The 144,179-nt window shown below is 37.8% G+C and overlaps 6 protein-coding genes and 1 non-coding gene across 10 annotated transcripts; 3 read left to right on the forward strand and 4 right to left on the reverse strand.

Moving 5' to 3' along the window:
- Positions 1-15,432: 15,432 nt before the first annotated feature.
- On the reverse strand, positions 15,433-18,857 carry LOC111879658 (histone-lysine N-methyltransferase ASHR1). 2 transcript variants are annotated; one of them, XM_023876115.2, is made up of 14 exons: positions 18,543-18,857; positions 18,347-18,438; positions 17,867-18,001; positions 17,691-17,745; positions 17,474-17,592; positions 17,280-17,368; positions 17,118-17,199; positions 16,924-17,028; positions 16,693-16,783; positions 16,486-16,605; positions 16,278-16,384; positions 16,111-16,180; positions 15,947-16,010; positions 15,433-15,864 (listed from the first exon to the last, which is right to left on the reverse strand). In XM_023876115.2, exons 1-14 carry the CDS (start codon positions 18,769-18,771, stop codon positions 15,702-15,704), a joined length of 1,521 nt encoding a protein of 506 aa, XP_023731883.1. In that variant the 5' UTR covers positions 18,772-18,857; the 3' UTR covers positions 15,433-15,701. The 2 variants fall into 2 exon arrangements, with proteins under 2 accessions (XP_023731883.1, XP_023731884.1); XM_023876116.3 differs by having other exon boundaries at positions 18,347-18,492; positions 18,669-18,856.
- Positions 18,858-35,124: 16,267 nt separating this feature from the next.
- Positions 35,125-38,065, reverse strand: LOC111879615 (auxilin-like protein 1). The gene is made up of 8 exons (XM_023876075.3): positions 37,114-38,065; positions 36,700-36,907; positions 36,397-36,541; positions 36,210-36,307; positions 35,981-36,046; positions 35,786-35,875; positions 35,511-35,687; positions 35,125-35,358 (listed from the first exon to the last, which is right to left on the reverse strand). The coding sequence occupies exons 1-8, from the start codon at positions 37,785-37,787 to the stop codon at positions 35,314-35,316; spliced, it is 1,503 nt and encodes a 500-aa protein (XP_023731843.1). The 5' UTR covers positions 37,788-38,065; the 3' UTR covers positions 35,125-35,313.
- A 3,313-nt stretch (positions 38,066-41,378) lies between these two features.
- LOC111879624 (probable receptor-like protein kinase At1g11050) lies at positions 41,379-43,513 on the forward strand. The gene has a single exon (XM_023876086.3). The coding sequence runs from the start codon at positions 41,437-41,439 to the stop codon at positions 43,342-43,344; it is 1,908 nt and encodes a 635-aa protein (XP_023731854.1). The 5' UTR covers positions 41,379-41,436; the 3' UTR covers positions 43,345-43,513.
- A 7,303-nt stretch (positions 43,514-50,816) lies between these two features.
- On the forward strand, positions 50,817-53,046 carry LOC111879668 (pentatricopeptide repeat-containing protein At1g77360, mitochondrial). Its single transcript, XM_023876131.3, has 2 exons — positions 50,817-50,998; positions 51,327-53,046. The coding sequence occupies exons 1-2, from the start codon at positions 50,996-50,998 to the stop codon at positions 52,791-52,793; spliced, it is 1,470 nt and encodes a 489-aa protein (XP_023731899.1). The 5' UTR covers positions 50,817-50,995; the 3' UTR covers positions 52,794-53,046.
- A 20,497-nt stretch (positions 53,047-73,543) lies between these two features.
- On the forward strand, positions 73,544-76,344 carry LOC111879636 (beta-ketoacyl-[acyl-carrier-protein] synthase III A, chloroplastic). Its single transcript, XM_023876096.3, has 8 exons — positions 73,544-73,993; positions 74,484-74,632; positions 74,715-74,851; positions 74,952-75,057; positions 75,140-75,258; positions 75,351-75,415; positions 75,522-75,744; positions 75,968-76,344. The coding sequence occupies exons 1-8, from the start codon at positions 73,809-73,811 to the stop codon at positions 76,187-76,189; spliced, it is 1,206 nt and encodes a 401-aa protein (XP_023731864.1). The 5' UTR covers positions 73,544-73,808; the 3' UTR covers positions 76,190-76,344.
- Positions 76,345-76,753: 409 nt separating this feature from the next.
- On the reverse strand, positions 76,754-79,338 carry LOC111879660 (uncharacterized). 3 transcript variants are annotated; one of them, XM_023876124.3, is made up of 6 exons: positions 79,193-79,267; positions 78,978-79,020; positions 78,482-78,640; positions 77,466-77,517; positions 77,164-77,230; positions 76,754-77,035 (listed from the first exon to the last, which is right to left on the reverse strand). In XM_023876124.3, exons 3-6 carry the CDS (start codon positions 78,635-78,637, stop codon positions 76,945-76,947), a joined length of 366 nt encoding a protein of 121 aa, XP_023731892.1. In that variant the 5' UTR covers positions 78,638-78,640; positions 78,978-79,020; positions 79,193-79,267; the 3' UTR covers positions 76,754-76,944. The 3 variants fall into 3 exon arrangements, with proteins under 3 accessions (XP_023731892.1, XP_023731890.1, XP_023731888.1); XM_023876122.3 differs by lacking the exon at positions 78,978-79,020 and having other exon boundaries at positions 79,193-79,338; XM_023876120.3 differs by lacking the exons at positions 78,978-79,020; positions 79,193-79,267 and adding an exon at positions 78,759-78,941.
- A 19,057-nt stretch (positions 79,339-98,395) lies between these two features.
- LOC111879674 (small nucleolar RNA R71) lies at positions 98,396-98,502 on the reverse strand. Its single transcript, XR_002846191.1, has one exon. It is a non-coding gene; the product is annotated as a small nucleolar RNA R71 (small nucleolar RNA).
- Between the last annotated feature and the right edge of the window lie 45,677 nt (positions 98,503-144,179).

Raw genomic sequence — 144,179 nt, forward strand, 5'->3', positions numbered from 1 at the left:
GTTGTAGAAGCTTCGGCCTCCGTTGAAAGGTAAAGGCTGACCCTGTTCATCGCTCCATCGGTTCAAGGTTATTGCCCACATGGGAGTGGGACCTTGAAATGCTGGACGGGGGTTAGGGTTTGGAGCTACTGGGGGCAGGTTGTTGACTTTTGGCTCGAATTCTGAGTTATCCGAAAAGCCTTCTGCATGGTGATCATCCAAAGGGATCGGGTGATCATCTTCCGACTCTTCATCGGGCCATCCTCCATTGCCCTGATTTGGATAGTATAAATCGCCGGGATGGTGGACGCCAGCCATGTTATCTACACGAGAATGGGTTAAGAAAGGTTAATAGACGTACTAATCTAGGATACTTATAAGATGATCGTTACTAGTTGACCCAATACTTGCATAGTGCATACCAATTACATGTAACCAAAGCAGGATAGACCTTCGAATAAGTGACCCTAACTCTAAGTCCACAATCAAACAAGAACAGGAACTGAAGCAAAGGTCACAGATTCTAAGCCTATAGCGCCCTAGCACATGTAACCGTAGTGTATCCACTTAGCAATTATCGCCCCACTAGTAACGACCCTTTTTAGTTATCACATATGTAGCTAACAGAATGCAGAATATTCCTATAGTATTCTTGTTCTGACGCTCTTGTGGTAGTGTTGGTGGTAAGTTTTTAGACTTGTTGCAACATCACAATCACTCTTACGCACATGCTAGTCACTCCTAAGGAAATGTAGTTGATCAGGCTACATCCACCCAGATGTAACTATATGTCTCTAATCCCAATTGTGTTGTTCAACAATCTTAATACTTTTGTTCTGTTCTAGTATGATACTGATCCTTCGTATTAATGGATGTGCATATATATATATACTTACTTAAATATTTTAGTATTTAAAAGTATATATTCTTGGTCAGAGTGTTTTAGACCCGAAGTTTTTACAGTTTGTATATCTTTTATGGGTTGATATACTTGATTCACTATAAACAATGCTCTGATACCAATCTGTCACACCCCAAAACCGAGAACGGCGGAATACGTTCTGGGGTGGAGGACGTCATGTACAGTATCATAACAATGCATAATAGTAAAAACAAGCAACAACATCCATTGCATAAATATAGTAATTGTAATACAAGCGTGTTCTGTACAGCTTGTTAGACACCAAAATATATTCAAAAATAAAGACGAGTCTTATATGCGCTCCGTCTTCTCAAAAACTGCACCTGTACCTGTCTATTGCCGACCTGAGAATACAAGTTATTTTGAAAACGAGTATCAGCATAAAGCTGGTGAGTTCATAAGAATTTAGTGTCATTGCTTGTATAAATATGTTTACAATCATATAACATGAAAGTTGTTATTAAGTTTGGAATTAGTGTGAATCTCTAGAAAATCCCATATTTTCTAATAAAAGTAGTCTTTTAGCCAAGACTTGGTTATTTGTAAGTTTGGTCCTCTGAGTGTGTAAAAGTTTTCCCGATTGGGCTCATAATTATAAACATATAATTTGAACTCCATTTAACCAAAGTAAATGGGAAAATAATGTATTATTTTAGCAGTATTACTGCCGACTGGATGGTAACTAACCACAGACTCTAAATAGCAATATGTATTTAATACACCTCGGGGAGTCTACTTTACTTTTAATTTGTAATTTGATAGATTAGGGTTCAGAATGCAAATATGTATGTAACCATGCGGATAGGCGATTGAATGTAATCATGACCCTCCAAGTCATATGTAGTGTGGTAGCATGCTATCATCCCTGGGCCTAATCGGCTCGGACTGTAGCTAGTAGTCGGGATGTCTGAGTATCCGCCCGGTATAGATCTATACACGTAGAGCCCGCTCTCCCTCCAGGAGACTAAGGTTACACGATGAAGGCACAGTCAAGTGCCGTATAAAGAGATAGAGCCTCACATTCTGTTTTAGTATGTTCTCTGGTATTAGTGTATAGTGTGTTTCTCGGTATAATGTACTTAGTATTCTTCTATTATATCATATAGTATTATTCATGTACGGTACTTAATATGTAGCGACTCGTAATATCACTAAACGTGGTAAGTATCATAGTAATGGTAGCGAGGAGTGGAATACCTTAACTATACCTATTATAGTTAACTCGCATGTTGTAGTCGTTCTTGGATACTTCTTAAACATTGAAATAAATAGAGGTATTAATATCCAACACAAATACATATAATATATAACTACGAATTCAACGACAGTCGGACAGATAACAATATACCCCAAGACCCCAATCAAACAAGAACAGGTAATGAGGCAAGCTATCAGTCCTAAGTCCTTCAATTCTTACTTATATAATTATATTGGTGTGGATATATTTTTAGAAACATAAGAAGTTTAAAAGAGTTTGAAAATAATTTTTGTAGCAATCTACATAAAAATGAGTTTGATAAATAATGAAAACAGTTCTTGAAGGCAAAACAATTAAAACTATAGAAATCCCCTTTTGATTGTAAGTTACAAATCACATGTGATTGATACTATAAATTGATGGATTCAACTTGTATTCACCCCCCCCCCCTAAAAGCATTTAAAAACATTTGAAAGGTTAATTAAGGGTATGAACTCACCTGCAGTGAGTTGAGCGGATGAAAATGTCGGGTAGGATGCTAGGTGTCAAATGAGAATTTGAACACTCACACGGATCCTATGAACAGGTAATAACACATAATGGTGTCTAATTAGTTATTCATTCATTAAATAAGTAAGTAATTACACCCTAATGCATGAAAACACTTTGTTTTAAGTGCTAGGAGTGCCAAGGATTGCATTTAAGGAGCATATGACCTCACTATGGAGTTTACTCCTCAAATACTCACCTTAGGTGAGTTTACGGTTGAGGGACCCTTTCCCCCATGAGTTTACGGCCATAAACTCATGGAAGAGTTGTATTTGTGTGCTTTTTAGCTTCATGCTTCACTAAGGAAGGTTCTAGGGTTGATTTCAAAGGCTTAGGAAGTGGTTAGGGCATAAATTGCCCACTTTATTGGAGTTTACGGTCCTTGGACCCTTTTTGGGGAGTTTACTACCATAAACCCATGATTTTACGGAAGTAAACTCATGGTTTGTCCATCCACTTCGAATTTTGGGGTTCCTAGATCATCCAAGCAAGTTCCTAGTCCATAAATCATGCTAGATAGGGAGTTGGGTCATCAAAACACCCTTTTTGGGGTGTTTAAGGTTCTTGAATGGTTCTTGGGAGTTTACTACCGTAAACACATGAGTTTACGGCAGTAAGCTCATGGCTACTCCATCCATTTAGGGATTTGGGGTCCTTAGTTCATTTATGCAAGTTTCTAAGTGAAGGTCCAAGGCTAATTAAGGGGTTTAGGCTCATTTTGCATCATTTGAGGGAGTTTACGGCCTAAGAATGTTCTTGGGCCGTAAACCCTCTTCCAAGCCTCCAAACATAATTTTCAATGTCTAAAACACTTCAAGGGTAAGATCCAAGTTAGCCTCTAATCCTAAGGAAGGGATTTGGGGCATTTTTGGCACACTTTTAGGGGTTTACGGCCTAAGAGGGTTCTTGGGCCGTAAACTCCTTGTTCTTGGCCTCCATGGATGATTTTCAAGCTATATTGACATGTAATGAGCTTTAGAACAATCTAGGGTAAGAGAACTTACGGTTTGGAAGCGGAAACTTGTGGATTTTTGGAAAAACCGGGCCTTGAAGAGAGAGAGAGAGAGAGAGAGAGAGAGTAGAGAGAGAGAGTGACTAGAGTGGTAAAAAGTCTAAGTTGGTGACCACTTAACCCTTATATAGGGCTTGATTTGGTGACCAGGTGGGGATCCACCCCATACCGACGTTAAATGAAATTTAAATTTTTACCCGATTAAATGGTCGTAACCCGACTTAGTTGTAAACTAAAATTTTTTCCCAAATAAATTTGAGTGTATTACACGTGTTTTTATTTATTTCATTATGACACTAAAATAAAATAAATTATTAGTTGATTTGACTAACCCAAATGTTAACGAAAATCTTAATAATAATATTAAAATAAGGTGTTCTGTTAACGGAAATGGGATGTCGTAGCGGAATAAATTTCGAGTTGTCACATCTGGCGTCTAGCCAGGCGGGTACACGTATGCTGTCCTTTAAGGAATTCTGTGGGAGTGGTGCATCAGATTTTCATGGGGTGAAGGACCCCATTGCTCTTAAGAGATGGACCGCAGACATCGAGTCTGCGCAGCTGACGATCTTCTGCCCGGAAGGGTCGAAGGTCGGTTTCGCTGCAGGTTGTTTGAGGGATAGAGCCAGAGATTGGTGGGAGTTGATTGGCGATACGTTGGGAGCCCCAGCCATTGAGGCTATGTCATGGTCAGATTTCGTGACCCGATTCAGGGCTGAGTTTGCACCAACTGTGGAGCTTTAGCAGCTGGCCAGAGAGTTCTTGGATATGAGACAGACTACAGAGACTATGGCGGAGATCACCGTCAAGTTCCGGGAGAGGGCCTTGTTGGTACCCCAGTATGCGGGGGATGAGGATATGATGAGGAACCGATACCATGACATGCTACGGGCTGATATTCGGGAGCATGTTAGTTTCTCTGCTTGCCCTACCCTGGAGTCCATGATTGCCAGGGCTAGGGAGAGAGAGATTGATTTGGAGCACATACGGAAGAGGAAGGCCGCTGAGGGGAAGGCGATGGGAGCTTCGAGAAAGACGCCCAAGGGATCCGATGGTATGCCGAAAGGCCAGTCAGAACGGGACCATTGTGGGAAATGCGGTCGATCACATGAGGGAGTTTTTCGCACTTGGTCGGGTTGAGGCTGCTATAAGTGCAGCAAGGTAGGGCATTTTGGCAGAGATTGTACTGCCCCTGCTTCTGCGATTCAGACATCAGACTTGATTTGCTTCCATTGCAATCAGAGGGGCTATAAAAAGGCCAATTGTCCCAGGTTAACAGCAACAGCAGCGCCGACAGTGGCGCCAGCGTCAGCGACAACACGGGTTACGGATGGCCGGAAGGTCAAGTCGGAGGCTCCAGTGGTTCGGAGCCGAGCATTTCAGCTGACAGCCGAGGAGGCACGTGTTGCACCCGATGTGGTGACGGGTATGATTCTTTTACTCTGATTTATTTGTATGATGTTATGATATTGATACGTGCTTTGTGTATATGCGTTTAGGATCATTCCATGTGAACGGTATCCCAGTTCAGGTGTTGTTTGATTCGGGTGCTACCCGATCATTTGTCTCTCTTGCGCTTAGCAAGAAGTTTCCTGAGTCTTCGGGCATGTTGGACTGCTATCTAGAGGTCGAGATTGCAGACGAACGATCAGTGCGAGCATCGGAGGTCTATCGAGATTGCGTTTTGAGGTTGTTCGAGGAACGTTACCTGGTAGACTCGGTTCCCATACCGTTGCGGGGGAACAAGGTTATTATAGGCATGGATTGGTTGAGCCCCAATAGGGCAGTGATAGATTGTGCACATCAGCTGGTACGGATCAGGACCCCAAGTGGGGGAGAGTTGGTAGTTCAGGGCGAGAGGCCACAGCGAGGACCAACTGTATGTTCAGCAGCGAGAGCTAGGCGCTACCTTCAGCAGGGTTGCGTAGGGTATATCACGTATGTTATGGACACCCGGGAGGCGGGTAAGGTGACAATGGGCGATGTACCCGTGGTGTGGGAGTTTATGGATGTATTCCCCGGGGAGTTGCCTGGGATACCTCCGGAGAGGCGAGTGGAGTTTAGGATTAACCTAGTCCCTGGTGCGGCTCCGATAGCCAAGGCACCGTATCGGTTGGCTCCTCCTGAGATGCAGGAGTTCTCTACACAGCTGCAGGAGTTGTTAGACAAGGGATTCATTAGACCGAGCAGTTCACCCTGGGGAGCCCCGATTCTGTTTGAGAAGAAGAAGGACGGGTCGCATCGGATGCGTATAGACTAATGGGAGCTGAATAAGGTAACGGTGAAGAACCGTTACCCACTCCCAAGGATCGATGACCTCTTCAACCAGCTTCAGGGAGCATCTTGGTTCTCCAAGATTGATTTGCGATCAAGGTATCATCAGATGAGGGTCAGAGAGGAGGATGTGCAGAAGACTACTTTTCGGACACGCTATGGTCATTACGAGTTTGTGGTGATCCCTTTCGGGCTCATCAATGCTCCTGTCGCGTTCATGGATCTCATGAATCGCATGTGCCGGCCGATGTTGGATCGGTCCGTGATTGTTTTCATTGACGATATCTTGGTTTATTCCAAGACGCGAGAGAAACATGAGGAACACTTGCGTGAGATTCTAAGTACTTTGAGGAGGGAGAGCTTATATAATAAGTTCTCCAAGTGTGAGTTCTGGTTGCGCGAAGTGCCGTTTCTGGGGCACCTTGTCAACAAGGATGGGATATCAGTGCATCCAGCCAAGGTAGAGGCCGTGATGAGATGGGAGGTCCCGAGGTGTCCATCCGAGATTCGGAGCTTCCTAGGATCGGCAGGCTACTATCAGAGATTCATTCAGGACTTCTCCAAGATAGTCGTATCCCTCACCAGGCTGACGAGGAAAGCCGTGGTTTTTTGTTGGGGGCCCGAGCAGCAGGCCACATTCAAGACGTTGAGATAGAGATTGTGTGAGGCGTCAATCTTAGCCCTGCCATAGGGTATGGAGGATTTTGTTGTGTACTACGATGCGTCCATCTCGGGTTTGGGCATAGTGTTGATGCAGAGAGGGCACGTTATTGCTTACGCTTCGAGGCAGCTGAAGCCTCACGAGGCGAACTACTCGACGCATGATTTGGAGTTGGGGCTGTTGTGTTCGCCCTTAAGATTTTGCGTCATTACCTCTATGGGGTTCGTTGTACCATCTACACGGACCACAAGAGCCTGAGGTATCTCATGGACCAGCCGAATCTGAACATGATGCAGCGTCGGTGGCTTGACGTGGTAAAGGATTATGATTGTGAGATCCTTTACCATCTAGGGAAAGCTAATGTGGTGGCTGACGCGCTTAGCCATAAGGAAGTGCCGATCCGAGAGATCTGCCTAAGGATGACAGTGGTGACTCCGCTGCTAGAATGGATCCGGGAGGCTCAGCAGGAGGCTATGAATGAGGAACATCGGAAGAGTGAGCGGATTGTAGGGCAGGGTTCCTCCTTCGACTATGATAGCCGAGGGTTATTGACTCTTCACTGTAAGGTGTGGGTCCCTTATCATGGAGGCGTGCGCCAGGTTCTGATGGAGGAGGCGCACAAATCCCGGTTCTCCATTCATCCCGGGGCGACGAAGATGTATAGGGATCTTCGTCTGGACTATTGGTGGCCCTGAGTGAAGCGGGATGTGGCATGGTACGTGGAGCGGTGCTTGACCTGCAGGAAGGTCAAGGTCGATCATCAGAGACCGCACGGCAAGATGCAGTCGTTGGATATTCCGCTATGGAAATGGGAAGACATCACGATGGATTTTATCACCAAGCTTCCCAGGACCGCGCGGGGAGTCGATTCGATCTGGGTCATCGTCGATCGATTGACCAAGAGCGACCACTTTATCCTAATTCAGGAGAGCATCTCGGCCGAGAAATTGGCTGATATCTATATCAGGGAGGTGGTGGCGCGGCACGGAGTGCCAGTTTCAGTGATTTCGGATAGGGATGTGCGATTCACATCCAGGTTTTGGAAGAAATTCCACGACGAGTTGGGTACTCGTCTGCACTTCAGCACCGCCTTTCACCCACAGACGGATGGCCAGAGCGAGCGGACCATCCAGACTCTGGAGGACATGCTGCGGGCATGTGATTTAGACTTCGGAGGTAGTTGGGATACCTACCTTCCAATGGCGGAGTTCTCGTATAATAATAGCTATCATGCGAGTATCGATCGTCCTCCCTTCGAGATGTTGTATGGGAGGAGGTGCAGGACCCCGATATGCTGGGGCGAGGTTGGCCAGAGGGTCATAGGGAGCACCGAAGTAGTGCTCAAGACGACAGAGAAGATTCAGTAGGTTCGGAGCAGGCTTCAGACTGCTCAGAGTCGGCAGAAAAGTTATGCCGATAAGCGTCGATCAGACCTGGAGTTCCAGGTCGGGGATATGGTTCTCCTGAAAGTGTCGCCTTGGAAGGGCGTCATCCGATTCAGGAAGCGGGGAAAGTTGGGTCCCAGGTTTATTGGACCGTTTAGGGTTGTAGACCGGGTGGGCAAGGTGGCATACCGGCTGGATCTTCCAACCGAACTCAGATAGATCCACAGCACTTTCCACGTCTCCCAGCTGCGGAAGTGCCTGGTGGACGACTCAGCGGTGATACCCTTGGAGGACATTCAGGTTGATGATAGCCTGAATTATATCGAGCGGCCTGTAGCGATCCTTGACCGGAAGTCAAAGGATCTGAGGAACAAAAGAGTGGAACTCATGAAGGTGCAATGGCAGCACCGGAAGGATTCGGAGTGGACTTGGGAGCCGGTGGACGAGATGATGGAGCATTACCCCGAGTTGTTTCAGGAACGAGCAGCAGACTTCGAGGACGAAGTCTAAAATAAGTGGGGGAGATTTGTAGCACCTGGTTCTTGGTACGTATTCTTGTATTTAATTCTTTTAATGATTTGAAATTTTGGCCTTGGACTCGGCGAGTCGAAGGACTAACTCGCCAAGTAGAAGCGGGATGAGACGCGGAGTTTAAGCTGTGGACTCGGCGAGTCGGGTCCCGGACTCAGCAAGTAGCCGCTGTCTGAACAAAAACCCTAATCCAGGGGTTTCCACCCTATTTAAACGACCTTATGCAGCCTCCATCACTCCTTTATGCTCCCAAACACCCCTCACTGAAACCCTAGCCGTTTTTGAAGCAATCTAAGCCTTGTTGGTGGATTTTGGTGCTTGTGATCTTAAGAAGGAAGGAGAGAAGCTTGAGGAAGCATGTAGAGATCAAGGGAACCTGAGTTTGTGCACCTTTTTCAGCTCATTGAAGGTAAAAAGTTGTGACCTTGCTCATTCATTTGTTAGATCCCACTTTGGGGAGGTTTAGGGCTTTTATGAGCCATTTTTGGTGGCCAACCATGGTTGCAAACATGGTTGGCGGTTTAAGCTTCTGAATCACATCAAGAAAGGAGTCACTAGGCAGATTTGGGTTGCTTTTGCACCCATGAAAGGTCCCATGTGCCATATGAGCTTTTTTTATGTCCTTTTGAGCTCAAAGTCCCATGCAAGCACGTAAAGTTTGTAACTTTACGTGCTAGATCGATTGTAGAAGCTTGGATGTATCTTTTGATCAAATGATGTATATCAGAAGCAAAGATTTAGGGTATGGACGTGACCAACTCGGCGAGTCTAAGGGGGGGTTCTGTCCCATTCTGTTGAGGGTCGAAAGGACCCAGTTGAGTGTGAAAAGGTTTTAAGGGGGTCTCCGGGGAGTGACCCAACGTTCTGGGCTAAGCCATTGATCTGAAATTTCATGGGACTCGGCGAGTGCATGAACGTGCTTGGCGAGTCCAGGGCAATCTTCATAGAACTCGACGAGTTGTTCATCAACTCGGCGAGTCGAGGACAGAACGTGTTCATCGGATGAAGATTAACTCGACGAGTTGTTCATACAACTCGGAGAGTCGGATGAAGGACCATTGAGTATCAGTTAGGAAGTGAACTCATCGAGTCAATGCCTAACTCAACGAGTAGATACGGGAGTAAGGACAATCGACTGGATATGGACTCGACGAGTTGGCAAGCCAACTCGGCGAGCCGGGTCAACTGGAAGTTGACTCTGAATTTGACTTGACTTTGGTTTGGAATCGGTCAAGGGTAAAATAGTCATTTTACCCTGGGAATAGTATCAATGTCTGATTAAGTGTTTTATGGAAATATAGTCGGGGGAGCACCGGAGCAGCTGTCAGACATTTGCGGATCAGTTTTTCAGCAGCCAGCCTTTTGAGGTGAGTTACCTTCCAGTAGGGGTGGATCTAAGGCCACAATCCCGACCCACCAAGTAGGAGTATTTTAGAAGATAATTGTCTTTGTGATAATTATCTTGGTATGGATATGTGTTTGGTTATGAGATATATCTATATGATATGTTACGTGTATGATAGGGATAGTTTTCCCCTGACAGTGGTCCTTAGGACCAAAGGGTAGTTCAGTACTCGGATATGCCTGATTGTATGCTTATACCTTGTTGTTGTATGCTAGTAGTAGGAGGTGGAATAGACCCCAGTTACCGGTTGAAAGATACCGATGATGATTATTGGTTGAAAGATACCGATGATGATTACCGGTTGTAAGATACTGATGATGACTACCGGTTGAAAGATATCGATGATGATTACTAGTTGAAAGATACCGATGGTATTGTATGGTATGTGTTATGATGGGGGAACTCACTAAGCTTTGTGCTTACGGTTTCAGTTTTTGGTTTCAGGTACCTCTTCGTCTAAGGGGAAGGATCCGGCGGCGTAGCATGACATCACACACACATATGAATTTCCGCACGAAGTTTTCTGGGATTGTACTCTGATATGATATTTGTTTATGACGTGGGTTTCGAACATGATACATTGTTTTATGAAATGACGTGTTGGCACAGTATTTTCTAATGAATGATTTTATGAAATAAATAACTAAAATGAAATTTTTGGGCTTGAATTTTGGGATGTTACACGCGCATAGACGATTTGTGCGACCAACTCCAAAGAGCAAGCTACTTCTCAAAGATCGATTTAAGATCTGGGTACCATCAGTTGCGAGTCCTGGAAGGAGATGTCCCCAAGACGTCCTTCCGAACTCGATATGGTCACTTTTGTAGTGATGCCCTTTGGGTTAACAAATGCACCGGCGGTGTTCATGGACTTAATGAACTAAGTATGTCGTTCTTTCCTAGACAAATTTGTGATTGTGTTCATAGATGCTATACTCATCTATTCGAAGAGCAAAGAAGAACATAGTCAACACCTCCCACAGGTCTTGGAAATATTAAGGGCAGAGAAGTTATACGCAAAATTCTCAAAGGGAGAATTTTGGATTCGGAAAGTAGATTTCATTGGTCATGTGGTCGGGTATCGGGTATTATTTTCTTAAGGAAATACCCGCTCTACCCGAAACCCGAAAATTTTACCCGCTTGACACCCCTAACTTGAACCTCTTCTCATATGTGCTCAACATGTTACTAGGTGCGTGAACGATATACTCAAAATTGGTGGCTCGGATGTGTTCTTAGATGGCAACAAAATTAAATTTAACATAACAAAATTTTGTTATGATTCAATATTAATTTGTTATGATTCAATATTACATTACAAATTTAACATACTTTGTTATGATTCAATTTTATTATTTACTGTAGAAAGGAAAAAACTATCAATTTTAGTATATTTAATTTTTTTTAATTGAAAACAATGTTGAAAAATAACAAAGCGATTAACCACTTGTTCTCGGTATGCGTTGTATGGCCCAATACATTTTCAAACTTGTAAGGCTTTCTATTCATGTAATGACATTATTTAACTCACAATTCATGATTGTAAGGATGACTATATGACAATATTTTTTAATATTTTTTAAGGTATTTTATGTGGAAAAAAAATTGTTATTTAAGAAAGTTGTTGAGTTTTGCTCAAGCTCATCATGGTTACACTAGGGACTCATCACAAGGAAAAAAGTCTCCTCTTTACGATATTGTCAAACATACCCTAACCATACTTAAGAAAAGGGTACCGCCTGTAGTTCTAGGAATCATGGTATGTTTACTTGGAATCTTGATTAATTCTACCATTTTTTTAAGAAATCTAAATTTTTGGAAACCATTTTGGTTGTGTAGACAAAGGGATAATCAATCTGAAATGGAATCTATAATGAACCGACACACAAACTAGTCGGTTAGAGATTTGAAACCTTGAAAATTGACCAAATTTAAAAAAAAAATAAAAAATAAAAAATAAAAAAAAAAAGTGATCCATTTTTAGAGTAAACATAGTATAAGTCAAAAAACACAAATACTATTTTGTATTTTAATTTGTTTTATGTAAATTACAAAAATTGTCCCTGTGGTTTTATATTTTTTTATGTTTTGTTCAATATTTGAAAACTTTTTCAATTTTGGTCCTATCATCAAGGTTTGTTAAATATTTTTAGTTTTAAAGCAAAACTATTATCTATAAATGCAAGACAATATGGTGTTTCTTAAATACGTTGCCACGTTCGCGGTAAGCTCTCTAGTCTCTCCCTTCATATTAATATAAACTAGTTGTGAAACTCGTATATGTCACACCCCAAAACCATTGAACGGCGGAAACGTTCTAGGACGGAGGACGTCATGTACAGTATCACAACAATGAAAAGTAGTAAACAAGCAATAACATCATCCATTGCATTAATAATAAAATTTTAATACAAGTGTATTCTGATATGTATAATAGACACTAATGAATAAATCAAAATGAAAGATGAGTCTTGAACGAGCTCCATCTTCCTTAATCCTTGCATTGGTACCTGTCTATGATGACCTGAGGATACAAGTAATTTTGAAAGAGAGTATCAGCTTTAAAGCTGGTGAGATCATAAGTATTTTAGTGTCTTAATTTGTTTGTAAATACTTGTATGTATTTGAAATGTAAGTATTTGTATGTATACAAATTTTAAGTATTGAAAATGTAATTGAACTGTATGTATGAAAATGGTTGTAAAATAACTGTAAACGTTTGAAAAGTCCTAGAAATCCCTATGATTCCTATTAGTAACAAAAGGAGTCTTCTACCAAGACTTAACTGTTCTCAATGTAGTCTTCTACCAAGACCTAACTGCTCTGCATGTACAAGACTACCAAGACCTAACTGTTCTGAATGTAGTCTTCTACCAAGACCAAGCTGTATTAGTATTACCCTTTGGAACAAGGGAAACTAACAATGTTAACTGAAGACATCCGTAGATGTACATTTACCTCTGTTGCTAACAGTTGGGTATAGGAATAGTCAATCCCCAAAAGTATACCTGTAATGGTATCAACCGTTGACATCCGTGGATGTGCTTTTACCTCTGTAGCTAATAGAGATTTTAGGAATGGTCAGTCCCGTAATGTATCCTTGGGTACTAGGATATTAAATCCAATCTATCTCGTCGATTATGTGATTGAATCACAAGGTAAAGATAAGAATGAGGATTATATAACAGAATCTATACATATAAAATGTACTAGTAATTCTTGTAAGTGTACTCATGTAAATATGATCATGTGTCCATATTTATGTAGTAGTACGATAATGTATTGTAATGTTCTAGCTAGTATTGTACGTGCTCTCTACCTAGCAAGTATAGTAATGTACTCGTTCTAGTATCGTCGTATATGTTCTCTTTCTAGTATAATTGTATATGTTCTCTCTCTAGTATAGTTGTATATGTTCTTCTCTAGTATAGTTGTATATGTTCTCATAGTAGTAAGTGTTGACTCACGAATGAACTGACTCATAGTATGATATTGTGTTCTAGTAATAGTTCTAGTATCTTCCTAAACTACCCATATGGTAGTTTACTAGTAATCTAACTGGTACGTATGAACATGGATGTATACCCTTGCTACCCAAGGGCATGGGATGAACTGGAAAGGTCTTTATGACTATATATGTACATATGTTATATAACTAATATTTAAACGACCTTCGGACGAGTACCCTATATCCCACCAGACCACATCTCAAGCGCGAAAAGGAAATAGGGTGGATAGCCTTCCTAAGTCTTTTAAACATTTCTTATATAACTATACATATAGAGGCACGCAACTTATAATTTAAAAGCATAAAATAAGATTTGTAAAACCTTTGAACATAAATATTTTCTAAGAAAAGGCCGACTTGATGTCGATCTATAAAATGGTTTTGAAGGCATGGGTTTGATAAAGCAGTTTAGTATAAAGAACATTTGTTTGAAACACAATTGTAAATAAGTTTGAAATGTAATATACAGAGTAAAATGTACAGTGTAATAAGGAGTTTTTAAACACATAAAGTGTTTATGAAAACTTTTGAAGGAAATTGTTTGGTAAAACGGCTAATGAGTAGCCAATCATTTGAATGTTGCTTATTAATCACATGTGATTGATATAATAATTAACAAAATTCTACTTGTATCCCCCCCCCCATAAAACATTTAAAAACAGTTTAAAACATTGATTAAAGGGTATGAACTCACCTGTAGTGTGTGGTTCTGATGAAAATGTTGGATCGGTTGCTAAGTATCAAGTGGTGGCTTGAGTACACACGCGAATCCTATTTAGCATATATTGGCACACATATGAATATAATTAGTGTTATAAACAACTAATAAGTGAATTGGGACCACCTTAGGGACTAGTAAACACTTATATTGAAGTGTTACAACCATATATGATTGTATGAAGGGGAATAAGGCTTTACAAAGGAGTGTATGGCCAAAATACACACTATATGTGTGTGTGCGGCCAGGTGTGCTGCCAGCACATGTGTGCGGCCCTGTGTGCGGCCATGTGTGTTGCCAGATGGTGTGTGCTACCATGTGTGCGGCCAGATGGTGTTCTTGGTGTTCTTGGTACCTTTTATGAAGATCTTCAAGGAGAATGGATGATACTTGAGAGGATTTCGTGTTCTATGCTTGAAGAAGTGAAGGAAGTGTTCAAAAATGACTAAGTGTGATATATATATATATATATATATATATATATATATATATATATATATATATATATAGGTGGAGTGTGCGGTTGGGAAGGGTGTGAGGCCGCAAACACATGTGTGTGGCCGCACACTCCATGTGTTGGAGTGTTTGGCCTCTTTTTGATTCCTACACTTTGAGTTAACCCATTTCCACACTCCAACCTTGATTATAACACGTTTAGAACGCTCCAATAGACCCTAAATGGTACTACAAGATAGCAAAACGAGTCTATTATAGATAAGAAATGAAGAATGCAAGTTAGAAATTTTCGGGTTGTCACAGTATATTATATGAGTTAATTAAAACATAATGTTAAACAGGAGCGATTAAATGAAGAGTTTATTTGAATTTGAAATATAAAATAAGTGAAAATTATGAACCCTGGTTTCCTATTAGGATTATAACCTAATAGCCCTTTATACATATTAACACTGGTTTCCACGGGTTATAACCTAGGTACATATATAATAATAGAGATGTTAATTAGTGGAATTGATTAATTTTTTTTAACAAAAAATGAAAATACCACATAATGACATGTAGAATTTAAATAATTCAAAAATCTCACATAATGACATGATAAAAATCTTGAGGAAATGAGAAGTGGCAAAAACATTTTCATTTATTAGGATAGATTAGAATAGGGAGATTAAGTACCCGAAAAAAAAAATCAGTTAAAGCATTTGACAATCTATCACGACCCTCATGAAATTTTTGTTCTCAATGGACCTTTGACTATATATATACACACACAAATATATCTTTTGTCAGTGGTTTACATACACAACACACACTCAATATTAGTGATGTTCATAAAAAAAATGTCTTAATCCCTTTAGCACTAAGAATGTTGCTCAAATATGTACACATTGTATTTAATAGTCATGAATCCCCAAAATTTTCTACCTGTTTAACAATTGTATAAAACAGAACATCTACCAAAAATTACATAAACTAAGTTAGGACTTGATATAAAAGCCCTCATTTCCTTGACTTTCTCTATTAAGTCAAAAAGAAACACCGACATATAACTTATCAGATTAATTGAAGTCCTCATTAAGATTAAGTACAAATTGATATCACTAATCATCCATTGATGAAAGCTTGTAAGAAGCTTCTGCTTGTGCTTCTTCCAATTTTGCAATAAGATCCTTCATGAAAGAAGTATTAGTTCCATGAGTAATGCGTAATACATCAACTGCTTGTGTAAGCGACTTAATAGCTTCATCAGTGTATCCAAGTAACCTGAAAATTTTATAAACTTTTTATTTAAAAAAATGTTAAGGAAGTTGGATATATACAAAAAAAATAATGTACTATTACAAACCATTCAAGCTTCCCACACGTGTAATATTGCAACCCTCTTAAAGGATGGAATTTAGGGTACACTCCTGTAATTAAATAGAATAATCAATGGTAAATGGATATTTTATTATTTTTAACTTTTGATTATAATGATTATGGAAGATATTTTTGTAATAGATAATGTACTTTCATAAACTGGGATAGTGAGTCTACAATATGTAAGTGCTTTCTTCCAATCTTGCAACTCCATTAATATCTGTAAAAAAAAAAAAAAAAAAAAAAAAGTGTGACATTTATCAACTATTTAACTTCTTTAAAAAATATATATGTATAAAAAGGATTAAATGCATTACTTTTAATAGAGTTTCCCTTGTACGCATTAGATTGATTGAAAAGGGATGACAAAGCTTCATTTGGAGTTTCTCAACCATTAAATACATGTCAAGGGCTTCCTTGTTATCTGAAATCTAATTAAGGAAGATTTTCAAGAAATGAAAAAAAAAAGTAAAAGATATCGACAAATACATATATATTAATTACATAGAAAAAATTAAAGGATACGACAAGAGGAAAGTGCTACAGATGCCTTGTTTGAAATTGTTTTTTCTTCACTAGCAATCTTTACAATTTCTTCTTTCTCCCTTACAATCCCACATTGTTGGCATTTAAATCCTTTACTTTCTGCAAACAAAATTATAAATAAATAAATAAATAAATAAAACAATATCAACACTACAAGAAATCAAGTCTCATGGATTAATATCATACCAAGATCACGAAGCAAGAAGCCATTGCATGTGTGATTCTTGCATCTGTATCCTTCAAGAATTGCACTTTCTTCAATGTCATCATGCTCACCCTTTCAATCAAAAGCAATGCAGTTTTTATTCATAATAACAAAATGTAACTTATAATTTGTAACCAATAATAATACCAAATATCTTCTAACAAATAATGATTTTTTGGTGAAGTGAGTAATAAAAGTAGAATGTAAATTACCAGTTTTATGCATCGGGGACAACTGCAGATGAAGAAGTATTGGTCTTTCAGAGCCTTTTGTCTAGTCATGGTGCTTCCTGCTGTCTCTATGTAACTTATCAATACCTTTATATTATATTATATTATATTATTATTAGAATAAAATCATAAATAATCTGATTCTTAAAAATAAAAGGATTGTAATTAAAACATACCTCACTGCCTTTTGGTATTGTTTGCATAGCACGTACAGTTGCAATTCTGCCCTCAAATACAAGAACTGAATTTGGAGAGCAACTGTAAAATCAAAGTCATTTGTTAGTTGATGTGAGTGAAGTTTCAAAGAAGAAAAATACCATTTTTACCCCTGAAGTCACCTGTGATTTATAATGGAAATGACGGGATATAATCCGGTTCCTAATGGTATCAGCTCACTGTCACAAATTGTATGTGCATTGCATGCGAGCTGTATGTGAAATGTGATTAAAATAGTTGGTTTTAATTATTGGGAAAAATAGCTGCAAGATTTACTAATCTAAAAAGTAAATTGGATGTTTAAAGAACATTGTACCTTGGAGAAATTCTGTGCAATCTCTTTAATATTGAGAGTAGACCACTGGAGTATTATATTTACAAGACTTGCCATTTGTGCATACAACACCAACTGCATCTCTTCAACTTCAGAGATATCTTTATGAAAATGTGTCAAATTTAACAACAAAAACCATTGAAACTTAGCATCACAATACATATATATACTGGGCAATACTCCATATACACAAGGATACGAGATACTAAATCTTTCACCAGATTGTAGTTGTCTGTCACACTAGTAGGAATAACCTGGCATTAATGCTAGTGTTAAATATTATATATATATATATATATATATATATATATATATATATATATATATATATATATATATATATAGAGAGAGAGAGAGAGAGAGAGAGAGTTTCACCTTTTCATTCTGCAATTTCCTGCGTAGGTAAAGTTTAACCATCAAACGTATAGAAGGTGTAAGAGATTTTATTCTATTTTTCTCCAGCTTGGCGAGAAGTTGGCATTCAAGTCGATGGACCTTCCAATCAGATGTCTAAAATGATCACCAATGAAAACATCAGATTAAGAACTAAGAAGGAGATGATGATTTCAATAATGATGAACTAATGGAAGCAAATAGCAGCATATTTTCGTTTAGTTGTTTGTTATGGCATCCTAGACTATTGTAGTTCGAAAAACCTATCCAACTATAATTGGGTAGAATTTTTCAAAGTACAATATGTTCAAATGAAAGAAAAAAGAAAGTACAATACCTTGGATGAGAGAAAATTAAAAGTAGAAAGATGTAATAGAAAGAAATGAAAGTAGGATGTGATAATAAACAAATTAATGGAAGATGAATGCTATAGATAAGATAACAACATGAAGCAAAATATACCTGGCACTTACTTCCACAATACCACACAACTTGACAAGATGAACATCTCTTCACATTACTTGATGTAAAACACCAATCGCATCTGGATTTCACTGGAGTTTTGTTTGGTACAGAAACATAAGGTTCTTCAGATAATATAATTTCTCCTGTAATTTAAGAATATAAATAGAATGATCAACATCCAATCCACACAAACCTGTTTCATAGTATCGTTTAATTGTATCGGTTTTGAGAGGAACACATTTTGACCGGTTATCCAAACCACGATTGACCCATTTGCTAGCTACAACTGAGGGATGAAGGTTTAGAAATCGAGAGATACCTGGGGAATATTCTCGAGTAGTGAAGAGGCAGCGACCTTTCTCCGGAAGTGTCGAAACTGATAGACCATGGTCATGTAGCAGGAGCTTCTGCAAATCTTCCATAACGAGCAAGAGTAGGCACCCAATTCGCACTGAAGACGGCAAACAGAGAGAAACCAACGAAACCCTTTCAGTCCTGTGATATACTCGACTTATAATTAATACAATATTTAAAAAAATAACAACTCAAATTTATTTACATATATTAAACCTAACAAACCTAACCAATATTATATAATCTAAAATTAATAATTAATTATTTTAAATAAATTATTAATTAAGAGATTTTTTAGTTATATAAATTTTAATAATTGATTTAAATAAATATGTGAAATTATATCATTTTATAATTTGTATTAAGTTTATTTTAATTTTTATTCTAGTGTTATTAATTTAATGTAATTAGAGTGGTAAATTTAAAATTTGAAATGGAAAATTAATAGGTTTACAAATGACATGTATTAATTAGGAGATATAATATGGTGACATATGACAAAAGGAAAATAAAATATACATTAATTAGGAGGCCTAATAAGATGACACATGTCAGAAAGAAAATAAAATTATTATTTTATTAGATAAGAAGATTACTTATTAGTTATTTTTTAAACATACATCATTAAATATTGAGAAAATTACAAATTTAGCCTAATACACCAATTTCGTTATGAAAATAACCAAAAAAACTCAATTTTGCAATTTTAGCCATTAAAATCGAATATGGTTTATATCCATCTGCGATTTCATGAAACCATCTTCGTGCTTTAGCCACTTGTACATTCAAAGGTGGTTTTTTTTTAAAAAAAAAAAATATGTGTGTATGTGTATATATATATATATATATATCATTTCTCCAGCTAAAATCGCTCCATCTGCGATTTCCTCTCAATTTGATTTGTGATTTTGTGATTTTTTTCATTTTATTTTTTTATTTTTGACTACGAAATTGATGGGTTTGACTACGAAATAACCTTATTATATATAAACTTTTGCAAAAAAATTATCAGTTTAGTTGTTATTTTTTTGGAAAATTTGCTTAAAACCTCTCTAAAAAATATTGAATATTTAGTTTGCCTTATAAGTGGTGGGAGATAGCAAGTTACTGAAACAAATTTGGAATACGTATGTCCACATGGAGGTATTTCTAAATTCACTTTGATATTTTCTGATTATATTAGTTATGGTGAATTTCTATCTTTGGTGAAAAGCAAAATCGGTTTGTTAGAAAAATATAAAATTAGTTTTCGTTTCCATCATCCTGAATAGAATCGTTATATAGTCATGGTTGAAGACATGGATGTTAGAATGTTGATAAATGTAATAAAATGTAGTGGAGAAAGGGTTGTGAAAGTGTTTGTGGTGGCTGATGAATGTGATGCAGATAAGGAGGGTGGCCAGAGTAGAAATGAGTTGGTTGCTAATTTATGCAGCGATAAAGGGAGCAACAATCCAATAGGGACTTTCAATACTCCTAGTGTACCTCAATTTCATAGTGTTGCTGAAAATGTTAATGTTAGGTATTCACCTATTCACTATGTAGATCCTGAGAATTACAAGTATGTTGGTGATGATGATGTTGATACATATCTTAATGACATGGTTGGTCGTTGTGTTGATGTTCCCGAACAAGAAGTTAAAGTTATGAATAGGCGTGTAGTAGATAAAAGTAAAAAGAAAAAAGTTGTTATTCAAAAAGATGAAAATGTGCATGTTTACAGGGATTATGTTGATGTTGCTGATGTAGCTTTAGATATAACCGACTTAGAAAGCAATTCTGATGGAGATGAGTTAGGTGATGAAGTTAAAGCTAAATTTCTCGATAACCTTTTTTTACGGTGTAACGACCCAAATTTCACGTCCAAAAATTTTCTTTTTAAATCAATATTTTAGAAAACGGTTGTAATTAAAACATTGTCTGGTCAAACAATTTCATAACATACATCGTGTCTGAAAACCAAAACATGAAAAACAATCAACTATCAGAGTACAAAATCCCAGAATGACTCATGGTGCGAAAAACAAGGTGCGTGTATGATGTGCCGCTACCGCGCCAGCTCCTTCCCTCTTGAAGAAGAGGTACCTGAAAACAAAACTGTAAACCGTAAGCACGAAGCTTAGTGAGTTTCACCATAATACCTCATACCATACAAACATACAATGAACAGCTAGGAGATACGGGCCTCGCCCACACTCCCCTATCTGAGAGATACGAGTCTCACCCACACTCCACTATCAGAGAGATATGGGCCTCGCCCACACTCAGCTGCTACCATAACATACAAGTATCACACAGACAACGAGTATAAACAATTCTATCATACTGGCATATATCATAATCAACCTCAACTATGAGATACGGGCCCTGCCCACACTCCGACACTAACATATCGTCTATACGGGTCGGCCTTGGTGCCTTAGACCCGTTACTATTGGAAGGAAACTCACCTCGTAACGTAGCTACCGAAAGTCTGACTGCCAGACGTCTGGCGGCTGTACCGGTAATCCTCCGGCTACAAATCCATAAACATATATTAGCCACTCATAAATACCCTTAGGTCAATTGACTGACCCACCCCTGGTCCAAGGTCAACTCCTTGGTCAAAGTCAACTTCCAGTTGACTGGATTCGCCGAGTCGTGGCACAGACTCGTCGAGTCCTTCTCCTACTAACCCGATCCTACTCGCCAAGTCCCTCTTCCCACTCACTGAGTCACCCTTAACTCACTACTCGGGACTATAGAGCTGACTCATGATCCGACTCGCCGAGTCCCCACGAGCAGATCTCCTACTCGCTTCCAAGTCCTCACCAGAGCATCCCTTAAGAGGATTTGGGGTTCTGGGACTATTGCTACACGTTAAATTGCTAATTCTACGTGCAGATACAAAGGGTTGGACCTTCAACACTTAAACCCCTCTTACTCGGTGACAGTTCATATGACTCGCTGAGTTTGAAGAACAACTCGTCGAGTTCCAGGCAATCTTCATAGGACTCGCCGAGTCTAAAGTCATCTTCATAGAACTCGCCGAGTTCCACTTTGGGACTCGCCGAGTCCCTTCAACCCACTTCTCATACAGACCAAATCTGAGACATTCAATGCTTCTAAACCATAGATCTATGCTCCTAGGGCATGCTTATCACGTAAAGTTGCAAACTTTACGTGCATGCATGGCCTTACAAGCTCAAAAAGGCAAATCCAAGCTCTTTAAGAGGTCATACACTCAATAGGGACCTCAATAACTCCAACCACAAAGACTTTACACTTCTAAGATGTCTATAAGGTCCCAATCTGAAGTCCTTTCAGAACATAGAGCATGAATACATGGAGTTTGAGGTTTTAGGGCTTGAAAACCACTAATTTGGGACAAAAAGGGGATCTAATGAACTAGTGATCAAGGCAAGAACTTTTCTACCTGAATGGAAGCTTTTCACAGTATAGATTCCGGATCTACCTCCCCTCCTTGCACACTTCGACCTCTTCCCTCTTCTTCTAACCTCCCAAACCTTCCTCACAAGGCCAAAATCACCCTCAAGAACAATATGGGGGCTAGGTTTTCTTTCTACAGCTCTCTGGAAGTGTTAGGGACAAAGGAGGCCAAGTTAGAGCGTTTAAATAGGGTGCAAACACCCGTATTAGGGTTTTTGCCCAAACAGGGTCTACTCGCCGAGTCCGGGGGCCGACTCGCCGAGTCCAAAGTTCAGACCCCGCGTCTTATCCCGCTCCTACTCGGCGAGTTGGTCCTTCAACTCACCGAGTCCAAGGCAATAATGAACTAATTTAAAATATAAATCATAAGGAGTACATACCATGAACTAGGTGCTACATACGGTATGCCCCCCTGTACCAGCATGTCTAGTTGATATTAATGAAGATATCCCAGCACAGATGTAACATCCGGGATTTGAAGATATTATTATTATTGATCATCTTAATTGAAGTGTGGAATGGTTTGATTTGGGCTTGCAAGTGGGTTGAGGAAGCTTCGTACGTGGGGAGTACATTGCCATGTACGCCCAACGTACTCGTGAGAATGAACTGTGGAGGCCATGTATGTACGCCCAACGTACCAGGAGTACGCCCAGCGTACGTGTGCAACTCTTTAAACCCTAAAATTTAGGGTTTACTCCCTATATAAAGAACATAACCCCTGTTGGTTCAACCTCCCTTCACCCTTAGCCAACCTCCACGAAAACCCTAACCCCCCCTTTTGTGTGTCTTTGTGCTTTGGAAGCCATTTGAGAGTACTTTGGTGTGGTTGTGTGCTTTGGAAGAGAAAGGAGTTTGAAGGAGCAAGAATCCACCAAGAGCTCGTAGATCTAGAAGATTGGCATCATTTCTGACTCTTTTGAGGTATCAAGTTCCAAACTTGGCCATTATATGTTTAGATTTGTTCATTTGGGTATTTTATGTCACCTTTTGACACCTTTGCTGAGAATGCTTGAGTATTGTAACGACCCAAAAATCACGACTACAAATTTCTTTTAAAACATTACTAAAACTAGATTTATAAACAACGTATCATAAGTCAAACATAACTTTCGAGTATTAAATTCAAAACATAATATCATTATCAGAGTCAAACATTCCCAGGCTAACTGACTATGGTGTGTGCTCTGCAATCTTCCCGAGCTCCTCTTTTGAAAACCGAGTACCTGAAACCAAAATTGAAAACCGTAAGCACGAAGCTTAGTGAGCTCCCCCAAACTACCACATACCATACCATAACATATAAAGCACATACTGGGCCTTGCCCACTGCATCGGACCGAAGTCCGGGCTAACTGGGGCCTTGCCCCCTGCCTCGGACCGAAGTCCGGACCAACTGGGACCTTGTCCTGTGCATCGGACCGAAGTCCGGGCTAACTGGGGCCTTGCCCCCTGCATTGGACCGAAGTCCGGACTAAATGGGGTCTTGCCCCCTGCATCGGACCGGAGTCCGGACTAACTGGGACCTTGTCCCCTGCATCGGACCGAAGTCCGGGCTAACTGGGGCCTTGCCCCCTGCATCAGACCGAAGTCCGGACTAACTGGGGCCTTGCCCCCTGTATCGGACCGAAGTCCGGGCTAACTGAACAGAACATAGCATAAACATATCAACTAGCATGAACACACATATACTGCATACTACATCGGGCCGTGGCCCGGAACACATAACACATAATTCTTGTCTGAGCCACGAAGGCATCAAACATACTAAATACTGCATCAGATCAAAATCCGGAAACTGCTACCAGCTAAACGGGTCGGCATTGTGGCCTTAGACCCGTTCCTACTAGAAGGAAACTCACCTGAACTGCTGAGCTCTGTTGATAAACCTCTGGCTGCTACTCGACAATCCCCTGAACCGCTGCTCCTCTAGCTCTCCGAGCTATCAATATACATATAACACTTAGTCTGACAGTCAACTAAGTCAACTCTGGTCAAAGTCAAAATCCTGGTCAAAGTCAACCTTCCAGGTCAACCCTACTCGCCGAGTCCTCCTAATGACTCGCCGAGTTCTCGACTCGTCGAGTCATTCTATGACTCGCCGAGTCCAACTAGTTCCAAGTCCTGTCCTGTCCAACTCGCTGAGTCACCACCCGACTCACTGATTCGAGTCTCAACTCGAAGGGTTTGAGGTTTCGCGACCTGACTCGCCGAGTCCAAGGCAATCTTCAACCAACTCGTCGAGTTGTTCTTCCAACTCGCCGAGTTCATGCTTAACTTCATCCGACTCGACGAGCTGTTCATCTCACTCGTCGAGTTCCTCCTCATCTTCAAGCTACTCGCCGAGTCCACTCGAAGGACTCGCCGAGTCTATTCAGATCTTCATACATGCAGAGGACTTTTGAGTCATGCATGGACTCCATACTGCAGATCTACCCTTCCCAAGCCTATTCTCCACGTAAAGTTGCAAACTTTACGTGTAGAGAAGGAGATCTAGGCACCATACACCATAAACTTAGGGTTTGAGACAAAGGGGCTCAACAATCAACCCATAGACTGATGCTTTATGATTCTCTAGGCCAAGATACACATAGATCTGAAGTAGCAACTTCAGATCTGGGCTTCTAACTCGAAATGGCTCAAGAACTTGCCCTAAAAGCCCCAAATCCTATGATAAAGGTTGATCTAAATGCAAAAGAGGGAAGGTCACGACTCATTACCTTCAAATGCTCTGGAAGACCTCACAAACTCTGGATCTACTGCCAATTCTTGAATCCCCAATGTGAGCCTTCTTCCTTCTTCCTTCAAACCACCCAAAATGGCAAGAAAACTTGAATGAGCAACAATGGAGGCTTAGGGTTTCTGGTTCTGGACTATAGGGCCGCAACTGAGCCCTAGGAAAGAGAATAAGATGCTTAAATAGGGTACCAAGTCCCGAAATTAGGGTTTCCAAACCCAGACCTGACTCGCCGAGTCCACTTGCCGACTCGCCGAGTCGGTCAATTGCTTTACATCCGGATCCCGCTCCGACTCGCCGAGTTTCTCCCTGGACTCAACGAGTCAACCCTCTTCAACTTAGGGTTTTTCCTTTCCTTTCTTGACCTTTCTGATTTCGGGTGTTACAAGTATTGAGGGTTTCAGAGCATAAGAGTTGTCCTTTTGGAGTCTTAGAAGTATCTATGGTCATAAAAATCGGATCTTGATGGCTAAGCCACAACCATGCATGTGTTAGTGGGTCTTAAAGCTTGTTAAAAGGACCAAAATCATGTTTTGACCCCGACCATGCATGCAAGCACATAAAGTTTGTGACTTTATGGTTTAGGAAGTCTTAAAGGACCTGGATCTACAGTTTGGACGTAAAGACTTAATGGATTAAGTCACAAATGATGTCCCAAGGAAGTTGGCTAGTACGCTGGGCGTACTCCCTGGTACGTCGCGCGTACTGGGTCAGCTCCCCGTTTTGGTCAAGGACAGCGTACGTTGGGTGTACATGCCAAGTACGCCGTGCGTACGCATGCAGAGAGGATGTTTTGGGCCTTCAGGCCTTAAGATAATGGGCATGGACTTTGGGCCCCGTGGCCTACTGTGAAGTATGATTTTAGACTTGGGAATCTGGAATTAGAGTATTGGGCCTATTGGGCCATGATTGGACCCTTTGGAATTATTAGATTTGGACTTGGAACTTTTGGGCCCATTTGGAAGGGGATAAGGCCCAATTCAGAAATTGGGCAATTAATGGACCCTTAAGGAGTCTTTGATGGGTCATAGGAGGGTTAGGCTTAATAAGATAGAATTGGGACTTATGAATGTTCCAATTGGACCAAGGGGTAAAATGGTCATTTTACCCTAGGTAGTGTTATAGACTCTGATTGAATGTTAATGTGATTATGATAGTTGGGAGTCATCGGAGCAGCTGTTAGAGACTACCTTCTGCGAGATTCGACACGCAGTTTACAAGGTGAGTTACCTTCCAGTAGAAGTGGGTCTAAGGCCACAATACCAACCTACTAGTAAGAGTTTGTAGTTAGAAGATTGTTTGTGTGATAATTGTCTGGTATGCTACTGGTTGTTATGATCTATGTGACAGTATGTTATGATTCTATGTGGTAGTGGTAGGGGTGAAATAGTCCCCGATATCCGGTTGAAATAGACCGAAAGGGGAGGCCAGCACCCAGATATGCTAGGCACTTATCCGGTTGAAATATACCGAAGGGGAGGCTGACACCCAGATATGTCTGGCTTAATATGTTATTGCGTGGTATGTGGTATGATGGGGGAACTCACTAAGCTTTGTGCTTACGGTTTTCAGTTTTGGTTTCAGGTACCTCTTCATCGAAGGGGAAGGAGTTGGCACGGTAGCAACGCATCAAACACACATCTGATTCCGCATTTTGAGATCCACAGGATTGTACTCTGATATTAGTATTATTATTTTATCATTATTCCACGACATGTTTTATGATATTTGACTCATGAGGTTACGGGCTGTTATGATATGTTGATGTTTCCAGTAAACAATTTTATAAACCACTTAATTTAAAATGAATTTTTTTGTCATGATTTTCAAGGGTGTTACAACAGATGGTAAACATCAATCTTCAAAAGATTTAATGTCTTATTATATTTAAGAACAAAGATCTTCTAAAATGGGCTATTGGGAAAAATGTCTGCGAGAAGGTTTTCAGACGAGGACAAGTAGATCCACCAAATCAAGGTATGAGGTTGTGTGTGTTTCGAAAAATTGTTCTTGGTTACTAAGAGCAAAAGGAATTAAAAATTTTGGCGGGCTTTTCCAAGTGAATAAATTTGTTGATGTACATACATGTTCTTCAATAATTTTGCAACCTAATCATTGACAAACAAACAAATATGTTTTGGGTGAATATCTTGCTGGTGTTTTGGCTGAAGATTATAGTAGAGTATATCGGGGAAAGGATATTATTAATGATATGAATGCTCAATTGAGTATCAATATCTCATACCAGTAGGCTTGGCGTGCGAAGCAATATGTATTGTTGTTGTTAAGGGATATGAAAGAGGATTCTTTTACCAAACTTTCAGCTTATTTCCACAATTTGGTCAAACATAATCCGGGTACGGTGACACATATTCAAACTGATGGTGATGATCGGTTTGAGTTTTTGTACGTTGGACTTGGTTGCTCAGTTAGTATTATATTTTATTTTTATTTTTATTTTTATTTTGGTGTATTTGAATAGATATACAATGTATCGTAGGTACACGCTTTTGTCAATTTTTGTAAACCGACCCTTGTAGTAGATGGAGCTCACCTAAAGGGCGAGTTCAAAGGTACCATGTTACTTGCAGTTACTAAGGATGGACAAAACAATATATTACCGGTTGCATATGGTATATGAAAAAATGAGTGTACAGATTCTTGGACATGGTTTTTTCAAAAACTATGTGATTGCATAGGCAATATGGAGGAGCTTACAATTATATCTGATAGGTCTCCATCTATAGCGACATTTGTTGCCAAAAAATTTCCTCATGCCCATCACGGAATATGTGGTGTCCATTTGTATTTCAACGTAGTAGCTAGATACGGGAAGAGTAAGACAGTTAAAGGATTTTTTTAGGAGGCTTGTAAGGCATATACAGTTGAAGATTTTGATGCTGCCATGGAACTTATGAAAAAGACAAAAGAACCGGTATGGGAATACTTCAAAAGTATAAATCCTGAAACTTGGTCTAGGGCACATTTTAGAGGGAACCGATACAATCTTATGTTGTCCAACCGTGCGGAGTCAATAAATGCATTATCTAGACACGCACGTAAGGTGTCGATACTTATGTTGATCGATTTTTTTTCGTGAAACAATGAAACAGTGGTGGTTTCAAAGACGTAACTTTGCAGGTATTAAGTTTTAATATTAATATTTTTGTTATATTTTATTGATCGTAACTATCTAATTTTGTTTATTTTTTAAGCAGAAGCAACAACAACACTCACCCCTTGGACCGATGATATTGTAAAAGAAAACAAAAAACATTTTAGTAAATGGAATGTTCGCATGATCTCAAGTACTAAATGTGAGTTCAAAAAGGGGGCACAAAACGTGATTGTTGATTTCCAACAAATGACATGTACATGTAGGCATTGACAACTTGATGGCATACCTTGTGGTCATGTCATAAGAGCGTTAACAGTCAACAATTACCAAGACTGCTCGAAGTTTGCATTAAATGCTTACTATACTGAAACACTGAGGAAAACGTATGAGGAATCAGTAAACCCTTTGCCAGAGCCATCCGAATGGGAGATCCCCGATAATTTGATGATTGTTAAGCCACCTATAATGAATAAACTTCAGCCAGACAGGCCAAGAAACACAAACCGCATTTCATCCCAAGGCGAGGGTCCAATTAGAAAAGAGTGTTCTACCTGTGGTCAAGCAGGACACACGAGAAACAATTGTTCTGGAAGGGCGTCCGGTAATGGAGCACATCGCACGGGAATTTCTACTACAGAAACAACATTTAATATTGGTGGTTCTTTGACTTGGTCACAAAGCTATGACTCCGATTTTGATATAAAACAACCTTAAATTGAAGAGTTTTTCAGTTATTATGTATTGTAATGTTTTTATTAAATCTTATAAGATGTTGTTATGCTTTCATATTTTGATATAAAACAACCTTAAATTTGAAGATGTTTTTATTAAAACAACAAATGAAGCTTAACGGTAAACAAACATGTTAATCTAAAAAAAAACACCAAACCCAATAATGTTACAAGATTTTTTTAACTAATTATTAAACTCAGGGAACTGCAACGGGTGCTTTTCTTTCTCGATTGTTATATAATCATCCCTAATTCTCATTTTATCTTCCAAACGATCCTTTTGCACCCGAAGTTGTATCATCTCCGTGTTCTTGTCAGCAATCCATTTTTCAGTCATTTTTATTATCTTCTTAGTCTTTTTTATCCATTATTCATGCTCTTTGATTTTCTTTTTCTTGAGGTCTATCCATTCTTGAGCTTGTTTGCATTCCGATGCAATAACATTACGATGTTCACTGAGAACTCGGGATAACTCTTTATCCTGTTTTTGTTGTTCTTCAGCCTTTTTCAATTCTTCAAAATTTTCATCCTACATATATGGCCTGCTGAAGAGGGTGTAAAAAAATGGTCAATTGGATCACAGTAGTAACAATCTACATCGTTGCATGAGCAAATTTCGAACTTTTCGGAGGAACACATAATAAAGTCGAGATTTTATTTAGTATTTGTAATAAGAAATCGTGGTATAAGTTGTATTTATACATACTAGTAATCTCCAAATCATAGTCCAAAATGTAACTATTTCGTATTCAGAGTTGTAATTCATAGCCAAACTTTGAAATGACTGCACATTAATGACAAGTTACTGTAGTAACCTGCAAATCGTAGTCAAACTTCGAAATGGAAACACATAAATGACATGATAAGTCACTGCAATAACCTGCAAATCATAGTCCAAATGTTACTATTTCATAGTCAGATTTGTTAACTCCTCTTTTTATTATTATAAATACATGTTTAAGCTAGGGATGTCAACAGGACCAAACAGGAGTGGAAATAGCTGCCCCTGCCCCAGCTCTCGAAATCAGTTGTTACCCCCTCCCCTGGTCCCGTCCCCGGATCCCCCGTTTACATAGCCCCTATGCCCGCCCCCGTTCCCCTGGATCCCCCGGTTTATAGGCTTAAAATTCGATTTTTTTTGCTAAAAAACTGTTTTGTTTTAGGCTAAAAAAACTATTTTTAATAACTTTAAAAGCTTAAAACCTAATCTTTTAGAAACTAAAAAAAATTAAAAATCCAACATTACAAAACGACAATCTCAATAATCTTACAAATATAAAATACGACAAATCCAACATTACAAATATAAAATACTTACATGTCCAAAAATATATGATCAATTCGCTACATCTTCAACATCCATTAATTGGAAACGGAAAAGTGAAACCTACACTAAACCTAAAATTAAAAAAACTATTTTATATATGTATTTTATATTAAATATATATTTTTTACATAATGTACAATCGGGGCCCCCGCGGGAGTACAGGACGGAAATACCGACTCCGACCCCGGTCTCGAAAATAAACGGGGTTTAATTTTGCCCCTGTCCCCGCTCCCGCTCCCGGGTTTTTTAAAAATTTAGTCTCGTACGACATTGGGGTCCCGCGGGAGCGGAGTTCCACGAGGTTTTTTGACATCCCTAGTTTAAGCTCTACGAAACAAATACCCATATCATCTAAACGAAACCAACTCCTATATTCAGAAATGTCGTCGAATGCAGCATCTTCTTCAAATGAACTACCTGTTTCCAATTCTGAACGAGCATGGACGTCAAACAACGTGTTGGTTCTAACACGATGTTGGCTTAGTGTTAAGGATGGTGTAACGTTACTGACTCCCCCGCATTGCCTAGTAGGTGATGAATGGACCCACATAACAACTTTGTTCAACAATGAGATGGGAGAATGACAACACCGAAAACAATCAGATATTGTCAGTAAATGGATGGATGTAAAGGAAGAAGTCACATGGTTCAATTGAGCATTTAATTATGCGAAAAATTCCAATTTTCGTTATGTAGAGGACGAACAGTTCATGGAAGATGTTAAAGATTTTTACATTTTGGAGCGTGAAGGCAGAGACTTTGAATATGAGGACGTTTGGAAGGTTGTTAAAAATAATCAGTATTCCAAGTAGACGGCTCTATTTCCGTTAAAAATAACCCATGGAATTGTTTTAAGTTTAATGCTTTGTTTGGTAGTAATGTTTTAAGTGTAATGTTTGGTAGTAATGTTTTAAGTGTAATCTTTGATGGAATTGTTGTTAGTTTAATGGTTCATGGAATTGTTGTTAGTAATGCATTGTAATGTATCGTTGAAATTTATGCAACGAGTTTTTCTAATTAACATTAAACCAGGGAAAGTAACTATGGACTAAGATTATTGAGTATGAATCATTTCCTTAATTTCTTATTAGGATTTTACTCTATATATGATTAGTGTGAAGAGTTCTAGTATCAGCAGCTCGAGTGTGAGATTTGTCTGTCTTTAGATTGAGGTGAGTCCTCTTACTATACTGTGTAGGATGTTAGCTCTCTTTGTGACTCTTGCATGTGTATGTTGGGCTGGGCATATTTAATTGTATGTTGGGTTGGACCCATTTACGTGCATGTTGGGTTGGGCCCAATTACATGTATGTTGGGTTGGGCCCATTTGTATGTTGGGTGGGTCCATTTGTACGTATGTTGGGTTGGGCCCACTTGTATGATATGTGGTATTTTGGGAAACTCACTAAGTTTTGTGTTTACGGTTTTGTGATTTAACATTTTCAGGTACTTCCAGTTCTAAAGGGAATGACCTGACTTGACTGCACAACGTTTCCCCTATGATTTTCCGCATTGATGATTTTTGTTATACTCTGATACTTGAGATACATTTAAATCATTATTGATTTTGGGAACCAATGATGTATGGATTTTATGGCTTAAAAATCAAAAAAATTTATCGGTATTTTGGGATGTTACGGTAAATCAATGATTGTTTCCGCTACCTAGATATAGTGTATTGATGCATAGAAAACCCAACACTTACTTGCACAAAAGAAAAATGATATTCACACATACAAGGAATGAGAGTTGCATAGTAGCTAAAATTTGTCTAGACACATGATGTCTTAAGAATGAGATCATGAAGACTCTATTTGGATGGTACCTCCTTCATGAAGTGATGTTTATTTATTATTATGGTCAACTTGAAGAGTGCCACTATTTGTAACCATATCCTTTTATAAGGACCAATAATTCGATACATAACCAATAGCTCAAAAGACATATAAAACAAGGATGCAAGATAGCCGATTAGCTATTACATTGGAATGTGATCATTCATTTTATACATTACATCATGTATTAATTATGATATGAGTAACAATTTTTATCAAATGCTTGCAATAGTTTATTGTGTCTAAAATTCATATAATTCACCAAACATTACTGTCTTACGTATTTTGTTATATTTTGTTATGAATGCCATGTATCCCAGAGATATAATGTTTAACATTGGATAGAAGAGTTTATGAATATAGAAGTGATACAAGATTTCATAGATAGAAATAATGACCTAAAAGATAGATTCTCTCCCTTGGTGGCCTAGTTATGTTATGATACTGAGGGAGAATATGATTTGAGATTAGTAACACCCATATAGTTGTATTATAATAGTTTGGCAGCCGAGTTTTTATTTTGGGCTAATTTTTTTTATGACGATGTCAATATGAATTTATCTGGTTTGTATTGATCATGTATTCATGTTCCTTTATTATTATTACTAGGCGAATGCCCGCGCGTTGCGCAAAAACATCTATATAGTTGAAGTCTTTACAAATATATGATTTTTTAAATATAACAATAACGTTGTTGTTAAATTTGATATAATAATTTGTCTATACTAAATTGATATAATATATTGATATTTTAAATTATATGATAATATATACATTTATTATAACTTCATAATCTCAATCGTTTGAATGACTTCTACTTACACATGAATAAAATTAAATATAATATATGATTTGATGTTATTTGAAGTTGTTTTTATTGTTAATTAATTTTTTAAAATTTATTTGCTTAATGTTTTAATTTATATCATTATAATATTATTTAAAACATCAAACATTGTTTTTTTATTTTAAAGCTAACAATATAATCATTTATATAGAGTTGTTTTTAACTATTGTTATTGTAAGTTATTTTTAGTTATTTATTTGGAAACTTTTAACGATTATAAAAATATATTTAAGAAATATTTTATTTAAATTGAAATTATAATTTAGTTTTTGTTTTTATCACTACAATTTATCACTTTTAACTATTTACAAAATATTCTTTAGTTTTTTAAATGGAACTGAAATTTATATTTGAGTTGACATTGTAATGCGCAAAAACACCTATATAGTTGAAGTCTTTATGAATATATATTTTTTAAAATATAACACTAACGTTGTTGTTAAATTTGATATAATAATTCGTATATTAATTTGATATAATATATTGATTATTTTGAATTATATGATAATATATAAAAATCAATTATAACGTCATAATCGCAATCGTTTGAATAATTTCTATTCGCGAGTTACAAATCAATAAAATTAAATATTATATATGGTTTAATATTATTTATAGTTGTTATTTTTAACTAATTTTTTAAAATTTATTTGCTTAATGTTTTAATTTCTATCATTATAATTATTTAAAACATCAAACATTATTTTTTGATTTTAAAGGTAACAATATAATCATTTATATAGAGTTATTTTTAACTAATTTTATTATAAGTTATTTTAAGCTACTTATTTCAAAATTTTTAACAATTATATAAATATATTTAGGAAATATTTTAGGTAAACTGATATTACAATTTAGTTTTTGCATTTATCACTATAATTTATCACTTTTACCTATTTACAAAATATTATTTGGTTTTTTTAGTGGAACTGGAATTTATATTTAAGTTGACACTGTAATGTTATATTTAAATTAACAATTTAAGTATTTTGTCCAAACTGTTCAAAAATTGTAGCTCTAAACTGATAATGGTTTACATGCAATAACATTTTAAATCTAATAAATTAATTATAATATGTTAAAATTTAAAAACATAACTTTATAAATAGAAGTAAATATATTATTTTAAAATTGAAATTTAGTCTATGATTATACTTTAGGTTTGATATTTATTTAACCTTATTAACCAACTTATAATCATTATTAGAAAGACACTACAATTTATCACTTTTAACTATTTATAAAATAATCTTTGGGTTGTTTAAGTTAAATAAAATTTATATTTAAGTTGAGCCTATAATGTTATATTTTAATTAATAATTTAAGTATTTTATACAAATTGTTCAAAAATTATACCTTTAAAATGATAATGATTTACATCCAACAATATATTAAAACTAATAAATTAAGTATAATATGTTAAAAGTTAAAAAACATAATTTTATAAGTAGAATTAAATATATTATTTTAATATTGAAATTTAGTTTATATATGAATATACTTTAGATTTGATATTTATTTAACTTAATTACCAAATTATAATTATTATTATAAAAAAATTGAAAAGTCATGGGAGTTTCAAATGAATGTGGTGAAAGGAAAAAAGAATGGAGGTTTCAAATACATAAGATTTAAGAAAAAATGCTAGCTTTTATAAATATGTATGATTATGTAATATAAATTAATGGATATAGTCTTTAAATTATCCTAGGAGAGTTTTCTCGATCATTAATAAAATCTTATTGTTTTTCATTACCGTCCTCTTCTTTGTTTCTTGTGAGATCCATTAGCTTATTTAAAAAAGCTCCCATTGTGAGTTTGTGGTTGCACAAGCTAATATAGACAGGGTGTTTGGGATAATTTTTAGAGGGACTTTTAACTTTTATTTTTTTCTAAAAATCAAAAAGATGTTTGGTAATCCTGACTTTTCCAACTTTTTCAATAGAGTAAATGTCACCTTTTTTAAAAATCAGGGAATCCTGACTTTTCCATCTTTTTGTACAAAATGACTTTTTGGCTTTCAAAAGCTAAGCCCGACACCCTCAAAATAGCTTATTAACCTAAAAACTTCTTGAAAAATCTCATGTTAGATGTTTTTATTTCATGTAGTGTTTTTATTTTAGAAAAAAAAACAATTCCTTAACTATTGCAGAAGTGCAGAACATAATTGTAGAATTCCAAAGGTATGTTATTTATGTCAAAAAGTGAGCTCGTTTATAGCTAAAACATAATCTAAAATCAAGAAATGTTAAGAGTGTGTTGCACCAAATAATAAAAAGTCTTACCTTTTTTTTCAGTCATTTTTGAGTTACAATCTTCAACTTAACTTGCAAACAATCATCCATGCAACATTTAAATCCATGGATGACTTTTGCAAATCAAATATCAATAACAGATATTATATATGTATTTCTTTTTTTTTATACAAATAAATAAACCAACACAAGTTTTTAATACACCAAGTAGCTTTCCCACATATACAGACCTGACTCGTATTACTTGGATTAAATAAATTTTCATACTACAATTCTCCAAAAACAAACAACTCACCTCCCACTTTTTATACATCCGAAAAAGAAAAAACATCTCATTGTTTCTTGAATTCTTCAGCATTGAATTTGTTCCAAGCTTCCTATCAAGATAACCGGTTGTTATATTTGTTGTTCATTGCAATATTTCAGTAACCAAAATTTACTTTTTTGGCCATTGTCAAGAAAGTAAACATCATTCATCCAGATTCCCAACAATTACATAATATAATATATATGATTAAAGAGATCTTACTTTGAGAAGATCAAAAACTTTCTCTGCAATATATTTTTGTTCAACAGTTGCACCTTTCTGCTGAACTTTGTCTGGATGAACACATAAAGTTGCTTTGTAATAAGCTTTTTTAACTGCTGTTGATGTGATCAAATCAGTCAGTGAAATTGCTTGCCACCCACTTCCACCCCAAAGCACCTAATACCAATATTGTCAATTTTCATAGACTTATTAAAATAAATATCCTAATAAAAAAACATAATAATAAACAAAACAAATCCAAGATGAAAACGTACATTTTGCAATGAAGATAAAAGTGCACGCAAATTGCCTTCTTTTCCAACAGCCCAACGCTTTATATCACCTTCTAGGGTTGCAGCTACCCTCTGAAAAAATTAATATGTTAAAAAAAAAATTAAAATTTATCCAAAAGTATTCTATTCAAACAGTATAAGAAGAATAAATAAAAGTTGATATGTAGAAGTACTTACGTGCTTCTCATCTTGCTCTTGTTGTGCCTCATAGTCACGCTTGTTCTTCTCATTCAGTGCTTTAGTCTGACAAGTCGATTAAAGTAATCATCAAAACGATTATTCAAAAAATTGGTTCCTTCTTATTTGTGTTGAATGTTAGGGTTTCAAATTAGGGTTTTGAGGATTTGATGGATGGATTCTTCATATTTGATACAACAACAAATCACGAATGAAATCAAAAGAATACCATGCGTTCCCGAGTCGACATGTGGTGGTTTAATCTGGCTCTTCGTCTTTCTTCACTTTCCCCTTTGATTTCCTGAAATTCTCCTGATGGAGTTGCATCTTTAAAATGGAAAAAGAAAAAAATCAATTCCAGAAAGAAAATGTATTAATATACATAGAGTTTACAAGGAGTCTTGAAATATAATCACCTCCCATTCCAAAAAGATAAGAGAAGTCATCTGTGCTATTTGCATTTGTTGGTGCTTTCTTTACACTATACGAGGCATCAGAGGAAACCTTCTTTCCAACTTTAGTGCCACCATTGTTGTTGAAAAGAGCATCATAAACAGAATCCTGAAACACAAACATAAGCCCATGTCTACAGTTGCCTACACCCCCATTTGCTACATAGGACATAGGACAACATTGTACTGCATCAGTCATTGTTGTCATGTTCTGTTATGTAGCAAATGGGGCCTACATATTGCATAAATTCTGACACTTTGTTTCACCTCACTTGAAGAGCTTTGACTGGTTCTGGTGTTTGACTGATTGCCTGAGCTGAAAAGGGAATCCAGATAATTGTCAACTCCAAAAGCACCATTATTTGCTCTAGCACTCTCATGTGTTCTCTCAAACATTACAAATGGATCTTCTGTTGAAGCTGAATATGATCTGGCTGAACTTGATTGACGAGTGGGATTTGTTTCTGATTTTAATCTGTATATATGAACAAGAATCGTTTACTTCCCCTTAAATATAAACTAAGTTGTATTGAAAATGAATAAATGATGTATTAACTTCATATTCATTTTTGATCATTTCAGCAATCATGTGTAAATTGTAATCCACCTAAAAGTTTCATATGTTTGTGTAAACAAACAAATAAGCAAAAGGAAGCAAGTAAATGATAAAGGCTTACATACCTATTGATTGAAGAACTTTTTACACCAAAACCTGATAGCAAATCTGCGGAATCAAAAGCAGTTTCTTGCTTGTTTACTGAAACCTTTTTTGGACCATTCAGCTTAACTCCATTACCATTCAGATTTCCAAGTAAATCGTTTGATTTTGAAGCATTTGCTTGTTTTCCCCCGGAGTTATTTCTGGGAGCATTCGATTTCACACCCATTCCACCAAAATTTCCAAGCAAATCATCAATTGAATGGGTCTTCTTAAACGCATGATGATCAACAGAGCTCGCTCCTGAGCTCGATTTCTTCAACCCAAACACATCGTCATCATCGTCGTAATTATTCGAATTCGAAACCTTGAAAACTGAGTCGAGATCAATACCATTAGCCCCAGAATGAACTCCCCCAAACACATCATCAAAACCGGAATTCGGGGGTTTCATATCGTTACTACTATTGGATCTAAATATCCCATCAAGATCATCAACATTAAGTGAAGGATTCGAATTGTAACCCGATTTAGATCGATTAAACGACGAAAAATCCTGGTTGAGACCAATATCTCCAGGGAACCCATTGGAATTGTTATTGGGTTTGTTGGTGCCCTTCAAATCGGCCAATGGGGCTGATGATTTTCCATGTGCTTTGAAGCCGATACTTTCTACTAGAACACCAAACTGATCCATTTCAAGTGAGGAGGTGGTGGGATTTGTTCGATGTAAAAACAAAGAGAAAAGATACAAAAAAAGGGGAAAACTTATAGAAATTTGAGCCGAAAAGCAGGAGCTATCGGAGATGGTTTTCGAAAGGAAGGAATATGATAGTCGGATGGGATGAAGAAGATTCAGTGCAAACGCGATAACCCACCGACAAAATGATTGAATAATTGTCTCAATTCCTTTCTCGATCGCCTCTTTCCTTCTTCCCACCTCAGCCTTGATGGAATGGAGGTGTCAACGGTGCGTCGTTAGGTGGTGGTGTTTATGTGGGGTACGACGTGTTCGATGATGAGCTGTAACACTTATAGTTACAAAACTTCTCCCTGGTTTTTCCATTAAAGCCATCTTACCCCCTCTGGATTCTACACTGTATTAAAAACCCAATTAATAAAAAGTCATAGATGTTTGATGTTTCCCTTATGTATGTCCAAAAAATTATAGTAGGTTTAAACACTAAAATCTTAATTTTGTTACACTGTTGAAGTGACTTAACTTATTGCTAATAATGTTGACATGTGATGTGAATGTCTCAAACAATCAAATTGAAAAAATGATGTTTGGATGATGAGATGCAAAAGGAATATGTAGTTGTTAATAATTGTGATCCAAGTGAGGGTTTAGATTTGACATGGAACACATGGGACGCCTCCAATGAACAATTTAGAGTCTAGAATAAAAATTCGTATGGTTCCTTAACCATGTTTAGCTGTCAATTCAAACAAAAAACAATCACTTTAATATGTATAAAGCTTGGTGGCCGGTGAAAGAACAAAACCCAAATCAATGATTCTTTCAAAAAAAATTATTACTAAAACCAACTTATATATGAAGTGAGTCGATATGAATTAGGACTCAACAAACTTATGATGTAGAAATATAAAAATGAAACATCTACTTATAATGAAAAACCTCATAATCATTTTCTTATCGGAGTAGATGTGACTTTTGAGACGTATTCATGCCACCAAATATGATATATCTTCTATAAATTATATTTGTACTTTTTTTTATCAAATACATTCAGATGTCTTTTAGAATATTCAAGATAGGTCACACTTTTTTATATATAATTTATTGTATAATATAAATTTTAGGTGGATCCTATAATCCACATTGGCTCTAAAAACACCTGTCTTTGTCTCTGCCAACGAACAAACACAATACGTGGCAAACTAACTCGATCATAAATGGTCGATGAAAACACCCCTTATAATATGTTAAGTAACTCATCATATGAGTAACTTGAATAACAATAAACTATAATGACTTACTTAACAACAAAATGTGGTTTGATTAGTGACATGTTTAGCAAGAATAATAATGTGTTATCTAAATTGCCAACAAAAGTGTTAATACTTACTTTATTCTTATAATGGCTAACCCCTACTGAAATTACTTCTTTGTTAATACTTAATTCTACTTTCCATTTTAAAACTCATTAAATAGTTTACACATTTTGTATTATTTATCGCCTCTTTTCATAACATTAAATTCGTTTTAATTATAATATTCTATTAGTTCCACTTTATATTTTGAAATTCATAAAATAATTTACACGATTTTCTTGATTACTTCTTGTCTTTTTTTTTTCATCGCATCTAACGTTCATTTTCATCAAATTTTCTTAATCAAACCATATATTTTTAAATTTCATATATAAAATGATTTACATGATTTTATTGATTAATACATATTTCTTACTTTTTGTCATTCTTTATCTAATATTCAAATAAAATATTCATACATTCTTTATTTTTCTCACTCTAACTTCTGCATTTACCCTCCCATTTATATTGTAACTAGCAAGTAATTTCATGTTTGCTTACCTTGATAGCATTCTTATTTCTTCTTTCTTTCGTATCCTCGTATTGTATTCCATACGCATAACTATGATTCCTATGATCCTATCTTAATCTATATGCCTATATGGTATTATTCTTTAACATTTCTTTTTAAAATTATATAGAAGTTCTGCTTAACACCTTCCATAACTTAAAGCCTTGGCACATCCAGTTCATAATCCATAGCCCAGAGCCCAAGATCCAGTTCCTAGCCCACACACCCACTTAAGCCCATTTTCTCATCCATCCCAACTACAATCCAGTCGGGAATTATATCATACACATGCACTTGTTCTCATTTATTCTAGGCCAATGATGTCCTTTTTGTAGGTAATTAGTCTAGAAGCAACGTTAAAAACATCGGGCGTATTCTTAGATGTTTCCACATTTCTTCTGGTAAATTTTCATAAATCTTCGAGTATTATGTATTAGGGTCCCTCAAAACGAAATTTACAACGGGCCTCAATCATTGGATGTGAACGAACCGGTGACTTTACCCTTCATTTACTTGGGTGGAATAACTAATGGATAATTGTTATAAGCATAATTAATTAATTCCTACAAATAAATTTCTGATTATTTATTAAGTTTTTGATCAATGGTATAATAATTATATCAATTTCTACTTATTTATCAACACTCCATAAATAACAAATTAGTTTACTTTTTATTTATTTTTTCCGAGCTTTCATGGCTCTAAAAAAACATTGGAACCCTATCCTCTCTAATAAATGAATATTTTTTTTCCACTTGTCACATTCTAATTCAATTTGCTAAATGTAATTTTGTGGGTATTTTGAATTAATTTTTTTCCATATATCATTTTATGAGGTTTTTTATTTTATTAAATTTTACATAATATTTTAATGTAATAATTATAATAAATATAGTAATAAATGAATATCAATTTTATTGATTAATTTACCTTTTACCGAAATAATATTTCATTTTGGATGGATGATTGGCTAAACTGTGGTGAACTACTACTCCATTTCTCGAACCTTTACTCCATCCAAAAGAAGAAGCATTGTTTGGTAGTTAATTGTATTTTCTCTTACCTTTACTCCATCCAAAAGAAGAAGCATTGTTTGGTTAGTACCTCGGCTTCAAAAAGCATTGTTTGGTCGCTAATCGTATTTTTAATTTATATATAATTTTTCCGTTGGTTCCAAAAAATAAATAAGTAAAGATATAGAAAAAGATATATTATTTCAATATTATACCTTTCTAAGTTGAAAATGTTCCATGGAAACATTGCAATTTCATAAAAGTATCCGAGCAATGGAAGGGAAAAAGTTTGTTTTTTTCTTTGGTGTTTCCGATTCAACATGGTTGAAACTTGAATGAGGTAGAAAGTGACATTATATTACCTTAATTTTCTTTTTTTGGATATATCGTTGTACTAAGTTTGACTTTGACTATTACCGTGTGAAATATAAAAAAAATACTCCCCCTTTAATGTAATCAACATGTGTCAACCTTCACAAATTACTTTATTCTATCAAAGTTTAATATAATCCTAAAAATAATGATGTATTTTGTAAAGATTAACATGTGACAGCCTTCACAAATTACTTTATTCTATCAGAGTTTATTATATCCAAAAAAAATAATGATGCATGTTGTAAAGATTAAATAAAGACAAATCCTTCCTAACATTAACTACCAATATTTGAGTAGTTACGATAAAGATAATATTATGAGTTGTAACTTGTACTTAAAAAGTTGTACATTCTCTCCAAGTTGCACCATCAACAAGCTACATAACATATCCAATGAGCTCAAAGCAACCATTTGCTTGGGTGAAAGTAAGGTCACCATTAATGGGGAAATGCCGGTTCTTGTGTGTCATTTGTCTCTTCTTCATCCTCCCCTCTTTACATCGAGCAGCAATTTCTTCTTCATGCCCAACAGATTTCAACTATGTCACCACCTTCCCATGGGATTCTTCCGCCTGCCGGACCACGACCACCAACGACACCGCCACCCCAAACTGCTGCCAAACTCTCCGGAGTCTCTTCGGCATCGGCCTCGCTCACCACCTCAACCAAACCTCAACTTTCTTGTTCCCAAACCTCCAATCCTCCATTTCTTGCCTTTCCGATTTCCAATCCCATCTCTCTTCAATCTCCATCACACAGATCTTCTCCACCTGCCTCACCTCCACCACTGAGTTCGTCGCAACCCCGTCAAAATGCGCTGAGATTGTGACGTTATCAGATTGGGTCAACAAATCAGGTCCGACCACCGCGCTTGACTCTTCCTGCAACGTTGATTTCGCAGGATTTCTCAGCTGCAGCTCCTGCCTTGATGCAGGAATGGCGGTTAACACCCGGTTAGTAGCTTTAAGCCGTAACTCAAGTAAATGCTTCACTTTCACCGCTCTATACGCCGCCGCAATCGTCAACAGTTTTGGCCCGGAAGACACTCGAACTGCCGATTGCATCCTCGGCGTACCTTTAGCTAAATCCAGATCCAATTCAAGATCCAAGAAAAACACCATTTTCGCGATTTTAGGAGCTTTGATCGGAACTCTCCTTTTTCTGGGTGCAGTTTTCGCGTACAGGAGATTCAAAAACAAAAGGAAAGAAAATCAATTTCACACAGATTATGTAAGAACAGTAAAAGCTCGTGTTTTGCCCAACACCGGTGCAAAATGGTTCCGTATAGCGGAGCTCGACGTCGCCACCGACGGATTCTCTGAACAAAACTTCATCGGTCAAGGTGGATTCGGGATTGTTTACAAAGGAACCCTATCCGATGGAACGGAGGTCGCCGTCAAAAAGATGACCAGCTTCGATACTGAAGCAGACGACGATTTTGTAAACGAAGCCGATATCATAAGCAAGATAAGACATCGGAATCTTCTCCCCCTTCGAGGATTTTGTGCAACTAGTGACGCCATTAAAGGAAACGAAAGGTACCTGGTTTATGATTTTATGCCAAATGGTAATTTACATGATCATATCTTCAATAAACGGACACCGGAAAAAAACTTAACTTGGCCTCAACGGAAATCGATCATTCTCGATGTTGCGAAAGGGCTATCTTATTTACACAACGGGATTAAACCCCCGATATTTCATCGCGATATAAAGGCGACAAACGTTCTTCTAGATTCAAACATGAAAGCCCTAGTTGCGGATTTCGGATTAGCTAAGCAAAGTAGAGACGGGCAGTCTCAGATGACCACCAGAGTCGCCGGAACTTATGGCTACGTAGCACCGGAATACGCTCTTTACGGGCAATTGACCGAAAAGAGCGACGTGTATAGCTTTGGGATCATCGTTCTTGAGATCATGAGTGGGAGGAAGGTGCTTGAAGAGGTGAAAGGGGCGGCGTATTCAGGGATGGTTCTGATCGCCGATTGGGCATGGGAGAAGGTGAAATCGGATCGAATTGATGAGGTTTTTGATGAGTCGATGAGAGAAGAAGGGACGTCGCCGATGGGTGTGATGGGTAGATTTGTAAGAGTTGGATTACTTTGTGCTCATGCCATGGTGGTGCTTCGACCTACCATTTCAGAAGCTCTGAAGATGTTGGAAGGTGATATTGACATTCCTCGGTTGCCGGACCGGCCACCGCCGCTTGGTCAAGAGTCTTTTGGACTGAGCTTCCGGCATGGTACCAGTTTGTGGTCGAGTAGCGATGGGTCGATAACGAGTCCAATTCTCAACACTTGAAAATTTTAAATGGTAATGTCTTTTGTACCATTTATGTAATTATAGGATTCTTAATCGTTCATTTTTCTCTATTTTTCTCTTTTACAAAGTTTGTTGAAAAATGATGCTTGTAAAATTTGAAGAACTTAATTTGTTATACATCGAACTAGATTTAGAAACTAAACACAAACCTATAAATGGTAAAACAGAATGTTTTTTTATCGTGTGAGCACAGTAAATTAATGAGATCTGTAAAGTAACTTCACACACACAAAAATTATAAAAGACTTAAAAAATATATGTTTACCATATTAACCACAATAACAATAAAATGTGGAAGGACATAGACATTTGTGGAGGGGATGAATTTCCCAATAAAGCTAGAGAGCCCAATATACAACTACCTTTTGGATCCATAAATGATAAGTGCAAACAAAAAAGAAATCTACCTTTTGATGAGTTGGCTGTTTGTCTCGACTTCAAAAAAGAAAAGAAAAAAAAGAAAAGAACTTACTTGAAATAGTTTTCTAAAAGAATACCTCTTAGAGAAAGTGATGCGGATCTTTTTGACTTTATGTAACATGCAATGCAAGATATTTCCAGTTCAAAAATTATAGCTAAAAACTTAATTGTTTATATTGTTACCATCGGAGATCTTTTTTTTAAAATTTTATACGTTTTGTAACAGACATGATCGTCACATTTGGATCAAAAAAATCCAATCAAAATAAATTTATATTCAGATTTGTTCGCAAGATACTATGTCTGTATGTCTGAAAATATAAGATTATAATATAGACTAATTCGAAATGATTTGATAAAATGATGATCATAGGGTAGGGTCTAGTTCTTAAGATTCAGATAATAAAAAAGTTCCAAACCTTTATGCATGCACCTCCGTACAAGTGTTGCGTACAAGTTCCGGCCAAGATGATCGGGAAATATCAAACCAATTTGAACCGTTCACATCACACTCAGGGACGAGTTTATGTATACCCAAGGTGGGTCACATGAACTATTTAATTTTTTAAATAATACCAAAAATTATATACAAAAACATTTAGGAACTACCTTAAAATTTTGGAATGACCTACCTTAGAGAAAAAGAATGAAAAACGAGATGGAGAAATTTGGGGTGGTGAAACAACAAGAAAGAAGTGAATCGGTGAAAATGCAGATCTTGAAGCTTTGGAACGGCGACTACCAAAAGAAAGAAATACAGTTAGGTTAGATTCAAAAATAGGCTCTTGGACTTTAGTTCCTGAATCTCTTTAGGAGAATTTAAGAGAATGGGCCCAAAAGATAACATGTCTTTTATTAGTTATTTTAGTTTTACATCTATTTTGTTATTTCTGTTATAATAAAAAATGAATATATATCGGCTTTGTTTATTTTCTTTGTTTTTATTCTTGTTTTGTTTTGTCCTTGCCTAGTTACTTGCTAGGCTTGTGGTTTTTTTTAAAAAAAATGTATGATAGTTTACAATCACTTTTTGATTAAAATAAGTTTTATATATATATATATATATATATATATATATATATATATATATATATATATATATATATATATATGTGTGTGTGACAACCCGATATTTCAACTCTTTGTAATGACCAAAATGGGTCAAGTATTGTAACCACTTTTGAGTAATAAAATTTACTTTCATAATAAAATGTACAAATAGTTCTATTTAATTTCCTTCTATGTTTAAATGTCTTTGAACCATGATCGTACGTGAAAAGAACGCCCAAATCCGACTTCATATGGCGAAGTTATGATTTTTTCAAGTTCGGCTTAGCAACAGACAGCTAAAAACTCGAACCGGAGATCGAGCGACTTTTGGCCGGAATGACCTAAACGAGAATCGAAGGTCTCGACAATGGTATTCCAGCGGTAAAAAGTCTGGCAAAAACCGACATCAGATAAAGAAGTTATGAATTTTTAATGAAATTCCTTAAGCACGATGAGTTTATAATATATAATAAAAAAAATAATTTCGGAATTTGCCGACGGAGTCTAAACGAAAGTTGTAGAGCGTAGTCTCACCTACGCGTGGATATAAAGACCATCGAAAACGGAGCTCGTATGAAGAAGATATGAATTTTTGAAGTTTATTAAATAAATTAATTATTTATTTAAATCAAAATTCGGACCTTATCCGAAGAGGAGTCAGCGTCCTCGTCCGGGTACGCGCTGCGTACCCCTGTACGCCCAGCGTACCCGAGAGACTTGGCCTCTGATCGTCCACGTCGCCATATCCGAGGAAGCCGACCCGTCCGACCCGTCCGACCCGCCGTCCCATCCGACCCGCGTACCCAGCAACCTGTCCCATCCGAAGCCGAGGCAGTCGAGGCTTCGGTCATGCATGACGTACGCATACGCGCTGCGTACGAGCGTACGCCCAGCGTACCGAGGCAGACCAGCCTTACTATAAATAGGATGCGAGGGCTTCCAAGGAAAGGGCTCATTTCTCTCCTCTCTCTCACAATCTTGCCTCGTTTTCCGTGTCCGTTCAAACCCGAAGCTCTGGTCTTTTTGGCTCAAGTCCCGAGGGTCGATTTTACTCCCGAGAATCCCGAGGAAAATCCGTTTCCCGAGACGAAACTCTGCCCGGTTTTCCATCTCGCTATCTTCAAACTTTCAAGTGAGTTTCATACCCCTTAATCAACCTTTTTAAATATTCTAAATGCTTTTATATGCTTTCAAGGGGGGATTACGAGTAAAACACACGAGTATTATCGTGTGTTACATAAAGAAACTCTTTTATATACTGTTATATATTCAAATCACATGCGATTTATAAACCTTTACGGAACTTTTATATATATAACATATGTTAAAATAGCATTCTATCTTGGGAAATATAAATTTGTTGTAATGCATATATAAACTAAACTTTTCTTAGATTATTCTTGTCTATCTTAGACTCTACACCAAAAATCTATGCTTTCATAAACAAGTGATTCCTTTTCTAGGTATTTCTAAACAAACAAGGCACACTTTTAGAAAACTATAATAGGTATAGTTTTACGAACAAATTCCTAACTCTTATGTACTAGAAACATGAATTTCAAGAAGTTTACTTTCGTATACAAGAGCAAACGTAACATTTTAACAAGTAGATCTGTTTTTATACCACGGTTTTGTGAGACACTAACTTCATGTACGTTCGAGTACACATTTCAAGTCCTGTATTATATACCAGAATCCCTTGGAGGGGGAGCATGGTGTTTGTGTATAGATCTATACGGGCTTGACAACCCGCGCCCTGACTGTTAGCTGCAGTCCACCGTTTGGGGTGACAAACGTCATAACATTCCAACGCCTGAAGAACGTTGTGTATAGGCATTACGAGTCAATAGTATGGTTATAAAACTCACAAGGGGTATTAAAAATGCATTGATTTACAGGGTTTTCAAACTCATTGGTTATTTTACATTTACATACATTTTGGAAACAAACATTGGTCTTGAGTGAAGGCTACTTTTATACTAGTAGAAAATATAGGATTTTCTAAACACAAACAAACAAAGATAAATCATTTCATTCAAACATTGGTCTTGAGTGAAGGCTACTTTTATACTAGTAGAAAATATAGGATTTTCTAAACACAAACAAACAAAGATAAATCATTTCATTCAAACATTGTTACTTAAATACTTATGAAATTCACCAGCTTAATGCTGATCTACTCTTTCAAAACTACTTGTATGTCCCAGGAAATCAGTAATTTCAGGTATTCATTACGCTTTTGATGAAGGGATGCTGCGGCGACAGTTTAATCTCGTATTTTTGACATCATATTGTAATTGAGTTTTGAACATGTAACTTTTGACAAATGTAAACTTTCAATTATATATATGATGGTTGCATTGCTTTCGTTACTATGTATTCATTTGTTACGTTACCACATGAAGTCATCCGCCCCCGAACGTTTCCGCCGTTCAGGTTTGGGGGTGTGACAATATATATATATATATATATATATATATATATATATATATATATATATATATATTACACATTTATAAAAAAGCATTATGTATTGTTAAAACATAACAAGTTATTTGTACATGTTTATTTTTTTAAATATATGTAGGTAATTATCTACACATATGACTAATTTAACATATTGGCTTTGTTTTAAATTTAAGTTGATTTTAGTCAAAAAGATAAAATAAAATAAGGAATGTTTGATTTGGACTGGGTCCTCTCACCATCAGTTTTTATACATCTTGAATTGGTTATTTTTATGGTTGAACCCAACTATTTCTTAAACCAATCATAGTTAGTGAACCACGTATGTTTCGATTCTAGACTCGCCACTGATCACAGTAGTAGTAGTGTAAAGGCCGTAAGTCGGGGGGCGGCCATAACATAAAGCTATTACTTTCACACCTCTCTCTCTTTATATATATATATATATATATATATATATATATATATATATACACACACATATATATATATATATATATATATATATCTAAAAAGAGAGAGATCTGCTGCGTGAGCAAGGAGCCCAACAGTTTGGAAGATATCTTGAGAAAAAGGTTTAGCATCGGTCTATCATATATGTACTCCAGTTTATTCGAAGTCTCCCAATGGTGTAAGGTCGTCGACTTATTGGGAAAAAGGAGGAAGATCACTTTGATCTCTTGTTTCGGAGAAATCAGTGGCTCACGAGGAATTAAAAGGAACATCTTATATTTGATCTCGAAGTCCTCGTATAGCACTTCTTTCAATCCTAGATGGGGGATCACTTGTAAGAATGACATAATGAGGTAGAACCAATGGGCCCTTAGTCTGCCCCTTATGTAGTACATAGAGGTGTCGCGAAGGAGTGAAGAATGCCCCTTTCCTCCCGGAAGAACCGGACGACCAAATACAAGCACTGACTTCAAAAAAGAGATAGCCTTCCTCTCTCTCCTTTCTTGCAGCTTACGAACCCCCCGAAAACAAGATTGACGCAGAAAGGTAGCGAACTCTTTTTGCTCAATAGCTAAATAAAGAGAAATTACAAGGATGAATGCAAATAGCAAGGCGTTGTGCTGTGTGAAATGAGACTGGCTGCCCTAAGTTAAGTGCTTCCTTATTAATATTAATTAATGATCTTGCTCAGTAGGAGGGCTTTCCCCCTTCTGTGTAGCCTGATTCTCTCTCTGGAAATGAGGGTGCCCTCGATTGACATTTATCATCGAATAAGGAATCCTTCAATGGATGAGAAGGTTGAGTTACAGTACAGACTCCGTTGGCTTTCGCAAGGAAGCATCTCGAAAGTTCCGCAATCTATGGTTGATGCCTCACTCGAACTCTATCCCATACCCTAATGTTGAAGCTACTCTGCCTCTCGGAACCCAAAAAGAAAGTCGGGCGCTTAGGAAGCTATGCAAAACCTGAAAAAAGGAATTTGCATGCTTTCCATCTTTTAGCTCAAAGGTTATGATCATCTCCTCATTAGGCTATTTTGAAAAAAGTATAGCTGACTCATCAGCTGAGTGGTTCGCCTCTTGTCCACCGGTGTTGTTTACTTCATTTTCCGACCTGGAAAACCAATGACTCTTCAGGTTAGGTTCTCTTTCAACATAGACATCCCATTGACCATGGATCAACTTCGTTCCACGAAACAGAAAGGAGGTAGGGGTGCAGAGACAGCCATGAGGTTTGCCTAGAAGCAGCCGCACCAAAGGGAGAATTGGGGATTTTTCTGATAGGAGATAAGGGTGTTTTTCCTTGGCGCTATAAAATTCGCCCACCGGGGTTTATTAATTGGGCTAATTCATAGATCTTTGGGCTTTGATTACCAAGGAATAGAGACTTTACAAATCAAACCAGGGGATTGGCATTCCATTGTTGTTTTTCTATGTTCTAGAGACTTGTATGTAACTATTGAGAGTGAAAAAAGGTAGGTTTTGTCAGTGATTAAATGGAAAGGTTAGCTAGAGCGGAAACTATTCACAGGTAGACTGTTAATAGGAAAACTATTAAGCAATTCATCCTTATTTACATGAGAATTCGGATTATTTCCGGGGGAAGTATAAGTCAAAGGCTGGTCTCTATTCCTAATGGTTGTGGTATAGAAAATATTGTGTAAAATACGAATTATTTTTCACTTATAGAATCTTAAAATTGTAGAATCTTAAATCAAGATTGGAATTTTAACAATAATACAAATGTTTTTAATGATCCGACAAGTGACATGTTGTGATGTCAGTAATGTCAAGCCTTAAGTTTTAGGAGCAAGGGTTAATGTCATAAAAACCCTCAAGTTTTAAGGTTTTTGTCGGTTTTGCCCAAAGTTGGATTTTATGTCCGTTTTTACCCTAACATTTTCCAAAAAATGTTCGGTTTTACCCTTTTACCGGTGATAACAGGTTACCATTATATTAACTTCGCAAAAAAACCCTTAAATTTAAAGTTTTTTTTACGTTGTTACCCTTAAGTTTATAATTTTTTAACACTTTTATCCTATATATTTTGTTTTTCAAATTATACGTATTCAAGCAGAAAAATCATATTTATAAACGAAAAAAAAAATTAATTAAATATTGTATTTACATTTTTTAATGTTAATTCTTATATATATATATATATATATATATATATATATATATATATATATATACACATATGTGTGTGTGTATGTGTGTATGTATGGGTTTTTTTTCTTTGATAAACCATTTAAGATGTAAAAAAAACAAATTAATATGTTTTTAGAACTATAAATATATATTTTTATGTATTTAAAAATATACATATTAATAAAAAAACTTGTTCATTCATAAACATGTTTATATAAGTATATACATATATTTTTAGAAGTGTAAATATATATTTTGATATATGTTTTTTTTAAGTATAAATATATTTTTAGAAGTATAAATACATATTAATATATAAAAATGTAAAAATATGTATTTATACTTCTAAAAATTATATCTATCATACACATATTTATAATTCTAAAAATATTGTTTATCTTTTTAAATGGTATAACCATGCAGAAACACAAATACACACAAACAAACAAATATATATATATATATATATATATATATATATATATATATATATATATATATATATATATATAACATTAAAAAAATATAAATATAATATTTAATTGATTATTTTTTCGTATATAAATACGATTTTTCTGCATGAATATGTATATTATGAAAAAAAAAATGTAGTTAGGGTAAAAGTATAAAAAAATTATAAACTTAAGGGTAAAAACATAATTAAATGATAAACTTAAGGGTTTTTTTGCGAATTTAATATAATGGTAACCTGGAAAACCTGTTATCACCGGTAAAAGGATAAAACCGAACATTTTTTCGAAAATGTTTGGGTAAAAACGAACATAAATTTCAAATTTGAACAATACCGACAAAACCCTGAAAACTTGACGGTTTTTATGAGATTAACCCTAGGAAGCAACAACCAAAGTCACAATGTTTTTTTAAAAATGATCAATATAATTTAATGAAAAACTCCAAATAAATACAGTAGTTAAAATTAAAACCTGCTTCTTCGAAATTCATCTCCGTCGGCTCGTTCCCGCCGGCCTCCACGATCGCGTCTCCGCTTCTCCATCTTCGCATCTCGAATCGAACTCGCTCCCACACTTGCTCGCCTGTATATCCCGTTGTCTCAATCTCCGAAATCCTGAATGGCAAGTCCGAACTCTCAATTTAATCTTCATTCTTTTACTTTCCCTTTCATCAGTTTTGGTACACCAAGCAAACCGTTTGATATTTAAGCTTTACTGCTCCTATTTCTGTAGACTAAACTCAAAATTTGTAATGTCAACTGCCCAACTGGCAAGTCTGTTGGCTTGGAGATGATAAGATGTTAATGCACGAAAGCTGTTTGATGAAATGCCCATGACAATTATTATTATTATTATCCCTTGGGGACTTCTTTTCATACTCGTTACTCTTTAAGCTCTTAGTTATAATCTAAATGCAAGAAAGTTGTTTGATAGTCTCCAACTCTTGTAGGTGATCCACGACAATATGATCAGAGTATTCACCAGTCCTATGAAATCAAGTTTCAGAAATCTTTTTCATCCCAGAAGAAGAACATACTGCTCGATTGAAACAAAGAAAGACATATTATTCGACCCCACAAAACAAATATGCAAAATCATGATGTCATGTCCAAAGCTAGGAGTTGCAACTGCACTTGATCAAAGTGGTATAAGGCCATCACCAGAAGTAGTAGAACAAGTCCTTAAAAGATTCACAAATGCAGGCATGTTGGTGTATCAATTCTTTGATTGGGCAGGTAAGCAACGTAACTATGAACATTCTATAAAAGCTTATCATGCCATGATTGAATCTTTAGCCAAAATCAGACAATATGAAATCATGTGGGATCTTATAAACACCATGAGAACCAAAAACCTACTCAATATCGAGACTTTTTGCATAATTATGAGAAAGTATGCAAGAGCACAAAAAGTCGAAGAGGCAATCTACACCTTCAATATCATGGAAAAATACAACACCCCTCCAAATTTATCAGCTTTTAATGGTTTGTTAAGCGCATTATGTAAATCAAGAAACGTAAGAAAAGCCCAAGAGATTTTTGACACAATGAAAGAAAGATTTAAACCTGATCAGAAAACTTACAGTATATTAATCGAAGGGTGGGGAAAGGATCCCAATTTGCCTAAAGCAAGAGAGATTTATAAAGAAATGGAAAATGACGGATGTACCCCTGATATTGTCACATACGGGATCATGGTTGATATTTTGTGTAAAACAGGTAGGGTAGATGAAGCTATTGATATAATAAAAGACATGGAATATAACGGTTGTGGGCCCACATCCTTCATATACAGTATTTTAATTCACACATACGGGATTGAAAACCGAATCGAAGATGCTGTTGATACGTTTCTTGAAATGGAAAGAAACGGTGTCCATGCTGACGTGGCAGTTTACAACGCGTTGATTAGTGCATTTTGTAAAGTAAACAAGGTTAAAAACGCGTATAGGGTTTTAAACGAAATGGAATGCAAAAAGGTGAATCCAAATTCAAGAACTTGTAACATTCTTTTGAATCATTTGATAGATAGAAAAGAAAGTAAAGAGGCGTTTAAGGTTTTCAAAAGGATGATCAAGATTTGTGAACCTGATGCGGATACGTATACGATGATGATTAAGATGTTTTGTGAAACGGGTGATATTGAAATGGGACAAAAAGTTTGGAAGTATATGAAAGGGAAGCAATTTGTTCCTAGTTTGCATACTTTTTCTGTTATGATTAACGGGTTGTGTGAAAATGAAGATGCTTCTGAAGCTTGTGTGTTAATGGAGGAAATGATTGAGAAAGGAATTCGACCACCGAGGTTGACTTTTGGGAGGTTGAGAAAATTGCTTTTGGATCAAAAGCGTGATGATGTGTTCGAGTTTTTACAACAAAAGTTGGACTTATTAGTAAAAGAGCCATTATGCGATTGATTAGATGAATGCTTCGATTTTGTTATTCGTGTTTGGTGGGCCCCTCTCTTAGGACAACAATCAGGTGGGCCGTTGTATATCTGATTTATATCTGAGATGATGTTTTTTGGGCAGTGCAGTGTGTGTCAACTCAGGAGTTGTTGAATGTCACAGTTTGTCTTTTAAGTTCTAGGTTTATTTAACCCTATAGTTTAAATTTTAAATGTAATAATTATTATGTGCAATATTATGTTATATATTAAATTGATATTAATTAGTTATATATATTAAATTTAATCAAATTTATTTAAAATTTTAAAAACTTTATTTGGTTTTAATACAACAATCAGTTTAAAATGATTGTATTATGAATAAATCATTTGGTTGTAATTATGAAATAATATAATTGATAAAGTTATAAAAATGTGTGTGATAAAATTTCAAAAAATTAATTAGTACTAGGGTTGCTTTTAAAAAACTAATAAATGTAAGGGGTAAGGGCCAACTAGGGTATAATATGGGAATTCACATTTGGATGAAAAGAATACTCGAACCCAACAAGAAAAATCGAACCTGAAGGGTAGCAAAAACAAAACAAGAACAAGTGAACATCATATTCATATGCAATTATGTGATTATCTTATCATAACATGTACTTTATGTATGAGCAGATTCATATGTATATTGAATGTATTATTGTGTGAATTTTATGTATGATTATAGAGAAATCACATAATCATATATAAAGCTCACATGTGGATTCAATATATTAGTTTGTGAATTATATATATATAATGATAGTGAAATCAAGTAATTATACATCTCATCTCATGTATACCGACATGAAAAGTGTTAGAATATTATAAAGCAAATGTTAAGACTGTATATACACACAAGCACATTAAATTATTAAAATTTTATATATCGATGGCGATGGGTACTTATTTACCAAAATTTTCTAGTTGCTATTATTATGAAAATTTGGAGTGGTACATGTAAATAGAGCAAAGATGTTTGGGTGGAATTAGGATTTTAATTTTCAACTATAAAAAATATACTTTTGTCCACCAATTGAGTCATTAGTTTTTGTATAATCTTTCAAATAAAAAAAAATGTTTATCAATTTTGAAAAGAAACAAACACTCACTCAGAGGTGCACAAACACCCGTTTTAAACCGGTTCTGGCAAAAAAAAAAGCTTCGGTTTTATTGAAAATGAAATTTTGTAGAAAGTTTTTTTTTTTTTAATTTAATTTAATTTAGCAACCGGTTTAGTTTGGATTTTTATAGAAAACCTGAAAAACCGGTTTCAATTAAAAAAAAAACTATATCAAACGGATGGTTTAGTTTAATTGAACCAATTAGAGAAAAAAAAACGTTTCATTTCATTAGACCGGTTAGAATTGTGAAACTCTATACCCACTCCTTTAAAATGTCCAACCAAATTAGACATTGGCACCATTTAGAGATGTGACATGTAAAAGAAAAAGCCCAAAAGGCTTGAAATCATCATTTTATTTTTGACCTCTATTGAAATGATCAGAGTTTCTTTATATTAAATGGTCTATCCATTTGATTTTCACAAGTTAAAAATAGGTAGAATAGTAGAATGCCAATAAATTGTTAGAGTTTCATATTTGTTTCACATGGTAACTCAAATTTTATTTCAAACTATGTAACCTATCTAGAGCCGGTAAAAATCGATTCAACTCACCAATTTAACCCAAACCCAACCCAAAATTAACAGGTTGGGTTGAAATTTTCAACTCATTTAGATTAAATGGGTCAATCCGTCTAACCCATTTAATTGAATATGTTGGGTTGGTTAAAGTTATCAACCCACCAACTCATTTAACTTTAATATATATATATATATATATATATATATATATATATATATATATATATATATATATATATATATATATTTAATTTAACAATTATTTAAATATTACCATGTATTAATCTAAGTATTAATTTATAAATCACAATGTTGTATTGTTATTCTTTAAAAAAAAAAGCAATCTTAATTCTTATTTTTTTTCTTTGCGTCAACAACACTATAGTCACTCTTCAAAAGTATTTTGAAATTACATATCTTTAATGTTATTTGAACAATTTTTTTTTATTTGTGAATTGAGATTGTGCTTTTATTATACTTTCAAAGTTTATTTAAGTTTGAAACTATTTTAAGTGGTAAAAGTTTTAGTTGATTTATTTACTTTTTTATTTTAAAATGAGTTAACCTAGGTTTAACCCATTTATTTAATAGGTTGTGTTGAAAATTATATAAACGGGTCAACCCGATGACAACCTATTTATCTGAAAGATTGAATTGGGTTTAAAATATCCACTATTTAAATAAAAATGTTAGATTGGGTTGAAATCTTCAACCTCATTAATATACGGGTTGCACTTAAACCCAACTCAGGCCGGCCCATTACCAACTTTAAACCTATCAATTTGTAGATTTGTTACATTGTTTTTGAACTTTTATATTTTTTTCCATGCTGGATATGTGATGTGAAACGTGATTAAAAGTTTTAAATAGTTTAAGATACTATTTAATGAAATGGTTTTTAATAAGTCGGTTGCATATACTTATTAACAAGTCATTGTCATGTTCAATTTAACCGGCTACATGTTTGAAGATCCATATTTCATACTAATAATGGAACAAAAATGAAAGTTAAATAATTAAAGCTCTTGGAAAATGTTTAAAATACTCGAGGCTACTTAGTAGCCTTTTAATTCTTTAATTAAGAGGTAAATTTTTAACTTTTTAGATTCAAAATGTTTGATAACCTTTTATAACTTTTGTCTCTTAATTGATCAACAAACTTTTAATTTTTAAGAGGAGTTGTATCTGAATAAAAAAATGTGTGTTTCGGAAATACCCTATTTTTTCAACATATCTTTTATGGTTTTCCCTCTTCATTATTCTTCCCCAACCTCTTAAAAATTTGGATCTTAAAAGTTTAAATCTTACCAAACAAACCTTTGAATAAAACAAACATATAACTTATTTACTATTTAATGACATTGTCGTTATAATATAAAGTTTGTTTTTAATCCAAGTCAAACCATATACGGAACAACATAAATGATTCATGTATATTGGTCCGTTAATATGTTTCAAGTAAATACGTAATTTCATTTTCCCTTCACACATATTTTAATGATATATGACTAGTTACGTTCATATATCTAACTATTCCTAAAGTAGCACTCAAATTAAATGTTTTTTTTAGATAAAATATAATATAAGGTAATAATAATACACCTTACCGGAATAATTAATTAATTATGTTTACTACAAGCAACATAGATAATAGAAAACAACCCTATTTATGAAAACATTTGATAGATTGTATGAATTTTTAATTCCTACTTTCTATAACCTACCCACCTAACCCGCACCCATAATGACAAATTTTGCCATTTAAGTTGAAGGAATTTATAGTTTCACCCCTCCAATTTTAGCTTCATTATAACGAAGTCACCCTCAGAATATAAATTTTAGAAATATATCAACATGATATGTTGGAATATACTAGTACTCCAGTAGCATAAAATATATGGAAAAAACTATAGCAAAGACATACTCAAAACAATAAACATGTTTTATTTTCAAGAATAAAAAAAATATAACACATAGTTATTTATCACTTTTATGATAGTAAGTCGGTGTGAGTAGTAATACAAATGTAAAACATAAAACAAACAAATGATTCTTGAGGCATGTGCCATGCAAATAAGACAGACAAAGGGAGTAAGTCAGCATGGAGTCTAGAATGTATATCAACATGGTTTATTATTTAAATAAAATCGATAACAATTGAAAAAAAAAATTCAAAAAATACTAGTTGCGGATTTTGATCGGGTCGTATAAACAATTTTTTTTGAAGTTATTACAATTGTATCCAACAAAGAGGCTGAGGAGGAAAGAGTGGGGAGTGGGCGACTACTAGACGCTGTAGCGAAGGGGTGGCTGTCAACGGTGGCAGGTGGCAAATGGCAACCGATACATCTTATCGACTAATCGTCAATTGTGATGTAGTGCACCGGATAGTGATCGACGATTGTATAGCGGGAATTGAGGCTTGAAGAAGGAAACGACATTGAGACTGAATACTGATTAATGATTATTGTTCCTTTTTTACTTTTTTTTTTTTTTTTTTAATTTAACTTGTAGTGAGTTATTCATATTGGATTACACCTTAAAAATTTTGACCTATTAAAATATAAAATATGAGTTGCATTTGTTTTTTTCTTTGCCAAAGATATTATGATAGTTCACTAGATTTATCTAAGATAGGTCATAAATATAATAATACATAACTTGTTATATATATATGAAAAAAATAGGTGGGTCAAATGACCCACCTTGGTTATATGTACATTCGCCATTGTAAGTCAGCATGGACATTAGAACAAAAGGAATAACTTATAATACAAGTTTATGCACTGAAATATCAACAATAAATATTAAAAAAACTAAGTAAGCACCATACTTATATTACCAAGTCCTACATGTCTAACCTATGACTATCCCCCCATTTCCTTTGAAGACAACCATCTCCTCCTCTTACCATGAACCATCAACGACCCAACCCTTCTTATTGTTGTTGATTCTAGTATTCTTTGTATGTGTTAATACTATTGGAAGTGTCGTTTCCTCAATTTCATATTGATCATTGTCACTCCCAATGAGTTTTCTAATAGCCTCGTTCAAGATATCGTCTAGCAAAGTTCCATTGCATGTCTTCCTCATCATCCTTATTTTTGTTACTTCCATCTTTTTCATTAATACTCAGACAATATTTAGATCATACATGGCATGTTTAATGCTACCCTATAAAATTTATCCTTCAATTTTAATGGTCTATCAGGCAAGACACCTGAGGTCATCCTCAATTTTAACCGACCGCCTTACTATGATGAGTGGCATCTACCTCGACACCCCATTCTTTGTGGATCATAAACTTAAATACTTAAAACTCTCATTTGGATGAAGAGCTTTCTCACATATAGTTACATCCACTCCTTCATCCTTTCTATCCCCACTAAAATGGTAATAAAGGAACTCAATTTTAAGAATGTCAGATTTGTAGCCTTTTATCTTCTAACTCTGACATCCATTTGGCTAGTAAGATACCTCGTCCAAGATCACTAAAAACTATATGGAGAGAGGGGTAAACCCTGATGGAGCCCAATTTTTACTAGGAACAACTGTGTGCTCTGATAAGGGCCCAGACAAAGTCGTAAACCAGTAATACATATCATGTACAAGTATACTATAACACCCTGTTTCAAGTCGTTTCCTAATTCGGACCATGACCCGAAGATCAATTATCATAAGGCTTCGGGCTTTGAGGAAAGAGAGGGTTAGACCCATTTAGATGTGGGTGATGTAGATTATGTGATCCAAGAGTTCGGTTTGTGATTTGGAGCCCAAGGGTATAATGGTAAAAGTGATGGTTCAGACCTTTCATAAATTAACGATTTAAGTTCAGAAGGTTTTAAGACAATAGAGAGTTGATAGAAGTGTAGGACTTCTCATTACCTTTCCGAGCATATAAAGAACGCCGAAATCAGAGTCGAGACGAAGAAGTTATGGCTTTCAGAAGAGAGGAAGAATATGGGTCTAGTCCGATACGCTGGGCGTACTGGGCTCATGTGATCGCGGATGACCAGCCTGGTACGTTGGGTGTGATGGGTTTTGAGCAAAAGAACATCCTATGTGCACATGCAAAACCCTAAAGTTTTGGATCTAGGTTTCTCTATTGTACATGAAAATTTATCCAAAGCTTGAAACCCTAATCTAGCATACTATTAAAAACGAGATCTACAATAAAATTAGTTTAGATGATACCTTTAATAGTTGCAAGAATCTTTGATCTTCAAGAAGCTTAGTGTCACAAGTGTAACACCTCTAATGGCTCACAAACACTACAAGCAAGAAGATGATCTAGAAGAGAAAAAGAGAATCACAATTTTGGCTATAGTAACTCTAGGGTTTCTTGGTGTAGCTGAAACTGAAGCCATGGGGTTCCTTATATAGTTGAGTTGCTAGGGTTTCATTCAAAACTCTAATTGGATGACTTAGGCCCTAAGAAGTTTAAGAACCTTCTGGAATAAGGCCTCCTTGGACAAAAGTATTTCGTCCCCCTTATGTCCATGAGGGTTCACAGCCCAAAATCAACTATCTTATAATTGACAGTTCCAGTCCCCCTTGTTTAATTAATCTCTTTTAGCCACATAATTAATTCTTAACTAATTCTTAACCAATATTTATTAAACTATATGATTTCTCTTTTAATATATTATTCATATAATATATTAATAAATCATAATAACCTCTCTCTCTCTCTCTTTCTCTCTCCATAAATCATATTGTCAAGTTGCTTTGGTGAAGACAACCTAAAAAGACCATGCACAACCGGGTCAAGTACATACCGAATATAGTTACGCGCTTAGACACTAATCCTACAGGGCGTACCAAGAGTATGTTAGGCGTACAACCGCCATACTTAAACCCTAATTTTTAGGTTTTGGACCCTGTTTAAGCATCATTAACCTTTGGAACCCTCCCCATATTCAGCCTCCATCCCCCTCAACCTACAATATCGAACCCTAGCCCCATTTATGAATATCTTGAGCCTCTTGAGCATTTTTATGAGATATTGGTGCATCTTGAAGAAGAAGAATCTTGGAGAAGGAACATTAGTTAGATTAAAGCTTATGTGTAACATCCCAAAAATACAGACCAAAAATTTCATTTTTAAATACGTCATTATAAAACCAACAGTGTAATAAAACATCTATAATATCATGTCATGTCAAAACCAAAGTAGAAATAATCAAACGTGTTATCATAAAACAATATCAGAGTGTAATCCCAAAGATCTCGTGTGCGGAAAACCATAATGTGATGCGCTGCGATCAAGCCGGCTCCTTTCCTTTAAACACGAAGTACCTGAGACCAAAACTGAAAACCGTAAGCACGAAGCTTAGTGAGTTCCCCCATCATACCACATACCACACAATCATATAACATACATATATTGTTAGGCATATCTGGGTGCCCGACCTACCCCTTCGGTCCTCTCGACCGGATACTGTCTAGTATATATGGGAGCTGGCCTCCCCTTCGGTCCTCTCGACCGGATACTGACCAGTATATCTGGGAGCTTGCCTCCCCTTCGGTCCCCTCGACCGGATACTGACTAGCATATTTGGGTGCTGGTCTCCCCTTCGGTCCTCTCGATCGGGTACTGGGGACTATTTCACCCCCTACTACTACCACATAATACATATATCACGTAATCTATCTAGCATGGCTGGGCATGACCACCCCTTCGGCCCTATCGACCGGTAATCTGGGGGACTATCTCCCCCCTACTGTCACTAGCACATAGCATCATATCATACTAGTACAATAACATATCACAGGTAGTAGCAACCCTAGATGAATATCACAGAGACAATCATCTATCATACAACTCCTACTGGTGGGCCGACATTGTGGCCGTAGACCCACCGCTACTGGAAGGTAACTCACCTCACACTGCTGAAGTCCTGTAGACACAATCCCACACTGCTGAAGTTCGGCAGACTCAACCCCAACTGCTGGATGACATATTCCCGAACTGTCAACACCAAAATAACACCCAATTAATAATTGGGTCCCAATACACAACCATAAGTACATTCTTTGGGTAATTACTATATTACCCCTAGCTTGGCTTATTCAAGCCCAAGGCCCAAACCATAGGCCCAAAGTCAATTAGGGATCAAAGCCCAACACATGGCCCAATTTTCCAAATTGGGCCTAGGCCTACACATGGTCTCATTCTGAGGCCCAACATCATACAATCATTAAGGACCAAACTATGGCCCATCTATGGAAAATTGGGCCCAAGCCCCTTACATGGGTCTTACCCTAGGCCTATTAACTTATTCTAGTCTAATTGCTTGACTTTGGATGGCCCATTGATAACCCGATCATCAAGGCCCAATAGAAAGCCCCAACAATAAACCCAAGTGAAAATTAGGGTTTCATATAAAATGATGATTGGGGTTAAGTTTCCTACTTAACCCATTAAGGACTTAATCCATTAAGTCCAATATTGCTTAGATTAATCTTTGCCAATGATTATTATTTAATATCTCAAGTTATTAAATAATTCTCGTGTGTGTGTGACCCGATTAATTCTTAAAGTTAGGTTTTTATTGGCATTAGGGTGTTCCAATCCAAATATTAGCCCATTTATCAATTTGTTGGCCTTTTATGACAATTAGGGCTTTATTGGGCCTAATAAACTCATTAAAATCTTATTAAGCCCATATGAGTTTTATTGGGTCCATTAGAGTCCATTAAGCTTCATTGGGCCCATTAGAGCTCCTTTGAGCCCATTAGGGTTTCTAGCACCCCAAACGAATCTATCACAAGAGGCAAAGCACACCGCCACCCAACACGGCGGCCGGTGGCGGCAGCCACCACCCTAAGGTGGTGGTTTTCCATTTTCTTTTCATTACTCTTCCTTTTGTTACATTTTACAACTCTAATCCCAAAATTAACACACTAAACAAACTAATCACACACACACACACTAAAATACACACACCTAGCGGTACATGGTGGCAGCCACCACCTCACGGTGGTGGAAGTGGTTATCCTTGATTATTCTGGCTAGACATAACAAACATGCACACTTCAGATTGCATAGCACATGCTAGCCAGCCACCTGGTAGCGAAAAGTCGAACACTATACCCTCTTCACGGCGGCATGCGATGGTCCCGGCAGTAGGAAGCAGCTGCACAAGATGGCGGTGGCAGTGACAGCCGGCGGTCGATCCTTGCGGTTCACGTCCTCGCCGGCGACTTGAGGCAACACATCAGCAGAACGAAGGGAAGGAGAAAAAGGGATGGTGGCAGCAAACGACACCCAACCTTGCGCCTACAGCCGGTGGCAACGGTTTCGTCTTCACTATGTGACACATCAACAGAAGATGAAAAGGAGGTGTGGTCGCGAATGGCAACAACGTCGACAACGGGGCGGACTCTTGCTGGTGGTCTTCATCGCCCCCACGATGGAATGGTGACAGCGTTGTGACGGATTAGTCGTCGGCAACGAGAGAAATGGTGGCGCCCGGCGGTCTTGCTCGATCGGAAACACAAAGGTGGGGGGTGATTGGTTCTTGATGCAGGCGGCTGAGGAGGCTCCCAACATGGTGGCGGTTGTAGAGAACTCTAGATTGGGTTAGGGTTTTGTTCATCCAAACATGGGAGGGAAAGAACGCACGGGTTTAAAGTCCCGTATCCCATCCAAACTTTCTACAAATTTGTCACCTCTAGTCCCTCCTTACCATATCCTTTTCAATTTAAATCCGAAAGTTACCCTTTAGCCCTCCCTTCCATAATTCCTTACAAAATAAAGCCCCTAATTTACAATACAACCCCTAAGCCTCTAAAATCCCTTCAAATGAAGTCCAGAAGTTACAATTTAGTCCTTGACTTCATTAATACTTACAAATTAAATCCATATTTTACACTTTTAACCTCCATCTTCTAAACTTGTGACAATTAGCTCCTCGAGACCATCCTTTGATATGTAATTATTTATTTTAGGGCTACCATTTGTTCATTAATTAATTTATTTATTTAATAAATAAACAGGGTATTACATTATGAATCCATAATCTATTCATCTTCACCATCTTCCAGAAGGTATAAAGTTCCTAGCTTGGTGATTCTTTTCTTAAATCTAGGAATAGTTGGGTTTTTGGGAATATTTGGTCCCATAAGTTGATTCTTGTGAGTAATTGTTACTTTAGAGGTTTTGGGTTGTTCATTTTGATGTTTTTGAGGTCCCTTATTCATAAAGTTTGCATCTTGATGTTTGTGGACCAAATATGCATGAGTTGTTGACCTCTTGGTGAAGCTAGTAGACTAGATTTGGGTTTTGGGTCTCTTGGAGCCATGCAAATGCCTCAAGTTGATGACTTTATTGATTAAGACACCCATAAGAATTAGATCTTAGTTTTGGAAGTAATGTCTTAAGGGATTAAGCACTTTTAAGCGAGTTCCTCGTCATTTTGATATGTTAGAAACTTAAGTTGGGTGTTGGGCTCTATTAAGCCATGCAAGGTCATAAAGTTAGGAACTTTATGACTCTAGACGTCCATTAGGCTTAAAATTGAGGATTTAGACATTTGGTCTTAAGGGAATAAGACCTAAAAATGAATTCTGTTGACCGATCCGTACGTTAGGCATACTCGACCATGGCCTCGTTTTCTTATTTGCTTAGTACGCATGGTGTAAGGAGTGGTGTACGCATATCGTACTTATGGTTGGGGAATTTGGTCACTTTTGGGTCATTTTAGGGTTTGGACCATATATGGTTGAGTCTAGGCTTGGAGGGGTAAAATGGTGTTTTTCCCAAAGAGTTGTAATTATGTAAAAGGACCCTGATTATGGATTATAATCTATTTAGTGATTGGAATTTATTTATTTGTGATTAGTGTGGGGATTTCCCATTTCGATAGTTCAAGCAAGAAATTGGTTTGTCATTGGAGGTGAGTCTCTTCACTGTACTCGTGGGTCGAAGGCACCAATGCGGAATCACCGAATTATGTTTGTAGGAGGATAGTTGTCTTTGTGACACCTTCTGTTATGTCTGTATATGTTTGTTGTCTTCGTGACTATTGCTGATATGATTATATGCTTAGTTGTAAGGGGTGAAATAGACCCGATATTAGTTGAAAGACACCAAATGGGGGGGGGGGGTTGAAATAGACCTAGTAGTAGTTGAAAGAGACCAAATGGGTGAAATAGACTCACTACCGGTTGAAAGAGACTGAAGGGGGGTGAAATAGACCCAAATATGTTTGAACTGCTATGTATGTATGGTATGAGGTACTTTGGGGAACTAACTAAGCTTTGTGCTTACAGTTTATCTTTTTGGTTTCAGATACCTCCATTTTCAAAAGGAAGGACCTGACTTGATCGCACTGTATCCCCTAGAGTTTGAATTTCGCACTAAATGTTTACAAACTACTATGATGTTTTGAGAATACTTTGTGTAACACTTGGTTTCAGATTTGCCTTGTTGCTTGGGGATGCAGCCCAAGTATCAGTTGTCATGGAGTTTAGGGCTTTGGGAAAGGAAGTATTTGGCTCAGTCCAGAGGTGGGTGTTATAGTATAAGTGATCTGAGCGTACGATTGTGTCTTTCGAGGCCATGGGTATGACTATAAATTGATATCTCAGTCTTTTATGGGTTTTGGGTTTTGTTTGGAAGGTTTTAAGGGTTGGGGGTATTTTTGGGAGGGTAGGGCTTCTTTCCACCTTTTCGTGGATGTAAGGTTCGTCGGAAACGGACCTAGAATGAGTAAGTTATGGCATTTTGAAATTATTGACAGAATTGGCCCTTGGATGGAAATGCTTGCAAATCAGACCCACACATGCAAGGATGTATGCGCGTGTTTAGCTGGGTACGACCAACATAAGTTGTGGTATGCCCAATGTAGAAATGGGAAAAATGGACGCGAGTTTGGGATACGTACGCCCAACGTACGCTTAGGATCCCCAAAACCCTAATTTTTAGGGTTACACTATATATAAATGTCTGCCCCGACATTCATCCTTTCAGCCTCCATTGTCCTTAGAGAGCAGAAATCGAAACCTAAGCCTCTTGTATGCCTTGTGAGCTATTTTGGTGCACATTTGGGGTGGTTTTGGTGGTATAGAAGAAGGAGCAAGAACGTGAAAAGAGCTTGTAGATCCAGAAGTTTGGCATCTTTTCTGAATCACTGGAGGTATCAAGCTTTAACCTTGACCATTGTGATGGGTTTTATACAAACAATCCTAAGTGTGCATGCAACCCTAGTTTGGATCTATGTTTTCACTATTAGATACACAACATTATGAACACAAGAATAAAACCCTAATGTACATTGCTATTTTCGAAATTAACATACAAGGTTGGATTACATACCTCTTGTTGTTATATTGCAATAACAACTTAAATCTTCAAATCCTAAGTCTTGAAAGCAAGCACCACAAGTGTAGTGCCTCTAATGGCTCACAAACACCACAAGCAATTGGAGAGGCTTAAGATGGAGGAGGGAGGAGATGGAATTCATCCTTGGGACCTCTTAGGAGCATGTGCACGAATTCTAAAGGCCTAGGGGTCTTTATATAGGGTTTAGATTAGGGTTTCAGTCCTTATCCTTATCCAGTTGCTTGCCCACCAAGCAACCACAAGATAAGCCTTGAAAAACCCTTATCTACTTATCCTTGGACGATTTTAAGGATATCCTTATCCTTGAATTCGTCCATCCTTTAACAAGGATAAATATTGCCCTATCTTGCAACTATCTTATAATTACAATTCAGCCCCTCTAGTTTAATTAACTACACTTGATCACAAAATTAATTCCTAATTAATTATTGACCAATATTAATTAAACAAATATGATTTTTTCCTTTAATATATTATTCTTATAACATATTAATAAATCACAATAACCTCTCTCTCTATTTAATTTCTCCAGTCAAGTTGCTTTGGTGAAGGCAACCCAAAAGGACCATGCACAACCGGGTCAAGTACTTACCAAATATGGTTACGGGCTTAGACACTAAGCCAACACATTGCTTGTTTATATATAGTTTTGGAGTGTTATTTGTGGCATTTTGGCCCCATAGTTGATACTTCTTGTGTTTTGGTAGTTCCAGTCCATAAGAGTTGTTCTTTTGAGCTATTGGAAGCATTTAGTACCATAAAAATCGGGCCTTAATGGTTAAGCCACAACCATGCAAGTGTTAGATGGTCACAAAGTGTGTTTAAGGACTTAAATCATGTCTTAACCCCCATCTATGCGTGCAAAGACATAAAATTTGTAACTTTATGGCTTAAGACGTCTTAAAGGGTCTGGATCTATCTTTTGGACGTTAGGACTTAATGGATTAAGTCACAAAGGAGTTTTTTTAGGAGGCTGATCAATAGTCGGGCATACCCCTAGTACGTTGCACGTAATGAGTTAACCTCCTTGAAGTTGGTCAAGGCCAGCGTACGTTGCGCGCAAGTGTCATGTACGCCGCACGTACGCATGTAGAGTGGTTAACATGGGTTTTTGGGCCTGGATTTGTTGGGCCTCATAACCCACTATGGAGTAAGGCCTCTGGGCCTAGGACTAGGATTTATGGTATTGGGACTTCTTAGGTTAGGTTCATGATGGATTGGGCCTTATTGGGCCTTGTGGGCCATTTTGGGTTTGGGCTATTATTTGGGTTTGTGGATTGTTGAACCAGCTAAGGAGGTATGTTGGATTGGGAATGAGTTATTGGGCTTTAGGGTAAGACCCATGCAAGGGTTTGGGCCCAATTTGAAAAATTGGGCCATTAGTGGGCTTATATGGATTTTGGAGTTTTGGACTTATTAATTTGGTTTTGGGCTTGTGCCTTAGTTATGAATCTTGTTAGGCCAGGGGTAAAATGGTCATTTTACCCAGAGTATGGATTATGAATCATGGTTTGGGACCCAATTGCTAATTGGGTGATATTTTGGTATTGATAGTTCGAGGAGTTGCTAGGGCAGCAACTAAAGATTTCTTGCAGTGAACTCAAGCAATGTGAGGTGAGTTACCTTCCTGTATGAGTGGGTCGAAGGCACCAATATCGGCCTACTAGTAGTTGTTTGTACTAGAGATGATTGTATTTGTGATAGTTGTTTGGTATGCCACTATTTCTTATGTTATACGTGCTTATTTGCTACGATATTATATGGTAGTGGTATGGGTGAAATAGACCCGATATCCGGTTGCAATATACTGAAGGGGAGGCCAACACCCAGATATGCTTGACACTATCCGGTTGAAATATATTGAAGGGGAGGCCAACACCCAGATATGCTCAGCAGTATCCGGTTGAAATAAACCGAATGGGAGGTCGACACCCATATATGCTTAGCAATGTATTTATTGTATGGTATGTGGTATGATGGGCGAACTCGCTAAACTTCGTGCTTATGGTTTTCAGTTATGGTTTCAGGTACTTCTTCTTAAAAAGGAAAAGATCCAGCATTATCGCAGCGCATCACACTATGATTTTCCGTGTAACGACCCAATTTTCACGTCCAAAAATCTCATTTTGATTAAGTGATTTGCAAAACATTTGTAACAAAATATCATCCGATCATATCATTTAATAAAAACATGTCTCGTATCTGAAAACCGAATCATAAAAACATAATAATTTCAGAGTACAATTCCCAGAATATCTCATAGTGCGGAAAACAAAGAGCGTGTGTATGATGTGCCACTACTGCGCCAGCTCCTTCCCCTTCGCTAAGAGGTACCTGAAACCAAAACTGTAAACTGTAAGCACGAAGCTTAGTGAGTTCCCCCATCGTACCACATATCACACAATCACATAGCATACATACTGCCATACAATTCTGGGGTGCCCGACCTACCCGGTACAACCATTCTGGGGTGCCGACCTACCCGTACGACCATTTTGGGGTGCCGAACTACCCATGCGGCCATTCTGGGGTGTCGTCCTACCCATGTGGCCATTCTGGGGTGCCGTCCTACCCGTGTCAAGCCATTCTAGGGTGCTGACCTGCCCTGTCGGTCCTAACAACCGACCCTTAGGGACTATTCCACCCCATACTGCTATTATCACATATATCATAACATAAACATATTATCAGACATATCTGGGGTGTCCGAACTACCCTTCGGTCCTAACAACCGAACTTGGGGAATATTCCCCCTCCTACTACCACTATCACATATAACATATCATGCCAGCATATAAACATATCATCACGTACTGTCATACATATCTGGGGTGTCTGACCTACCCTTCGGTCCTAACAACCGAACTCTACTACTGTCGCATATAACATATCATGCCAGCATATAACATATCAGGTAGTAGAAAACCTAGATGAATATCACACAGACAATCATCTAACATACGACTCCTACTGGTGGGTCGATATTGTGGTCGTAGACCCACCGCTACTAGAAGGTAACTCACCTCATAGTAGCTGCTGATTTGCGCGGGAATCCTCTGACTACTGCCGCTGCTGCTTCGGAAATCTTCCGGCTATAATTCCCACAAAACACTTAGTCATACACTGCTAACTGTTCTTAGGGTAAAATGACCATTTTACCCCTCCCCCCACAATTTAAGTCCAAGCTAAAGTCAACTTCAAATTGACCCGACTCGCCGAGTTGGGCCGTCAACTCGCCGAGTCCCTCACTCTTTACTCGTCCTTATCCATGACCCCACTCGTCGAGTTGGGCCGTCAACTCGACAAGTTCTTCCCTCATATGAACATCACATGAAAACTCATCCGACTCGCCGAGTTGATGAACAACTCGTTGAGTTCACCTTTATTTGAAGAACAAGTTCTGTCCTCGATTCGCCGAGTTGACGAACAACTCGTCGAGTTCATCTTCATCCTTAGAAGATTGCCTTGGACTCGCCGAGTCCGTTCATGCACTCACCGAGTCCCATGAACTTCCAGAACAATGGCTTAGTCCAGAACGTTGGGTCACTCCCCGGGACCCCCTAAAACCTTTCCACACTCAACTGGGTCCTTTTGACCCTTAACTGATATAGGACAGAAACCTTGGACTCACCGAGTCCAAGAATGGACTCGTCGAGTTAGTCACATCCACTCACTAAATCTTCGATTTCTGATGTACAACCTTCGATCAAAAGATAGATCTATGCTTCTACAATCGACCTAGCACGTAAAGTTACAACCTTTACGTGCTTGCATGGGACTTTGAGCTCAAAAAGGTCCTAAAACAAGCTCTTACATTGCATGGGGCCTTCTTTGAGTGCAAGAGCCACTCCTTTCTGCCTTGTAACCCCTCTAAGGACCTAGATCCAAAACATCAACCCCCAACCATGCTTGCAATCATGGTTGGTGACCAAAATGGCTTAGAAAAGCCCTAAAACTCCACAAGATGGGATCTATCAAAAGAGCAAGCAAGGTATAGACTTTATACCTTCCGTAGACTGCAAATGATGCTCAAAATCGGATCCTTCTAGCCTCCTCTTGATCCTTCAAGCTTTTCCTTCCTTCCTTGGGTCACAAAAACACCAAAATCACTCCAAAAGCCTTAGATTGCTTCTATAACGGCTAGGGTTTGCTATGGGGGTCTTCTGGGAGCAAATGGGACGAAGGAGGCCGAGTTAAGGTGTTTAAATAGGATGAAAACCCTCAGATTAGGGTTTTTGTCCAGACAGGGCCTACTCGCCGAGTTCGGGACCCGACTCGTCGAGTCCACTGCTTAAACCCCGTGTCTCATCCTGATTCTACTCGGTCAGTTGGTCCTTCAACTCGCCGAGTCCAAGGCCAAAAATGCAAAATATTTTAAATAATTAATAAAAGAACACGCACCAAGAACCAGGTGCTACATTCCACATATGAGATATGTGAGAGTTTTACTCTGATAATATTTTCTATGACATGTTATGGTTAATTGACATATTGGTTTTTGTCACACCCCAAAACCATGAACGGCGGAAACGTTCTGGGGCGGAGGACGTCATGTACAGTATCACAACAATGAAAAGTAGTAAACAAGCAACAACATCATCCATTGTATTAATAATATAATTTTAATACAAGTGTGATCTGTCAAATTATGATAAACACTAAAGTATAAATCAAAATGAAAGATGAGTCTTGAACGAGCACTATCTTCTCTAAACCTTGCATCTGTACCTGTCTATTGTTGACCTGAGGATACAAGTTATTTTGAAAGAGAGTATCAGCTTTAAAGCTGGTGAGATCATAAGTATTTTAGTATCTTAATTTGTATGTAAGTATTTGTATGTATATGAACTGTAAGTATTTGTATGAATATGAACTGTAAGTATTTGAAAACGTTTTGAACATCCTAGAAAACCATATGTTTCCTACTAAAAGTATCCTTCTACCAAGGCATCTAGTATCTGTGTGTGTCTCTTGTAAGAGTGTGTATTTTCCCAAAATCTGACTATCATTAACCAAAAATATAGTTTCTACATTACCGTGCATCGTGTGAATGTTCATGAAGTGAATGTAATAGGAAAATGAAATAGTACTATGGTGTAGTATCAAATAACTACAACCGTACTAACTACCTTAAGTCTATTGTAATCTTGTAAGTACTGTAGTATTTGAAATAAGTGACTACTTCTGTACTAATATTGCCTTATTTGAGGGATAAGGCATAATGTGATGGCTAGATCCCAGGCTAGACGTTCCCCTGTCAAAGGGATTTTGGGACCCATACACGACCCCTGCATATTTGCAAGCTGTGAACATCCACATTACTATGATCATGTATACCCAATATAACTATCACAATGCGTTGTGATTCATTGGTATAATTAGATCCTGAAATCGTTCCATGCTATAGCACCTAGTGATGTCTGTCCTATTATCGTATATGTAAAAGCACTCATGTAAACATATCTATGTAAACGTACTCATGTAAGCGTAATCATGTAAACATATCTATGTAATAGTATAGTAATGTACTGTAATGTTCTGTGTGTGCTAGCTGTAACGTGTGTTCTCTCTATATCTAGCATGTATAGTATTGTACTGTGTGTACTAGTTGTAATGTGTGTTCTCTCTTTATCTAGCATGTATAGTAATGTACTGTGAGTACTACTCGAACTGACTCATGAATGAACTGACTCATGGTATGTTTCATTGTTCTAGTAATAGTATTAGTATCCTCCTGTGCTACCCCTATGGTAACTTACTAGTGAAGTAATTGGTACATATGAACATGGAAGTATACCCTTGCTACCCAAGGGTATTGAATGGACTGGAAGAACCTTTATTACTATATATGTACACATGATACATAACTAATATTTAAACGACCTTCGGACGGATGCCCGGTACCCCACCAGACCACATCTCAACGACGAAAAGGAAATAAGGCGGATCGCCTTCCTAAGTCTTTTAAACATTTCTTATATAACTATACATATATAGGCATGCAATTGACAATATAAAAGCATAAAATAAGTTTTGTGAAAACCCTTGAACATGATTACTTTCTAAGAAAATATCGACATGATGTCAGCCTATAAAACGGGTTGGAAGTATTTGTTTGATAAAACAGTTTAAGTACAAAGAAACATTTGTTTGAAACACAATTGTAAATGAGTTTGAAATGAAAAATACAATGTATAATGAACAGTCTAATAAGGAGTTTTAAACATATAAAACGTTTATGAAAATCATGTAAAGAAAAATGTTTGGTAAAATAGTTAATGAGTAGTAAATCATTTGAATGCTGCTTATTAAGCACATGTGATTGATATAATAACTAGCATGATTCTACTTGTATCCCCCCATAAAAACATTTAAAACATTGATTAAGGGGTATGAACTCACCTGTAGTGAGTGGTACGGATGAACTGAAGATGTAGGATTGCTTGGTGCCAAGTGAAGTCTTGAACACACTCTATGATCCTAGTTAACATATATTATCACATATATGTATCGAATTAGTCTATAAACAACTAATAAACAAATTCAATACACCCTAATACATGTTAAACACTTTTAACAAGTGTTATAAGCCTTAAGGATTGCATCTAGGTGTCGTAGGGACAAGCTAGTGTGTGTAGGGTTCAAGGAAAACTCCCTAATGGAGTTCACGACCCTAATGTCACCAACAAATGAGTTTACGGCTGTAAGCTCATACTCATATGACCATTTGATGTTTGAGGCTCTATAAGACCCTAAAAAGCATTTCTACTTAATGGCAAGGTATTTGGAAGAGTTTAGGGCATCCTATAACTCATTTGAGGAGTTCACAGCCCTGGGACCAAACCCCTTGGAGATTACGGCCGTAATCTCCCATGGAAGGGTGTTTTTGGTGTTTTCAAGCCCCTAAATGAACTAGGAATGAATCTAGGCTAGTGTCCACGGCGTAAGGAGAGTTTAAAGCACACTTTGGCCCTTTTGTTTGGAGTTCACGGTCCAAGAACTCCTTGGGCTGTGAACACCTTACTCTTGGTGTTCTAGGGGTGTTTTCTAGTCCTAAACATATTAGAGTACAAATCTAAACTAGTTTTATTGCACAAGGAAGGGACTAGGGCACTTTTTTCCCCTTAAAGAAGGGTTTACGGTCCAAGAACTTCTTGGGCCGTAAACTCTTTAATCTACATGTTTCCTTGTGATTTCTTGATGCTAAGACACCTAACAAGCCCTGTAACACTCTTAGATAGAAGGACTTACAATTTGGAATGAAAAGCTGAAGATCCTTGAGAGAGAAATTGGCTTTTCTCTAGTTGGAAATGTAACAAATGAATAAATATGGCTTAGAACCATATATATATATATATATATATATATATATATATATATATATATATATATATATATATATATATATATATACCCTTAGGGTTTTTGGCAGAAAATATTTTATTCAGGCATTGAATTCTAATATCAACGAGTTTTGGAATAACAAAGTTGCATAATACCTTAGTGCATCCTCTCTCCTGATATCTCTTCAAGTGTAAAACCTGAAATACTCAAACTTATACCAAAAGTCTGAAAATTTACTGCAACTGTTCTAACTTCTATTGACTTGATATGTTATACAGAATGGAAATTTCGGGTTGTCACAATTTTGATATGAGATGACATTATAGATGTTTTCAGACTATTGGTTTTATAATTACTTAATTAAAAATGAATTTTTTTAGTCTTGAATTTTGAGATGTTACACTCTGACTTTGATCGTCTTCTGGAACAATGAATGAATGGTTTTAACTTATTTAAAACGGAAATTTTATCCAGTAGTTTTGGAACGTTACATGTACAACCATGACATATCTCTTAGGGAACCCTCTAGCTTCCAAGGTCCTCCAAATTACCTCATGAGATACATGATTGTACATCTTTTCTAGGTTGATGAACATTATATGGAGGTCTCTGTTTCTCTACAAGTCATCTAAGGAGATGGATCGTTTCAATCTTAAACTAAACTGCATTCTTAGTATTTCACTAAATGAACATTTAATTAATATTGAAAACCAAGCATGTGAATACATCGTAACTAATATATTTTATCTACACATCTATAAGTTTTTTTCACAAACTTTGAAAGGAGAATGAAATCCAAGATATCATTCTTGTTACAAGTATTAGACGGACAATAACAAAGATGGTTTATGTATTTATTTGAATTTATAAAGTTTTCCATGCTTTCCACATGAAACTCAAGAGATATGTGTTAAGATGATACTTGATTGTTTTTATACAAAACTTCCAAAATCAATGTTAGATATAATACATTAAAAACGATGGTCATATTTTTGTATGCGAAATTATAATATCAAATATGCATCTTTTCCCATATAAAATACAATTTAAATGCTAAAAAATACAAGACATCTTAACATTTCACCAATGAATGCAACTTATTTTGCTAAACTTTTCATTTATGTAAAATTTACTAAAATTTGATAGAAACCTATATAAGTTTATTATGTTAAATAATTAAAAACAATATGCTACATAAGTTACAACATCATTCAAACATCTTGATTTCTTTTATATTGCTACGATTGCCATGCTTATGATCTTGAGAAAAGAAAATATTTATCAAAGAAAAGACCTAAAAATGACAAGAAAGAGACTTGGTTGCTCAAAATAATAACACTTGAAAAGTATAATGCTCAACTCATAAATCGCCATCTGCCTTAAAAGATCAACAAGTCAAAAAAGGAGAAAACATTTATTTGGGTGTGCTTCGACTACTCCGAAAAATTGTTCAAGAAGAAAACCCAGCATACACACACACCAACACCATCAGCTCAACCAGAAATTCCAAAAACACCACCTTCGTGCATGCTCATCTATGGCCTCTATATTACCATCTAACATCCTCATTGTTTCATCAACAACAGTAATTAGCTCAAAAAACTAAACGATTTCCAGTTTTCTTCTCATAAATCTATCGCAGATTCTATTTATTTGCTGGGTTAATGGCAAATGCATCCTGGGGTTTCACTCCTACAGTTCCTCATGTTGATCGAACGAGGATATTTCCATCTATAGCCATTTTTCGATCTGGGTTTTATTCCCCTGATCGAATTTCCAAGAGGGTATCCTGCGCAAGTACTGCTAATGGTGCTGATAAGCTATCCCCTTCCGAATCTCGCTCCCCTAGGTACTTCTTCTCTTCTGATTGAATTATTTTTAGGTTATTCTATATCTATCAAATACCAATGCCTCTCTAAAACCTGTACTTGTTAGTTTGTGGGTATTTGTGTATTTGCTGTGTTGTTTGTTGTGAGTCTGTGTGTATGCAGGCTCCTCTTTTCCATAGATTTTGAATGTTGAATCACTGAAAAATAGCGTAAGTATGTTTCTTCACCATTCTATACACGAATCAGGGTCGCTGAAAGAATAGACTTTTTTCCCCACCAAAAAGAACAACATAACTGTGGTGCTTGCTTTCGCATCATGATTAGTGTATAAAAGGGTGATCTTGGTGCATGAAAGGGCTTTAAAAATGATTAAGGAGGAAAGTCAGAGAGCTTATTATCAGATCATTGCATTAAAGTCTGCATTTTAGCATTTGATTGTGTAATTCATGGGAAGAAATCAAATGTCTAAGTTTCTTATTTCTTTTTCATATTCTGTTAATTCTTTTTCAGGGTAGTTGGAAAGGGTTGCAAGTTAGTTGGATGTGGTTCTTCTGTACCTAATCTTCAAGTTTCTAATGATGATCTTTCTAAAATTGTTGACACAAATGATGAATGGATATCTGTTCGAACTGGAATCCGTAATCGCCGAGTTCTTACAGGTTGGTTTATTTACAAATTTGTCCTCATTTATTTTTCAAGTTTCCCATGAAGTTGATGGTAATCTCAATTGTTTATAAACAGGAAAAGATAGAATGACAGGATTAGCTATTGAGGCAGCTAAGAAAGCCCTAAAGATGGCAGATGTTGATCCTGATGATGTGGATTTAGTCCTGTTATGCACATCAACCCCTGATGATCTTTTTGGTAGTGCACCTCAGGTCTTACTTCATCAAACTTTAATCTCAAAAAAGTAGAAAAAATGAATCTTAGGTGTTTTTGTGTAGAAAATTTCAAGATTCATTGTTTTTCATGTGTCAGATACAAGCAGGACTTGGGTGTAAGGGAAATCCATTGGCTTTTGATATCACAGCTGCTTGTAGTGGATTTATATTGGGTCTAGTTTCAGCTTCTTGTTATATCCGAGGTTATTTTATTTATTTATTTTTTTTTAAATTAAATTAAATATGCTCGATGTTTTCATAATTTTTATTAAAATTTAAATGTAGGTGGTGGATTTAGAAATGTTCTTGTGATTGGAGCAGATGCTTTGTCTCGTTATGTTGATTGGACAGATAGAGGGACTTGTATTTTATTTGGTGATGCTGCTGGTGCTGTATTACTTCAGGTTATATTGTTATGTGAGAGTAAATTTACTATTTTTTTTTTTTTTATTTTAAATATTGTTATGTGAGATTTAATTGTTGCAACTTTTTGTAGGCATGTGAAAGTGAGGAAGATGGGATGTTTGGTTTTGATTTACACAGTGATGGTGAAGGCAACAGGTTCTTCCTCCATGAAATTTCATATATTTATTGTAACAAAATTACCTATTTGCCCATTGTCAATTGTTGGCGAACACATAAAAGATATCGTTTTTTTCTTTTTCAGACATTTAAATGCAAGCATAAAAGAGAATGAAACAGAGGATTTATTTGGTACAAATGGCTCAATCCCGGGTTTTCCTCCAAAGAGTTCGTCTTATTCATATGTCCAAATGAATGGTAAAGAGGTGTTTAAGTTTGCATGTCGGGTGGTCCCACAATCAATCGAGTTGGCTCTACAAAATGCCGGGTTGACTCGGTCTAGCATTGATTGGTTATTGCTCCATCAGGTATACCGAATAAACTGTCTGAATTAGACTCAATGACCATTTTACCCTTACATTCCCAAAAAAAAATTCACAATATTCATCACTTTTAACATGAGAGGGGGGAAATAGTGTATGTAATTTTGGGTCCCACGGACCATTAAAGGTTGACGAGTGAGTGAGGGAAATGATTCTCTCTCAAATTTAATTTGTTGTGTATGTAAAAGACGTAAATGCCCTTATGCAGGCGAACCAGAGAATCCTTGATGGGGTTGCAACGCGTTTAGAAATCCCGACGGAACGAGTGATATCGAACTTGGCAAACTACGGAAACACGAGCGCGGCGTCGATTCCGTTGGCGTTAGATGAAGCGGTGCGGAGCGGGAAAATCAAATCCGGGGAAACAATTGCTACTGCGGGATTTGGGGCTGGTCTTACATGGGGTTCTGCTATTATTAGATGGAACTAAAAAAAACTAAATATTCAACTTATAACAAACATTGCATGCTTCACTTGTCTGTGTCTATTATAATGTCTTTATTTTATTTCTTTTTTGGGTTTGAGTTTTGTTCTGTTGTAGTTATGATGTTTAAAGGCGAAGAAGAGTTGAGGTTCCATTCCTAAGGATATGTTTTTTTTTGCTGATTGTTTTAATTTGAAGTGGGTTTTAACCAATGTTGGTCAATTTAGAAACGAAAAAACTGTCATAAAAACTTTTCATTGACCATATCCATCAAAATGAACAAATCATAAGGCGAAAAACTATAACTTTACCCTGTATATCATAAATATATATACATCAAAAGTCAAAACAAGTAAACATATTTTATTATATATTTATAAATAAACCATACAAATGAATCAAATTAACCTATTCCACTTCCCAACATCCAAACTCTTGACAATTTTGTCTAATTTCTTTAACTTAATTCCATTCATTCCAAAAACATTCTCCAAAGCAAAGCAAAAGCTCCGCCCCTTATGGTCTAAAATATTTGTATCAATCATAATAATAATAAATCAAAAGTAAAAATAGTTGAAAATAATATGCCTGAAATTGAAGTTTTGTAAAAATGAGCATACTCTTAAGTCTTTTACCATGATCCATATAAAAAAAAAATAGAACATACAGTCTAGTATAAATTGGTCTAAAATATTATATCTATCATATCATCATCTTTTACTTCAAAGGATACAATCAAAACAAAAACATGTTTTCAGATTTTAATGCCTTCGACCTTTGGATTCGCTTTTTGAAGCCATAACCCCTGAAATCTGGTTTACCTCATACAATATCGCAGCCGAGAACAAAAAGCTGTGTAAAAATAAAAAAAAAATTCATATCAATTTCAACAAATAATTTGTAGTTGATTATCAATTACTAGATTTAGTAATCCATATAAAAAATATATATATAATAAAAAAAAAAGTAAGATAAGGTACCAAGTTGTTATACAAACTCGATGCACAGTGCCAGCAGCAACAAGAGCAACAGCTTCAGCTAGAATAACTGCAAATAAAAAAAAAATCATGAAGTTTTACTTACCCATAATAGCAATGTGCTTTATTTTTTTTTATCCATAATAAGTTGATTAATAACAATGTACTTATAAATAACATAATGCTGTAAAAATGCATGTACATTGCTCTTATAAGTAAAAAACAAAGTACATTGCCTATATCGGTAAAAAGAGGAAAATAAATTGCTTAATGCATATTCAGCATGAAGGCTAATATCAAGTCACCTGCACCCCATCCAGTTTTAACCCCGGAAGTTTCCTGGAAATTTCCAATGAACTGTAAAAAGGGGAAAGACAAAGTTAAGCACTTTATCATCATCAATTATATAGCAAGAATTAATATTCACATTTGTGAGTATGTTTTGGAAGTAAAATAAGTAATGTAATATCAAAGTTGGACACTCGTAACACGAAAGAGTAAAGGGACCAAAATTGCCAAGTGGATAGAATGTAGATATACTTTTGGAATTGGTGGGTAAAATCCTGGAAATGTTTGAAGGGATTTGTGAAAGAATATGACTAAAGATATGTTATGCATCAACTTCGGCCACATATGTTAGATAAGGGCAATATGGGAAAATCATTAAATAAAGATAATCTTATTAGTGCAGGGGCATTTTAGGCATTTTATATTAGTTAATTTGTTATGACAGATAGTATAAGAAGAGGGTAGTGGGCAGGGAGTGAGGTATCTATCTTTTGTGTGAAATTTGGAATTTATTCTTTGGGAGATTGGCTATCTCGAATCAGCTAAACTATCATTGTTCTTGTAATCTTTTGGGTATATTTGAGGTTATCAATCAATATTTGAAGCTGTTGTTACTTTTTGTGTTATTGAATCTGTTGTTATAACTCAGTTCATAACAAGATAATGCTAAAAGAGTCGAAAATTTGAAATATTGGATAAATGAATCTATAGTGTGTGACTATTGGCTCTTATCAAGATAGGTAAAAACACCATTCAATCAAGATTACCAAACAAATTATTATTTCATTATCAAAAAGAGATCACAAAACCAGCTAAATGAGCAATAGAGCATGAAGACTATAGTTGCACAAATCCAATGAAAGGTAATGGTTATGTCACCATATTCATTTTGGTGTTTGAAATCAAACAAAAACAAAAATTAAATCCACAATTTCACCCTTATCAAAGAGCCCCAACACATGAATTAGTGCATGGATGCATCATTGCAGATTTTCAAATGCATAAAAGTGTTGATAGATAAGACTGAACTCACAGTTAGTAAGAAAAGAAACACAAGTGAACTGGTGAATCCTCCAAGTATGGTGAACAGTTCTGATGATGCTAACTTCCCTCTATACATTTCTTGCAGTGAGAGAGTAACAACAAAGAGAAGAAGAGAATATAGCATTGAATTCCCAGCTTCGGCCATTGGCTTCAAAGCATTAAAACAACAAAAACAAATATCATTAGAATCTGTTTCTCCCAAATCACAATTGCTATAATTTATAAAACAATAATTATTACAAAATCGGGAGATACTTAAAACATACAGCATCAAGGAGCAGTTTCAAGAGCTCAATTTCACTTTTCAAGGACAATACTTGTATCGTCATTTAGATCAAGAAGACTATTAATCAAACATACGGCATTTAAGGTTTTACAACTGAAAACGCACAAAAATTTGTTGGAGATGAATCATAATATTCAGCATGACAGATCAGTGTGTTCGCGAACTTAGCTAAACTACCCATAAATAAATTTCCACCTACTTTTCAAAACGTAACAAGTGTAGCTTGCAATCGCATATGTTTTCTGCAGGAACGAAGACCAAACAACCAAAGTCTTCGGTATATCAACAATCACAACACAATAATCCAAACTAAAACTGTAATGCTTGAAGATAGCTTCTCGAATTATAAGATCAACAAGATATTAAGTTTTTAGTGAATCGAACAAGAGACAAAAGGAAGGATCCGGAACAAACCTTTTGAAAATGATGAATCCGACGCTGATTTATGTCCCGGTGACCACCGTCGCTTGGTGAACGACAACAATGGAGAAGGTTTAAAGGGGCACCTAAATGGGCTACAGATCAGTTGGCTATTAGCTTGTTAAGGGCCACACAAGGGTATCCAAAATAAATGGGCCGTTGATCCGTCAATAATTTTTGTATTTTCTAAATATTTCCATCAGTTCATATACTGATTTTTTTTTTCATTGATTAAACTTATTCAAAGTTTTTAGAGGAATATTTTAAGTTTGGGATATTTCAATCTGTTTGGCTCGCGGATTTTTACAAGGATCATCCATTCACATTTAGAGCTATCCAAAAGCACCACCCATTAAACATGACGTTAATTACTTTGAAATTTTTTCTAGAATTAGTATTTTACCCGTTGCTGCACGATATTAATGAATTTAAGTAGAGGTGAACATGATACTGTACCAATTCTACCGGTATTGTACCACGTATACTTAACACTAATATATTTGACTACCTACAGGTTTGATTGGTACAAATTGATAATAATATAAATCAGATAATTTTAACGATTAGTGAAGAAACTAGTTATGTAGTTCTTTAATTTGTTAAAAATATCTAATGAAGTACCATTAAAGTAACGTTTTAATTTTGTAATTTAACGTGGTAGTAAATATCAACTAATGCAACTAAGGGGTCGTTTGATACTTGCCGACTGGGTTAGAAGCTGATTGAGTTAGAAATTCTGACTGAATCTACATCTGACTGAATCCATGTTGTTTGGTTATGCATCTGACTGAATTTGCTGAATAATCAAAATGACCATTTTACCATTATGTTATGTTTGCAACACAACATGAATCTATTTAGTTATAGCAATATCATTTAATACAAAAGCAATTCTCACAATTACACTCGTGTAAACTTTTGTCAAAACAATTCTCTTAATTATAAATATTCATCAAATCATATAAAATCATTATCACAATTATATTGATTTACAAAATGATTGAATTTCTACATATACACAAACTAATTTGAGTGTTTTTCTTTATTCCAAAAACATGAGTAACAACCCAATTGACAGCTTTATATATTGCATTCTTCAAGATTCAAAGAGGGTGATGATCTCTTCTATGAAGCACCAACATACATACATAATTCTACAGAATTTCTACTTCCTCCTTAAACCAATCACCAGCTAACGCCTCAAACCACTCTGCATCATTCCTATTGTCTAGAACACCTAGAAGGACAATATAGCTTCAGTTTCATGGCTCCCTAATAATCAGTGTAGAAAAAAAAGGGAAGAACAGCAAACATAAACATTCATGTATTGTTCTAACAAATGAAATTTGAGCCAATTTAGAAGAACAAAGGATAAGCAACTTAACCAATAAAACATTTATACATAATTTTCTACAAGAATTCCAAAGAAAATTGCAAACCAATCGAATCGATTAACCATTCAACCCCACCCATCTCCACCCATTCCAGAAACATTCATGTATTGTTCTGCAACTCACAAGTTTGCTTCCTGCAAACACACACCCAACCACCTTTTAACTTCAATCATCACAAATTCCAGATGTATTGTAACATGACAAGCAAAAGCAAAGAATGGACATGCTCAATATAAACATCATCCCACAAACCCATCAAGAAAAAAAAAACAAGAACAGGAAGAAAACATAAAAAAAACGACCCAAAATAGTTCATACCGTCACAAGATCTTCGTCAAAATCATCATTGAACATCAACAGTTACAAATACTCAAGAAGACCCACAAGTTAATTTCAGAGATGATGGCATGGAGGCGCGATTTCAGGGGCTGTTTGAGCGGTAAGCATGTCGTTTTTTGAGAGTCGATTTCAGCTTGGGAGTGTCGACGGTGAGTGTCGATCATATGAGGAAGGCGAGGGGGAATTGTTGGAGGAAGAAACGATGATTACTGATGATATGAGCGGAGGAGCGAGAGTTTGATTGTCTGGGGAAAAAAGAAGGAGAAGGGCACGTTAGGGAGAAAAGATTAATGGTCTCGGTCAGCATCTTTTTTTTTCATGACCGAGTCAGCTATCTATGGACCGAATCAGAGAATTTTTTACATAAATCAAACAAGCTGATTGGATTGGGTCAGACATTTTTGTCTGACCAGACCCAATCAGACTATAATCAAACAGGCCCTAAATGACTTATATCATAGTCTTAAAACTATAAACACTAAATACAATTGACAATTTTTGTGTGTGTGTGTGTGTGTGTGTGTGTGTATATATATATATATATATATATATATATATATATATATATATATATATATATATATATATATATATATATGTATATGCACATACACACACTTACATTTATAAATGAATTGGTTGATACAGTATTACCATGATATTCAAATTTATGTACCAATATCGTACAAAGATTCCTTTATTGGTACAATACTACCTACCAACCATGTTAGCTACCAAACATAATGGCTACCGACTTTCTTGGTTCGGTTGGTAACATGTTGGTTGGTTTTCCTTGATACAATTTTGACAGCCTTAGATTTAAGTAGTAGAAAGTTAGTTTCTATTTGTTGAAAGTAAACGAAAATGTTGTTTGTATTTTCATTTCAATTGAGTATAAACATCTTTTGATATTACATGTACCATTTTTGGTGAAAGAAAATACATTGCTATTTACCATTTTTGATGAAAGAAAATGCGCTACTATTGTTGTTAGAAAACATAGTAGCTTGCTACTATATTTGCTAATAAAAAACGAAATACACTGTTATTTTATTTTTATTTTTTTTATCAAATATCATAGTAATAAGTATATAGTATTATGTAAGTTGTATACAGTATTATGTAAGTTGATAGAATACTTAAAATCATAGTAGTTTGTTGTTTTCGTATTGATATTACATTTACTTTTTTTGCTATAGAAAAATGCATTGCTATTGGTTTTCACAAAAATTTCTGTAACTACATACTACGCATCGTTTTTCTATAAAAAAAAAAATTTCTGTAAATTTTTTTTTTATAGAAAAACGATGCGTAGTATGTAGTTACTAGTGTGCTTACTGATATGGATAAATATGAATGAATTGTCAAAATGGAAAATAAGAAAAGTGGAAGGGATGAAAAGCAAAAGAAAGGGCCACCGACATTAGTAGTTAGAACATATAATGCGTTCATTAATTCACATTTTTATTCTGTGTACATATAACACCATCTTAATTGAATTTGATCAAAATGTTTGTATTACATATTTTACGTGTTAGACATCGTTTATTGATTTATTTATAGTCTGCATGCTCCATCTTTATTTCAAGTAGGAGTGAGTATCGGGATCAAGTAGCTGCTTTTGAAATCAAAATTGTTCCAGAACTGTTGGTTTTGAATTTGGAATAGAATCGATGTGAGTGGGTTCAGTTTCGATTTCTAAAGTGTGGAAGTGATTGAGACTTGTTCTAGTTTTAAGTAGGGATAATGTCATAAAAAGCCTTAAGTTTGGCAAAAAATGTCGGTTTTACCCTTCGGCAGACTTTTGGTTCGTTTATACCGCAAATTTGTCATTTTTTTGTTGGTTTTGCCCTTGTTACCTGCAATAGCAGGTTTCCAGGCTATTATGAATTATTTTTTTGCGAAAAAACCCTTAAGTTTACAAATATTTTGCAAAAAAAACCCTTAAGATTATAATTTTTTTTTGAATATATTTCTTAATTATGAATTATTTTTTTGCGAAAAAACCCTTAAGTTTATAAATATTTTGCAAATAAAACCCTTAAGATTATAATTTTTTTTTGAATATATTTCTTAATTATGAATTATTTTATATTTGTTTGATATAAACTTTTTATATTTAAATTTTAAAAAAAGTTACCTAGTTTTAACAAAATTTAAATATATTTCTTAATTAATACTTCAACTTTTCAAAACAAAATTAAAAAACATTTGTTAGTTAATAATTAATTATGCTAAAATAGTTAATATGAATAATATGGTATCAAGTATTCAATTAATTTTTTTTAAAGGTAAATAAAAATATTTTATATGTTTAAAAGGTTTGTATTTCAGAAATACTAACATATCATATTTTTTATATGTTTAAATACATAATAATATTATCACTTTTTTTATAAAAATACCATAAACATTTTAAACATCAAAAATAAATATAAACATTTTAAACATATAAAATATAAATATATTTGTCTAATTTGTTATATAAATATATTTATTTTTATAAAAAAATATGATAGTTTATTATTTCTGAAATACAAATCTTTTAAACATATAAAATATTTTTATTTTTTTTAAAAAAAATTAATTGAATATAACTAATGTCATATTATTATTAGCTAACAGACGTTTTTTAATGTTGCTTTGAAAAGTTGAAGTATTAATTAATAAATATTTACATTTTGATAAAACTAGGTAACTTTTTTAAAATTTAAATATAAAAACTTTATATTGAACAAATATAAAAGTTATCGTACATAAAGCTTAAAATATGTTTAAGTAGAAAACTATTTAGTTTTATAAAATTTTGAATATATATTTATATTTTATATGTTTATAATCTTAAGGGTTTTTTTGCAAAATATTTGTAAACTTAAGGGTTTTTTCGCAAAAAATAAGTCAGAATAACCTGGAAACCTGCTATTGCAGGTAACAAGGGCAAAACCGACAAAAAAATGACAAGTTTGCGGTATAAACGAACCAAAAATCTACCAAAGGGTAAAACCGACATTTTCTGTCAAACTTAAGGTTTTTTATGACATTATCCCTTTTAAGTATTATTATTACTAGGCGTAAGACCCGTGTAATACACGGGTTTATTAAAAATAAAAATTTAATATCAATATTTAAACATTAAATTTAATATCAATATCAATTTTAGAGCTCTCATTAATTATGACATTTATTACATTATAAATATATCAATTCTTTTTTAAGGAAACATTTATTTCTCTCAATATTATAACCGAAATAAGTTATGATATGTGAACAAATCAGAAAATTACATGTGGAAATAAATAAATTCTAAAAATTTATTAAAATGTCATGTGTCCAAATCAATGAGGACATGACATGTGGCAGAAAATGAGTTTTATTTATTAGTATAGACTAGTTGTGAAACCCGTATGTTATACGGGTTGGATAAAACAAAAAAATTAAATATGAAGGTTTAAACAAAAAATTATTTAATTTTGAAATTTAAAATTTAAAATTTAAATTTAAAAGGAAACATATTTAATAGTATATGAGTTGTAATATTGTAATTTAATTGTTATTTTCAATTAAGGCAATTATTAATTGAGTTGTAAATATGATGTGTTAATTAAGAAAAGATAAACAATGAGAAAATGACAAATGGAAAAAAAATTATTCAAAATTACCAAAAAATGACATGTGTCCAATTTAATAAGAAAGTGACATGTGGCAAAATTATTTTCATTTATTAAAGAGGATTATTGTTTTTCTTCTTCTTCTTCTTATTATTATTATTATTATTATTATTATTATTATTATTATTATTATTATTATTAGAACCGTTATGTATTAGGTATTTGTTGGACTAGTTTTCTACTAAATATATTTTTTAATTAAATATATAAGATTATAGAATGTTGAGTTGTTTCCTTCTAGTTTTTATTTTTTTACCATAGAATTTTAATTTCTTTTGTTGTTATTATATCCAAGTATTCCATAATTAAGCGTTGTAGCATGTGTTGTTGAAGTACAACACATATTTGTTATTGAGTTTGTATTTATAATACATTATGATTGTTAGTTACATATTTGTATGATGTATTTAGCCTTGTATATCCCAATATATTTACAGTGTATTAGGCTCAATCTAATTTGTATATTGTATTTATTGTGATTGATTAATGATATAAGGGCATGAAAGATTATCACGTTGACATGGTATCAGAGCAACAATACCATTGTCTCCCTCATCACATTTAAGTGGATTTTACTTCACCGATTTCAGAATTGATCAATTAACTCTCATTCATCTCTCATGTAACATTCCAAAAATACAGATAAAATTTTTGTTTTTAAATTCCTTTAATTCATAAGAAATTGATATCAAAATAGTCAAAAGAGTGTAATTGTATCATGTTACCGGAGTACAAATTCTCAAAATCACTAAGTATGGAAAAACATAAACTGATTTGGTGCGATCAGGTCGGGTCCTTCCCCTTTCGAATTGGAAGTACCTGAAACATAACATACTGTCAAGCATATCTAGGTGCCTTCCTACCTCTTCGGTGTATTTCAACCGATACTGCCAAACATATATGGGTGCTTCCCTACCCCTTCGGTTTATTTCAACTGGATACTATCAAACATATCTGGGTGCTAGCAATCCCCTTCGGTTTATTTGAACCGGATACCAGGTCTATTTCACCCCTACTACTACCACATAACATCATAACAAAAATCACAAAGTCATCAAACAAATACAAGAATAACTGACAAATACAATCATCACACTACCATATAAACTAGTGGGCCGACCTTGGTGCCTTCGACCCACGAATACTACGAAGGAAGACTCACCTCAGACTGTGGGTATCAAATCGCACTCAATGGATGACTCACGAACTCCTCTCCCTATCACACAAACATAAAACCCTAATTAGAAATTAGGTCACATTCTAACATGAAAGTCCAAAACCCTAATTCTTGACTTAAGGCAAAAAGGCTCCTTTATATTTGCCTTATTGGGCCTCTATTCCGCCAAGGCCCAAATCCATAAAAGAAAACCCACAAAGGCATCTAAGCCCACTATAGGGCCTCTATGACCCAATATGGACGAAGAACACCTAACTAGGCCTAAAGCCCAAAAATGGCATGTTACAATCAGGTGGGCCCAAAAATGAATACTCAAAATAAAGACAAGTCTGCAAGTGCTCCGTCTTCTCAAAACATGCCATCGGTACTTGTCTACCGATGACCTGAGAATACAAGTTATTTTGAAAGAGATGATCAACATTTAAGGTGGTGAGTTCATAAGTATTTAGTGTCATATTGTAACAACGTAATTTTCAAAACAAAATTTTCATTTCTTTAAAACATGATTTCATTCCAAACCAACCATAAAAATCCAATGTAACATAGTCATGATACAAAACATGTCAAATCCCAAGATCAACTAAATCCAAATCCGCCTGCGGGTGTGTGTACGAGTCATGCCAACGCTTTCCCACGGTCCTCGCTAGTACTTGAAACACATAACACAACAGTTGTAAGCATAAATGCTTAGTGAGTTCCCCAATATACCACTTACACACATACGCCCTTCCAGGCCATGACCATCCGGTCCATGTGTCTTAGGGGATTTTCGTCCTAACCTGGTAAACCTTCCGGTCTTACCCGTGTCGACCTTCCGGTCCATAACTCTCTGACCTTACGGTCCACATCATAATGCCTTCCGGCCCATAACATAATGCCTTCCGACCCATAACATAATGCCTTCCGGCCCATATCAACATGGCATACAAATCACATACATAGCGCATACGAAACAAGCAACTCATACGATGCATATATCTCATAACATACCAGACCTTCCGGTCACACATAGGTACCCTTCCAGGTACAGTATAGTGAGAAGACTCACCTTGTATGATGTCTAGTGTCTCATGTGCTCGAAATCTCTGAATCTCGCAACAACAACCTAGCCTCGCCTAATCACATCAAATAATTATTCCAAATCATTAACGACTCTCAAGGCTATACTATTTTCCTTTCTAAAATTCCACAGAAGGGTAAAAGACCATTTTACCCCTCCCTGACCCAAAAATCCACATGTTGACTAAAACCCTAAAAGTCAACAGCAAGCAGTACGCGGGGCGTACCAGATCCTGTACGCGGGGCGTACCCTTGCTTTCCAGAAACGGGGTACGCGACCCTCTATGTGGCGTGTATTGGGATTACGCCCAGCGTAATGCCCGATTTCTTTATCCAACACATTCAGGTCTTAATTGGCTAAGAGTTGCATCCAAACATCAGATCTGACTCCTCTAATGTGTCTTAATCCATAACGTTGAAACCTTTAAGCCTTTGCATGGCTGTAAGGGTCATTTTGTGCTCAAAACACCTTTCCTCTTTCCCTAATGAGGCTATAAGTCATGCATGACACAAGATCCACGTCCAAGACTAGATTTTTATGACTCCTTAACACATATTACACTAGAAAAGGTCAGATCTAAGCTTATGGAGACTCTTTGCACATAAAGTCTCCAACTTTGAACCAAAAACCCTAAAAATGGTCCAACAAGCAAAACTTATGAAGAACAAGGAAAGCTTTGAGCTTTATACCTCAGAAAGGATCTCCAACCACTGTAGAGCTCGGATCTATACTTGTTCTTCAACTTCTAGCTCCAACAATGGCTCCTTCTTCTCCTTCTTCACCTTGAAAAGACAACTTCAAGCTAAAAAATACACACACACGCCAAAGCACAAATCTCATCTCTCCAAGGACTCACTCAAGGGTGTATGGTGGCTAGGGCAAAGGACTACATGTTCCTTTTATAGTGCAAGGCTAGGAATTAGGGTTTTGCATCTGGGCCGGTTATGCCCGGCGTAACCTTGGGTACGCCCAGTGTACCCGGATGGACCCGCGTACAAAATAAGCACGCGAGTACGCGCGACGTACCCCCAGTACGCCCAGCGTACTCACTAAATCCACCTTTCAATCTTTAAGGGACTAATTTGTCAATTATCCAAAATAGAAGGGTCATAAAACTAACCTGGCTTTCGGGTTGTTACACAAATGTTGTATAAGTTTGAAGAAAAGTGTTTGCAAATGTTGTAAATGTCTGAAAATGTTTGCAATGAAAGTTTGTCGTAAATGTTTGTAATCTCTTAGAAAATCCTATATTTTCTACTAAAATGCAGCCTTCTACCATGACTCGAATGTTCTGAGTGTTTGTTTCTTGTGAGAGTGTGTATTTTCTCAAGTATGACTATCATTAACAAAATATAGTTTTACATTACCGTTTATGTGAGAAGATCATAATGTGAATGCAATGAGAAAATAATAAAGTACTGTAGTATTGTATATAGTGACTATTGTTGTACTAACTACCTTAAACCAATTGTTAATTAAGGTAAAATGTGATATAGTTATAACCATACTTGATCGACTAGTAATAAACACGACACTGAAATACGTCGAAAAGTTATGACATTCGTCACCCGTAGACCTGCAAGTTGTAGGATAGTCAGTCCAGTATAGATCTATACACAAATTCACGCTCTCCCTCCAGGAGACTCTGGTTACAAAATGAGACACAACAGTATGATGCCATGCCCCGAAGTAGTGGCTCACATTTATGTTATAGTATTCTTGTATTTTTATAGTATGCTCTGTCCGTATAGTGTATAGTATGTTCTCTTTGTATAGTATATAGTATGTTCCTCCTTGTTTCTCATTATAGTATGCTCTATCTGTTCCTCGTTATAGTATGTTTGAACTGACTTATGTATGAATTTACTTTTGTATGTTTCATTGTAGTAGAAATAGTGAGTAGTAATCTCCTAAACTCTACCTATTATAGTTTACTAGCAATGTTGTTTGAATGACTGAGTGTGTTTTATACACCTTTGCTACACAAAGGTGTTGAACTGAGATAAAAGCTTTTATATCTATATACATATACATAATATATAACTAAGGTTCAAACGACACTTGGACAAACAACCGGATACTCTAAGTCCACAACCAAACAAGGAATAGGAAATAAAGCGAGTTATCAGTCCTAAGTCCTTTCAACCTTACTTATATAACTATATCTATATAGACATGATTTTGACAATATATATAAGTTAAAATAGTTTGATAAATAGTTTTAGCAAAAAATGAGTTTGATAAAAATATTTTGAAATAGATGTTTGATAACAAAGATTTGAGGTATAAGAAATCTATATGTTTTTTCTAGTTATTAATCACATGTGATTGAAATAACTACGATGTTTCAACTTGTATCCCCCCCCCCCCATAAAAGCATTTAAAATCAGTTTAAAAGGTTAGTTAAGGGTATGAACTCACCTGCAGTGAGTGATGCGAATGTAAAATCGTTATAGGATGCTAAGTGTCAAGTGAAGACTTGAACACACACAGATCCTATTAAGCACATAATGATATATATATATATATATATATATATATATATATATGGATATAATTAGTGTATATACAATTTAATGATGAAGGGAAACACCTTAAGGACTAGGATACACTTGAATGGAAGGGTTAAAATCACATATGATTGTATATAAGGGGTGTATGGCCACATAATGGCGTTTACGGCCAAGGGTACACGACCCTTTGTGATTACGGCCATAGGGTTTACGGCCCTATGAGTTTACGGCTGTAAACTCATCAAGTCTTGTGCCAAAGAGGTGATTTAAGGTCTTACAAGAATAAAGGAAGTGTTCTAGACCCAATCCAAGCCTTAAGAAGAGTTTATGTCCAACTAGTAGCCTTAACGAGGGTTCACGGCCAAGGGAGATGCTCCTGGCCATAAAATCTCATTGATCTTGGGATTTGGTTGATTTCAAGGATGAAAATCAAGGGCTTCTACTATATAACAAGTATAGGGAAGAGATACTTACGATATGGAAGCAAAAAGGGTTGATTTCGGCCCAAAGAACTAGAGTGTTCTTGGTGTTCTTGAAGATCTAACCCAAAAGATGAAGTTAATGGATGAAATCAAAGGGTGATATGTAACGCCCGGGTTTCAGGGCTAAGCATTTTTGTCAATGTAATAGTCTAGGTCAACTCTTGTAACTCTTTTTGAAGTAATAAAGATGATATATTTGAGTATTATGTGAATTATGTGTGTTTATGTGTATATTATTTAATTATAAGTGTATAATTAATAAATAATAAAAATAAGCGTCAAAATTAAAGTATGAGATAATCCCGATATCTCTACATAAAGTTGTAGAATATGTCTCAAGGTTTCCGTACATATAAAGAATGCCGAAATCCGAGTTATAACAAAGAAGTTATGACCCGTCGAAGTTTTACGGTAAAACCGGCACGATACCGGGAAGCGTAAATAGTGAATTTACGATAGAGTGAGATTTAGCCTTAGCGATCTAAACGAAAGTCGTAGAATATGTTAAAATAAGAACATCGATAAAAAGAACGCCCAAATCTGACTTCGTATGAAGAAGTTATGATTTTTCGAAGTTTCGGAATAGTAGTGTACAGCCCGAAATTCGAATATTAGATCGAGCGGTTTTTAGCTGACACGACCTGAACGAGAATCAAAGATCTCGTTAAGGGTAGCGTAACGAGAAAAAGATGGGTGAAAACGGATGTCGGATGAAGAAGTTATGAGGATTTAACGGACCAATCGTGTCCCGGCCTGTTAATAATATAAAATTTAAAATCAAGCCAAAATTAGCCGACGAAGTCTAAACGAAAGTTGTAGAGTACGTTCACACCTTCGCGTGGATATAAAGAACGTCGAAAACGGAGGTCGTACGCGAAAGTTACGAATTTTTAAAGTTTGTACTCGTTTTTGCGAGGTCTGATACGAATTCGCTGACGTGGCGCTTTCCCAGCCGTCCGATGATGATCGCTGAAGTCGCCTCGGATGAGTGACGCGTCGCCCCTCGCTACGCCCAGCGTTCGGCCTCGTACGCGCCGCGTTCGCTTAGCCGTTCTCGGTCCAGAAGAAGCCACGTCGCACCACCGAGCCTTCGCCACCTGGAGGTCTGATCCGAAGTTACGCCCCGCGTCCGAGGACCTGTACGCCCAGCGTACGTCCGAGGACCAGGCTATAAAAAGGGACCGAGGCTGCCCACATTTTCACACCAAAAATAACTTCTCTCTCTAGTTTCTTTCTCTCTCTAGAGTTCCAAACCCCCCCTAAACCCTAGTTAAACCCCTAGCACCCTAGGGAAGCCCCGAGGCTCCCGGTATCCCGAGAAAAAGGAGTTTTTCGGTTTCGAAACGTTGCTCCAATCAAGTCCCGGTTCTCGATAAAATTCGCTGTAAGTGTGCTACGCTTACGCAATTTTTAATATAGCTTTCAAATAATTATAGGAATGTTATTAGGTCCTTAAAATAATTATTTGGGCTATAATTATGAGTTATATCGAGTATTATTAACGCTTAGTAATACTCGGACTAATTAATTTGTCGCGGTTATCGTTAAACTAAACCCTAGTGGTATCGGTACTAGGTTTTATCGAAGGAATATCGTTTTGAGAGTATCGAAGCGCTGTCCGAGTGCTGAGTCACCACCTACTCAGGTGAGTGCATAGTTACTTTCAACTTACACATAGATATGAAGTATTTTATATAAATTACGTGCTATATGTGCATATTATCTGAATACTTGCTATCTATGCTAGATGAACATTGTTATACATGTTTTCAATGATTTAAACTGTATATGTATTTTATATCTACGAAAATGTTGGGGTAAAACATGGGTAGATGTAATAGCTGATGTGTGATAAAATGATGAGAGGCCTCGATGTTGATGTTGTTGTTTCTGTCATCTAGCGGAGTATGGATGACGACCACGGACTCTTCTAGACAGTCCAGTGGAACACTAGCAGGCTCGCAACCTGTAGGTGTTTGTGAACGATGTGTTCACCGGTGTACTCCATCCCCCACATGGTTGCCTTTAGGACATTTATTGCTGAGGAATCCCCTTAGCAGTAGTGTCCGTCCCGATGATGATCCTTAGGCTAGGTCCCTTATGATAGGTGTTTAGGGACGTAAAGTGAGGATAACGGGAACGGGTAATCGGGTTATTGTTGATTGATGAAATTAATAAACTTATTTATTGTGGGTTGAAAACCCTATGTGCTCACCAGGCTCCCAAGCCTGACCCACTCAGTTTTATGTATTACAGGTAGTGGCGCATGAGCATAGATGTGATGTTTTGGACGAGGGATTACGGATATAGGCCTGTAGATATGAAATAATGTAGTAAGGCTTATATTGTACTGTTTATGCTTTTGATCTGTACGAACATGACATCCCGAGTCTTTTAATGAAATACATTTCTATGGAAATGCTTTTGATAAATCTTTATCATATTTTTGTTTTGGGACAAATTCCGCAACACTTTCATTTAAAATGTAACTCTGATTTTTAAACAAAGCATAAACAAACCGGTCTTTTCTGGCCGTGATTTTGGGGATGTCACATGATACTAGTTAAGGAGATGTATCAACAAATCAAAGGATGAAACACTTACATATTTGAAGATCAAAATGAAGATCCTTATGATACTTGAGAGAGAATTCGGGTTTCTTGACTTGAGATGGTGAACAATGAGGGAAAAGTGATGGAACATCATACTTAAGGCCATGAGTTTACGGCCACCATGAGTTTATGGCCGTAAACTCATGTGATGTGGTCGTAAACTCCTCATGATGGACTTTATGGCTTGCTTAATGGTTTAAAACTTCAGCAGATACTTCCTAACACTCATTCCTTGGATGTACTAGGCTTAGAATGCTCAAACAGACCCTAAACAATGCTAAAAGATAGCAGAAACAAGTCTGACTTTGATTGAGTTGAATGGTTGTACATGGTAGAAATTTTGGGTTGTCACAGAGAGGTTCACCCACTTGTTCCGAGATGATTATGTTCCCTCGGTGGAAAGGGAACGTTTGGCCCAGGAGTTTATGTCTCTCAAGCAGAAGACAAGTCAATGAATGAGATTACGAGGATGTTTCACGAGAGGGCGTTGTTTTGCCCTGAACACGTGTCTACTGAGCAGGGACGTGTGAGCCAGTATATGAGCAAATTGAGGAGGGATATACAAGAGTTCGTGGTGAACTCATCATAAAGGACATTGATGAGCTTTAGACCAATGCTAGACGGAGGGAGATCGAGCTAGAGTTACAGACCGGGGAGGAGGAGGAGTCTCGGGGTAGGGACCGGAGACCAGTGCAGTCGCAGTCGGCAACGAAGTGGGCTAAGCCTGCTGATGCTAGGACTGGGGGCCAAAAGGGCTACACTTGTGGTAAGTGCGGCAAGAGTCACGAGGGATCGTGCTGAGCGGGGATTTGCTACAAATATGGAAAAAAGGGGCATATGGCGAAGGACTGCCCCAAGAGGTTTGCAGTTTGCTTCCATTGCAACTAGACCGGCCATCGGAAGGCCGAGTGCCCCCGACTTCTTTAGGGATCAGCACGAAGATCTGCACCTACTGCATTACGTGCTACTGAGAGTCGACCAGCGAAGTTCGAGACATCGAGGGTTCGTGTGAGAGCCTTTCAGCTAACAACGGAGGAGGTCCGGACAGCACCTAACGTCGTGGCCGGTACGTATTTCCTTATTTATGTTATTTCGAGATATGTTGTGCTTATATTGTGCTGTGTATAGGTACTTTTCTTGTGAGTTCTGTACCTGGTTTGGTGTTATTTGACTTGGGTGCGAGTCGATCCTTCATGTCTTTAGCTTTTAGTCGTCACATTAGTATCCGGCGTGAGGCGTTGAGTCGATCTCTGAGGGTTTCTATAGCCGACGAGCATGTGGTTTTTTCTATTGATATGATCTAGGGGTGTGTACTAGAGATTTTTGGTGTTGAGTTCCCGATAGAACTAGTACCGATCTCGATGAGTGATGTCTGTGTCATAGTAGGCATGGACTGGTTGAGTCGGTTTGGAGCTGTGATCAATTGTGAGCGTCAGTTAGTGAGTATACGAGACCCTAGTTGGGGAGTGATTATGGTGTATGGCGAGGGTACTAGATCTGGATCAGCTTTCTGCTCTGCTGCCAGAGCGAGACAGAGTCTACAGCAGGGTTCTATGGGATTTTTGGCATATGTGATGGATACGCGGATTGCCACCAAGAGGCTGAGTTCTACCGCCGAGGTTCCGATAGTGTGCGAGTTTCTGGATGTTTTTCCCAAGGAGTTGTCGGGTGTGCCTCCCGAGAGGTAGGTAAAGTTCCAGATCGATTTGGTTTCGGGAGCAGAACCTACTGCCAAGGCACCTTATCGCCTTGCGCCACCAGAGATGCAAGAGTTATCCTCAAAGCTCCAGGAGCTGTTAGGGAAGGGTTTTATCAGACTGAGTAGCTCACCGTGGGGAGCGCCGATCCTTTTTGTCAAGAAAAAGATGGTTCACACCAGATGTGTATTGATTACCTGGAGTTGAACAAGCTGACGATCACAAACCGTTATCCTCTACCAAGGATCGAAGATCTGTTCGATCAGTTGCAGAGAGTGTCTTGGTTTTCCAAGATTGATTTGAGATCTAGATATCATCAGATGAGAGTCTGCGAGGAGGATATCCAAAAGACGACCTTTAGGACTCGTTATGGGCACTACGAGTTTGTGGTGATGCCTTTCGGGCTCACCAACGCACCGGCAATGTTCATGGAACTCATGAATCGAGTGTGCAGGCCTATGTTGGATCGATCGGTGATCGTGTTCATCGATGATATCCTGGTATATTCAAGCTCCAGAGAGCAGCACATGGAACATCTTAGAGAGATTCTTGGAGGTTTGAGGACAGAGAGGCTTTATGATAAACTCTCCAAGTGTGATTTCTGGTTACGAGAGGTCCAGTTCCTGGGACACCTCGTTAATCAGAATGGGATATTGGTCGACCCGGCTAAGATTGAGGCAATTATGAGATGGGAGGTTCCGAGATCCCCGATAGAGATCAGGAGTTTTCTAGGTTTAGCTGGCTACTATCGGAGATTTATCAAAGATTTCTCCAAGATTACCGTTCCTCTCATCAGGTTGACCCGCAAGGGTGTTACTTTTACTTGGGGTCCTGAGCAGCATGCCTCATTTGAGACCCTTCACCAGAGACTGTGCGAAGCCTCGATGTTAGCGCTTCCCGATGGTGTGGAGGACTTTTTGGTTTATTGTAATGCTTCTATATCCGGGATGTGCGCGATGTTGATGCAGAGGGGCACGTGATAGCATATGCATCGAAGCAGCTGAAGCCTCATGAGACGAGGTATCCCACCCACGACCTGGAGCTAGGGGTGGTGGTGTTCGCCCTCAAGATCTGGCGCTACTACTTGTATGTGGTCTGGTATACCATATATGCGGACCACAAGAGCCTGAAGTATCTCATGGGTCAGCCCAACCTGAATATGAGGCAGAGGAGGTGGTTGGATGTAGTGAATGACTATAACTGCGGGATCTTATATCATCCGAGCAAGGATAACGTGGTAGCCGACGCCCTGAGCCGTAGAGTAGCGAGTGTATGTGTGCATGAGGATGACAATGATGACTATAGTCTTAGATATCATTCGAGAGGCCCAGGTAGAGGCCATGAGACCAGAGAACCGCAAGAGGGAGCGGGTGATTGGGCAGGTTTTCGAGTTTGAGACGGACAATCGTGGGCTTATGACTTTTCGAGGGCAGATTTGGGTGTCCTATACAGGTGGAGCTCGTCGTTTATTGATGGAGGAGGCGTATAGATTGAGATTCTCGATCCACCCAGGGGCCACTAAGATGTATTTGGACCTGAAGAGAGACTACTGGTGGCCATGTATGAAGAGGGATATGGCATGGGTTGTAGAGAGATGCTTGACTTGTTGTTAGGTTAAGGCGGAGCACCAGCATACACATGGTCCGTTACAGCCTCTAGAGATTCCCCAGTGGAAGTGGGAACAAATTTCAATGGATTTTATCACCAAACTACCGACGACCATGTGTGGGGTTGACGCGATATGGGTGATTGTAGACCGGTTGACAAAGATTGCTCACTTCCTCGCCATCAGTGAGAGCTCTTCTGCAGAGAAACTGGCCGATATTTATGTGAGAGAGGTGGTAGCATGTGATATTGCCATATTTATACATATTTTTAGGCAATATTTAAGTACATTTTTATATATATTTTGGTCATTTGCATAGAATAATGATACTTATAAGGTTAAATTATAGTTTACAGCCAAAATAGAAGACATTTTGAAGAAAGGGACTAAAAGCGTTAAAGGATGGAACTTTGGAGGTTGAAGGCTTGAAAGACAAGAGAAACACCCAAAAAAGACGTACTCACGACGTGAACGGTTCATGGTTCACGACGTGAGTGAGAAGAATCAGAAAATAAGTATCCGGGTGAAGGAATCCTTGACGATCACGATTACTCCGAGTTCACGACGTGAGTTTTAAACGCTCACGATGTGAACGGTGATTTTCGGAAAAATATATATATCCTTCTCTATATCGATTGGGGAGAACTTTGGCTGGCTAGGAGGATTCCTGGAGACGAAATTCAGAGGAAAAAAAGCTCTGGAAGTTGGTTTTAACACCAAGGAAGAAAGAGTTCACAATTTGTCTTATAGATTGGTACATTTGAATATGTTTTTGCTTAAAAAAATTTGTTTGTTTAGCTGTTAATATGTCCAGCTAAATCTAGCTGCTTCTGTTAGCTAGATGAAGTTGGAACTCATGGTTTTAATGCATTAGACTTAACTTTACTTGTTGGTGATATGCTTGTGTTGATTGATTTTACCTAGCATGCTTGAATTAGTTATTTGATTGCTTGAATTCTTGGTCTGTTCAGTTAGTGAACACAAATCTGTATGAACTTGAATACCTAATAATATAGTGAACACTAGTTTATTGGAGCTAAGATCAAACCAATCTTAGATTAGTAATTGAATCATTAAATCAAGCTGTGTTAGAGAACTCATATTATGACTGTAATTGTGTTTAGATTAATCAATCTTTCATGGCTCCAGTCTTATTTAATAATTGATTCTGTGTTAACTATTATATGACCATAAATAGATTTACATGAATTGATTAATAATTGGTAGATTTAGAATTAAATTACTAATACTTCTTAAATTGGTCACCAACAGTAATAATTATAGCTAATGTATAACCATTGAGTGAAAGCAGATTCGATCTAACAAAAGTGCTTTGTTAATTAATTGAGTTTCGTTAAAGGATTAAGTTCATCTAAACTTGCAAAATTAGATAAAACCCCTTCTTAGTTTATGAATAATTAGATTAATTTAGTAGTAAATAGATTAATTAATAACACCGTTCCCTGTAATCTGACTAGGTACACTGCATATAAGTGCATAGTTAGTCTAAGTTTGTTAGGTTATAAATATTAAAATTAGTGGGTACTTTCGTGCACATCAAGTTTTTTGCGCTATTGCCGGGGAACGGCTTAGTTTATTATTTGTTTATTTGCTTTAGGTTAATCGATCCTTTTTGTGGGATAAAACCTGCAAAAAGTTAATTTTCCAGCAAAGTTTTTATTAACATAAGTTTTTTTTTTTTTTTTTTCTCTGTTTGTCCAGTTTTCACAACTTGAGAGCATTTCTCACGACGTGAATATAGTAGTTATCAGTTTATTCATTTAGTAGACATTTTCAATAAATTCTAGGAAGGTTTGATTTTTTCTGATTACAGAACTCACGACGCGAGTTTATAAGACTCACGACGTGAGAACTATGATTTTTAGCTTTCTTTAGTTTTTAGTTTATTTTTCTGTTTTAGTTCGTTTTTACATTGTCTTTATAGATTGTCTGCAGGAGTTCATGACCAGAGGCTCAAACACACCTTTGGTGCCCCCACTTGAAGATCCGGAGTCAACCCTTCACAAAAACAAGAATAGGAACGTGAAGGAAGATCACACGCCAAAGAAGACGCCATTGCAAGAACTTAAATCTGCCTTTTCAAGGAAGTTGGGGAAGAAGACAGGAGAGTCAAGTTCAACCCCAAAGGATAAAAGCAAAGTTGAAGAATTTGGTCCGGTTTCTAACCCACACAAATCAGAATACGAGTCAGACCCAAAATTTGAAATATTCGCGAGTGAGCCCAAAGACGAGCAAGAGAACGAAATGGCAAACATTGAGGAGATGTCCATGGGAGCTTACAAAAAGCGGATATAAGAAGATATGGGTCCTGGTTTAGTCCATCCTGCAATACCTGCCACTGCCACATTCGAGCTGAAGGGACATATCTTGACTGCACTGAAGGATATCCCATTTTATGGGAAGGATCATGAGGATGTTTTTAAGCATCTTGATGAAGTCAATGACATTGCGGATTACTTCAATGTCCCAAATGTTAATAGAAACACTGTCTTGCTTAGGATGCTTCCCATTACTTTCAAGGGAGCTGCTAAAGAGTGGTTAAAATTACTTCCACCGGGTACGATCACCACTTGGGCTCAAATGCGTGAGCAGTTTCTTGACCATTTTTGCCCACCATCCAAGATAGCTAAACTCAAGAAGGTAATAACCAACTTTTAACAACAGCCGGGGGAGTCATTATACGAAACATGGGAGCGTTACAAAGGCTTGCTCAGAAATTGCCCTCAACATGATCTTAATGTCCAACAAGAGATGTCAATCTTCTATGATGGGGTCAACATTATGACAAGGAAACTCCTTGATTCTCAAGGACCTTTGACAAAGAAAAATCCAAGTGAGGTCAAGGAGTTGATTGAAGAATTCACGAAGCACTCTCGTGAGTACCACAACCCTAGGCAAGATGGAATCAAAGGCGGTGGAGGGGCCCAAACTGAAGAAATAGCAGCCATGATGGCTATGCTAAATAATATGGACCGGAGGTTGACACAAATGGACCACTCAATTCATGCCATAAGAGTTGGTTGCGAGAGGTGTAATGGTCCACACTTGACTAAGGACTGCAATTTGGATGAGTATGGGAATAAAAAGGCTCAAGTATGCTACTCGAGTGGGGACAAGTATGATGAAGACTGGAGAAAACCAAAGAAAGAGTGGTTGCCATACGAAGAATATAAGAGGCAAAAAGAAGAGAAGTATAGGCAAACAAGCCGAGACTTCTACCAAAAGGAGCAACCACCAGCTGAGAAAAAACCCGATCTAGAGACCATGTTAGTTAAGTTTATGGAAGCTTCAGAAAAGAGACACGAGGCTACAGATTCTGCTATTGATGAACAAAGAACTGTGATGAAGAATCATCACGCAATGATGGTAGAATAGCAAGCTTTAATAAAAAATCAACAAGCCTCCATCAATAATCTTGAAGTGCAGCTTGGTCAACTAACTACTTTGGTTCATTAGAAGCTTTCCCCGAAAAATCCTGAAAAGAAGACTCAATCTCACATAATGGCCATAGATACAAAAGAAGAGGCCATCTCTGAGTTTCTAGAGGCATTAGAAGTGGAGCCATGACAACCCGATCAAAAGCCAAAGAAGCCAAGACCCGAAAAAGAAGAAGCTGCTGGAACACCTAATTCACGACGTGAGCCCGCTATGCTCACGTCGTGGGATCTGTCTGCATAGAAAAATTCTGTCTTTGTGCCAGCATATCAGCTACCTTTGCCATTTCCTTCCCAAGCTGCCCTTAGTCCACTGGAAAGAGAGTATATAGAGTTTATTAAGCACGTGAAAGGTATCCTGATTAATACTCCCTTTGTCGTGTCGTTATAAAAAATTCCCGAATATGAAATTTTTTTACAAGACTTGATAGACACTCGTCAACAACTAAAGAAGAATTCCAAAGTTATTCTAAGTGAGCAAAGTTCAAGGGATGTATTGGGAGATATACCTAAGAAGATGGGGGATCTTGGACGCCTCACTCTTCCATGTGAGTTTGGTAACAACATGAAGGTTGATGCTTTAGCCGATTCTGGGGCTAGCATTAATTTGATGCCTTATTCATTTTATTAGAAGTTGGATATTTAGAAGTTGAAGGCTACAAGAATGACTATTCACATGGTGAACCGTTCAGTGACACAACCTAGGGGCATTATTGAATATATTTTAGTAAAAATTTGGAAATTCATTTTTCCAATAGACTTTGTAGTGTTAGATATGAAACAAGATCCCAATATACCAATTATTCTTGGTCGGCCACTGCTAAACACTGTTGAAGCTCTTGTTGATATTCGGGAGTGTAAGCTCACCTTGAGGGTTGGAAATGAAAAAGAAATTTTTGGAATGGAAGATGGCTTTCAAGGGAATCATGCTCATGAAGAAGTGTTCAACATGGATGAAGACGATGAACTTGAAGAATTAGAGAAGCTCATGGAAGAAGAAATCAAGACAATTCATCAAGTCAAAAGAACAAAACCAAGAGCAGCTGTTCCATATTTAGTTGAAGTCATTGCATACACGAGTCCAATTTCTTGGGCGAGCAAGGAAGATGATGAGATTACAAGTGATGAAGAGGAGGTTACTTCAAAAGTAAGAATTCCAGTGGTGAAAGAAGAGAAGAATGCTATGGAGTGCAAGGAAGAGACTAAAGGGACCAAACGCAAGCTTGATGAAGACGGTGTAAAGGCTAAAAAGGAGAATTCGAAGAAGGCGTACAAAAGACGAGTTCAAGCTTACAAGAGGCGTTTCAAGGAACAAAAGATCTTAGTGGTGGATTCTTCTGAGGACTCAATGTAGGAGGCATGGAGTCCAGCTCATGACTCCAAGAAAAAGAAGCGCTTCTCGGGAGGCAACCCGAGTTTGGTTTGCAATTTTTTTCTCTTTTCTTTTTAATTTTTGCATTTTAGTCTTAGAAACATAAATCATATCATCCAACTCGATTTATTCATAGTTAAACACTGAGTGTGGGACCCTAAAAATGAAGTGGTGATAATTAAGAATTTAGTTCATGGACAAATTTTACTTAATAATAAAAATTTTCGTGCAAGATTCACGACGTGAATACTTAAGAATTCACGATGTGAATTCTAAATAAGTCGGATAATATAAAAATGATGCATGTCAGCCCATTTTCTATTAAACTTATTAGCCCATGACTAGTCCATTATTAAGGAGTGCATGGCCCACAATTCCGCCCAGATAGGACTCACGACGTGAATCCTTAAGGATTCACGACGTGAATTTTGAAAAACACCGGACCACAGATTAAGGGGATAAGAATCCCTTTGAGCCTCTTTTCTTTATTCCCCACGAAGTGAACACAAGATCTGGTCCCCCTTGCTCTAATTTTGGCCGACAATCACACAAGTTTTTTTTTTACTTACCTCATACTACAATCTAAGGTAATAATTCTTAATTCTTGAGTTTAATTTTTCTTTAATAGTTGAACCTAGGGTTAGGGTTTGTTAGTTAGTTGAAATGTATGAAATATGCCCTAGAATTCGTGGATTAGCCTTGGTATGTTGATGATTTATGGTTGAAATTATCATAGGAGTAAACCCTATTAGTATTGTGACCGGATTTGCCCCTGATTTTTGCGATTCTGCTTGCTGAAGTTGCGAATTCACGACGTGAATCCTGGGACTGAACAGTTTTCTATTTTTCCTTTATTTTTAATAGGTTGGATTGTTTCTTTTAGATTTGTTTGTTGCTATTTTTTGCAGAAATGGCTCCCAGAAGAGAGGTTCCAGTTGGAGTAGCAAGTTTACATCCCTTTTATAACTTCCCAACAACTACACCCCGGGATATATATACGCGATGGAATAATCAGTTGGGTTGGCTTTACAATCGGGAGTTTGCTATTGCGCCCACTATTCAGTGGGCACGGTTGAGGGAAGTTGGGTTGGTGGATCAGATGTCCCAATATCTTACCAAAATATTTTTGGGCGATGGATTTTCCTTCACGTGCAAGGGATGGTACAATTTGTTTGCCATCAAAGAGCGGGTTTATAAAGAGTTATGCATGGAGTTCTTTTCGACAGTGACATTCCATGAGAATGTCCAGGATCCTACTTTTTCCTAGGCTTTGGTTTTCCATCTAGGAGGGGAATATCGGGAGTGCAGTCTGGTGGAGTTTTCTCGCAAAATGGGGTTGTATGAGGCTCATGAGACCATAACTCATGAGTTTGTTTTATTCTTGATGGACGCCACACGAGGGTATGTAGATGGTGTTACAGGACCAGATTTTTGGAGCAATATCGTAGCCGGCATGTTCAATTCCGGTGTATCCCACGAAAGTAGCATCAGATCACCGATACATCGCCTTATTATCTTTTCCATTCACCATAAACGACATGGTGATAAGGTTACTAAGGCCAACTTGTTCTTTTTATGGTGCATTTTACAGCCCGGTGTGTGCTATAACATTCCATATTTCTTGGCTCGATACTTGGCGGAGTATGATACGAGTGCTCGTCCTGGGAGCCCCATTTGTGGAGGGCACTTTGTTACGCGCTTGGCCCGATCTTATGGCCTCATTGTTTCCGGCATCACTCGTTCTTTGACATGATTGGAGGGAAACGAGTTTAGTATGGGATATTTAGAGACAATGAGGGTAGTCAAGAATTATGGGACACATTAGGGAATTGTTGAGGATAATGATGATGGTGATGACCAGCCGGCCGACCAACCTGAACCACAACCGAGGCCGAGGCGCAGGAACGTAAGAGGAAGGGGAGAACGCGGGCAACCAATGCATCCACCCGCATCCATGGTGGGAGCACCTTTTGGGGGTGACATGGCTGGTTATTTTGACCAGTTATCTTTGTGTGTCAATTAGATTGGTGGTACCATGGAGAACATTGTTCGACACCTTGGAGTAGAGCAGCCGCCTCATTTGGGGTATCATTACCCGATTTTCCCGAGATGGACGGAGTATAAAGGGCATGGAGCCGACGGGTTGGGCACTAGCGGGGTGAACGAGGATGACGAGGATGATTGATCATTTTCTTTATTATTTTTGTTTTATTTGGTTTAGTTTTATGTTCTTTTTGTTTGTTTGGGATTGTAAAACTATTTAGATATTATGTTACTCTTTCTCTTCTTGGTTGTTATTTTTTAGCATTACTAGGAGTGCGTATAAATGATGACGAGATACGAGTGCATATGTGCTTAGCCGGGAGTGTTTAAAGTCGAGAGTTGAGACCCATGATTTAACTTAAGTGTGGGGTGTGTCAAGTGAGAAGAAAGTTGGAGAGAAGAGTTGAAATTAATAGGGTTAGAAGAGTCTTAATCCATTAAGACATGGGGTAAATATAAGAAGTGAGAAGAAAGGTTGAAAGAAATACATTTCTGAGAATCCAGTTTTCACGTCGTGACTCTTTTGGTGCTCACGTTGTGAGTCATTATCTGCTGACTTTCGGAACCCGCTTCCAATCGAATTCACGTCGTGAACATTTACACATTCACGTCGTGACTTTGTATTTTTCACGAAAATAATCATATTTTTTTGCATATTCCTTATGTGGTTCACCACCATTCTTTTTGGGAATTTTATGAAGATAATAATGGCCCATTTTATCTACCATACAATATGGCGTTTGCTTTCCCACATTGTTCTTTCCATTGTGCACATTTTTCTGCACCACATTTGTTGAAGATTGAAGACTCGATTCCATATTTTGCCGGTACATTACTTATCTCACGTGTTCAAGATCCAAGTTTCTATTTTTCAAAGTCTGTATTCAAGATGCACATTTCATCCATACTTTTGGAGATGATCACGCCACTATCCCAGGGGAGTCTGTTCTTTTTTCTCCCTTCTCTTAATTTTTCTATTCATTTAAGCATACAAAGAGGGCATTGTATGAAATAAGTGTGGGGTAGGGGGTAGAAAGAGAAAATTGCTAGATAATGGTAAATTTTGAAAATTTTAATAATTAAATCTAGTAATAATAATTTGAACAACTGTAGTTATTAGTGTTATATGGGATGATCCGATAAGAGCTCAAATGTTTAGTTGAGCCAATACACGTTATAGGGCATTTGTGGCCTCCCTTATTTTAGTGAAATCATGGAACAAAAACATAACCCTGCTTAGTTTGAGGGATGCAAAATATTTAGCAGCCTGAACCTGAAATGTATCCAGGAAAGATATGTCTTAACCAATAAAGGTTGAAGTTAAGCGCCCTTGCTTAAGCATGTAGGTTTTTGAGTGAAAAATAAAAAAAGTGAGTATACATGTAAAAAGAGAGAGAGAGAGAGAGAGAGAGAGAGAGAGAGAGAAATTACCAAAAAGTGAAAAAATTGAAGAAGAATTTTGGAGCTATCAAGTTTGAAGATAAAAGATCAAAATTCCAAAGAATCAAAAGTTAAAGATACCAAAAGTGATATATATGGTGAGTTCAAGCAATCAAAGATCAAATATCAAAGAAGTGAAGAATTCCAAGAGCTCCATTGTGGTATCTAAAGTTGTAATTTTTAGATTGTGTACGCTTGGGCAGCTTAACCAAAAATATCTTGAGGTTAAAAAGCTTTCTGAGTATGGATTCGGAGGGTTGCATAAAATGAGCATTGTTTGAAAGAAGTGGGTAATTGTTTATGAAGACTGTGAGTATTTAAAGTATGGGGGGTACTTTAGGAAAATTTTAGACACAAATGCATGCGTTGAGGTCTTGGCATAATGGTTGAGCTGGAATTGGATTGTTCTATGAAATGCTAGTAATGAAGGTTTGAGTTTAAATAAGTAGATTTGCTTGAGGGAAAGCAAAGCCTAAGTGTGGGGTATTTTGATATTTCCATATTTATACATACTTTTAGGCAATATTTAAGTACATTTTTATATATATTTTGGTCATTTGCATAGAATAATGATACTTATAAGGTCAAATTATATTTTGTAGCCAAAATAGAAGACATTTTGAAGAAAGGGACTAAAAGCGTTAAAGGATGGAACTTTGGAGGTTGAAGGCTTGAAAGACAAGAGAAACACCCAAAAAAGACGTACTCACGACGTGAACGGTTGATGGTTCACGACGTGAGTGAAAAAGAATCAGAAGATAAGCATCCAGGTGAAGTAATCCTTGACGATCACGATTACTCCGAGTTCACGACGTGAGTTTTAAACGCTCACGACGTGAACGGTGATTTTCGGAAATATATATATATATATATATATATATATATATATATATATATATATATATATATATATATCCTTCTCCATATCGATTGGGGAGAACTTTGGCTGGCTAGGAGGATTCATGGAGACGAAATTCAGAGGAAAAGAAGCTTTGGAAGTTGGTTTTAACACTAAGGAAGAAAGAGTTCACAATTTGTCTTATAGATTGGTACATTTGAATATGTTTTTGCTTAAAATAATTCGTTTGTTTAGCTGTTAATATGTCCAGCTAAATCTAGCTGCTTCTGTTAGCTAGATGAAGCTGTAACTCATGGTTTTAATGCATTAGACTTAACTTTACTTGTTGGTGATATGCTTGTGTTGATTGATTTTACCTAGCATGCTTGAATTAGTTATTTGATTGCTTGAATTCTTGTTCTGTTCAGTTAGTGAGCACAAATCTACATGAACTTGAATACCTAATAATATAGTGAACACTAGTTTATTGGAGCTAAGATCAAACCAATCTTAGATTAGCAATTGAATCATTAAATCAAGCTGTGTTAGAGAACTCATATTATGACTGTAATTATGTTTAGATTAATCAATATTTCATGGCTCCAATCTTATTTAATAATTGATTTTGTGTTAACTATTGTATGACCATAAATAGATTTACATGAAATGATTAATAATTGGTAGATTTAGAACTAAATTACTAATACTTCTTAAATTGGTCACCAACAGTAATAAGTATAGCTAATGTATAACCTTTGAGTGAAAGCAGATTCGAACTAACAGAAGTGCTTTGTTAATTAATTGAGTTTCGTTAAAGGATTAAGTTCATCTAAACTTGCAAAATTAGATAAAAACCCCTTCTTAGTTTATGAATAATTAGATTAATTTAATAGTAAATAGATTAATTAATAACACCGTTCCCTATAATCGACACCCGACTTACCTAAGATGTACTGTAATCTGACTAGGTACACTGGATATAAGTGCATAGTTAGTCTAAGTTTGTTAGGTAATAAATATTAAAATTAGTGGGTACTTCCGTGTACATCAGCATGACATGGAGTGCCGACCTCGATAGTGTCAGATCGAGATGTGCGTTTTACTTTCAGTTTTTGGAAGAAATTTCATGAGGAGTTGGGTACCTAATTGCATTTTAGTACCACATACAACCATAGACAGACGGGCAGAGCGAGCGGACGATTCATACGCTCGAGGACATGCTACTTGCATGCGTTATGGACTTCGAAGGAAGTTGGGACACCTATTTGCCCTTGGCTGAGTTTTCTTACAACAACAGCCACCATTCCAGTATTGGCATGCCTCCCTTTGAGCTCTTATATTGGAGGAGGTTTCGGACTCTCATCTGTTGGGGAGAGGTAGGGTAGCCAGTGATGGGTGGCATTGAGATAGTGATGAAGACGACTGAGTAGATTCAGCAGGTCAGACAGAGATTACTGACAGCCCATAGTCGCCAGAAGAGTTATGCAGATCAGCGATGATCCGAGCTAGAGTTCCAGGTTGGAGATTTTGTCCTCCTGAAGGTATCCCCATGGAAAGGGGTGATCCGATTCAGGAAACGGGGCAAGCTGGGGCCCCAATACATTGGTCCTTTCAGAGTAATCGCCAGAGTAGGTAAGGTAGCCTAACAGTTAGAGCTATCTGCAGAGTTGAGTCAAATTCATAACACCTTCCACGTGTCTCAGTTGAGGAAGTGTGTAGCCGATGAGACGACGGTGGTGCTATTAGAGGACATTCAGGTGGATGCGAGCCTGAATTATATTGAGAGGCTGATTGCGATCTTGGATCGAAAATTGAAGGTTCTGGGGAACAAAGAGGTGCCCCTGGTTCAGGTCCAGTGGCAACATCGAAAGGGGTCCGAGTGGACTTGGGAGCTGGAGTCCGAGATGCGAGAGTAGTATCCAAAGTTATTCCAAAGCATGACTTTGAGGGCGAAGTCTGATTCTACTGGGGGAGAATTATAACCTCCCGATTCCCAGGTACTTCATTTATTTATTTATTTAATGAGTGACTCGACGAGTTGATTGTCTGACTCGTCGAGTAGAGTTGGATTGAGCACGTGGGTTTAAAGACCGAATCGACGAGTCAGAGAGCCGACTCGACGAGTTCGTGTTGTGAGATGAAACCCTAAATCTCTAGGGTTGGGACCTATTTAAAGGAACTTATGTCCTCATTTCTGCCTCACCAGCTATCCAACTCCCCTGTGTGAAACCTTAATAGGCCATTTGAGCTAAGAGAGAGTGATAGAGCTAATATTTGACTGTGTTTGATGAATCATTGGAAGAGAAGAAGTGAGATTCAAGCAAGGAATGAGGAAAGACTGTGAGATCCAATATTCATTCACTTGGAGCTTCTGTTGGAAGGCAAAAGTCATCAACTTACTCATCATGTTGTTTAGACCTTGTTAATGAGGAACTTTTGGGGCTTTTTCCATATTCTCCTGAGATTTGGTATGAATTGTGCTTGTCAAGCATTGAGACATCAGATCTAGACCTTGTGAGGTCCATAGAGTCCAAAGGTCCCAACTTTATCCATCCATGAAAGAGTTATTGTGCTTAAACACCTTAGTTAGAGCTTGTATTGGAATTATGGAGCAAATATGCCATGCATGAACGTAAAGATCGAAGCTTTACGTGACATTCGAACCTTGGGAGGCTAGATCTAGAGTTTGGAGGGGTAGATCTGCCTTAAAATGTCTGAATGATAATTTGATTTAAGGGACTCGACGAGTCAAAGAGCTGACTCGACGAGTCAGCTAGGGTTTTCCTTGATGAGTCTAGACATGGGTAACTCGGCGAGTTGACGGGACAAATTGACGAGTTAAGTTGGGTTTTCGTGATGTTCTGAAGGAATAAGGGGGACTCGACGAGTCACATAGATGCACTCGGTGATTCAGGCCAACACGGGCAGCTGAATCGAGTGTTGACTTTTGTTGACTTTAGGGTTTGGTCAAGGCAGGGAGTATTGGATCATGGAGGGGTGAAATGGTCTTTTACCCACTCCAAGAGTTGAGAGAGAGAATAACCTAGTTTATTTTGAGTTTTGATTTAAGATTTAATTAGAGATTATTACCTTATGTGTTAGGCGGAGGCTAGTTCGAGATTCGTGTACGAGATTATTACTTGCTTGCTTACGAGTTGAGTCTTCTTACTATACTTTACCTAGAGTGGTAATATTTGTGTGACCAGAGGGTCTTATGTGTTATATTGAGTATTGTGATATCCTGCATTATGTCTTTGTGATCTGTGCTATGTATTATTCTGAGCTTACCGAGTTAGGGCTGGAGGGTCCACCCGAGTTGTAGGACTGGAGGGTCCCACTGAGACACATTGACCGGAGGGTCTTATTTGAGTATAACCCTGAGAGGCTAACGAGATATGTGTGGTATTTTGGGGAACTCACTAAGCTTCGTGCGTACCGTGTTATGTGTTTCGGGTACCTCTCAGGATCATGGGAAGGCACCGACTTGATTTTACACACTGATGCGAGATTATGTGGATGATTATGGGATAATGACATTTTCATGTGGATTGTGTTGACACTTGAGACAATTATGTTTTTGAGATATAATATGAGTTTTCGTGTGTTTTAAAAATGAAAATTTTGGTTTGAAAATTTACGTTGTTACACGTTGCCTACTGCTCAGGGCCCTAGCAAAAAATAGCAATCTTCTTCATCAGCCAGGTCAGGGGAACCGCTATCTTGGAGAAATCCTAAATAAATCTTCGGTAATATCCTACCAACCCAAGGAAACTATGAATCTCGGATGGAGACCTTGGAACTTCCCACCTCATGACAGTCTCCACCTTGGCCGGATCGAGCAGAATACTATCGTGGTTGACAAGGTGCTCTAAAAACTGCACCTCGTGCAACCAGAACTCGCACTTAGATAACTTTTCATACAGCCTCTGCCTCCTCATGGTCTCTAACACCTCTCGCAAGTGCTCCTCATTCTATTCCTAGGTCTTGGAATAGACCATGATGTCATCGACGAATACAATCACGGACCGATCCAACATCGGTCGACACATGCGGTTCATGAGGTCCATGAACACGACTGGGACATTCGTCAGCCCAAAGGGCATCACCACGAACTCGTAATGACCATACCGAGTCTGGAAGGCCGTCTTCTGCACATCATCCTCTCTGACCCTTATCAGTTGATTACGCGAACACAAATCAATCTTGGAAAACCAAGATGCACCCTGAAGCTGGTCAAACAAGTCATCAATCCTCGGGGTTGGGTAATGGTTCTTTACCGTCAGCTTATTTAGCACCCGATAGTCAATACACATCTGATGTGATCCATCCTTCTTTTTCAGACATGGCATCAGAGCACCCCATGGTGAGCAATTTGGTTGGATGAATCCCTTGTCTAACAACTTCTGCAGCTGTGTAGACAACTCCTGCATCTCTGGTGGAGCTAATCGATGTCGTGCCTTGGCTATTGGAGCCGCATCAGGAACCAATTCAATCCGGAACTCCACCTGCCTCTCCGAAGGCACCCTAGGCAAATCATTCCGAAACACATATGGGTACTCTCGCACAATTGGTACATCATCAACCAATGCCTTACCCTGTTCCCGGGTATCCATACAAAGGTGATGAACCCGAAACATCCCTGATGAAGATAGTGTCTGGCCCTAGCGGCTGAGTATAGGACTGGCCCGCATTGAGCGTCGTCTCCATGAATCACCAACCCTCCCCTACTTGGGGTCCGAACACATACCATGTGGTTCACACAATCAATCACCACCCCATTGCGGATCAACTAATCCATCTCCACTATAACCTTGTTCCCGCGCTAAGGAATGGGAATCAAATCGATCAAATACCGCTCGCTAAACATCTCTAGAACACAATCCTGATGAGCCTTCGATACTCGGGCAGATTGGTCATCCGTAATCTCGACCTTTAATGGATGACCCAACTCGATCGAAGCTCTAACAAACCTCTTGCTGAGCATAAGAGACACGAAATATCAGGCCGCCCCCGTATCAAATAATATAGACACAGGGATACCGCGATCCTAAAATAAAACACATAAAAATATAAGCAACAAAATCAACATAAATAAGAGTTAAGGAGAAGAGACATACCCGTCACCACATCTGATGCTGCTCGCACCTCCTCGGCGGTCAACTAAAAGGCCCAACTCCTCATCACAGGAGCATCCATCTTGCCATGGCGGCCATCTATGATCCATAGCGTCGCTAGAGCTGGTGCTACCACTAGTCCTCCTGATGCTAGACTCAGACAGTTGGCCTTTTTCTGACCCCTCTGATTGCAATCAAAGCTAATCAGGTTTGATGTCTGTGAAGTGGTGATAGAAGCAGTACAATACTTGCTAAATTTCCCTGTCTTGTTACACTTGTAGCTGCCCGAACCACCCGATCCACAAACCCCATCCTGCCACCTGCCACATTTTCCGTAGTGTAACTTCCCAAGACCAGGTATAGCTTATAAACCCTTGTTTTATTGTAATTGACAAGTTTGGCCCTTCATTAGAGAAAAGGTGGTAGCTGAGTATGTGGGGTGTACGCGTGTGTACGCTCAGTTTACTCATGTGCATGATTTGGACGTGGATGCCACCTAGTACGCTAGGCATACCAGAGAGTACGTTGGGCATCCTAGGCCCATAGTGAAAACTCTAATTGTGGCGTGTGTCCCTATTTAAGGAACATGATGGCCTCATTTCTGGCCACCATTTCTAGCCCTCAACCCTCTCAAAACCCTAATTTTCGTCCCTTGAGATTGAGTGTCCATTTGTGAGCTTCTTAGTGTTCTTGTGGCATCCTTGGAGTGAAGAAGGAGCATTGAAGAGAATAGCGTTGGAGTCTAGGCTTTGGATATGAGCTTTTTTGTGGTTGGAGCATCAGTTGAAGGTATAAAGCTCAAAGCTTTCCCATCCTTTTTGATTTGTGCATAATATAGTCCATTTTAGGGTTTTGGTCCCAAAGCTTGAAGATTTATAAGTCGTTGAACTCCAGAGACTAATTTATGTCCCTTTGAGTGTTTTTAACGAAGTGGATTCATAAAAATGGTGTCTTGGACGTCAAAACCAACCCATGCATGAGATCTAAACGTTTTGGGAGAAAAGAGTGAGAGTTTTGTTGGATTAGTGCCTAAGTCCATAACTATAATTGGTATGTACTTGACCCGAGAGTAGCATGGTCCATTTGGGTTGCATGGCACAGGAACAATATGAAGGATGGATAATTGAGAAGAGGTTATTGTAAGTCCCTAATCTGCCCGTGTATCAGTCATATCCGTTTGACGGTGCGGAATCCCAATCAAACGGATGATGTCAGATAAAAATAGAAGAGAAGAAGAATAAGAATAATATGAATCTTGAATGTATTGATAATATGAATTAAGTTCCTTACACAAGATTCACCCACACAAACGTTCCTTTCTTCTCTCTGGATGTAAACTCCTTCTAGTTCATCAATCTCTACTCCTCACCCTAACACCTCTATTTATACTTGAATATGGGCTGGACACACATGGGCCGTAAATGAGTTTACGGCCGTAAGGTGTTTACGACCGTAAACTAGGCCATAAATTCATAAAATATTACATAAAAATATAATTGCCCAGAAAAGTAAAGTATAAACCATATTTTGACCCAACAGTTATTTATGGTTTATTAATATATTATAAGTTCTAATATATTAATATGAAATCATATTATTTAATTAGTATTAATCAAGAATTAATTTGGAATTAATTTTGTGATCAAAAGAGACTAATTAAATATATGGGGATTGATTATGTAAATCATTCATTCTTATAATGTGGGCTTATGATCCATTGTTCTTTATGTTATGCTAAACCCATGTGGGGATTGATTATGTAAACATGATTTTGACTTAGCCGGTCTTGGTTTCATAGGAGCATCTCTTGAACTAGACTTTTGGGCCTGCATTCCCTTCTTGCCCTTGGGATTCGGATTCTTGGCCTTCTGCACGTTCCAATCGCTATTGTCTGAACGTGACCTTGAGGGGTTTCTTTTGGAGTATCTCCCTCTTGGCGCGTTCTGCCAGCCTTGAGCATAGTAAGGAGCGTATGCGCGATTTGGACAATTTCGGGCAATGTGACCAGGTGTTCCACAGTGAAAACATGTCCTTTTCTTCACTGGGGAGTTGTCTCTTCCTGCCCCTGGTGGCATATCCTTGCCTTGTCTCTTGTTTTTCCCACACGCACACTTGCGACAGGCACTCTGTTGCGCTGGAATTGGAGGCCTGTATTTACCAACAACAGATTGATTAGAAGCAACAGATTCAGAGTTCAAGGGGTCGTTTGTTTGTTTAGAAGAACTCTCCTTGTTCTCGTCCTCTGTTACTTTGCCTGCACAAGAAGTAGCAACATTAGAATCTTCAATATTAATAACTCCTCCTGACACAAATCCAGCTGGTTTTCCGTATTTAAGATGTGCCTCCCTGTCAATTTCTTCTTGTTTCATAGGGATGGATGTGTAGTTATGATTGTAAGGAGGAGGTACACTATCATACCCTAGACCCTTGTCTTGATTCCTTTTAAACTGCATGCTTTGGTCTATCATATTTGCAACCACCTCACTTGAGAAATCATATTTTCTAACATCAAGTTTGGCGGTTTCAAACTTTCCTTTCAAAGATTCAACTTCAGCCACTAGCTCAGCATTTTGTTTGACTACATAATCATAGTTTTCACATTTGTTACTGTTCTTCCTGAAGTTTCCTAAAGTCCTTGGTTTTAGCTTCTAATTCAGCCTTCAGGGGTTTTTGTCCTTTCCTGAGTTGATATCCTTCATATCTCAGGTCCTCAACTTCTCTTTTAAATAAATCAATTTGATCCCTAAGAAATTTAATCGTATCTTCACATGATTGAGAACATGAAACTTCACATGAATGAGAACATGACACTTCATTGACCGGAAGGTTTACAGAAGTCTTTAAAGCGTCAAGCTCTTCAATTACTTCAACAATACTAAGACGATTGAGATCTTTTGTCTTCTTGATGACAGCTACGTTCATATCCCACGATTTCGGAAGTGAATTCAATAGCTTTTTGTTTAGCTCAGATTTGGTCAAAAAGATCCCAGCAATATTCATCTCAGTAGTGAGTGTGGTAAATCGCTGCAACTGAGCTTCCAGGGTTTCTCTAGGGATATAATCAAACATGTTGAAATTTTGTCTTAAGATATCCTGACGACTCTCTTTCATGTTTTCAACTCCCTCCTAGACCTTAAAATCAATTAAAAAAACACAACTAGAAGCTAAGATAAAAATCAAACGTCAAATTTAAAATGCCTTTTTTTTAATTTATTATTATTTTTTTTATTTTTAAAAACAACCTTAAAAGTCAAATTTAAAAAAATCAAGCTCAAAAGTCAAACTTAAAAGTCAAACCAAAAAAAAATCGAACTTGAAAGTCAAACCGAAAAGTTAAATTTGAAAATTTAAAAAATTAAACGAAAAAGTCAAAGTTTAAAGTCAAAGGTCAAACTTGGAAGTCAAAGTCAAAATTTAAGGTCAAAAGTAAAAAAACAAAAGTCATAAATTAAAATATAATTTTATTTATTAATTTTAATTTAATTAATTAATTTAATTTTATTTTGGATGAAAAAGGAATTTAAAATTAAAAGAAATTGAGTTTTTGGGTTAAAAATGTAAAAAATGCGAAATTGGAAATCGAAGATATGATATTTCAGATAAATCACGAAGGCATATAACATGTGTTAAGTTAGATCAACTGGAAGGCTTGTTGGCTGATGATGCGAGACAGCCAGGGTCGAATCCTGGCAGCTCCAAAAAGTCCCTCATTTTTTAATAAGAGCTGAACGAGTAAGAGGCTCCTGCTGAGCCGAGCCGATCTGCCGAGCCGAGCCGCAAACTCCGGAAACCCTAGCCGTAAACCCGAACCCCGCCGCCGGCCGTAAACTGTTTCCGGCAGTAAGCTCCGACCGAAAACCCTTCAACCATTACGTGAAAAACAGCGATTTTTCGACTTTGAAGCTCCAAAACTCGATCAAAAACCTCTTTTTATGAAAAAAAAAACACGAAGAACAAACCCCCCTTATTTTTGCGAGATCTATCCAAAAACGCAAGAATATTTCGAAAATAAAATCAAATAATGCCCCAAAATAGGGTTTACGGCCCAAGAACTCGGTGTTTACGGTCGTAAGCTTGGACCGGAAACACCAATTATTCAGATTCCAGACGAAACAATAAATCCTTTTGACTGATGCAACTTGGCTCTGATACCAATTGTAAGTCCCTAATCTGCCCGTGTATCAGTCAGATCCGATTGATGGTGCGGAATCCCAATCAAACGGATGATGTCAGATAAAAATAGAAGAGAAGGAGAATAAGAATAATATGAATCTTGAATGTATTGATAGTATGAATTAAGTTCTTTACACAAGATTCACCCACACAAACGTTCCTTTCTTCTCTCTGGCTGTAAACTCCTTCTAGTTCATCAATCTCTACTCCTCACCCTAACACCTCTATTTATACTTGAATATGGGCCGGACACACATGAGCCGTAAATGAGTTTACGGCCGTAAATGAGGCCATAAATTCATAAAATATTACACAAAAATATAATTGCCCAGAAAGTAAAGTATAAACCATATTTTGACCCAACAGTTATTTATGGTTTATTAATATATTATAAGTTCTAATATATTAATATGAAATTATATTATTTAATTAGTATTAATCAAGAATTAATTTTGTGATCAAAAGAGACTAATTAAATATATGGGGATTGATTATGTAAATCATTCATTCTTATAATGTGGGCTTATGATCCATTGTTCTTTATGTTAGGCTAAACCCATGTGGTGACCCATGGATGATCCATCGAGGTTTAAACCCATGAAGCATGAGGAATATGGAAGGTCATGCACATTAGGGTTTGCATGGTGTAACCCTAATTAAGCCAAACTATATAAGAACCCCTCTAGCTCATGATATCGGCACCTAAGTAAGCTTAGAAGAGTACTAGCAGATTTGGTGAAGCAAGACAACCTCCTCTTAAGTTCCTCCATTGTTGGTGGTGTTGTGTGATTCCATTTGAGGTGCAACACTTGCGGCACTAAGTTATTAAAGGTCCAAAGTTTCCAACTACAACAAAAGGTATGTCATCTAACTAGAATTTTGTAGTAAAGATACTCCATTGTAAGCTAGTTAGGATGATGCTTTGGAAAAATAAAGTTTTCATGTATATTAGAGAAAAAATAGATCCAAAGCATCTAGGGCTAGAATGCTCAAAACCCTTTAGTGGTATCAGAGACTAAGGTTGTTTTCCAATATACTTGATGCTCCTTGTTTTCAAAGCTTGAAAAAGTCGACTTTCTGCTTTTTAGACAGTGGACTCGTCGATTCCACTCGGGAATTCGCCGAGTCCCCTCAAAAACTGACCAACTCGTCGAGTTGGTTCCTGCACTCGACGAGTTGGTGGTCCAGAATGCAGATTTTCGAGGTTTTTGGCTAGAATTGGACTAGGATCATTACCCTAAGCTGTTTTTGAACTTATAAACCTGTTTTTGATGTGGTAATTATCATTCTTATCCAATTTAAAAGATAAATTGTCAAAGTTTCATGATTTGTATTAGTTTAAAAGATTAGGCTAATTTCTTGAAACTTGTTTGATATGAATTATCTTAACTTTTGAGTTTAATTAGATTATAGGCATATTGTTTGATTTTCTTGTTAAAACTTTTGATCTAATTGTTTTGATGAAATCCATAACTTGTCCTCAAGTTATGGAAAGTGAAGAGTCTCCCTTTAAAATGTCATCTTAAGTGGTTTTAAGTCTTCCATAATTTGCCCTCAAGTTATGGAACTTGAAGATTCTTTTACATAAATGTTTTATAAACTCCATAACTTGTCCTCATGTTATGAAATGTTAAGAGTCTTTTCATTAAAACCTATATTAAACTCATAAGTTAAAGATACCAAAAGTTTTTGAATAGTTAAAAATTTGCCCTGCAGTTTTGGAATTTGTAAATGCAAAGTCTTACTTTGAAACATTTAGTTCCAAACCCTATAATTTTAAAAGTTTAAAATTCAATCCTTATACTATTATAATATTATAGGTTTAATATATATATATATATATATATATATATATATATATATATATATATATATATATATGTAACATCCCGAAAATCAGGTTCAACCATTTAACCCTTCATCTTTTCCAAGTTGTCATATTAGGTCCCTTTATGTTAAGTGCCAAGTTTGTGAGTATGCTAGGCGTACAAGGAGTACGCTACGCGTACTCGCGCGCTTATTTTGTACGCGGTTCCATCCGGGTACGCTGGGCGTACCTAAGGTTACGCCGGGCGTAACCGGCCCAGATTCAAAACCCTAATATGACTTGAGGGCTATAAAAGGAATGAGATGGTCTTGTCCCTCAGCCACCATCTTTCAGAAAGAAACCCTAAGAGAGTATTTCCTTCGTTTTAGCTTGGGTGTGAGTGTTCTAAGCTTCAAAGTGTCATTCCAAGGTGGTGAAAGAGAAGATGAGACCATTGTGGAAGCTAGAAGTGGGTGGACAAGTGTAGATCTGAGGACTACAAAGGTTGGAGCTTCTTCCTGAGGTAAAAAGTTCAGATGTTGCCTTGTAGTTTGTGTGGTGTGCCTCTTGGACCAATTTCTAGAGTTTTGGTCCCAAGATGGAGACTTTATGAGAAAATAGTCTCCATTGGCCTAGATCTATCATATTCCAGGACTATATGAGTTGTATGTTCATAAAAATGCAATCTTGGACGTGAATGTTGAGCCATGCATGAGATCTAGTGTTTTGGAGGAGAAAGGAAAGGTGTGAGGAACCTTTATAGCGATGTAAAGGCTTAAAGGTTTCGACTTTATGGATTTAGAGATATTAAAATGGCCAGATCTGGAATATGGGGTTATGTCTTAATTGTTTAAGACATTAGAATGAGGAAGTAAGAAACTGGGATGTATGCTGGGCGTAATCCCAGTACGCGCCGCGTAGTGGGTCGCGTTCCCCATTTCTGGAATGCAAGGGTACGCCTCGCATACAGGAGCTGGTACGCCCCGCGTACTGCTTGCTGTTGACTTTTGTTGACTTTTAGGGTTTTGGCCAACATGTGGACTTTTGAGTCAGGGAGGGGTGAAATGGTCTTTTACCCTTCTGTGGGATAGTGAAAAGGGTGTAGCATAGACTTGAAAGCCGTTAATAATTAGAATGATTATTTGTTGTGATTAGGCGAGGCTAGGTCGTCGTTTCGAGCTTCAAAGATATCGAGCACGTGAGGTTCTAGACATCATGCGAGGTGAGTCTTCTCACTATACTGTACCTGGAAAGGTACCTATGTGTGACCGGAAGGTCTGGTGTGTTATGAGATATATGCGTTACATGTTATGAGTTGTCTGTTTTGTATGCGCTATGTATGTGATATATATGCTATGTTTGATATGGGCCGAAAGGCATTATGATATGGACCGGAAGGTCAGGGAGTTATGGACCGGAAGGTCAACACAGGTAGGACCGGAAGGTTTACCGGGTTAGGACGGAAGTCCCCTGAGACACATGGACCGGAAGGTCGTGTGAAGTATGGCCTGGAAAGGCGTATGTTTGTAAGTGGTATTTTGAGGAAACTCACTAAGCATTTATGCTTACAGTTGTTTTGTTATGTGTTTCAGGTACTAGCGAGGACCGTGGGAAGGCGCCAACGTGACTCGTACACACTAGAGAGAGAATTTGATTTTTGTGATCTTGGGATACAATATGTTTTGATGACTATTGTTGGATATTTTTTGAAAATACTTTATATGAAAATGGTTGTTGAAAAAATGAAAATTTTGTTTTGAAAATTACGTTGTTACAAGTTGGTATCAGAGCCTTGGTTTGAGGGATTCGGAAGCACCTTCGGGCGTAGCCGAACTCAAATTGAGGATTTGAGGAAAATTTCAAACGATAAATTTTTTTTTTTCTAAAAAGCAAGAGATTTTGAGACAACCAGAGCGGAGCAGTGTCTACGGTCAGTCAGCGCCCGAACGGTGAACCCCCCAAAATGTGCTTACGTATGAAATATGATATGTTATATTATGTATGCTAGAGCTGTCTAGGTATTCATATTAGGACTAGAGTGGCCTGATTTTGTGATGCCTTAGCCTAGGAGAGAATGTGCTGCTATGTGATGCTTGTGGGCGAGTAAGTAGCAGTAAGGGGCTTATGAGAGGTCTACCAAGGAGTAGCCTATGCCAGTGAGATATAGAGTACTTGTGATTTGGGATCCAAGGATGAGGACTTAGGGTGAATACTGATGCGGTGTAGGCGGTAGTATAAGGGCCCGTACTACCGAAGACACCGGAGCAGTGCGCACTCTAGGTAAGAATCCTTTGGGTACTAAGGAACAAGTAGGGTCAAGATTTCGAGTGTGAGCATGCTCGATCGAGTCTTTGATATTATTATGTTATATTTCAGAGACATCATGGTTGGGACACGCCACAGACCTGAGACGAGCGGTGTGAGTGACGGGGAGCTTCGTCAGATGATCCACAATGAGGTGGCTGTGGCGATCAGGGCCGAGATTCCGAAGATGTTTGGGTCTATCAAGACCACACTGATGGAGACTTTTGATGAGCCGTACGCTGCGGTGACTGAGGCCGCAACCACTGCAGCTACAACAGCTGTGGCTGCTGCCAGGCCTAAGGGAGGTGACTCGTTGTTATTTCGGGAGTTCAGCAACACGAAGCCACCCGAGTTTGATGGGACGCAGGATCCGATCGCTGCGATGAGATGGATCGCTAACATTGAGGGATGCTTCTATACGTGTTCATGTCCGGAGCACCTGAGGGTATGGTTCGCTTTGAACCAGCTTCGCTTGGGAGCGAAGGATTGGTGGAAGTTCGTGACAACGAACTTCACTCTTGCAGAGATTTCAGTGGTGACGTGGGAGAGGTTCACCACCATGTTCAGAGACGAGTATGTTCGCCCGATGGAGAGGGAACGGTTGTAAAAGAATCTTCAAGTTCCATATGGGTACTCTCGCACAATCGGTACATCATCAACCGATGCCTTACCCTATTCCCGGGTATCCATACAAAGGTGATGAACCCGAAACATCCCTGATGAAGATAGTGTCTGGCCCGCGTTGAGCGCCGTCTCCATGAATCACCAACCCTCCCCTACTTGGGGTCCGAACACATACCATCTGGTTCTCACAATCAATCACCACCCCATTGGGGATCAGCTAATCCATCTCCACTATAACCTTGTTCCCGCGCTAAGGAATGGGAATCAAATCGATCAAATACCGCTCGCTAAACATCTCTAGAACACAATCCTGATGAGCCTTCGATACCCAGGCAGATTGGTCATCCGTAATCTCGACCTCTAATGGATGACCCAACTCGATCGAAGCTCTAACAAACCTCTTGCTGAGCATAAGAGACACAAAATATCGGGCCGCCCCCGTATCAAATAATATAGACACAGGGATACCGCGATCCTAAAATAAAACACATAAAAATATAAGCAACAAAATCAACATAAATAAGAGTTAAGGAGAAGAGACATACCCGTCACAACATCTGATGCTGCTCGTGCCTCCACGGCGGTCAACTGAAAGGCCCAACTCCTCATCACAGGAGCATCCGTCTTTCCATGGCGGCCATCTATGATCCGTAGTGTCGCTAGAGCTGGTGCTACCACTAGTCCTCCTGATGCTAAACTCAGACAGTTGGCCTTTTTCTGACCCCTCTGATTGCAATCAAAGAAAATCAGGTTTGATGTCTGTGAAGTGGTGATAGAAGCAGTACAATACTTGCTAAATTTCCCTGTCTTGTTACACTTGTAGCTTCCCGAACCACCCGATCCGCAAACCCCATCCTGCCACCTGCCACATTTTCCATAGTGTAACTTCCCAAGACCAGTTATAGCTTATAAACCCTTGTTTTATTGTAATTGACAAGTTTGGCCCTTCATTAGAGAAAAGGTGGTAGCTGAGCTCAGTGTACTCATGTGCATGATTTGGACGTGGATGCCACCTAGTACGCTAGGCATACCAGAGGGTACGTTGGGCATCCTAGGCCCAGAGTGAAAACTCTAATTGTGGCGTGTGTCCCTATTTAAGGAACATGATGGCCTCATTTCTGGCCACCATTTCCAGCCCTCAGCCCTCTCAAAACCCTAATTTTTGTCCCTTGAGATTGAGTGTCCATTTGTGAGCTTCTTATTGTTCTTGTGGCATCCTTGGAGTGAAGAAGGAGCATTGAAGAGAATACCGTTGGAGTCTAGGCTTTGGATATGAGCTTTTTTGTGGTTGGAGCATCAGTTGAAGGTATAAAGCCCAAAGCTTTCCCATCCTTTTTGATTTGTGCATAATATAGTCCATTTTAGGGTTTTGGTCCCAAAGCTTGAAGCTTTATAAGTCGCTGAACTCCAGAGACTAATTTATGTCCCTTTGAATGTTTTTAACGGAGTGGATTCATAAAAATGGTGTCTTTGACGTCAAAACCACCCCATGCATGAGATCTAAACGTTTTGGGAGAAAAGAGTGAGAGTTTTGTTGGATTAGTGCCTACGTCCATAACTATAATTGGTATGTACTTGACCCGAGAGTAGCATGGTCCATTTGGGTTGCATGGCATAGGAACAATCTGAAGGATGGATAATCGAGAAGAGGTTATTTATGGTTTATTAATATATTATAAGTTCTAATATATTAATATGAAATCATATTATTTAATTAGTATTAATCAAGAATTAATTTGGAATTAATTTTGTGATCAAAAGAGACTAATTAAATATATGGGGATTGATTATGTAAATCATTCATTCTTATAATGTGGGCTTATGATCCATTGTTCTTTATGTTAGGCTAAACCCATGTGGTGACCCATGGATGATCCATCGAGGTTTAAACCCGTGGAGCATGAGGAATATGGAAGGTCATGCACATTAGGGTTTGCATGGTGTAACCCTAATTAAGCCAAACTATATGAGAACCCCTCTAGCTCATGATATCAGCACCTAAGTAAGCTTATAAGAGTACTAGCAGATTTAGTGAAGCAAGACAACCTCCTCTTAAGTTCCTCCATTGTTGGTGGTGTTGTGTGATTCCATTTGAGGTGCAACACTTGGGGCACTAAGTTATTAAAGGTCCAAGGTTTCCAACTACAACAAAAGGTATGTCATCTAACTAGAATTTTGTAGTAAAGATACTCCATTGTATGTTAGTTAGGATGATGCTTTGGAAAAATAAAGTTTTCATGTATATTAGAGAAAAAATAGATCCAAAGCATCTAGGGCTAGAATGCTCAAAACCCTTTAGTGGTATCAGAGACTAAGGTTGTTTTCCAATATACTTGATGCTCCTTGTTTTCAAAGCTTTAAAAACTCGACTTTCTGATTTTTAGACAGTGGACTCGCCGAGTCCACTCAGGAATTCGCCGAGTCCCCTCAAAAAACTGATCAAATCGTCGAGTTGGTTCCTGCACTCGACGAGTTGGTGGTCCAGAATGCAGATTTTCGAGGTTTTTGGCTAGAATTGGACTAGGATCATTACCCTAAGCTGTTTTTGAACTTATAAACCTGTTTTTGATGTGGTAATGATCATTCTTATCCAATTTAAAAGATAAATTGTCAAAGTTTCATGATTTGTATTAGTTTAAAAGATTAGGCTAATTTCTTGATACTTGTTTGATATGAATTATCTTAACTTTTGAGTTTAATTAGATTATAGGCGAATTGTTTGATTTTCTTGTTAAAACTTTTGATCTAATTGTTTTGATGAAATCCATAACTTGTCCTCAAGTTATTGAAAGTGAAGAGTCTCCCTTTTAAATGTCATCTTAAGTGGTTTTAAGTCTTCCATAATTTGCCCTCAAGTTATGGAACTTGAAGATTCTTTTACATAAATGTTTTATAAACTCCATAACTTGTCCTCATGTTATGGAATGTTAAGAGTCTTTTCATTAAAACCTATACTAAACTCATAAGTTAAAGATACCAAAAGTTTTTGAATAGTTAAAAATTTGCCCTGAAGTTTTGGAATTTGTAAATGCAAAGTCTTACTTTGAAACATTTAGTTCCAAACCCTATAATTTTAAAAGTTTAAAATTCAATCCTTATACTATTATAATATTATAGGTTTAATATATATATATATATATATATATATATATATATATATATATATATATATATGTAACATCCCGAAAATCAGGTTCAACCATTTAACCCTTCATCTTTGCTAAGTTTTCATATTAGGTCCCTTTATGTTAAGTGCCAAGTTTGTGAGTATGCTAGGCGTACAAGGAGTACGCTACACGTACTCGCGCGCTTATTTTGTACGCGGTTCCATCCGGGTACGCTGGACGTACCTAAGGTTACACCGGGCGTAACCGTCCCAGATTCGAAACCCTAATATGACTTGAGGGCTATAAAAGGAATGAGATGGTCTTGTCCCTCAGCCACCATCTTTCAGAAAGAAACCCTAAGAGAGTATTTCCTTCGTTTTAGCTTGGGTGTGAGTGTTCTAAGCTTCAAAGTGTCATTCCAAGGTGGTGAAAGAGAAGAGGAGACCATTGTGGAAGCTAGAAGTGGGTGGACAAGTGTAGATCTGAGGACTACAAAGGTTGGAGCTTCTTCCTGAGGTAAAAAGTTCAGATGTTGCCTTGTAGTTTGTGTGGTGTGCCTCTTGGACCAATTTCTAGAGTTTTGGTCCCAAGATGGAGACTTTATGAGAAAATAGTCTCCATTGGCCTAGATCTATCATATTCCAGGACTATATGAGTTGTATGTTCATAAAAATGCAATCTTGGACGTGAATGTTGAGCCATGCATGAGATCTAGACTTTTGGAGGAGAAAGGAAAGGTGTGAGGAACCTTTATAGCGATGTAAAGGCTTAAAGGTTTCGACTTTATGGATTTAGAGATATTAAAATGGCCAGATCTGGAATATGGGGTTATGTCTTAATTGTTTAAGACATTAGAATGAGGAAGTAAGAAACTGGGATGTATGCTGGGCGTAATCCCAGTACGCGCCGCGTAGTGGGTCGCGTTCCCCGTTTCTGGAATGCAAGGGTACGCCTCGCATACAGGAGCTGGTACGCCCCGCGTACTGCTTGCTGTTGACTTTTGTTGACTTTTAGGGTTTTGGCCAACATGTGGACTTTTGAGTCAGGGAGGGGTGAAATGGTCTTTTACCCTTCTGTGGGATAGTGAAAAGGGTGTAGCATAGACTTGAAAGCCGTTAATAATTAGAATGATTATTTGTTGTGATTAGGCGAGGCTAGGTCGTCGTTTCGAGATTCAAAGATATCGAGCACGTGAGGTTCTAGACATCATGCGAGGTGAGTCTTCTCACTATACTGTACCTGGAAAGGTACCTATGTGTGACCGGAAGGTCTGGTGTGTTATGAGATATATGCGTTACATGTTATGAGTTGTCTGTTTTGTATGCGCTATGTATGTGATATATATGCTATGTTTGATATGGGCCGAAAGGCATTATGATATGGACCGGAAGGTCATGGAGTTATGGACCGGAAGGTCAACACAGGTAGGACCGGAAGGTTTACCGGGTTAGGACGGAAGTCCCCTGAGACACATGGACCGGAAGGTCGTGTGAAGTATGGCCTGGAAAGGCGTATGTTTGTAAGTGGTATTTTGGGGAAACTCACTAAGCATTTATGCTTACAGTTGTTTTGTTATGTGTTTCAGGTACTAGCGAGGACCGTGGGAAGGCGCCAACGTGACTCGTACACACTAGAGAGAGAATTTGATTTTTGTGATCTTGGGATACAATATGTTTTGATGACTATTGTTGGATATTTTTTGAAAATACTTTATATGAAAATGGTTGTTGAAAAAATGAAAATTTTGTTTTGAAAATTACGTTGTTACAAGTTGGTATCAGAGCCTTGGTTTGAGGGATTCGGAAGCACCTTCGGGCGTAGCCGAACTCAAATTGAGGATTTGAGGAAAATTTCAAACGATAAATTTTTTTTTTTCTAAAAAGCAAGAGATTTTGAGACAACCAGAGCGGAGCAGTGTCTACGGTCAGTCAGCGCCCGAACGGTGAACCCCCCAAAATGTCCTTACGTATGAAATATGATATGTTATATTATGTATGCTAGAGCTGTCTAGGTATTCATATTAGGACTAGAGTGGCCTGATTTTGTGATGCCTTAGCCTAGGAGAGAATGTGCTGCTATGTGATGCTTGTGGGCGAGTAAGTAGCAGTGAGGGGCTTATGAGAGGTCTACCGAGGAGTAGCCTATGCCAGTGAGATATAGAGTACTTGTGATTTGGGATCCAAGGATGAGGACTTAGGGTGAATACTGATGCGGTGTAGGCGGTAGTATAAGGGCCCGTACTACCGAAGACACCGGAGCAGTGCGCACTCTAGGTAAGAATCCTTTGGGTACTAAGGAACAAGTAGGGTCAAGATTTCGAGTGTGAGCATGCTCGATCGAGTCTTTGATATTATTATGTCATATTTCAGAGACATCATGGTTGGGACACGCCACAGACCTGAGACGAGCGGTGTGAGTGACGGGGAGCTTCGTTAGATGATCCACAATGAGGTGGCTGCAGCGATCGGGGCCGAGATTCCGAAGATGTTTGGGTCTATCAAGACCACACTGATGGAGACTTTTGATGAGCCGTATGCTGTGGTGACTGAGGCCGCAGCCGCTGCAACTAAAACAGCTGTGGCTGCTGCCAGGCCTTAGGGAGGTGACTCGTTGTTTCGGGAGTTCAGCAACACGAAGCCACCCGAGTTTGATGGGACGCAGGATCCGATCGCTGCGATGAGATGGATTGCTGACATTGAGGGATGCTTCTATACGTGTTCATGTCCGGAGCACCTGAGGGTATGGTTCGCTTTGAACCAGCTTCGCTTCGGAGCGAAGGATTGGTGGAAGTTCATGACAACGAACTTCACTCTTGCATAGATTTCAGTGGTGACCTGGGAGAGGTTCACCACCATGTTCAGAGATGAGTATGTTCGCCCGGTGGAGAGGGAACGGTTGGTTCATGAGTTCTTGACCCTCAAGTAGGGTAATGATTCGGTTACTGTGGTCACCCAGAAGTTTCATGAGAGGGCGATGTTCTGCCCTGAGCAGGTGTCCACTAAGCAGGCACGGATGAGCCGGTATTTGGGCATTCTGAGGAGGGACATTCGGGAGTTCGTGTCGAACTCGACGTACCAGACATTTGCTGAGCTTCGGGAAAATTCCCGAAAGAGGGAGATTGAGTTGGAGACTCAGGCCAGGGAGGAGGCCGAGTCTCAGAGGATGGATCGGAGGCCGACTCATCCTCAACCGGCAGCCAAGCGGACTGTCACAACTGGAAATTTTGTGTCATGTAATCTAAACATTCAAGTTAATGTGAATCAAAAACTTCAATCAAATACATTATACAAGTACCACAAGTAGTCATCAAACAATTGGAAAACCCTAGAAGTTCTTGTTAAGTCTATTTTGGACTAGAACTTCCTTATTGGATCCAAGTGGACCAATAAGCTTCCAATTGGACTATCATGGGCTTAGAACCCTAATTGGGCTCTAATTGGACTCACATCTATTTATTTCAATATTGTGAGCCATGTTGGACCTAGAATGAAATAAATTAATGACTATGAACCATAATTAACCTAATTTGACCCTAACAAGTCATAAAAATCACATTTAAATTTAAATGGACCAAAAATCACTCAACTTAACCATGAGAATTGGGCTTAAGTATTTAAGGCCCAAACACCCTCATTTCCTCCATTATTCTCGGCCCAAAAGCTCAAGCCCAAGAAGAGGGTTGACCTTAGTGTGCCACCTCCTTATTGTCTTGTGGATCTCCATGCAAATCCATTCCATGTATCCATGCACATCACTTCATGTCTACATCTCCCTCTCTCTTCTTGAACTCGGCCGAGAGCAACACCACACACACACAAAACACTCACAAACTCTCTCTAAAATTCACTCAAGACTTCTTCCTCTTCTCCATCCAAAATCTCGAAAATTAGGAAGCATTCAAGGAAGTTCTTCCACAAAATCATCATCTAAGGTAAGGTTTTGCTTGGATCTATGACTTGTATTCCTTATTTATCAAAAATCTCTTCCTAATCCATGCAAAAATCATGATCTTGCACTCTAGAAACCCCATAAACTCGAAAATTTCATCAAGGAGTACAAAGGCCAAAAATCACTTCATTTCTTCCAATCTTTCTTCAAAAACCGAATCAACACCCAAGGTGAGTTTCATACCCCCTATTTTCTGTTTTTATGAGTTTTATGGGGGGGGGGGGAATACAAGTGAAAGTGTAGATCTATATGTGTTTTGTATGCCTTGTATGATTTCCATGCTTATATGTATGCTTTTATGTGTTTTAATGTTGGATCTAGCCATAAAACCCCTCAAAACCGAGATATAACTTATGTTTTATGATTTTAGCTTCAAATGTATTTCTACATACGAAGTGTTTCAAGAAAAATGGCTAAGTGGTTTAGTAACAATTTTCTTTGGGTTAAAAACACAAATTTTGGGCCTAAAATGCGAAAAATACAAAATAAAGGGTCCAAAATGGCATATTACGAATTCTGCTGGATGAAGTGTGCCAAAACAGTTTCCATAGATCAATTTCTGGAAATATACTCATTTAGGGGATTAAAAACATAAATTCCAAGCTTAATGGGCTAAAAATGACATTTTTGGCCCAATGAGGCCCATTATGCGAATTTTTCTGTTTTGGAGGGCCAAAACTGTGATTTTCTGTAAAACAGTGGACTATAAGTGTTCCAAATCCTTTTCAAAGGTTTAAAATGCTTTTTAAATTTAAAAAGGACCAAAGTTGCAAAAATTTTCCAATTTGGGCCAAAATTGACAAAATTGCGAAAAGAAGGGTATTAACCGAGAAAAACTGAAATTTCAGGGACTTAAGCTGTTTTCTATGAAAAATATGCTGGAAAATGTTTATTTCAATAATTTTTGGTGTTAAAATGTCAAGAAAATTGATTTAAGGACCAAACCGGAAAATATTTTAAATAAAGGGTTGAAAAAGTAAATTTTACAAACAAGGAGGGGCTGAAAACAGAAAATTTTCATGACTAATTCAATACATACAATTTGACCAAGTAATGGTACTACAACTATCGACAAAATACAATACACTACAACACCAAAAGTCGTTAAACGAATTGGTTCGGTCTCGAACCAATAAAAATCCGAAACCACTAACACAACGATACTATGATACTACAATACTATGATTCATACAAATAACGATTCGGAATTCATTATACTTGTGCACAGACGTCTACACACTATCTTTGGGCCCCACAAGTGTAAAATCTTGTTCGTTGAGCCTAGCTAGCCGACGACCTGATCTTAAGGCCCAAAGACTTCATCTTACGAAGTGTTGGGTTTTACCAATCCGACACGACGTAACCGGACTTTCAATGGCTGTAGACTACTGGTCCCCAAGGGTCCTTTAGTGTCGCTAGTAGAGTCTGCCTTTTTGCGAGGCGGGTCTGGGACCCCTCGTACTTTTTATCCCCAACCGGCTAATGGAGTCGTCGAGGCCTTCGTGTCCTCCTTCTCTTTGGATGTGGGACTACAGGACGGTTGGATAACGTGATTAGTACGGACGACGCCTTCGGGATCGTTAGTATTGCTATAGACTAGTCGTTTGTGTAACGCGTGTTTGTAGCGGATAATCATGCTCAAAAATAATCCAATGTCGTCTGGAATGATAACTTCATGCGTTGCAATGGTTTCAAGAAATTTCATGGAATTCAAAGAATTAGGAAAACATCGGGTTTTCCTAGGGTTTTCAATACATACAATTTCAGAATACATACGATTTCAACAAACAATATTTTACAAGTATAGAAAACAAACAAGCATACTTATGGATCTTCACACCTTTTTGACTATACTATTTTCAGAAAATATCGGATTTTCTGGCGGTTTTCAAACGACACGAAACATTGTTTTTTTTAAATACAACTTATGAACTCACCAACATTTCATATGTTGACGTTTTTCAAAATACTTGTATTCTCAGGGAACCAGTGAATCAAAGGAAACCTTATTCAGTGATGGCTTGCAGTTTACTTATGTACGAATCGAATAATTTATGGTGGAATGTAATGTTAAACAATGTATTTCATGTAAACTCTACTGGTTGTACAATACTAATGCATGGTGACGAATGTTGTTATGTTTCATATATATTCAATGTTATGGTATTCAATTGAGTCACGACAGCCCCCGGACGTTTCCGCCGTCTGGTTCGGGGGTGTGACAGGTTGGTATCAGAGCTTTGTTTATAGTGAACTAGCATGTCGAGCCATACATTGATATGCAACTATAAACCAAAAGAGGGACTAACATAACTCTGAACAAAACAAGTAAATAAAACACGCTTGCTTGCATTAGGGATAAGGACCTAACGCCGAATCAAACACAAAATACTGGTATCTCGGTTAATTCGGGACTGTTCTTAGTGATACTAAGGAGTGAATGTAGCCTGATCAACTACATTCTCTCCAAGGTAAAACTAACACACGTCTTGATGAGATCGGGATAGCTAGGGAACCTAAAACTGTACCCTTTATCACCAAAAAGAGAACGTATGTTTAGTCTGCAATAGTGAAAGAGACATAGGATAATATTAGTGAACTTTTACGTGTTTGCTATGTGTTGCGAATCTAGGATTGTGTGCTAAATGATAGAAGTACTTAAGTCCGTACCATACCCCTAGTTAGTAGGATCACAACCTCACAAAAACCACGTACACTCAACATCTTTCCGTTTCGTGACAAGAAGATGCCTCTCCGACCTACTCGCGGAAATCCCGAACCAACCCCGCCCGAAGTTGACTCCACTGCTTTCCAGGCAGCCGTGTCTGCTGCGGTCACAGCAGCTATGGCACAACTTCACCGAGGGAACAACGGAGGAGGTAACGGGCAAGGATCCGGAAATTCGAATAACGGGACAAACCAAGGACTCACTAAAACGTGCACCTACAAGGACTTTGCGAACGCTAAACCCCGAACTTTCAACGGCACGGGAGGGGTGATTTCCTTGAAGAGATGGATCGAGAAGGTAGAGTCGGTGTTTGAGATATGCGAATGCCCCGAGCAGATGAAGGTGAAGTTCGCGGCCTGCACTTTCGTGGACCAAGCCCTCACTTGGTGGAATGGACATGTGGAAGCTATGACACTTCCTGTCGCCAACTCTATCCCATGGGCAGAAATGACAGAAATGTTAATGGCTGAGTACTGCCCCCGAGGCGAAATTCAAAGGATGGAGCAGGAACTATGGAACCTCACGGTGCAGAATGCTAACATCGACGCCTACATCTCGAGATTCAGCGAATTATCCCTATTGTGCCCGGGTATGATCACGTCAGAAGGGAAGAAGGTTGAACGATTCATTTGGGGACTGACATCCCCCATTCAAGGGAATGTGATAGCTGCGAACCCTGAAACTTTTGACAGTGCGAAGAGATTGGCAAAGAGGCTGTACGATCATAACAACAAAAGAGGCGAGAAACCAATAGAGACTGAGAAGAAAAAGGAGGGTGATGGCAGGAGAGGGAAGAACCCCAAGAGGAAGGGGCGTCAGGGCCCCGAGACCTCTAAAAGGCAGCAAACAGTGGCAGTTAACGCTGTCACCGCGCCGGTTCCAGTCACCCCACATGCTCCAGCCTCAGCTGCTTCAAATGCTTCAAGACCCTACTCCGGTAATCTTCCTAGTTGCAATAAGTGCGGCCTCCACCATCACGGCGAATGCAGGGAACTCGATTGCACCAGTTGCAACCGAAGGGGACACACTGCAAGGTTCTGCAGGACTTATCCTTCTCAGAGTCAGAGTCAGGGAAACAACCAAAACAACAACAACAACAATCACCGCAATAACAACAACATCAATACCGGCGACAACAATGCAGGGCCTAGCCACACCTGCTTTGGGTGTGGAAGGACGGGACATTTCCGTCGAGATTGCCCTAACAACAACAACTCAGGAAACAGAGGAGCAGGAAGAATGCTGACTATGGGTCAGAGTGATGCAGTTCAGGACCCAGCAGTTGTAACCGGTACGTTCCTCCTAAACCACACCTATGCATGCATCTTATTTGATACCGGAGCGGAACGAAGTTTCGTAAGCAAGAAGTTTAAACATTTATTAAAACAACAACCCCAGAAGCTAAATGAAACCTATACGGTGGAAATGGCCAATGGGAAAAACCGAATCCACTGGGGAGATCTACATCGGATGTACCCTAACCCTTAACCAACACGTCTTTCGAATAGACCTAATGCCAGTATCAATTAGGAGTTTCGATGTGATTATCGGCATGGATTGGTTAAGCCCCCACCATGCTGAGATTATGTGCCATGAGAAGGCCATTCGCCTTCGCCTCCCAAATCATGAAACCCTAGTGATTTATGGAGATAAACTCAGTACGAATCTTCGTCTCATCTCGTGCATCAAAGCACAAAAACACCTGCGAAAGAACAATTTGGCGTTCCTGGCTCACATAGTGGACAGGACCAAAGAAAAAACTAACATCCAAGACATTCCGGTAGCGTGTGAATTCCCGGACGTGTTTCCTGAAGATCTTCCGGGAGTACCCCCAGAGAGACAGGTTGAGTTCCGAATCGACCTCGTTCCAGGAGCGACTCCTCTCGCTAAATCACCATATCGGTTGGCTCCTGCCGAAATGCAGGAATTGTCCAGCCAACTCAGTGAGCTTTTAGACAAGGGATTTATCCGACCTAGCTACTCGCCATTTGGAGCTCCGGTGCTCTTTGTCAAAAAGAAGGACGGATCTTTCAGAATGTGCATCGATTACAGAGAGTTGAATAAACTCACTGTCAAAAACCGCTACCCACTCCCGCGAATCGACGATCTATTCGACCAGCTCCAAGGAGCTAGCTATTTTTCAAAAATAGATTTACGGTCCGGATACCATCAACTCAAAGTCCGAGAAGAAGATATTCCTAAAACCGCTTTCCGAACCCGCTACGGACATTATGAATTCGTCGTAATGCCCTTCGGTCTAACAAATGCACCCGCCGCATTTATGGACCTAATGAACCGAATCTGTCGACCGTTCTTGGACAACTTCGTCATTGTGTTTATCGATGACATCCTCGTCTATTCTCGAAGCAAAGAGGAGCATGGCCAACATCTCCGACAAGTCCTAGAGACGCTGCGATCGGAAAAGCTTTACGCCAAACTCTCCAAGTGTGAGTTCTGGCTTCGGAGTGTGAATTTCCTAGGCCACGTGGTTAGCCAAGACGGAATTCATGTGGACCCCTCTAAGGTCAAAGCTGTGGAGGGATGGGCAACTCCGACTACGCCCACAGAAATTCGTCAGTTCTTAGGCCTAGCAGGCTACTATAGGAGATTCATCCAAAACTTCTCTAAAATCGCCAAGCCACTTACCTTGCTTACGCAAAAGAGCATGCCATTCAAATGGACAGACCGGCAAGAGATTGCGTTTCAAACCTTGAAGCAAGCTCTCTGTAGCGCTCCTGTACTATCACTACCTGAAGGAACAGAAGATTTTGTAGTCTACTGTGACGCGTCGAATCAGGGCCTAGGCTGCGTTCTCATGCAACGTGGAAGAGTGATAGCATATGCGTCCCGCCAACTAAAGACGCATGAGGTAAATTATACGACCCATGACCTAGAACTGGGAGCTGTGGTTTTTGCTCTAAAAATTTGGAGGCACTACCTGTACGGTACAAAGTGCACCATCTTCACAGACCACAAGAGCCTCCAGCACATCTTGAATCAAAAGGAGCTGAACATGAGACAGCGGCGATGGGTGGAATTACTAAATGACTATGAATGCGAGATCAAGTACCACCCAGGCAAGGCCAACGTGGTAGCTGATGCATTAAGTCGGAAGGAGTACACAAACCGCCGTACGAAAATGCACTCGATAACCATTCAGTCTCATCTGGCCACTCAAATTGCATCAGTCCAGGCAGAAGCCATGAAAGCGGAAAATAGAACTAGCGAGACATTACGCGGGATGGATAAGAACCTAGAAGTCAAGGAGAATGGGGTATACTACTTCATGAACCGTATTTGGGTCCCAAAAATCGGAGGATTTAGAGGGACCGTTATGAAGGAAGCCCACAAGACACGATACTCCATTCATCCCGGTTCGGACAAGATGTATTTGGACATTAAACAACACTATTGGTGGCCTAACATGAAGGCGGAAATCGCGACTTACATTGGTAAGTGCCTTACGTGCGCCAAAGTAAAAGTGGAATACCAGAAACCTTCCGGATTGTTACAACAACCGGCAATCCCTGAGTGGAAATGGGAGGGGATATCTATGGACTTCGTGACCAAGCTGCCCAAGACGTCGGACGGACTGGACACCATATGGGTAATAATCGACCGACTGACGAAATCTGCCCATTTCCTACCAATCAAAGAGTCCTACAAGATGGAGAGAATGACGCGTTTGTACCTACGAGAGATTGTAAGACTTCATGGAGTGCCAAAATCTATCATCTCGGATAGGGACAGTAGATTCATCTCGGAAAGGGGTTATACGTTTCGGAAAACGGGGAAAGCTGAACCCGCGATACATTGGACCTTTCGAAATCGTCGCCCGAATAGGTCCAGTAGCATACAGACTACAACTACCCGCGGAGCTCAACGGTGTACACCCCGTGTTTCATGTCTCTAATCTGAAAAAGTGCCTATCAGATGAAACCCTTGTCATTCCTCTTGACGAAATCGAAATCAATGAGAATCTCCTGTTCGTCGAAGAACCAATCGAAATCATGGACAGGGAGGTGAAGCGTACTAAGCAGAGCCGCATCCCGATCGTGAAGGTACGGTGGAACGCAAAGTGTGGGCCAGAATTCATGTGGGAACGCGAAGATCAAATGAAGCAGAAGTACCCTCACCTATTCTAGCATTCTCAAATCTAGCTTTCAAACAGAATTTTGGGACGAAATTCCCTCTAACGGGGGGATGATGTCACAACTGGAAATTTTGTGTCATGTAATCTAAACATTCAAGTTAATGTGAATCAAAAACTTCAATCAAATACATTATACAAGTACCACAAGTAGTCATCAAACAATTGGAAAACCCTAGAAGTTCTTGTTAAGTCTATTTTGGACTAGAACTTCCTTATTGGATCCAAGTGGACCAATAAGCTTCCAATTGGACTATCATGGGCTTAGAACCCTAATTGGGCTCTAATTGGACTCACATCTATTTATTTCAATATTGTGAGCCATGTTGGACCTAGAATGAAATAAATTAATGACTATGAACCATAATTAACCTAATTTGACCCTAACAAGTCATAAAAATCACATTTAAATTTAAATGGACCAAAAATCACTCAACTTAACCATGAGAATTGGGCTTAAGTATTTAAGGCCCAAACACCCTCATTTCCTCCATTATTCTCGGCCCAAAAGCTCAAGCCCAAGAAGAGGGTTGACCTTAGTGTGCCACCTCCTTATTGTCTTGTGGATCTCCATGCAAATCCATTCCATGTATCCATGCACATCACTTCATGTCTACATCTCCCTCTCTCTTCTTGAACTCGGCCGAGAGCAACACCACACACACACAAAACACTCACAAACTCTCTCTAAAATTCACTCAAGACTTCTTCCTCTTCTCCATCCAAAATCTCGAAAATTAGGAAGCATTCAAGGAAGTTCTTCCACAAAATCATCATCTAAGGTAAGGTTTTGCTTGGATCTATGACTTGTATTCCTTATTTATCAAAAATCTCTTCCTAATCCATGCAAAAATCATGATCTTGCACTCTAGAAACCCCATAAACTCGAAAATTTCATCAAGGAGTACAAAGGCCAAAAATCACTTCATTTCTTCCAATCTTTCTTCAAAAACCGAATCAACACCCAAGGTGAGTTTCATACCCCCTATTTTCTGTTTTTATGAGTTTTATGGGGGGGGGGGGGGAATACAAGTGAAAGTGTAGATCTATATGTGTTTTGTATGCCTTGTATGATTTCCATGCTTATATGTATGCTTTTATGTGTTTTAATGTTGGATCTAGCCATAAAACCCCTCAAAACCGAGATATAACTTATGTTTTATGATTTTAGCTTCAAATGTATTTCTACATACGAAGTGTTTCAAGAAAAATGGCTAAGTGGTTTAGTAACAATTTTCTTTGGGTTAAAAACACAAATTTTGGGCCTAAAATGCGAAAAATACAAAATAAAGGGTCCAAAATGGCATATTACGAATTCTGCTGGATGAAGTGTGCCAAAACAGTTTCCATAGATCAATTTCTGGAAATATACTCATTTAGGGGATTAAAAACATAAATTCAAGCTTAATGGGCTAAAAATGACATTTTTGGCCCAATGAGGCCCATTATGCGAATTTTTCTGTTTTGGAGGGCCAAAACTGTGATTTTCTGTAAAACAGTGGACTATAAGTGTTCCAAATCCTTTTCAAAGGTTTAAAATGCTTTTTAAATTTAAAAAGGACCAAAGTTGCAAAAATTTTCCAATTTGGGCCAAAATTGACAAAATTGCGAAAAGAAGGGTATTAACCGAGAAAAACTGAAATTTCAAGGACTTAAGCTGTTTTCTATGAAAAATATGCTGGAAAATGTTTATTTCAATAATTTTTGGTGTTAAAATGTCAAGAAAATTGATTTAAGGACCAAACCGGAAAATATTTTAAATAAAGGGTTGAAAAAGTAAATTTTACAAACAAGGAGGGGCTGAAAACAGAAAATTTTCATGACTAATTCAATACATACAATTTGACCAAGTAATGGTACTACAACTATCGACAAAATACAATACACTACAACACCAAAAGTCGTTGTTAAACGAATTGGTTCGGTCTCGAACCAATAAAAATCCGAAACCACTAACACAATGATACTATGATACTACAATACTATGATTCATACAAATAACGATTCGGAATTCATTATACATGTGCACAGACGTCTACGCACTATCTTTGGGCCCCACAAGTGTAAAATCTTGTTCGTTGAGCCTAGCTAGCCGACGACCTGATCTTAAGGCCCAAAGACTTCATCTTACGAAGTGTTGGGTTTTACCAATCCGACACGACGTAACCGGACTTTCAATGGCTGTAGACTACTGGTCCCCAAGGGTCCTTTAGTGTCGCTAGTAGAGTCTGCCTTTTTGCGAGGCGGGTCTGGGACCCCTCGTACTTTTTATCCCCAACCGGCTAATGGAGTCGTCGAGGCCTTCGTGTCCTCCTTCTCTTCGGATGTGGGACTACAGGACGGTTGGATAACGTGATTAGTACGGACGACGCCTTCGGGATCGTTAGTATTGCTATAGACTAGTCGTTTGTGTAACGCGTGTTTGTAGCGGATAATCATGCTCAAAAATAATCCAATGTCGTCTGGAATGATAACTTCATGCGTTGCAATGGTTTCAAGAAATTTCATGGAATTCAAAGAATTAGGAAAACATCGGGTTTTCCTAGGGTTTTCAATACATACAATTTCAGAATACATACGATTTCAACAAACAATATTTTACAAGTATAGAAAACAAACAAGCATACTTATGGATCTTCACACCTTTTTGACTATACTATTTTCAGAAAATATCGGATTTTCTGGCGGTTTTCAAACGACACGAAACATTGTTTTTTTTAAATACAACTTATGAACTCACCAACATTTCATATGTTGACGTTTTTCAAAATACTTGTATTCTCAGGGAACCAGTGAATCAAAGGAAACCTTATTCAGTGATGGCTTGCAGTTTACTTATGTACGAATCGAATAATTTATGGTGGAATGTAATGTTAAACAATGTATTTCATGTAAACTCTACTGGTTGTACAATACTAATGCATGGTGACGAATGTTGTTATGTTTCATATATATTCAATGTTATGGTATTCAATTGAGTCACGACAGCCCCCGGACGTTTCCGCCGTCTGGTTCGGGGGTGTGACACGGACCAAGTCCGCTGATTCGAGGATGGGAGGCCAGAAGGGCCACACTTGCGGGAAGTGCGGCAAGGGTCACGAGGGGGCCTGTCGATCAGGTGCTTGCTACAAATGTGGCAAGGAGGGGCATATCGCCAGGGATTGCCCCAAGTGATTTATGGTTTGCTTCCATTGCAACCAGACCGGCCATCGGAAGGTCGAGTGCCCTCAGCTACATCAGGGATCAGTGCAGGGATCTGAGCTTGCTGCTAGCGTTACCGAGGTTCGACCGGTGAAGGCCGAGGACCCGAAGGGTCATGGGAGAGCTTTCCAGTTGACTACAGAGGAGGTCCGCGCGGCGCCCAATGTTGTGGTTGGTATGTATTTTCTATTTTATCCTTTGTTTGAGATATTGTACTTATATGATGATATGCGTAGGTACTTTTCTTGCGAGTTCTGTACCTGCTTTGGTATTATTTGACTCGGGTGCGAGTTGGTCATTTGTTTCCTTGGCATTTAGTCAGCACATTAGTATCCGTCGAGAGGCGTTGAGTCGACCTTTGCGAGTTTCCATTGCCGATGAGCGAGCAGTCCATGATTCGGAGGTTATTCGAGGGTGTATCCTTGAGATCTTCGGTGTGGAGTTCCCGATAGATCTGGTCCCCATTGCGATGGGGGATGTGTGTGTTATAGTGGGCATGGATTGGTTAAGCCGATATGGAGCTGTTATAGACTGCGAGAGTCAGTTGGTGACGATATGAGACCCCAGTAGGGGAGTGCTTACGGTGTATGGTGAGGGGAGCCGATGTGGGTCAGCGTTTTGTTCGGCTGCCAGGCGAGGCAAAGTTTGCAGCAAGGCTGCAGTGGATTCGTAGCCTATGTTATGGACACACGAGTGGCCACTGGGAGGCCTAGTTCGTTTGATGAGGTTCCGATAGTGTGTGAGTTTCTAGATCGATTTGGTTCCGGGAGCAACGCCTATCGCCAAGGCGCCTTATCGCCTCGCGCCGCCAGAGATGCAGGAATTATCCTCGCAACTTCAAGAGCTGTTGGGGAAGGGGTTTATTCGACCGAGTAGCTCACCTTGGGGAGCGCCGATCCTTTTTGTCAATAAGAAGGATGGTTCACAACGGATGTGTATTGATTACCGGGAGTTGAACAAGTTGACGGTCAAGAACCGTTATCCGTTGTTGAGGATCGATGATCTGTTTGATCAGTTGCAGGGGGCGTCTTGGTTCTCCAAGATAGACTCGAGGTCGGGTTATCATCAGATGAGGGTTCGGGATGAAGATATTCAGAAGATAGTATTCAGAACTTGTTATGGACATTACGAGTTCGTGGTGATGCCTTTTGGGCTCACGAATGCACCAGCTGCTTTCATAGATCTCATGAACAGGGTGTGCAGGCCGATGCTGGATCGGTCGGTGATTGTATTCATTGATGATATTTTGGTATATTCGAGGTCTAGAGAGCAACATGAGGAACATTTGAGGGAGATCCTTGGAGTTTTGAGATCGGAGAGGCTGTATGCCATATTCTCCAAGTGTGAGTTCTGGTTACGAGAGGTTCAGTTTTTAAGACATCTCGTCAACCAGAATGGAATATTGGTTGATCCGGCCAAGATTGAGGCGGTCATGAGGTGGGAGGTGCCGAGATCACCCACCGAGATCAGGAGCTTTCTGGGATTGGCCGGCTATTATCGGAGATTTATTAAGGATTTATCCAAGATCGTCGTGGCACTTACCAAGATGACCCGGAAGGGTGTCGCTTTTTCCTGTGGTCCGGAGCAACAAACCTCATTTGAGACACTTCGCCAGAAGTTGTGCGAAGCCCCGGTGCTCGTACTCCCGGAAGGGATGGAGGATTTTGTGGTGTACTGTGATGCATCGATATCTGGTTTGGGAGCAGTGCTTATCCAGCGGGGGCATGTGATAGCTTATGCTTTGAGGCAGCTTAAGCCTCATGAGTCGAGGTATCCCACCCACGACTTGGAGCTGGGGGCTGTGGTGTTCGCCCTCAAGATCTGGCGTCACTGTCTGTATGGGGTTCGGTGTACCATATACATGGACCACAAGAGTCTGAAGTACTTGATGGATCAGCCCAACTTGAATATGCGCCAGAGGAGATGGTTGGATGTGGTAAAGGATTATGTGTTGGATTAATGTCTAAGTCCATAACTATAATTGGTATGACTTGAACCGACCCGGCAAGGTCCATTTGGGTTGCATGGCATCATGCACTTAGATAGACTTAAATGAGAGAAATAAGACACTTATGGTTATTAATATATTATAAGTTCTAGTATATTAATAATAAGAATAATAAGTGTCATAAGGTTTCTCTCTGATTCATGAAAATGATGGTGAGGAAACACTTTCACTAAGTAGATTTTAGCTAGATAGCAATTGTGATATTTGCATTCTCAAAGTCGTTAGTGGAGCTTTGTGGTTAACCGACACACTAACATGGACTTGTGAGAAGTGGAAAAAAGTTCTAAACAATTGAGACTATAATTAGGCATCCCTTTTCATAGTTCTAAAATTGTTTAGACACACCTGTGAGCTATCTAAAAGAGGTGTATGATTTTGATAAAGTTTTATCAAAACAATCTAGTATCAGAAATCTGAACTTTGGTAAGAAAGTCAACTAATTTCTGAGTATATGTCAAAGCTAGTGGGAGCATAAGTGTTATTCTAATAATCATCCTGTTAGTGGGAGCATGATAATTATGATAAAGGTTGCAAGTTAGCAATGTTAATTATAGAAAACAAAAGTTTCAACTGGGAAAGAGTTGTTTTGCTATAATTAAGGGAGAGAAATTATACTTCATCTCAAATCTAAAAAAGCTTAGATTGAGGTTTTAATCGTATTTAGTCAAGGATATATATATATATATATATATATATATATATATATATATATATATATATATATATATATATATATATATATATATATATATATGAATTTCATGTTGGAATGGCTCAACATAAGGAAATTATGTATATGGTTCCATTATTTGCGTTCTAAAATTCGATTATGATTACGGCATCCCTTTTCATAATATGAATTATGAGAACTTGGCAAATAGAAATGGAAATGTTATAGCAAAAGACTGGTTTAGTCTTTATGTGAGACATCATGAATCGTGTCCCATATGCTTCGGATATAAGATCAATTACATGTGCTATATTCATCCGTTCTAAAATTTTCCAAATACCTGAGGCATTAAGAAGGGAAACGGTTTAGAACTGGATATGACTAAAAGGATTAAACAATTGTCGAGGACAATCTAAGGTTTACCAAAGATTGGTTGCTCAAGGACAGTTGGAAGTATAGTGATAATTTTGGAAGGACCATATTGACATAATCTGTAAGGAGGCAACTCTTGTTCAGAAGTGATAGTCAAAATGGTATCTGGAACTGTTTCAAAGTTAGAAATTATTCAATCTATGTAAGATTAGGAAACTTAATGCAAGAAGGATATTTCCAAGGAGCCGATCTCCTTTGGAATGCTCTGTAATGGTTGTTGTCAAGTCTTTCTAACTTTGTGCATAATCATTACAAGAGGATCAATGCATATAAGTTTAGAATCTAAAAGATTTCAGTAAATGGCATGAATTTGGAATTCTTGCATTTGCAGTAAGGATTTGGGACTGTGAAAGAGGATCATTGGAGTTATGTTTAATTGATCTAATTCACAAAGTGAAGATCATAGACAAACATAGTATGCATACTTGGTGTATGGCATGACTAGTGTTTAGAAAACATAATGTACATGCTTGGAGTATGGGACAACTATTGTTTTAAATTCAAGAATAAAGTTGATAGCTGAAACAGTATACAATGAATAATGTGTAATCATATGGTGATAAATAAAAAGTGTTTTATTTATGTTCATAGGTTTTGATACCATATTAGATTCAATTATTCTTGTGTTTCATTTTGCATGTTTTGACTTCCGGAATAAACTAGGTTATTCTTCCGGAATGACTAAGATATTCAAACCATCCACAGTCGGTCATATGTTGGAAGTAGATATGAATCAAGACTGTCATGGGTTGGCTTGTAGAGGTCTAAGATGTTGGACAAAAGGGCTACAACACTCGTGAGTACTCATAAGTTTTGAGTATTGGATTCAACCCACGCTCATTAGAATCACTTCATGGATTTTATCACGAGTGATCATGAGGCGATAATATCTTATATTCTTCAAACTTAGAGATATGAGTTGTTACTATGAGTTGGTTGTACATTGATTGCACGAAAACGCATTGGTAACTCGATGTTATAAAACGTGCTTTTGTGTATGATTCAACAAATAGTAGAACAAGCCATATGAGTCGAAGTTTATCCATTCCTTTTACCTTCGGGATAAAAGCAATATCTGTGGGCCCCTCGATGATTTGATTATGACAAATGGAAGTGCTCGGCCGGGCCATGACTGATTTGATTTGTTCAATCAGTCAGTCATCATGAATCGGAAATCGGGAAACAACAGATGGACAGAGTGAATGATTTATAATCCATGTCTCAGTCCATATGATATTTAGAATGGAGGAATATATGATTCCTTATCTAATGGACAAGTCATTGACAAAGGTCAGAGTTCATCTACAAGGTCAGAGTTCGACAGAAGCTTTTGAGAGCTACGATTGCTAGTCGGTTCTTGAAGTCATACGCAATAACAGTTTTAGATTTATCCAAGTGGGAGACTGTTGGATTAATGTCTAAGTCCATAACTATAATTGGTAAGACTTGACCCGACCCGACATGGTCCATTTGGGTTGCATGGCATCATGCATTTGGATAGACTATAATGAGAGAAATAACACTTAAGGTTGGTTAATATATTATAAGTTCTAATATATTAATAAGATTATTTAATTAGTGTTGATCAAGAATTAATCTAGGATTAATTAAGTGATCAAAAGAAGACTAATTAAATATATGGGTTGATTGTGTAAATCATCCATACTTATTTAGTGGGCTAATGCTCCATGGATTATCTAGTTGGGCTGAAACCCATATGATGCTTCATGGATGCTCCATGGTGTTTTAGTACCCATGGATCATGGAAATGAAAGGCCATGTCAATTAGGGTTTAAATGGTGTAACCCTAACTATATATGCATCTTATTCTTGACCAAAATTGGCCACTAGTGTGTGTAATAGACGGGCTAGCCGATTTTCATGAAATGTAGAATTCTCTCAAGTTATTCCAAGTGTATTTGGTGTTGTGTGAACCATTTGAGGTGTCACACTTGAGGCACTAGGCACTCAAGCTTCATGAAGATGTTCTACATCAAAGAGGTATGTATTTTATCTTGTTATATTCATCGTTTTTGTATACTAGATTAGGATAATACCTTGGATGTTCATATTTGTATGTATAATAGAGAAAACATAGATCCAAGGTATTTAGGGTTGCATGTACACTTAGGAGTGTTAGAATGCTCAAAATCCAACACTTAAACCCGTTGCTAGCCTCCCTTATCACCCCTTTTGTCCTGAGAAACCCTAGTTCGTGCTTGACCTATCATTGTGAGTGTGAGAGAGCTTATAGAGTTCATTCTTGGTGTTTGTTTGAAGAGAATTGAAGGAGGAAGTGCATAGCTGAAGAAAGAGGCTATAGATCCGATATCTTCACTGGTGAGGTAGTTATATTGAGGTATAAAGCTGATAACTTGGTCATTCATTTGGTAGATCTCTCCATTAGAGGGTTTTGTGTCATTTTAGCTTATTCTTGGGTCATTCTTGGACTTGATCATGGTTTGAAGTTGTGACTTTAGATCTGGACATCTAATGGCTTCTTTGGATGTAAAGTTACCATTTTTATCAAGTCATGGCCCTCCCTCATGCCCTAAACCTCTTAATAAGCCATGTTGTAGTTTTTTAGCCCCCATAATGCCATGAATGAACGTAAAGTTAGAAACTTTACGTGATTAAACCTCCCTAGGACCCTAAATCTACAATATGAAACGTTGAAGCAAAAAGCTAGAGGCTTAATGGGTCAAGACCCTCTTCAAAGGAGTTAAGGTTTGGGTCTAAAGCTTATTAGACGATCTCAGGGTAAAGTTAGAAACTTTACCCCCTAGACGTTTCTATGGTTAGTGATCTGAAGTTTGGAACCTTTGGATTCAAGAAAAAGGGGCTTAATGCATTAAGTAGGTTGGCAAGCTAAAAAAATCGACGAGTTCACAAAGGAAGTCAACGTGTTGGCTAAGGGTTTCCCCGATCCTCTGGATGTTGTTCTAACTCAACGAGTTGATATGACAACTCGGTGAGTTGATTGGGATTTTTTCTTATTTTCTGAAAATGGAAGGAACTCGACAAGTCAGCAAGAGTACTCGACGAGTTGGGTCAACATGGACTTTCGACTTTGACTTTGACTCTGGCCATGGTTGACCAAGTTGACTTTAAGGGTATCTTTTGTATTTCAGGATTTTAATGAAGTTAGCCTCATGGTGATTGTAGGCAGCTGAGTTCGGAGCTGTGAGTCAAGATTAGATCGCATCAGATCAACATTTCTTGAGAGGTGAGTCTCCTCGCCAAACTAACGGGTCAAAGTCACTAAGGTAGGCCCATTATTGCTATGAGTTTTGTTAGTTGATTATTTGCTATGTGGTATGCTAGTTGCATTTGTGGTGCTTGCATGAAAGACCTCGGGGGGTTCTTGAGGTACTTGGGTGTAAGACCTTGGAGGGTTTGCATGGCATTCCATGTAAAGACCTCGGGGGGGTTCCTAAGGCACTAGGGTGTAAGACCTTGGAGGGTTTCCATGGCATCCTTAGTTAAGATCTTGGGGGGGGGGGGGGGTGTTCCTGAGGCAATGGGCTAAGACCCTGGAGGGTTTCCAGGGCATCCTTATATGTTTATATGCATGGCTTATGCTTTTGATATGAACTATATTATTATATGGGGTATGTTCTGGGCAACTCACTAAGCATTGGCTTACAGTTTGTTGGTTGTTTAAGGTACTTCAGTATCTAAGGGCAAGAGCCCGACGTGATGGCGTGGCATGGACTTTCTGGCGTTTTCTTTGGAGACACTCTGGTTTATGAATAAATTGTCTGATGTTATGGATTTGGAAACAATTGCGATTGTAATTTTATAAATTATGAAAATGATTTATTTATTTCAAAATGAAAGTTTTTATGAAAATGATTTATTTATTTCTAATGTATTGGGGGCCCAACTTCCTCCTCTTCCTGAAGCGAATCACACCTTTCCAAGGCAAGACCTTCAACAACACCATGTCACCGACCTAAAACTCCGTGGTGTGAAAAGTGCAAGAAAAAGCACTTCGGAAGATGCGATGGAGAAGTGACCTGGTATAAGTGTGGTAGGACCGGTCACTATTCCAGAGATTGTACATTCGACAATAGGAAGTGTTACGAATGTTGAGATGGTGGTCATATTTCGAAGAACTGCCCAAAGAAGGACACAGCTACAAAGAAAAATGTACCGCCACAGCCAAGGGCATTCCACATGATCCTCGACGAAGCGAATCAAGGATGAGGATTTTATATCCAACGATCAAGTTATGAAGTAACAGTGCGAATAGTAACTTATGATGTAGCCTATTAGAGGCATAGTATAGGGTCAACTTGAACTTTTGTGTAATAGTTTCAAGAATTAATATAAACCCTGGTTTTGTTATCTGATGTGATGAATGATTATATGATTTATGTATGGTGACTTGGTTAACTCCGAGACAATACTTGGGACGAGTATGAGTAGGTGTGAATGGTAGTAGAGATCTATACTACCAGAAGCAAAGAACTCACGCTTGGATCATGGGAAGTCGCAAGGTTACCAAGAAGCTAGTAATTGATTCCATTTTATTCAAGCAGGTCATTACCATTGTTTCGGTAATGACTAGTAAGACGGTTGTTATTCCGACCCTAGTGGTCATACCAATTGAGTCCGACTACGATAAGAGGTCATCGGGACACGACCCATCAGTTTGTTACAATAGATAAATGAAAGTATTTATCTTGAGAAGAAGAAGGAGTCCACAATAAGGACTTATTTTGTAACTTGGAAGTTATGATAGAAAGTACAGCATAATACGATAAGCAGATGCAAGATTGGGCATCATCTGCGGTCAAGAAAGCCATAGAGTTAAATACTCTATCGAGGAAACATTGAAGTTACGGTTATTCCCTAGGATGAAGAGATAACGTGTGGAATCATTATGCAAGTCCTATTTCGTTGATGATTCCGGGACGTAATCATCCTAAGGGGGAGATAATTGTAACGCCCGTAGATCCGGGCTAGTCAATTTAGAGACAATAAGCGTCAAAACTGATTTTTTGAAAGAAGATT

This window comes from Lactuca sativa, chromosome 6, assembly GCF_002870075.4.
Source record: "Lactuca sativa cultivar Salinas chromosome 6, Lsat_Salinas_v11, whole genome shotgun sequence".
NCBI lineage: Eukaryota > Viridiplantae > Streptophyta > Magnoliopsida > Asterales > Asteraceae > Lactuca > Lactuca sativa.

Excerpts from the sequence above, each read along its gene's own strand:
- LOC111879658 (XM_023876115.2), bottom strand. The coding sequence starts at position 18,771 with ATGGAAGATTTGCAGAAGCTCCTGCTACATGACCATGGTCTATCAGTT. Across the intron at positions 18,002-18,346 it reads ATTGTGGAAGTAAGTGCCAG|ACATCTGATTGGAAGGTCCA; the intron begins GTATATTTTGCT and ends TGATCATTTTAG. Across the intron at positions 16,011-16,110 it reads CACTATCCCAGTTTATGAAA|GAGTGTACCCTAAATTCCAT; the intron begins GTACATTATCTA and ends ATTTAATTACAG.
- LOC111879615 (XM_023876075.3), bottom strand. The coding sequence starts at position 37,787 with ATGGATCAGTTTGGTGTTCTAGTAGAAAGTATCGGCTTCAAAGCACAT. Across the intron at positions 36,908-37,113 it reads AAAAGTTCTTCAATCAATAG|ATTAAAATCAGAAACAAATC; the intron begins GTATGTAAGCCT and ends TCATATATACAG. Across the intron at positions 36,542-36,699 it reads GTCAAAGCTCTTCAAGTGAG|GATTCTGTTTATGATGCTCT; the intron begins GTGAAACAAAGT and ends TTTGTGTTTCAG.
- LOC111879624 (XM_023876086.3), top strand. The coding sequence starts at position 41,437 with ATGAGCTCAAAGCAACCATTTGCTTGGGTGAAAGTAAGGTCACCATTA.
- LOC111879636 (XM_023876096.3), top strand. The coding sequence starts at position 73,809 with ATGGCAAATGCATCCTGGGGTTTCACTCCTACAGTTCCTCATGTTGAT. Across the intron at positions 74,852-74,951 it reads TTTTTGGTAGTGCACCTCAG|ATACAAGCAGGACTTGGGTG; the intron begins GTCTTACTTCAT and ends TTCATGTGTCAG. Across the intron at positions 75,745-75,967 it reads ATTGGTTATTGCTCCATCAG|GCGAACCAGAGAATCCTTGA; the intron begins GTATACCGAATA and ends GCCCTTATGCAG.
- LOC111879660 (XM_023876120.3), bottom strand. The coding sequence starts at position 78,821 with ATGACGATACAAGTATTGTCCTTGAAAAGTGAAATTGAGCTCTTGAAA. Across the intron at positions 77,518-78,481 it reads TGTTTCTTTTCTTACTAACT|TTCATTGGAAATTTCCAGGA; the intron begins GTGAGTTCAGTC and ends CCCTTTTTACAG. Across the intron at positions 77,036-77,163 it reads CGAGTTTGTATAACAACTTG|CTTTTTGTTCTCGGCTGCGA; the intron begins GTACCTTATCTT and ends ATTTTTACACAG.